This window comes from Squalius cephalus, assembly GCF_949319135.1.
Source record: "Squalius cephalus genome assembly, chromosome: 8".
NCBI classification, from domain to species: domain Eukaryota; kingdom Metazoa; phylum Chordata; class Actinopteri; order Cypriniformes; family Leuciscidae; genus Squalius; species Squalius cephalus.
Window position 1 is genome coordinate 23,131,094 of NC_137129.1, and position 144,179 is coordinate 23,275,272.

General features: G+C 38.9%; 3 protein-coding genes across 3 annotated transcripts; 1 reads left to right on the forward strand and 2 right to left on the reverse strand.

Annotated features, from left to right (window-relative positions):
* The first annotated feature begins 988 nt into the window (after positions 1 to 988).
* On the forward strand, positions 989 to 20,359 carry LOC307162646 (uncharacterized protein). The gene is made up of 4 exons (XM_079878105.1): positions 989 to 1,100; positions 1,173 to 1,442; positions 18,944 to 18,985; positions 19,868 to 20,359. Exons 1-4 carry the CDS (start codon positions 1,043 to 1,045, stop codon positions 20,068 to 20,070), a joined length of 573 nt encoding a protein of 190 aa, XP_079734231.1. The 5' UTR covers positions 989 to 1,042; the 3' UTR covers positions 20,071 to 20,359.
* Positions 20,360 to 24,102: 3,743 nt separating this feature from the next.
* LOC307163307 (zinc finger MYM-type protein 1-like) lies at positions 24,103 to 25,971 on the reverse strand (the record flags this gene model as incomplete). The annotated part of the gene is made up of 2 exons (XM_079879347.1): positions 24,103 to 24,120; positions 24,226 to 25,971. 2 exons carry the CDS (start codon positions 25,969 to 25,971, stop codon positions 24,103 to 24,105), a joined length of 1,764 nt encoding a protein of 587 aa, XP_079735473.1.
* A 5,915-nt stretch (positions 25,972 to 31,886) lies between these two features.
* slc39a7 (solute carrier family 39 member 7) lies at positions 31,887 to 86,703 on the reverse strand. The gene is made up of 8 exons (XM_079878106.1): positions 86,509 to 86,703; positions 74,088 to 74,425; positions 54,715 to 54,883; positions 44,300 to 44,389; positions 43,012 to 43,137; positions 42,241 to 42,345; positions 41,950 to 42,146; positions 31,887 to 32,291 (listed from the first exon to the last, which is right to left on the reverse strand). Exons 2-8 carry the CDS (start codon positions 74,418 to 74,420, stop codon positions 32,037 to 32,039), a joined length of 1,275 nt encoding a protein of 424 aa, XP_079734232.1. The 5' UTR covers positions 74,421 to 74,425; positions 86,509 to 86,703; the 3' UTR covers positions 31,887 to 32,036.
* Between the last annotated feature and the right edge of the window lie 57,476 nt (positions 86,704 to 144,179).

Sequence of the window (144,179 nt, forward strand, 5' to 3'; positions counted from 1 at the left end):
TAAACTGAAGAAAAACTGACTTTAGGACCCAGGGGAACAGTTAATTTGCTCCATATAGATCTATAAGGCCAACCAGTGGCAAGAGTCATGAAATATCATTATATTAATTTGTTTTTCCACAAGAGGTCAGCAGAGACACCCAATGTGAGACTTGTTTTACTCGATGTGAGCTGTTTTAACAAGTTTTTGCATGCACTGGAGTTATTTTGTATTTATGAATGCAACAGCTACACGAGGAAAGCATAAAGTTAAGTTACTCTGCATGCCTTCCAGGAACATGGTGACCAAACAAGACATGCTAGGGTACATTTTGTCTGGAGAGAAGTATTAAGAACTTTTAATGGGTACTTCCCCTAGTCCCTCCCTGTGATGTTTGCACAGCATATAAAATGTTTAGTTTCAGAAGACTCTGGGCTTCTTCTCTTTTTCCTTTTCTTGCATTCTGCAGATATCTTACTTTTCTATATACTCTGATGCTCACAAATTTCATGTTAGATACAATACTTTGGATGTTTTTATAATCTATTGACTAGATTTGTTTTATAAATTTATCTTGAAACTTATTTGCTATTACAAATCTAATATTTACTTGATTCATTTGTAGGCTTTATAATTTAAAGTTTTATTTAATACAATTTGTTATTCTTTATTCAAAACTTTGATCTCTGAAATATCCATTGCTCGTCTGCCTGGATCACACTGCATCAGTTTGTTTGTTTGGAAAATCTGTTTAGTACTTCAGAAAAATGCCTTAAAGACTAAGAAGATTATCTTTACATTTTTTATCATGTTTTATGAACTAATGCTGGAACTCTGCTTAAAGAATTAACCAACTCAACATGTTTAAAGAATTCTGTCTAAATCCCAAATTGATACTTCTAGGTTATTATAAATAAAAAGCAACAAAAAATGACAATGACTGTTCAGAACGACCACATGACCTACCACACCATATAAATGTTTCATGGCGTAAGAGTAAAAAGAGATAGAGGAACAGTGTTTTAGAGAGACAGTACATCAACCAGATCACATCTATGAGACCATGAGTGTCATTGGTTTACTCCATCTTTCGTTTTATGGGTTCATTCTGACAACACATGGTATGTCTGCTTTTTACCATTAATAATGCTCTTGTCTTAAATGAGTTGAATTGTTACTCTGTGTTGTGTCAGCTCTCCTGCACCAGCGAGTCCGACCCAATGGCATGGCTATTCTTCCCTGTGGTGACCTAAAGGTCGGGAAAGTGACCTGGAGCAGAGAAATGAAAGGACATCAAGTGTCCATCCTCAGCACTGATAATGGAGAGATAATCAGACACATGAATAATAACAATCATAACCTATTGTCAGACCTGTCTCTGATTATCTGGTTTGTCTCAATTTGGGATGAAGGCTTGTATTATTGCAATGGGACACCTGTGGCATGTCTAACAGTGAAAACAGGTAAGAAACCAGAACCTCATCATGATATACATTGAAAAACAAACAAAACAAACAAACAAACCAAAAACTGTTTTGAATCTTATGGTATACATTTCATATATGTAATATATTAAATGTTGTGGAATAACATGGTGGAATTGGTACCAAACTTTTTTTAAATGCAGCTATTTTGCTAATATATATTTTGTGGTTGCAAAGTAACGACTGATAAAAAAAAATAAAAAAAACATAATATGGAATCCTCTCTGTTAAATCTATGTTCCAGGATGTTGAAAGGCTGTAGCTATTTGTCATATATTTTGAAGTTTTGGAATAAATTTTGAATTGATTGCTTGCTTGCTAATGAATTTAATTAATTGCTAATGAAATTTTGCCTAACAGAGCATAATGTGTACAAGGGGGACAAATAAGATGGTAAAACATCAACAATGTCACAATGGTCTCTAAAATCTACTTAGGCTTACTGTGCTTTTGGGAAACACAGTCAAAAGACAAACAAAAGTTCCCTTTCAGTCAGGTAACGTTCGAATTAGTTGATCGTACCGACTGATGGATCACACCAGGGAGCCAGATGTCTTCAATATAGTATACAAATCAAGCCAAATGAGCTTTAGCAGGTGCGCAATCCACGCCCCGCCCTGCAGCGCGGGTATAACAGGGAAGTGGATGCACCCACCATTCATTCTTTTCGTTTGGGAGCCGATCGGTTGTTATGTCGATATCTCTGAAAGTGTACTTTAATAACAAGCCTATGTGTGTCGGCACTTCTGTTGGAAGCTCTCCCAGTGCTGACGTTACAGCGTGTGGCAGTGGTGACCGCGAGCTTCTGAATCTCTTAACTGCTGTTCTCACAGCAACCTTTGTGTTTGTTGGCTGACGGTCGGTTTAAGGGCGAGGAAAGTGAGTGCTTCACTGATGGGGTTTCCCGTCAGTGTCACCGTGGACATCCCTGTGTGCTCCAGCACTGTTGAAGGGGTTATTCCAAGGAAGTAAACACGGGGTAAGTTTTTCATCTTTCTTCTCTGGAAGAAGGATGTCTTTCCACCTGTGCGCTGCTGGATGTGCTCGTTCCCTAGCCCTCTGTGATGGTCACAATTTCTGGTCACAATGTCGCGTGTTTGGGCATACAACACGCTGAGGCAGCTTTTGTGGATGGTGCATGTTTTCTGTGTGAAAATATGCCTATCTCGGTGTTGAGATCTAGACTCTCGTTCGCTCGCGAATGTAGAGTCCCTGATTTTGCACCACTCCTTCGCGGGTGGTGTGAGTCAGGTGATCGCAGAGTTGTTTGAGGCTCCGCCCGGAGATTATTCCCCCGTGGACTCATCACAACTCCTTCACATCGATACCTTTGGATTCTAGTGTTGAGCGCACTGATTCATCTGTAATGGGTGAATTAGACGTTCCATTGGAAATTCACCAGGGGTATAGGATGCCGACCACTACATTTGAGGGCGAGCCAGTGGTGTAGTGGTAAAAAAAGAGGTGGGTAAACTATAAATTCTGGTGGACCACGACGTGGTCACCCGGTAAGGTGGACCACTGCCTACCGGTGTATGTGTGTCCTGATGACATCGCTATAAGGCTATCATTTGATGGTACTACCAAGGGTATCACTGGTTGTTTCCTCATCATAGGTCACACAATCACTTTTTCAATTCATACATTAATCTAAGTTCTTGTTAAAGAGACTCAGAAAGGAATAATATGGTTGAAATCTATAAAGTTTACTAAATGAAAAAACAGAGAAAACAAAAATATTAAGAGAGATCGAGAGGGAGGCTTATATCCAGGGCTTCCAATGCAATGCACTTGTGCATAATGATTAGGGACTTGGGATTATTTTCATAGTCGATTAATCTGTTGAATATTTCCTCAATTAATTGATTAGTTGTTTGGTCTATCAGAAAAATGTGGATCAGTGTTTCCCTGTAGAGGGAAAAGTCTTTAAAGGGATAGTTCACCCAAAAATGAAAATTCTGTCATCATTTACTCTTCCTCAAGTTGTTCCAAACCTGTATGATTTCCTTTCTTCTGCTAAACACAAAAGAAGATATTTTAAAGAAGGTTGGTAATTAAACAGTTGCTGGTCCCCATTGACATCCATAGTATTTTTTTTTTCCTACTATGGAAGTCAATGGAGTCCATCAGTCGTTTGGTTACCGACTTTCTTCAAACTATCATCTTTTGTGTTCAGCAGAAGAAAGAAACTCATACAGGTTTGGAACAACTTGAGGGAGAGTAAATGATGACAGAATTTTCATTTTTGGGTGAACTATCCCTTTAACCTGGTGCAGGCTTGATTCCCTCTGAATATCTTGTACAGTTGGGTTTCGACATGCTCCCTACATTAAACCAGCTGCCTGTAATGAATAAAAAAATTTTTTTTAATGTTTTTAGTTTTAATGATTTCCTGTTGCGGCTGCGATCAAGTTTCATTCTCGCGCAGCTTGTTTAGTAACTTCACGAGCGTGTGTTGTCTGCTACGTGTGTGCGCCGTTCTCTTTGTTCCGCGCGCGCGCGCGCGCGTGTGTGTGTGTCGGCGCGCTGCGCTCTCTGCTCAATGTTCTGCTCCGTGTTTGCGCTGCACGTTCTGCTCTGTCGTTAACGGCCCAAATGCTCGAATCATGTACCGATCGGCGATCACGCACTGGAAAAGCAAAGTCCGCTCAAATAACGTGCAATTTAGAGGTGGATAAACGCAATGTAGAGGTGGATAAACGCACTTTGGAGGTGGGCAAACGCTATTTCCGAATTTTGGGAGGTGCGTAAACGGCGTTTACGTGCGTTTAGCCTCCACTACATCCCTGAGGGCGAGCTGTATACTGTCGGGGACGATTCCCCCATGCTGTCCCCCCTGGGTTGTACAGCATGGCCTGAGTCAGATCCACAGTCGTCAGCTATGCTGAAACGGGCCGCCGAGGCTGTTGGGCTCGAGTGGAATCCTCCGCCCGGGCCCGCTCAGTCTCGGCTGGATGATTGGGCTCTGCCCAGCGCTCCAGTACCTTTCTTTCCCGAGATGCATGGGGAGCTAACCAGGTCATGGAAGGCACTAGGGGTGTCGCAATATACCGGTGTTGACGATAATCATGATATTCAAAGCATGAAATATCGACATCGTGTTAATTTAGAGTGTGACAATATACCGGTATTGGCGATAACCACAATGTTTAAAATGAATAGGACTCTTATGATAACATGACACGTAAATACTACAGCGCCAGTACCTGGTTGACCTCTCAGATGGCAGTATTGCACCCGCGGACACCTATCAAATAAGAAGACGACGCAGCGCTCGTCCGCGCCCGCGCAGCTAGAGGGAAACACTGTCCACACCCGAAAAAAGTAAGCTCGCCAGTATTAAGAACAGAGTTCTTCGGCTTCAAAGAAAACAGCACCTTAAAGGTGGTCGCACACCGGACGAGAAGCGCAGCGCCACGTCTTTAAAATTCGAACACATTATTCTCTATGACACACACCGGCGGCGCCCAGCAATGGCTCAGGACCTTGTTTAAAATCCTGCCGCGACACAGAGCACCATTTACATCGTTTTATATTAAATTTACATTATATTTGTCTCAAATCATCGTAAATGATTTCACCCTGTGCTGCAATATACATTTAAAGGGTCATTTCACCCATTTGAACATTGTTTTTTATTTAAAGTGGGTCATATATGTAGTCGAAATGTAAAATAATTTTTGAATTTGGTGCCTTCGTGACCGAGAAAAGACAAAAAATAACTTCAGAACGCATTTGTATGACAGACAACAACTCCCACAATGCACCACATTGCACAGCTCCGCAAGCCACTCCCACTAATCCAGAAAGCGCATATCTGCCTATAAGAGAAATCACTCTTCCGTCTACAAGGCTACTACCAGAGCTTGAAATTCATTTCACATTCACACAAAATGTCTAGTTAGTTGGCGAACTCATATAGTGCATTACTCCTCGTTTGTATTTCTTTCGAAAAGGTGAATTATTGCATGGTACCTGGATGTTCAGTCAGAACATATGCGGTGCGAAACTAGGATAGTTCTCAACACAAACGTCCGTGTCCTCGTCTGATTCAGAGATTTCGTCCAGGAGAAATTGTCATCGTTGAAATTCTTTGCCGCAGACGGACTCTATCTCTGTGTTCGTAGCGGTTCGTAGCTGCATTGTGAGATCACCGGCGCCACCAGTCCGCCCTAACTCGAGCCAGTCCGGGCTCCTTGTCCGCGGCAGGCAGGTCTTCTGCCTCGGCTGCTCTTCGCTATAATGCGGCTTGTAAAGGTAGCCACAAACACCTGATTCAAGCATCAGACTTCCGAAATCCTCTTCTTCTATATCATATTGAGCACTCTCCTCCGCTATTGTCATAACTTTACATCTGTCTCCACAGCGCCTGTTAGCTTAGCTTCAAACAAGATGGAGGATATTGCTTTCAGTTTCAGAGAGTAAAGTCCCACCCACTGATCTGTAATAGGTCTGTAGCGTGAGCGCGCCCCACCCTGGGAAAGATGAGAAACTAGTGTCTGTAGTCTTAACAGAAATCCCCCCCTCTAACACTTCCTCCTACAATGACGCAAAATGACAATTTTTGCGTCATTGTAGGAGGAAGTGTAAGAGGTAAATAACAGATTTCTCCCGTCTCAGGGGAAAATGAGAGAGTGTTGCACGACCATTCAATAGTATGACTGGGTTTCTAACAATGCAAAGCTTAATGCAAATGGGTGAAGTGTCCCTTTAATTTTACATTCATTTACAGAAATCAGCTGCTTGAATGAAAATTGCTGATGTTATCGGATTTTCAGATGATATTCTCAATTCATTCAGTTAACGGATGCTCTGAGGTAAAGTGTTCAGACCACAGACTCAGCAACTATTGAATTTAATTGTACAGTATAATCATAACATAGTACAGACATTATCTTAATTTCATAATGTCGTTAAACATAATGATATTGCTGGCCATAAACTGAGAAAGTGCGCGTCCGGTGTGCGATACCTCGAGTTGTCATAGACGTGACGCGGCTATTATTTTACTAGTCATGGAATGGGAAACTGACATTAACTGTTAACAGGGGGTTTCTGTGTTCATATATTTAATAAAGGGTGATTATTAAAATTAAGAACCCCGTTTTCTTTACTCATCTTATTTTTGTATTTGTATTTGCACTTGATTTTTCTATTCAAATCTGCTATCTGCATGACTTTATTGGCGCCGGTGCAACAATAGGTTTAAGAGCTTTTCAGTTCTTCAGAAAACCTTCAGACAGTGTTTTGCTTCAGTTTGAAAACAGATAAACTTCACATGCTTGTCTTCCTTCACAAAAATTTGCCATAGATTGAGTACGGAAGAAGTAAAAATGCATGTGCCTGTTTTGACTTCCGGGTGTGCTCATGGAGTAGTCGGTCGCATTGAAACCTCTCTCCCACTTTAACCTCGAAAATCACGTTTGAACTCGCTATACTGTTTGTTATTTTTAACTAAATAATATATGAGAGGGAGAAGAAGCACACTAGGCCACAATAGATCGATAAAAATGCCCAAAGCTCAGGATAAAAGTGCCTCAGCTGCAAAAGCTAACACCCAACCGGACCAAGCTAGCAACATCACGGCTGACGGGGGAACGGGAAGCCCCGGGATAAGCATGGACACTGCTGGGGTACTTAAGGCAATAGAGGACTTAAAATCAGATCTAAAAGGAGACAATGCAAAGCTCAAACAGGATATTGGCCAATTGGGACAAGAAATCAACGGTAAACTGGACAATATAGCAACCGATGTACAAGGCCTATCACAGCGGATGGACGAGGCGGAGGCCCGCATGAACCAGGTAGAGGGCTGGGCAGAGGAGGCAACTGAGGCGCTGTGCACCTGCCTCGAACAGCAGAGGAAACTTCAGATCAAAGTGCTTGACTTAGAATCACGATCCAGAAGAAATAACCTACGTGTCTTTGGGGTGCCAGAAGGACAAGAGGGGGACTCTGTAACGCAGTTTATTGAGAAGCTTTTGCAGATTTCAACTACCGGAGGATTTTAACCTTAAAATACAACGCGCACATCGGGCTCTTGCAAGTAAACCCCCGCCTGGAGCATCACCGAGGGCTGTAATTGTCAGTTTTCTGGAGTTTTCTATGAAAGAAATGGTCTTGAGGGAAGTGTGGAAAAAAGGCAAGATACAGGTGGGCGCCGCATTTATACATTTTGACCATGATTACGCACCCGAGATTGTTAAGAGGCGCAGAGAATACAACGCCATTAAAAAAACACTCAAGGACAAAGGCATACGTTTCCAAACGCCGTTCACTAACATGAGGATCCACTGGGAGACAGGCGTGCGCACATACTCCAGCGCTCGGGAAGCCTATAAGGAGCTGAAGAGACGCGGATTTCAAGTGGAGGAGTCGGCGGACGGAGGGAACAGCGCAGAGTCTCATCTTCGGGAGCTATTGGGCTGGCAGCCGACGAGCAGCAGTGGGCCCGTCGTGGCACTCAGAGCGAAGGCCAAGTTGCAAGAATTCCAGAGGGAACAATCTGATTAAAAAGGAGCAGGGCATCAGGCTACAATGCGATTTTTTCAGGCCAGGGCTTGATTATCTACTACGTGGGAGAGGTCACACTTTATCGTCTACGTTGGACTAATAGGATGGACGTGTTTTTACATCCAGACACATCTGCTGTCTTTTTCGGGCCCTCTCGTCCAGAGGGACTTAACCCTCAACCTGCCAACGGGGTTACAGAGGAGGAGGAAGAATCCTCTTTTCGTTTGGAAGTCAGTTCATTAAGGTTCATTTTTGTTATTGTTCAATGTTTGTTTTTAGGGGTCGCTAAATCATATAAGGGATTTTGTTATTATAACAGTGTCATATGATTTAAAAATTGCTTCTTTGAATGTAAATGGCTTGAGTAGTCCAGTGAAAAGAAAAAGGGTTCTAGCTAAATTGAGAAAAGATGGAATACAAGTAGCTTTTCTACAGGAGACGCATATGTCTAATCAAGAACATGATAAATTTAAAACATTAGGGTACTCAAATACATTTCATAGCTGGTGTAAAAATAGTAGGAAAAGGGGGGTGGCTACTCTCATTTCTAACTCTTTAAACTTTGAATTAATTTCTGAAAAGGTTGATAAAGAAGGCAGGTTTATTATTATAAAAGGGCGGATTGATAATGTTGTGGTCACGTTTGCTAACATTTACGTCCCACCGGAAAGTGACAGGAAATTTTTAAAACTGCTTTTTGACACAATAATCTCAGTAAGTGAGGGGATTCTAGTTTGTGCTGGTGATTGGAATACAATCCTAAATTATACAATGGATACAACCAGCTCCAAAAAACAAAAAACTGGCAGGTCAAAAGACCTTAATATTTTAATTAGAGAGATGGGTATGTTCGATGTCTGGAGGGATTTCCACATTAAAGAGAGAGATTTTACTCATTATTACTCTCTCACACATAAAGTCCACTCCAGGATTGACTTCTTTTTGATGAACACCACTGACAGGTTTAGGGTCAAGGAATGCAAAATTGGAACATCTGATATATCAGACCACAATATTGTGTATTTGTCTATTCACTTATTTGTCTATCTAATCAACCAAAAACAACACTATGGCGCTTAAATATAAGCATTCTCAACAAGGAAACCACAATGAATGACATTAAGAAGGAAATAGCAGAATGTGTAGAGGATAATAATAATTGTCAGGTAAATCCTGCTCTGGTTTGGGATACAGTTAAAGCAGTAATGAGAGGTAGACTCATTTCAAGAACTGCCTATTTGAAGAAGATAAAACGATTAAAATATGATGAGTTGGAAAAGACTCTTAGGAGTTTAGAACTAAAACAACAAGAAAGTACTAATGATCAAGAATTGACCGAACAAATAACAGTTATTAAAAATAATCTAAATGATATGATACACAAGGAGATAGAGAAAAATGTACGCTTTTCAAAATCGACTTTTTACGAATCTGGTCCAAAAGCCACAAGAATTCTAGCAAGGCGCCTCCGAAAGCAGCAATTGAAGCACTCGATTACCAAAATTAGAGACCCTTTAAGTGATAATTTGACTTATGATATTAATCAAATTCATAAAATCTTTGAAAACTATTACCAAACACTACACATCCTCTAAACCAGTGAATGAAAGTGTTATTACACAATATTTAGCAGGATTAGACCTGCCTTCCCTAGGATTAATACAAAATGACGCTTTAACTGCCCCTATCACTCGAAAAGAAGTGGACGCAGCTATTGGAAATCTGAAAACTAACAAATGCCCAGGTAGCGACGGGTTTTCAAATGAATGGTACAAGATTTTCAAGGAGGAGCTTGCTCCCGTTCTGCTCGAGTCTTTTAATTGGACTCTGAGTAGAGCAGAGATACCGCCATCCTGGAGAGAGGCTGTAATATCTGTCCTCCCTAAGGAAGGAAAAATATAGAATATTGTGAGTCATATCGCCCGATCTCAATACTGAATGTTGATTACAAACTCTTTACCTCTATAATCTCTAAGAGAATGGAGAATTATCTTATAGACCTGATTCATGAGGATCAAACAGGATTCATTAAAGGTCGTCAAACTCACGACAGCATAATACGAACATTGCATGTCATAGACCAAGCCAAGAAACAACAATTGAGTTTGGCTTTAATCAGCCTCGACGCAGAGAAAGCCTTTGACCGGGTCAGCTGGCCCTTTTTATATAAGGTACTCGAGCGTCTTGGCTTTAATAATAAATTTACTAGGTGTATCCAGTCACTGTATGATAGTCCGAGGGCTAGGGTAAAAATTAATGGCCACCTAACTGATAGCTTTCAACTGTTTAGAGGTACTCGACAAGGCTGTTGCCTCAGTCCAGTGCTCTTCGCGTTATACATAGAGCCCTTGGCACAGGCTATTAGGAAAAATGAAGAGCTTAGAGGCATTACTATTGCAAATACTGAACATATAATTGGACTTTTTGCGAATTATATCATCACCTACCTCCAAAATCCGGATGTAAGCCTCCCTAAACTTATGAGAACTCTGACAGAGTTTGGTCAGCTGTCTGGTTATCACCTAAACATTACCAAAACACAAGTCCTGACCATTAACTACTCCCCCAGTAAATCCATACGACACAATTATAAACTTAAATGGGAAGCTAAAAAGTTAAAGTATCTAGGTGTGTTTATCTCCCAAGATCTAGATGATTTGTTCAGTTTGAATTTTGAGAAAGTTATTGACTCAATACAAAAAGACATGAAGCGCTGGGCAATGCTGATACTAGACCTCAATGCTAGACTGGAAATAGTGAAAATGAATCTGCTTCCCAGATTTTTGTATCTTTTCATGGCATTGCCTATCAGGATTGCTGACTCATATTTTAACGCTTGGTACCGGCTAATATCACGATTTATTTGGTCAGTGGCCAGACCAAGGATTAAATTTAAGACACTTCAGATCGATAAAGATCATGGCGGTTTAGCCCTTCCAAATCTGAAGGAATATTACTACGCAGCTCAAATGAGATATATGGATTACTGGTGTTCCCCAGAAATCGAGGCTCGATGGAGACTGATTGAACTAACCCAGGGACAGAGCCATCCTCAAACCCGTCTAGGAGGTAAAGTTATCACAAACAAAGATGGGAATCGTATAGTCAAAGATACGCTATTAATTTGGAAAGAGGTTGTAAATAAGTACAAATTGGCTAATGATATTAAACTTTTGATCTGGCCCTCCTGCAACCCGAGATTTCGACTAGGTGAAACAGACTCTTCATTCATGAGTTGGAAAGATCATGGCCTAATGGCCCAGTGTCAGTTTGTAGACGGCAACACTTTTAAGACATTCGGACAACTCAAGAGACAATACAAACTAGAGAACAGAGATCTATTCAAATATTTTCAAGTGAGACATTTCTATAACAGTGAAATAAGAAAAGGTATTTCTCCTGAAGGCAGTGACATTGTTAAAGTTGTTATTAATGCTTATAAGTTCATGCCAAGCAAAACTGTCTCTAAATTGTATAAAGCACTGCAGAAACAAAATGGAAATAACACCTTGTATATTATGTCAAAATGGGAAAAAGAGCTGTGTGTGAAAGTGTCAGAGGGTGATTGGCTTTCGATGTGTGTGACATAACAGACGTCTACTAGTTCTAAAAGATGGAGGGAATTTGGGTGGAAGAGTCTGGTCAGATTTTTCATTACACCTCACATTATTAATAACCAAAGTGGTGAACAACAGCAATGCTGGCGACAGTGTGGACATTGGAACGCCAATCACTCTCATATATTTTGGACATGTCCAAAGTTAGAACAATTCTGGGACAGTATCTTTTTAATTACTGGGAGGATAATGGGTTATGTCATCCCTAAAGACCCTAAGATTTTCTTGTTAGGTCTACTACCTGGTGAGGTGGTCCAAAAAGACGACATTTATCTTTTTAAAATTCTAATGATTGCATGTAAAAAGGCTATCACTCGGTCTTGGTTAAAGATTGACCCACCTCGGACTGAACAATGGAAAGAAATAGTGGAGGAGATACACTCAATGGAGAAAATAACATACTTTCTACGTATCAAAGGACACGTATATATTAAGCGCTGGACAAAATGGTTTGCATATAAAGAAGCGGAACAATGTTAATACTTTATTTTGTTATTATACAATATATAGTGCCCCTTGTTCTTTGTTTTTGTATGTTGTGTTGTAATTTAGAAAAATGCCAAATAAAGAGTATAAAAAAAATGCATGTGCCTTGTGTTTATCATATCCTTATGTTTGTTGGGTAAAAAGGAAAACCTATAAACAAAGTAAAAATTTATTAGAATGAATTATTCAAATTCACCCCCCCCCCCAAAGATTCTATAGATATCGCGATATATCGATATAGTGAATTCTTTTGGCCAAAATAACCGTGGTGTGAAAAATCTAACATCATGACAGCACTAGAAGGCACCCTTTAATGCCTTAAGTGACCAGGATGGCTCCTCCCCCCTCGCTACCCTTGAGTGCGGCGCGAAGAGTGGTTATACGGTCTGTTCTGGCACACCTGTGTCTGGCGGCCGCTACATCCGGCTCTGGAGAACCGTGTTTCCCCTCACAGGCTCTGGAGTCGTTGTCTGCTTTGTCAGACGCAGCTTATGGAGCCTGTGGGCAAGCCGCCGCCTCTATGCACGCCTTGGCCTTGTTACAGCTTTTTCAGGCAAAAACACTCCAGGACGTGCAAAAGGGTAGGCCAGACTGTCAGCTCATGGGTGAGCTCTGTAAGGCAACCGACTTGGCTCTTCGGAGCACAAGTGTGGCAACCTGCGCGATCGGTCTGGCAATGTCTCTGGTGGTTCAGCAGTGCGATCATTGGCTCGGTCTGGTTGATATGGAGGATGCGGACAAGGTTCGGATCCTGGACTCCCCAATTTCCCAGACGGGGTTGTTCGGCGACGCTACAGTGGGTGGTGCCTAACAGCCTTCTGTAGTTCAGTCGCAGGTGGAGGAAGCCCAACACACCCTGCCGCGATGGCCTGCTGAGCCTCTCACCCCGTCGCCGCTAGCAGTCACTCCACCAGCACTTCGCCGAGGGCACCCCCCTTAGGCAGCTCAGCCTGTTAGGCCCCCGCCACAGCTCGGGCCTCAGCATAGAGCTAGCCGTAGGCAGGCTGCCCAGCCTGTGTCAGATCTTGCCAGTCCAGGCGGCAAGAGTAAGCATCCCTGGTACAGGCCACCCAGGGTTGGGGACGAAAGTTTCTCTGGTGGTTGTTGTTCCACCATTGTCTCTCCGGAGTACAGTGGTTTTCGAATCGCCAAAGGGACAGAAATTCTCAACCCTGGGTTTCAAGAGGTTCAGATTATCAGACACCCCAGATCAGTCTGGCCTGCCTCAATCCCCTCTTGTGTCACCAGTTGGCAGATGAGTGCGGTTCAAGGACCCAGGTTTGCCTCCTCCCGTACTCAATGCCACCAAGTGGAGGCAGGTTCGTGTGATACGTACTCAGACCCCCCTCCGGACCACCTTTGGGCCCTCTGGGTTGGGTCCCTGCCCCTCCACTTCACTGCCCTCCTCCTGGTACGTCAGTGGTGTCACGAACCCCCCGTTATGGTTTCTGCAAGCCTGGAAAGACCTCTGCAGACCGTCCAGCTGGCTCCTGAGCACCATTGCACACAGCTACACGATTCAGTTTACAAGCTCCCGTTCAAGATTATAGTACTCAAGGACATATGCAGATGTGTCCGTCCAGGAGATTGGTTTGCAGCGGTAGACCTGAAGGACGCGTACTTTCACGTCTCCATCACGTCTGTGTACGTATATATATATAGCCTGTCAGGATAACATTGTGTCTTGAGTTAATTTCATTTCTGTGTGTTGGTTTTATATGCTTCAGTTCAGTCTTAATCACCTGCTAGTTAGTCTCCTTGGTTACTAATTACTTTCAGCTGTCTGTCCTTAAGTTCCTTGTGTATTTATACTCCCTGTTTCTTTCAGTTCATTGTTGGTTCTCGTCTATATCTGAGTAGTGTGTGTGATTGTTCTCTCTGCCTTATCTTCATGTTTATTAAAGAAAGTTAGTATTTAATAGCCTGGGTTTCCCCATGCTGCCTTGAGCCCAGCGCAATTTTATTCACGCTGCTAGGAAGCCTGGATACCATGGACCAGATTTTCCCCTCAAAAAGGGAACCAATCACAGAACGGGGAGGGAGCAGCAAGACGATGACGACGTCTATGCGACACACCAAAGCAGTTTGTTTATATCTATGGATCCAACATGGAATCAGACGCGAAGTTACCTTTCGATGCAGCCTTAGATAGTGTTCTAAATAGTTTAGAACGCAAGTTTATTTCGTCTTCTTCCTCGTCGAATTTCTGTCGCTCTACATACGTCATCTGGTATAATTGAGATGATTGGCTATGAGCTACGTGCAGGTGCATTTGATAGACATTCGTATCGCCCAATAAACGGCTCTGGGCATTCGTAAACCACGCCTCAAATACGAGAAAATGAACATGTGATTCCCAGACCACGTCTCAATGAGAAGAGGTCTGACGTTAGCCAGGCTAAGTATTTAATCTTTCTTGTCTTCATTCTGAGAACTACCACATCAGTTGTGACATAGCCTTTATAAAAACAAGTCTCTTGGGAGTGGTTTCAGTCAAATTTAATATTATTTTTCTCTTATGAATTAACTGATGAGAACAAAATTTTGTTCTCAGCCTCCCTGGGAAAGTCTATGCCAGGGTACTGGAGAGGAGAATACGACCGATAGTAGAACCTCGGATTCAGGAGGAACAGTGTGGTTTTCGTCCGGGCCGTGGAACACTGGACCAGCTCTATACCCTCTACAGGGTGCTGGAGGGTTCATGGGAGTTTGCCCAACCAGTCCACATGTGCTTTGTGGATTTGAAGAAGGCATTCGACTGTGTCCCTCGCGGCGGCCTGTGGAGGGTGCTCCGGGAGTATGGGGTCCGGGGTCCTTTGCTAAGGGCTGTCCGGTCCCTGTACGACCGAAGCAGGAGCTTGGTTCGCATTGCTGGCAGTAAGTCAGACTTCTTCCCGGTGCATGTTGGACTCCGGCAGGGCTGCCCTTTGTCGCCGGTTCTGTTCATAATTTTTATGGACAGAATTTCTAGGCGCAGCCAGGGGCCGGAGGGTGTCAGGTTTGGTGACAACACGATTTCATCTCTGCTCTTTGCGGATGATGTTGTCGTGTTGGCCTCATCAAATCAGGACCTTCAGCATGCACTGGGACGGTTTGCAGCTGAGTGTGAAGCGGCTGGGATGAGAATCAGCACCTCCAAATCCGAGGCCATGGTCCTCAGTCGGAAAAGGGTGGCTTGCTCACTTCAGGTTGGTGGAGAGTTCCTGCCTCAAGTGGAGGAGTTTAAGTATCTTGGGGTTTTGTTCACGAGTGAGGGAAGGATGGAACGGGAGATTGACAGACGGATCGGTGCAGCTTCTGCAGTAATGCGGTCGATGTACCGGTCTGTCGTGGTGAAGAAACGACAGACCGGACTTAACAGACTTCGCCTTGCGGCTCAGCTCTCGATTTACCGGTCAATCTACGTTCCTACTCTCACCTATGGTCATGAGCTTTGGGTCATGACTAGGGGTGCAACGGATCAAAAAACTCACGGTTCGTATCGTTTCTCGGATCAGAGTCACGGATCGGATCATTTTTCGGATCAGCAAAAAAAAAAAAAAAGACAAGACAAATAAACACAAGTTTTGTTCAATTAAAATATATAAAATCAACAGTGGGAGCGCGACGGGTTCATTCCATGAAGCGTGGCTATAAACACACTGATAGCGTTTGTGATGGTTTTAGCCTGGTCTGATTGTGCAATGTTGAGCAGCCTTCGTTTTCACTCCTGTCAGCGAAACACCGGGATGATGTCGCTTCAAATGCGTGGCCATGCTTGATGTGTTTCCACGGATGTCCCGATACCACTTTTTCACTTCCGATACGATACCGATGCCGCAGCTTTGGCTATTTGCCGATACCGATATCAATCCGATATTTTTATTTTATTCTTGAACTAATACTACTAATAATAAAATATATGGAAGCACTTTGCTCAATTAGCCACATAAAAACAGATTGAGATATGTTTGGTAATTGTAGGCTACCTGAATGAATTTAAAATTAATTTGCTATATTTCAGATCAATATATTTGTTTCCTTAAAATTTTAACCCTTTCATGCATGAATTATGATATCCTCAGTCAGGATTTTTTTCCTATGTGTTTTTATTGCTCTTAGGGCATGAAAAACAAGAATTGATTTTTATTTTATTTTTTTACAAATTTTTCAAAGAGATCTTCAGATGTCCACTTGAGTGGACAGCATGCATTTGGTTTAAACTTAAGATATACTAGATTTAATATAAGACAATAATCAAACACATAAAGTATGTGAATTTAACGAACTAATCAATACAATTATATCAAATCATGTGAAAACTATAAAATATATACAAAAAATCTAAATGCAAAATATTGCAAAGGCTTCATACAACTTCATACAAGTTGCACTTGGCGTATCTTTGATATCAGAACATGAGGACATGATTCCATCAGATTTTTCTACAGTCTGTCAAGGTACAACTGTGGAAACCACTCAGATGTTCCCTCCAGTGCACCAGAGTATGGAGATTTACCCTTATTAGCTGATAATTCTGATTATGTTCAAGATGGACATGCACATTTCTATCATAGCCCTCCTCTGAGAAAACCTAGCGATACGTTTTTTCAATCTCATCTGAAATGATCAGTGTTGGGGGTAACGCACTACAACTAACATGCATGACCCATTCAGATTACTTTTTTGATGTTACAAGTAAAGTAATGTGTTACAAGTAACATGCATTACCTAATCAGATTACTTTTTGATCTAACAGGTAATTAACTACAAGTAATGTGCATTACCTAATCAGATTACTTTTTTATGTAACAAGTAAAGAAACGCATTACAAGTAACATGCATTACATAATCAGATTACTTTGTGATGGTATGAGTAAAGAAATGCATTAAAATAATGCATATTACATAATCAGATTACTTTTTGATGTTATGAGTAAGGAAACGCATTACAAGTAACATGCATTATGTAATCAGATTACTTTTTGATGTTATGAGTAAAGAAACACATTACAAGTAACATGCATTACGTAATCAGATTACTTTTTGATGTTATGAGTAAAAAAACACATTACAATAACGTGCATTATGAAATCAGATTACTTTTTGATCTAACAAATAAAGTAATGCATTACAAGTGTCATACATATGTAATCACATGACTTTTTTCAATGTCAATGAAAATTACTTTCTAATAATACAAATACATTTATTTACAGTAGAAAAAGTCACTGCAGATTAAGTTTTTAAGTTTTAAATTTCAAAAACAATATTCACATTATAATTATGAATTGTAGCTGAAATATAGCAGTTGATGCATGACGTCCACTACAGTGGACATGTGATTAATCAGAGTTTTCTCTCAATCTAAAATCAAAACTTGGAAAATTTTACTGTGATATGACTCATTAGATATTGCTTGATGCTGCAATATTTTTTTTACCTCCAAGAGTCTCCTAGATTCGAAGGAATGGGTGGATATTCTGGAGCAACTTGGCACGTCTGACTGACCCTTGGCCATCTTAGTTTGGAGGGGGGAAAAATCGAAACACAAAGGCTTGCCACTTGATTGCAATTTATAGGATGATGCACAAGGGTCCAATGAAGAGATTGATGTGCAACTTTGCCATAAAAACCCGTGCAAATTCAAGAAAATGCATTTTTAATAGCTGTCCACTGTAGTGACCACTATGCGTGAAAGGGTTAATTAACTTCTCATCTGAATTATAAATCATTTATTTCTGTATAAAATTATACTACCATTAAAAACACATTTGATTTTCTTTTTTAATCAATGTAGAATGTGTAACTTCAAAATAAACAGATTACTCTGTTTGAGGACAAGAAATGAAAACCAATGCAATATGATGAATGTCCAAAAGATAAGATAATTTTTGCTTTTAAACAGCATGTGTGTGTGTGTGTGTGTGTGTGATTGTTCGATCGCGCCCGTGCCTCTCTCTCTCTCTCTCTCTCTCTCTCTCTCTCTGACACACACATTCCAGCATACATCGCAGCCTGTTCATTTTGCTGCGTTCACACCATACGCGAATAGAGCGTCAAATTCGCGTCTAGTTCGATGCTTGAACAGTTTGAATCCTTTCGCGCGTCCAAAGCGAATATGACGCGCCGCGCGCGTATAATGATAAAGCGAGCGTTTGAAGCGAAATAGACGCGTGTTCCAGGGAAGCCAAAATGCTCCCATACAGGGGATTTAAATGACGCGGGGCGTTCAAGCTCCTCCGTTCCTCCGCTCGCCATGACCACGCTGTGCGTGGACTGAACATGCGCACAACTTTTTTTTTTTTTTCATCAATTAATCCGCGGATCACGTGTGTGCCCAACCGAAGATATTTATCCGAACGGATCACGGATCAATGATGATCCGTTGCACCACTAGTCATGACCGAAAGGACAAGATCCCGGATACAGGCGGCCGAAATGAGCTTTCTCCGCAGGGTGGCTGGGCGATCCCTTAGAGATAGGGTGAGAAGCTCGGTCACTCGGGAGGAGCTCAGAGTAGAGCCGCTGCTCCTCCACATCGAGAGGGGTCAGCTGAGGTGGCTCGGGCATCTGTTTCGGATGCCTCCTGGACGCCTCCCGGGAAGGTGTTCCGGGCGCGTCCCACTGGGAGGAGACTATGATTAGACTATGAGACTATGTCTCCCGGCTGGCCTGGGAACGCCTCGGTGTCCCCCCGGAAGAGCTGGAGGAAGTGTCCGGGGAGAGGGAAGTCTGGGCATCTCTGCTTAGACTGCTGCCCCCGCGACCCGGCCCCGGATAAGCGGAGGAAGATGAATGAATGAATGAATGAAGAACAAAATTTTACTTTGTTGTATTTAATACTTGTTATAATAGCCTATGTTCTGTATATGATTTACACAGCAGATGGACAGAACAGGACAGATCTGACTGAATGTATCAAAGGTCAGTAAGAAATTAAGTGTATCGTTCTTGAATTTTAACTGCTGCTTAACTAATTTCCTTTTCTTTTCTTTTTTTTTTTTTTTTTACAAAATCAAAGCAAATACTGCACAGCTGTTGGGGTTCTCTCTGTGTTTTGATGGAATTCAGAGCCAACTTGTGTAATAAAGAGACATATTTTCGCTTCCTCATTATGAATGTGTTTTCACTGTAAGAAAATAAATGAGGATTTATGAAAGGGTTGTGTCAAATAAAAGACACAAAGAGAAAACCTGCTTTATAAATGGAAAGTTGTGCTATCCTGGGACTGGATTCACAACATATTATTCTTAAATATTTAGTTTTAATTCTCTAATTTAAAAATGTTATGAATACATTGTAAAAAGCAATGCACTTTTAAAAAAAAGTAAGGTAAGATGTTGGATTTATTGAGTTGTTTCAAATATTAAGCATTAAACAATAAAATGCTAGCTACATGTAAGACATTAATACTGTGATATTTTACTTTTATAATCTAGTATACTTTTAGGCTTATTGAATGTTTGTGTTTCTGATGGAAATACTACAGGTTATTAAGAGGAAGACATCTACTGTTCTCCTCACCCTCCCTGACTTTTCCCCTCAATGCTAAATTGTTACCATAAAGAAATTTCTCCTATGATATTGTTATACGAATCATCTTACATATTTTAAGAACTTAAGAATTTTTCAAGAAATGCACTTAAATAAATTATTCTTAAATAAAATTCCAGTTTGATTCACTGACGATTCAAGATGGACACCATTCACTGATAATAAAAAGTAGGTTTGCTATTGTAGGCCAGAATATATTGTCCTATGGTGAGAATTACATTTAAATAGTTTTTTTATTTTTTTTATCTTCAGGTACAGTCCATGTGAATGTGATGGAGCAAGTGTTGATGTTTGGAGGTGTTGGACTGGCAGCTCTGATGTTTTTCTTTGCTACTGCGGCTGCAGTGAAAGCTTTATACTCTTCTGTCAATGTAAAGCAAAGAGCTCACACTACAGACCACGTTCAGACACAGGAGACTGATCTGTATTACATTAACCTGAGAGAACAGAGTTGACAGAACTTGAGAGAATCACCTTAAACTGATTTAAGGTGTTCAAGAAAGCTTTTGACAATTAAAATGACCTTAAATTGTCATGTAGCTTGTTGAGAATAGTGCTGTTATTTTAAGTGACCAGTATAAAAAAATTCACCAGCTGAACAATAAAGTGGGAAATGAGACTTACACAGGCCGATCTATCTAGAAAGCCAGAATATCTTATTTGTATGTATGATGATGTATGATTACTCAACTGACTGTTTCAACATATATCTGTGATGAAATAAAATGCAGAAATGATTCAAGGATTTTGTTTCTCCTGTTCTATTTCCGTTTCACGCTATATGTCACAAGACAACTGAGTGGCAAACAAGAAGCATTGCAAAAGCACATGGATATGAAATGAGTACTGAAGTGGTGATATTTTTATAATCATTATCATTAGTATCATTGTAGCCCAAGTAATTATATAAATGTGTAAAAACATCTGTACACCTTCATGAACATGCAGATGAGATCATTTTAACTGAACTATCATTAAAAAAGCAAAAAAGCAAACAAAAAAAATATAGTATAGAGGTATGTGTGGTTATCGCATGAATACTTTTTAAAAGTTTTTAAAACAGGATTATGGTTGAAAATCAAAAACTTTCACTATAATTATACTCATAACTGCAGTTCACTATAGTGCTGTTTTTTTTTATTTATAGATTGGCAGTCTACAAAAAATGCTGCCAAAAAATACCACATTTGTAATGCTTCTTGTGACTTTGTCACTTTCATTATGAAAACATTGTCTTAATAATATTATAAAATTAATCATCTTCCTGCTCCAGACATGTGTTTGGCAGTATATAAAAACTAAACTCCACTATGATGCGGGTTTGTGTGATATACATTGGTGAAATAAATGGGAAGGAATGAAATCTGTGTAGATGGGTTCAAGCACAAAGGGTTCAATGGTTTAAGGGTTTAAGGGTTCAAGCACGAAGTGCTAAAACCCTATTGTAATTGTAAGGATTAAAATTAAATCGTAAGGCCTAGAGACTTGAAACTTAGCCAGATGGTAGGTCTCAATTTGGGGATAGACTGAAAAGGTATGACCCCGATTGGCCAATAGGGGGCTACAGGGATTACAAATGCGAAACTGCTCATAACTCCTAGACTGTTTTACGTAGACTCAAGTGCCTTATATTATTGGGACTTAATCCAGGTCAAGATGAACAAAACATATATCTCCGATTTCATTTCCGGCATGATTTTATTTTTTATTTTTTCAAAAAAAGTTGAAATTTCGATTCACTGTCGCTAAGGGGTGCCAAAAACTTTTAAAGTTGCCAGTGGCCAGGGGTCACTTTTACTAAAATGGCTATAACTCGTGAACGGAATTAGATATTTTCATCAAACTCAGTACATGCGTGTATGGGCTCAATCTTTGGTCACGTGAGAAAAAACGTGGTGACTGGCCACTTGGTAGCCACAGGAAAAGAACATGAAAATTGCTATAACCACCCCACCGTCTGATTGACTTGAAAATTAGCATGCTGTGTCTTTGTCCAAGGTGCCAAGATTGTCTATGAGGACAGGAAAAAACATGGCTGCCATCGGCCAATGAAGTTTTGAGCACCTATTAGACAAGGTTAACGGAGGCCGATCGGAACTCGGTGGGAATGTTCGACTCATGGCCGTAGAGCTCTGTAAGAATTTTGAAAGAAATTGGCCACAATGTGGCGCTAACAAGCTTTACAACTCTGTAATCATGTGGTGTTTCACACATCCATAATATTCATATGATTTGATAGATCTCCTCATACTGAACAACTTTGCCACAAGAACCACTGCTGTCAATCAAATGCATTCATTAAATATTTGCGATCAACTAATCCTAGGTTTATGGCTCAACCTCAATAAAACCAATAAAGTACAATTTTCCGGACCCTATGGTCAATACTTATCAAAAAATAAATTGACTTTACCCTTTGGGTAGCTATGACAGAGTCATTTAGAAAAGGGGCATGGCCAAATATAAGAAATGCCTATAAATCCTAAACAAAAACTCCAAACTTCACGAAATTAAGTGAGCACATGTGACATGATTCTAAAGGTGGCACAATAACTGTTAAAAAGCTTTAAAAAGCACATTTTTTAAATGGTCTTTTACATCTATAAGCATAATACATTTTTCACATGCTTAAAGGCCTTAAAGTGCTGGAACCCATTTAATTGCTGCTTGCAGCTATTATTATTATTATTATTATTATTATTATTTACAATCAATGAGACCCCTTTCTCAATAATAACATCACCATTTAAAACTCTTCACACAGCTATCTTTACCTATATGCAGTTCATTTCACATTCAAAATGCACTGAACCACCAAAACACTTCATACATCTCAAATCAACTCATTCCTCCATAGCACAAGCAAAGATTGTCCCCCCCCCCCCCCCCCTAAACACACTATAAAAAAAAATTGCATAACACAATGTTTTCTTGCATGTTTTTAAATAGCATGACACAATGTTTTCTTCATATAGCAAGAATGAAACCTCTCTAATGTTTAGGATTCACTGCAGTAGTATATGTTTACATTTCAGTACAGCATTAATCCTAAGGTGTCCTCTTTTTGGATGCCCTGCTCCCAATCAAGTCTCCCACAAGCACTGAATGCAACGGGTTTATTTAGGCTCACCTACTTTGTTTGCTTCTCTGTTGATAGTGTAGTCTAACATTTTTGCTAGTGTTTGTCTCCTCAGTGACAATCTTAGTTTTGCCATCTCGTATTTTGTCATTTCACATTGTTTTTCTGATGGCGATTTCTCCAAGTCCCAGGGGCAAAGTCGATAGGTGAGATGTCACGTGACCTACATCATGCAACACCCCCTGTAAGTTTTTTGTTTTGGAAGTTAGTATAGTTCAGTTAGGGCATGCAGTCACTAAAGACTTTTTATTTTTTTATTTGTATCTTGTTAGTTAGGTTAGAGAATTAAACTCAGGTTAGCCTTTGGTTTTTTGATGTTCTTCTCTTTGGCACCGCTTGAGTCCCTTTTCCCTTGGGTTTATTTTTTGTTTGTTTGTTTGTTTTGATTCATTGTGTAAATAGCCTATATGTGTGTGTGTGTGTGTATATATATATATATATATATATATATATATATATATATATATATATATATATATATATATATATATATATACACATATACAGTGAGGAAAATAAGTATTTGAACACCCTGCTATTTTGCAAGTTCTCCCACTTGGAAATCATGGAGGGGTCTGAAATTGTCATCGTAGGTGCATGTCCACTGTGAGAGACATAGTCTAAAAAAAAAATCCAGAAATCACAATATACAGTGAGGAAAATAAGTATTTGAACACCCTGCTATTTTGCAAGTTCTCCCACTTGGAAATCATGGAGGGGTCTGAAATTGTCATCGTAGGTATATGTCCACTGTGAGAGACATAATAAAAAATAAAAAAAAATCCAGAAATCACAATGTATGATTTTTTAACTATTTATTTGTATGATACAGCTGCAAATAAGTATTTGAACACCTGATAAAATCAATGTTAATATTTGGTACAGTAGCCTTTGTTTGCAATTACAAAGGTCAAACGTTTCCTGTAGTTTTTCACCAGGATTGCACACACTGCAGGAGGGATTTTGGCCCACTCCTCCACACAGATCTTCTCTAGATCAGTCATGTTTCTGGGCTGTCGCTGAGAAACACGGAGTTTGAGCTCCCTCCAAAGATTCTCTATTGGGTTTAGGTCTGGAGACTGGCTAGGCCACGCCAGAACCTTGATATGCTTCTTACAGAGCCACTCCTTGGTTATCCTGGCTGTGTGCTTCGGGTCATTGTCATGTTGGAAGACCCAGCCTCGACCAATCTTAAATGCTCTAACTGAGGGAAGGAGGTTGTTCCCCAAAATCTCGCAATACATGGCCCCGATCATCCTCTCCTTAATACAGTGCAGTCGCCCTGTCCCATATGCAGAAAAACACCCCCAAAGCATGATGCTACCACCCCCATGCTTCACAGTAGGGATCAGTGGCGGCTACTGGTCTGTCAGAGAGGGGAAGCTCATTTTCGGGCCTACATCATAAAATTGTCTATTTATTTAAAAGTAAATTCTGCCCTACGTTCCTTTTCAAGAAAATGGTCTGTGACCCTGTCGTACCAACTAGGCGTCTTTTCAAGTGACTTGACCAGTGTCCTCTCAATGGCCAGCAGAGCTAGGCTGCTTAAACGGCCTTGGCCCATTGTGTTTCGGGTGTAGGACTTGAGCCGCTTTAAACAGGAGAAGCTCCTTTCTACACCTGCAGATGTAGCTCCAATTGTTGCCACTAATGAGAACAGTTTGTAAAGCTGAGGCATTGCACTGTCCAACTCCATGTCTTTAAGGAACACCAAGTAATCACACAGCTTTCCCCTGTTACCCTGCAAGTCCTGATCTGAATACAGGACTTGAAGTTCTGACCTCAGTCTTCCTGAATCAAAGTGATGGCCATAACTTTTCAGGACACTTTGGAAGGCCTCCTCTGGAAATACTTGTCTCATGTCATCAAATTTCCCTGGATTGACTAATTCTAAGAAGAGCATGCTTTCCAAATTTGAAAAACGTCGAGGAATCTGCTCCAAGATGTTATCAAGGATGGCCATGTACAGATTTCTGTATCGCACTTGGGGATCCTGCAATTGGGTCAGACGGCGCTTTCTCATGGGCTCATCTCGTGGGTCTGATGTGAGATCTGCTGTTTTGGCATAAATGGCTTGGAAAGCCCCCTCTGACCTCTTCTCTTTGACAAATGCAAGAAGAGATTCAATTCTTTTCTTGCAGTAAAGAACATCCATCGCCCTCTGCTGGACAATATCATAGACCACATCAGTCTCAGAGAAGATTTGTTCATATGTGTACAACATGAACACAAACTCAAAATCCTCCAGTTTCCTCACAAAGCCTTTGGCACAATCCAGTGTATCATCATCCATTGTTGTATCTGCAATGATGTTCTCAAATGTCTGCAGGAGGCCATCATAATTGTTTGCCACAGTGCTCACTATCCGTGATGTGAAATTCCATCGAGTAGGAGCGTTTCTGGGCAACCTTGAACAGCCTGCAGACTCCAGAAAAGATGTCCTCTTTGTTGATTTTGAAAAAAATGTGGCAAATCCAGAGAGTGATGCAAAAAAAATTCTGCACTCAGGCAAGCATTTAGCCCCCTGTGACAGCACCAGATTCAGTCTGTGTGCATAGCAATGCACAAACATTGCACTGGGGGCTATTGCTTTCACTTTGGCCTGCATACCATTGAGATCTGAAGCCATGACAGCAGCCCCATCATAGGTCTGTGCCACAAGCTTATCCTTAAAATTGTAGCCCTGCATGTTCTCATTTAATATTTCAAAAACGGACTGGGCATCTCGCCCCCCAGAAACATCAAAAAATCCAATAAAGCGCTCCTGAATTTTACCTGCACTATCCACATAGCGAACAATGACAGAGAGTTGGGCACGGCAGGATATATCAGTTGTTTCATCCACCTGCCATCCAAAAAAGGGAGCATCCTGAATTTCATCTCTGATCTGATCAGAAACGGTGGCTGCAAGAGCAGAGATCAAGTCATTTTGAATAGTATGAGACATACCAGAAAACACAGTTGAGGACTCGAATTGTGTGGACAGGACAGAGTCATATTTAGCTAATGTTTCTGTGAACTCCCTGTAATTCCCCTTGTTGGATGATTCACTACTCTCATCATGTCCCCTAAATGACAGCTCCTGCCGGCCAAGCAAGGATGTCACATCAATAAGGCGGTTTAGGAAGGCCCTGTTTTGTTTGACTGTTTCATTATGTTTAGCCACTTGAATGCGAGCACCTTCATTTATTGCATGCTCAACCCTGATCCTGCCCATGCAACTTAATCTTGCACATGCATTCACATGTGCATTGCTCTTTTCATGTCTTTTATATGCCCTGTCAAAGTTATTCAGATCTCCAAACCCCACCTTTGACCAAACAACACATCCGTGAGATGGTTTCATCAAGAGGCATGGCCAGCAGTACATTTTATTTGTCACAGCACTTCCAGTCAGCCAGCTAATTTTGTCATACCAGGAGAGCTGAAAAGACCTGTTATTTTTCCCTATCTTTTGCACTAAATCAATCTTAGGTGTTGATCTGCCCTGCTGTTTAATTCTAAGTTTTTCCTCGTAAGGAACACTTTCAAATGGCTTCGCCAAAATCAGGTCGACAATATTAGCACTGTCTGCCATCGTGTGCAGTTTCACCCACGAAGCTAGCCTAGCCTACTATATGAATGAATGAACGATCTAAAAAAAAAAAAATTAAACTCTGTAAAACTGAAACAAGGAGTGTGGTGTATAATTGTGTGAAATGTATGATGAAAATCAAGCAATTTTGCCAAGCAAATATCAAGAAATAGGTTGCAGCAGTTTTTATTTCGACTGTACTTGAGAAATCCGCGATGGGACTGAGCGCGAATAGCTTCAGTGATTCCTTATAGTACAAAATCGCTGTCAGTCAAAAGGAGATGCAGCCGTTTAACAGACCGTCCAATTATCACACAGAAGCCCGGCGTCCAGGCCAGCCCACTCCTCATTCACCCCCAGAGAAGCTGAGCTTCCATGGGCGGGACATAATCGCAGCATTTATCCAATGACCGTCTAGTTTCGAAGCGCTGAAAAAACTGTTCAAAGCAGCCCCATTGAAGTCAATGGAAGCTGGGCTTCAACGGGGAAATGCACTGTGACGCTACGGGAATGTATGAGAAGGAGATCGAGTCAGCCGACCTGCTGTATGTAGCTGATTCTGAACGAACTCGTCTTTGAGATGAACGTTTTCTAACGCATTTTTAGTCAATAAAATGTTAATACAATAGTACATATTTGACCATTCATTTTTCGACATTATAGGGGAAGCCGAGCTTCCCTTGCAGTCTTAAAGACCCACTCCGATGAAAATCATGTTTTTCTAGGTGTTAACATGTTCTTGTGGCATTTTTCTGATGTTAGAGGACACATCTTGAGAAAAATAAGCTCAAAGTTGTATTTCTGAGTATTTCTGCATTCAAATGGCTGTGAATCAGTAGCAGACGCTAAAATGCTGGCTAAAATAGACTGGAGTTGTGACGTAGTAACTCCACTGGGCGGGGCCACAAGCTCATATTCCCCTCTGCCTCTACCGGGCAAAAACGCCAGTGCTGCATAATGTGGCAACTCTCTGTTAACTTAACTTCATCTGTGTTAAAGCGATGTAGATTATAATGTAATGTAATGTAATGCGTTTTACAGGGGCTTTTTTGAAGTTGTGTTTTGTGTTTAATTTTACTCAGCAGCAGGGTCAGATACACACACACAAGCCGTTGCATGTCATTGTGAACAGAGCTCCGATAGTGGCGCTGAAATTGGAACACATACTGTAACAAATAAGTCACTTTTCACCGTCAAAACTAAAGTTTGGAGAACACAGACTGATCCCGTCAGTAATTACATCATTACATAATGAGAGAGGGCAGCCAGCCTCCTCCAGCCAAGCAACAGGTGAAATTCCACGCTCGTTCAAGTAGACTTGCACACGCCGGGTGGCGACGAGTTTCGCCTGTCGCAGTCGTTTGTCCCCTCGTGTGTCAAGCCCATCACTTGTGAGAGAGTCAGTCAGTTTTTCAGATAGAGCGGTGACAGTAGCATCTTAATAATCCCGAAATTCCGAGCAATCCACTGATACTAAATATGTCCTGATTGATCACTGTGGGAGGGATGAAATATCGATGCAAAGTCGAGCTGTTTTTTACCGCGACGTCTCGGAGTGAAATAATGATCGGTGATAACTTTGATTAACTTCGGAGGATTCGGTTGGGGGTGTAAGCTAGCGGGAGAGCTAGCGTAAAGACAGAGCTCTCGGCAACGGGGAGACGAGGGGGAGGGTCGTCTCCGTGCCAACGGCTCCGCCCACAACCCAGAGGCGAATTGCTAATGAGCTACTGCCGCTCTGCTGAAGCGACGTCCCAGAAAACGGCACAGGTTTTGTGATTTTGGCTAAAAATGGCATAATCATAATTTAAAGACCACTGAGAATGTTTAAAAATAGCTCAAAATATGATCGGAGTGGGACTTTAAAGAAATCGCCACTGGTAGGGATGGTGTTCTTGGGATGGTACTCATCATTCTTCTTCCTCCAAACACGTTTAGTGGAATTATGACCAAAAAGTTCTATTTTGGTCTCATCTGACCACATGACTTTCTCCCATGACTCCTCTGGATCATCCAAATGGTCATTGGCAAACTTAAGACGGGCCTTGACGTGCTGGTTTAAGCAGGGGAACCTTCCGTGCCATGCATGATTTCAAACCATGACGTCTTAGTGTATTACCAACAGTAACCTTGGAAACGGTGGTCCCAGCTCTTTTCAGGTCATTGACCAGCTCCTCCCGTGTAGTTATGGGCTGATTTCTCACCTTTCTTAGGATCATTGAGACCCCACGAGGTGAGATCTTGCATGGAGCCCCAGTCCGAGGGAGATTGACAGTCATGTTTAGCTTCTTCCATTTTCTAATGATTGCTCCAACAGTGGACCTTGTTTCACCAAGCTGCTTGGCAATTTCCCCGTAGCCCTTTCCAGCCTTGTGGAGGTGTACAATTTTGTCTCTAGTGTCTTTGGACAGCTCTTTGGTCTTGGCCATGTTAGTAGCTGGATTCTTACTGATTGTATGGGGTGGACAGGTGTCTTTATGCAGCTAACGACCTCAAACAGGTGCATCTAATTTAGGATAATAAATGGAATGGAGGTGGACATTTTAAAGGCAGACTAACAGGTCTTTGAGGGTCAGAATTCTAGCTGATATAGAGGTGTTCAAATACTTATTTGCAGCTGTATCATATAAATAAAAAAATCATATATTGTGATTTCTGGATTTTTTTTTTTTTAGATTATGTCTCTCACAGTGGACATGCACCTACGATGACAATTTCAGACCCCTCCATGATTTCCAAGTGGGAGAACTTGCAAAATAGCAGGGTGTTCAAATACTTATTTTCCTCACTGTATGATATATATATATTACATATTTTGTGCCCTTATTTTCACCTTTTTATAAGAAATCATTTCTTTTTGCCATGATTTCGTTTAGCATTTTGCGCCTTGCCATCATCACCACACCAAATATTTATCAAAATCTCAATGTTACTCTTCCAACCCTAGACCAAACCCTAAAGTCGTAACAATATAGTATTTTTTTATTTGGAATATATTTCAATATGGTATTACTTTAGATATGTATTAATTTTTGTTTTACATTAAGATTATTTACCAGATACTTATCCAAAGCGACTTACAAATGAGAACAATAGAAGAAATTGTAACGGCCTTTAGAGCAGTTACTTTGGTTTTGAGCAGTGGTACCTCTCCCGTGCTCTAGGGGGCTCTCCAGACTACTTTTCCTCTGAATAAAAGACAGGGAGAAGAAGAGTAGGGTATGTTTGGTTGGAGAGAAGCATGGCTTCCTTCTGTTAACCTTCTGTGTAGTCCGGATTGAGAAACTGTGGTTTTAAGCTCATCCAAAAGGACTGCTTGTGCATACCTCATCCACAAAGTTATCATGAGAATTCCTCCATTCCTATGCTGTAATGCTTCTGTGGGAAATTCTACTAAGTCATGCCAATATCATCATTGGATTAATTGAATCTACTGAGATCTGGGATGTTTGAGTGCTACAAGGACATCATTTTGCAACGTACCCTAAACTGAAGCCTGGATTGTATGAAGCTAGGATATGAGATGAACTGCTAGACTGTTTGCTCTTTTCTTGTTTGACAAACCCCTATCTTCATCTGTACTTTGCGCAAAGACTTTTCAAGGAAAGACATTTTATGGACAATTACCAGATAAGCTCGGTTTCTAAATAACAAACTTAGAAAACATACATGCATATCTTTAATTGTTGGCGATTTTGTGTGACTTAATTAATATAAACACTTTGCAATTATTTTTGTGTTTTGTACTTGGTTTGTGAGTTTCTGAATCTGGTTAAATCTATAATAGTCAACGAAGTCCTCCCTTATAAATTTATTTGTGATGCGCCCTTCTGAGAGTTCTCGGAGGGACAGTCACAAAATCAAACCAACAATAGGGGCAACAATATGTAAGTGGTGTAACCAGTCCTAGTTAGTCTAGCAGAGTACACATAGCCAGGTTTATTTTAAAGGTTAAATTAGTGGAGAGGGCTGCAGGTGTGGCAGTGTCCTCTGGTCTGATCCAGGTCTCAGTCACTGCTATGAGGTTGAGACCTGAGTAGATATAATAAAGTCTGCTTTGTTTACAACAGACTGGCAATTCCAGAGAATAGGAAAAGAGAGTAATGAACTAAAAGGACACAGGGAAAGTACACAGGTTAGAATTGCGCTGCTTCCATCGTGTGACATGCTTTGTGAGTGTTAGTATTAGAAGGGATTTGGAAGCACATAGTGAAAACAGGTCACAAAAACAAACAGATGAGAACAAGCAGTAGAAAAGAGGAAGTGGAGAAAGCAACAGTGATTTCAGTATTTGTTACCACAATAAACAAAACAATGTTTCCAAGCATCGACAACCACACTAAAATCAAATGAGAAAAAAAAAAAAAACGGCAAAAAAAACCCCCAAAAAACGTACACGCTGCTATACACTTGTTTTTTTGACTGCTTCTCCTGTTAGAAGGTTTGAACCGGTTTAAAAGTTTTGAAATAATGCATATTGGCCTGTAGTTACATTGAGTTTTGGCAGTGGTTGTATTTGAGTGAGAAAAGAATGAATGCAATTTGACAGTAGTCACTGAACACATTTAATGCCAAAGCAATGGAAAATGATTAACAGTTTAGCCAACATAGATAGTCTGTTGTGCCCATTGTGTGAAGATGATGGAAATGTTAGCAAGTTATTTTTACAATTTAGGGAGTTTTCTGGCCTCATGACAGCAGTTTCATAATCATTCATCAGGAAGCCTTGTCCTATGATAAATTGCTTTCTCAATTATTCATGACAGCCATTCTGTTTGCTGTACTAAGGCAGAATAGAGACTGCTAAAGATGTACCACAATTGTTTTATTTAACTGAAATTGAACAAAACATTTCCTCCATTTCTGATTTTGAAGCGATATGCTTGTTTTACACAGACAATGTAAAGGGTTTACACTAAACAAATTCAAGACATGGTTAAAACAACTGCATGAATAAGGTTACAGACTTTAAGGAAAAAAAACCCCACCACCAACTAAAATTCAGTAAGTACTGTACACTGTTTGCCTCTTCTGAAGAACCATCACCAATGATAATGTGAAACTATAGATTACTCTGCAATATGTGTGTGTGTATTAAATTGTGGAGAGCCACAGTTACTTTCATTGAGTACACAGTTACTATTACTGAGTAACAGCTATACCTGAAATAACTAACCATTTCAGCAGAGGAAATCAAAGAAACTCCATGGCAAAGAGATAGCACATTGCTTTTAAAAGAATCACATAAACCTTTATTGTGTGAACAGCAGTCAAATGACAATGATAACACAACCGATATTTCTTTAAAAGCAATCTACTGATGAGCATTTGCTTCAGTGACTGGAGACAATACATCTTGGGATTATAATGGTCAATGTCGAAGAGTCTCCACATTTCGAACCTGACCTTATCAGTATAATGAACTGAACATGATTTTCTAGCTGTTGGTCCCTGGGAAGGTTGGTTCATGTGCCTAAGATGACTTAAGTGATCCATTCATGTTGGTCTCTGGGTAAATTAGTGCAGTTCTCCATTTTCTTTCACTCTCTCCCACTTCATTTTTCTTTTCTTTTTTTTCTCTTTTTTTGTGGACCATGTCAACATTCATCTCAAAACACTAATTTCAAGGTCTTTAGTCTCTAAAGGTTCTGGTGACCATGCATTGGTTTCTACACCCCATTTTATTCTTTCAAACATCACTTCCTCTCTCACTCATACTCTGCGATCAACACCATCATTCCCACACCAAACAGCAAAGCTAGGATCTCCAGCATTGATTGCCATATACTAGACCGTCCAACCAGCAGCTCTGGGAGAACCGTGACAGTTGCGATATAAACAAAGCCTCCGGCGGTGAAGGGGAGGATCCAGGCTGTGGCCGCAGCACCCACTCCTTCAGCCAATAAGGAGCAGGCAGTTCCAGCTAATGCACCAATGGCGGTGAGAAGCTGAAGACACATGGCCTGATGAAAACAAGAAGAGTTAAGAATAATTGTAAAGTAAAAACAGTGATGTTTAATAAAAATCAACATGAAACTTTTTGTAACCAATTTAACTTTTGCTATATTCTTTGAAGTGGCTTTATATGAACAGTTTTCCTACATGTTTCGATTCAAAACATTTCAACACATTAAGGGGGACAGGATCTATAAAAGAGCTTGTCTATCTCTCTCTCTTTTTAAATAGCCAATAGCGTTTAGTTTATTTCACAGAACAGCAAAGCCAAATCTGACAGCTTGCAAAGGTTGCAAGTTCGATTCTCAACACCGGCAGGAAATGAAAATTGGCAAGGCACCTAACCCCAATAGCTCCCAAGGCATTGCAGTGAATGGCTGCAGTTTGTGTGTTCACTACTAACTCCTAATGTGTGTGTGCACTGGATTAAATGAAGTACAATTTCCGAGAATGGGTTACCATACTTGGCCTTCACGTCACTTCACTTCAAATAATGGTAATGTTGTAGTTTGAAAAATCTTGTAACAGCTGTCTCCTCTCTTTTTCAGTGTTTATAATACCAAGGCTCTCTAGCCATTGGGGATGTTTGGGCTCCTAAATAGCACTCTAAATTACAATATTCTGTGCAGAATTCAAATGGGTCTGGAATGCGATAGAGGGAAGACTGGCTGAATCGTGCATATGATACACTCTGCAGCTCGGTAGTAGGAATGGGCAATATAAATTTGACAATCAGTTGAAATGTTGGATTATAGTCTCACAAAAGCTCATCATTTGCATGCATTTTTAAGCCTTGCCAGTTTAAAAGTTCAAGCTACTGACAAAATGCATGTACAGGAAACTGCCTGTCAAGCAATTGAGTTCTCTTTCCTGTCTTATTGCGATTAATGGCCAAATAAGCACGTAAACAGCAGACAAATATACCTCAATGCATAAAAGAGAAAAAAAGAAAAAAATCTCTGCTGTTGACTAAATAACTTTTGTAACAACCTTATTTAAATCAGAAAGAAGTGAACAAGTAACCAATTTTAAATTAAGTTCCCTTATCAAGTCAGTCCCTCGACATTACGTATGGGGAAATCCATTTTCCTCGAAATGCTGAAGCCTGATTTGAATAACTCTTTTGCTTGCAAATAGCCAATGGCGCCCGCGCCCTCGCCTGATTGGCTGACAGCCTCCAATATAGGTGACGTCAGGCACCAAAAACCTCAGAATCTTTCCTCTTCACCTGGATCCTGGTTTCGCCGTAGACTCACGCAAACAGTGGACAACGTGGAATTATCCCCTCGCGTTCCGGCAGATTTTTTGCTAGGAAAGCCAACTAAGAAAATGTCTCTTTGCCGCATGTGTGGTGGACCTATCGACTTCCCGGACGCACACGAGCAGTGTGTGCTGTGTCTGGGTTGGGCCCACGCGGAAACAGCGCTCGAAGGATCATGTTGTCGAGCCTGTGAGGAACTCCCCATCAAGACCATTCGCGCAAGGCTGGCGGGCGGCGAAAAGGGCGTGTTCCCGCTCAGAGTTCCCTCGGCAACCAACAGAGAAGCCCGAGAATGTGTGTGTAAATGCTGTTATGAAACCGCTGTGTTGTGTTTCAATAAACACAAAGCATTACATGTCTCAGCAAAAGAGCTCTTTTCCTCCCCTAACTATTACCTGTGAGATAAGAGAAGCCTCTCCCCCGGGAGACGCTTCACAGAGCGGAAGCCTGGGGCAACCCGAGGATGTGAGTGCGTGTGTCCCTGTGCAAAAAGCCACGGACGAGTCACCCGTTATTCATATAGCTGTCAATGCTTCTCCGGTGACTGGCGCGCAGCCCCTGCCACAGCATGCTGTAATAACACCAGCTCAAATAAGGGGAATGGACAGTTATGGATTATTATTATTAATAAGCAATAACTGATAATACTGGTTATCACTTACACACTTTAAATCATCCAAAAAGGGGATACAAAGCCCATGTAGTTGGATCTCTATATATAAACAATTAACCACAACGAATTACAATTAATCATGAATATACAGATGGGCTATATATCAAAATTTTGTGAATGACTACATGTCGCGGGAGATTCAAATGGTTCACTTGTGAGTTACTGGAAATTTGACTTAAGTTTTGTTTCACTCGTAGATGTAACTGAATGAACACGAGACTAACTAAAACAAGAAGTCGGAGGTACGACTAATACAAAAGTAAAGCAAAACAAAACGAGAGAAAGACGAGACTCATACGAGAAAACGAAGGTAAAAAGCAGGAACAAAAGGCAGGAACAAAAACCGAAGACAAAAAGCTCAGAGCACTGTATGTGTCTGCTTTCCAACTACACTCCCTCTGTGGAGTTTTAGGCCAATTGGAACGCGACATTCCGAGTGGGAAAAACTTTCTTTGTCTTAGTTCCGAGTTTAATTTGCATGTTTTATGGCAGTGTTAGGATTTGTCAGTTCTACTTTAAACGATGGTAAACACAGTAAAATACATTTTATCATAACCTAATATATATATATATATAGCCGAAGCACACAGAGAGGTTTACATTGATACCAAATTTGATATGTTTTGGAAGAGATACATTCTTATTCGGTAAAATAAGCTTAAAAGTTCAACTAACAAGCCAAATAACATAACTTCGTCATAAAGTTACCAAAACTGTGATGTACATTAATAAATTGGGAAGGAAAACTGGATTTACAGAATCTAAACACGGTACACACATGATTTGTCTAACCTTATTACAAAAGTTTACAAGAATACATAAGACAACCACATACAAGGAAAATCAGGAGGTGGGAAAATTAGATACATGTTTACACATTTATCCGGTGGTTATATATAGAATATATAGGATTAACAGGGTTTTTATTTCTCTTCCTCTACAAGAATTTAAGTGAGAGTTGTGTTCTCTGGAAATTCCGTTTGGGGTCATAAAGTTTTATGGTCTAGCAGGAGGTAGGGTTACAGGACAATTGGGGATCATTCTTAAAATACACACTTAGAATTCAACGCTACACACTAGAGAATCACACTATAGAATAAAACAAAAACTAATCAAACATGCATGCTTTAATATGTCACAAACAGATTCTGAATCACTTGTATTCTGAATTAAATGCAAAGGGATGTTTGCGTGTGTGTGTGTGTGTGTGTGTGTGTGTGTGTGTGTGTGTGTGTGTGTGTGTGTGTGGAGATCTCCTGGCCACCTGGGTCACTGGCTTGGAGAGAGAGAGGTGTGAGCAGATAAGAATCTCTTTGAAACCATCTCCTCGAGTTCTGAGATGTTCTCTGTTAAGCATCACTTGGTAACAAACGTGTCAAAAGAGATCAATTCAGTCCAGACTCTTGGCGCCATGCTGTAATTTAAATTCATGAGTTTAAGGGTTAAAAGCTCCAAGTCATAGTGAGATTGTCCATCCGCTACAATGCATTAATGTCCCCTCTGTCGAGCCACCTGAGCGCGTGGTCAACGCTCCCATTGGCGTCAGATTGGGTAATCAACACTGTAAACCATATACGCTTCAGTTCGCTTCAGAACTATACGCTTCAGTTCGCTTCAGAACTATACGCTTCAGTTCGCTTCAGAACTATACGCTTCAGTTCGCTCGCAGACCACCCTGCTTCGGCGGCGTGATTATGTCAGAAGCATCAGAACAGAGTGCTCTGCTGCTACAGGCAGAAATCTCCTCCCTCCTGGCCTAACAGGCAGTAGAGATAGTGCCCGGGAAACAGAGAAATTGTGGGTTTTACAGCCGTTTTTTTCTAGTCCCGAAAATGGACGGAGGTATGCGCCCCATCTTAGATCTGAGATTACTGAACAAAGCGCTCGCGAAACGCACGTTCAAGATGATTACTGTGATCCAAATCCTCGCGCACATTCAGCCGAGGACTACTTCATTGCAGTGGATCTAAAGGATGCGTATTTTCACATTCAGATAGCCCCGCATCACAGGCGCTTTCTGCGTTTTGCATTCAAAGGTGTTGCATACCAATTCAAAGTGTTGCCGTTCGGGCTGGCTTTAGCCCCCGCGTGTTCACAATGTGCATGAATGCAGCGCTCGCACCCCTGAAGCTCAGTGGAATGCGCATGCTGAACTATCTCAACGACTGTCGGACTGTCTGTGAACATGCAGAAGAGCACCCTTCAGCCGTGTCAGTCGATTACCTTCCTAGGTATGGTTCTGGACTCGCGCACAATGATCGCGTGCTTATCAGAGCAGAGGATCCAGTCCATTCGCAATACACTAGCCCTCTTCATTCAAGGCAGAGCTGTCCCCTTGAAAACGTTTCAGAGGCTACTGGGTCTGATGGCAGCCGCAGACTCTGTTTGCAGACTGGGCGTGCTGCATATTAGACCGCTGCAGCACTGATTGCAGATCCGAGCATAGCCGCAGGCGTGGAGAGCTGGGACAGAGCACCTTGTCATAACACGATCATGTCTCGAGACTCTGGCACCTTGGTCCGGCACGACCACGTACGAACAGGGTGCTGCTACGGGCAGAGTGGTCAAGCGGGTAGTGGTCACTACGGATGCATCACTATCAGGCTGGGGAGCCCCCTGCGATGGCAGACCAGCATTCGGTACGTGGGTGGGGGACCAGAAGCGCTGGCATATAAACTGCTTGGAGATGGAAGCGGTTCGTCTGGCTCTGCAGAGCTTCCTTCCGTTTGTGAAAGACTGTCATGTTCTCATCAGAACAGACAACACAGTGGTGGTAGCGTACATCAATCGCCAGTATAGGAAGCGCGAGTTACTACAGTAATAGCTGTGGTTGATAATAATCACATTGACTATAATGTGGCCCCCTGTTACGACCGCGGCCATAACACAAGAGAGGACATAGACAACTCAGCTCGTACAATAGGGGTTTATTAACAAAAATGATATAGACATAACGATAGGAAAATGAACCGGGGTAAGACACAACAAGAGAGCACACAGAACCGCCGCCGAACACCCCGCCCGCCACGCAGGTTTGGCCGCTTAGACTTCTTATGCCAAACATACAGGATCCACAGGTGCCGGCAATCAGTGCCTAATAAAACAAAGACACAACATACTCGCCCCCTAGAGGACAAATAGATCATAACATGGAACAAATGAATCACAAATACATGAATATGTAACACCCCCTTTATTATGCCCGCGTTCATAATATAAGCTGGCAGTATTCTCAAGCACCAACATGTTTGCTGCATTTCCTCCCATATCACACCAGTAAGTGTTGCTTAACTGGGTACAGGGAGATACTGATGGGTGTCGGCGCTGAGTTGGCTCTGTACCAGAGTACATCTGGGTGTTTCAACCAGGTCCAGTACCTGACCTAGAGGGCTAGCGCACTATAGTCTGAGGGCTTAATGCTTAGCACTTGTGCTCTACAGGGGCTCGATGCGATCTGGGCCAGCCAATTTTCCACACGGAGGGGGTTTTATACGTTCCCCATACGTAATGTCGAGGGACCAACTCTATAAGGGAATGTCTCTGGTTACTCAACGTAACCGTAGTTCCCTGAGAGGAGGGAACGAGACATTATGTAAACTGCCGTGTGAAAAGCCTTTTCAGCCTTAAAGCAGAACTTGGTAACTTTTTTAACTTAATAAAACTGTCTAGAAATCATTTGGATGGTTAAACAACCTGTGCTGGTGATATTGGTGACTTTCCCCGCTCCCCCCAGTGTTCCCAGGCGGAAAAGCAACCTTGCAACTTGGGGACTACCGTCCCGGCAAGATAGAAATGGGAAGTCTCGTGAGAAGCGAGAACGAGCGCGAAACACGAATTGCTTTACAGCAATTCGACATAAACACACACGCATGTATGATGTATTACTAGATTACCCACCTCGGTAGACATAGCTCCACACGATACAGTTGGCTTGCTCCGATCATAATAAATGCACATGAGCAGTGGTAGAGAGGGGGAGGAGGCCGCCGCAGTCTATGGTTTTTTACGACCGTGTTGTGAAATATACGCCCCACAGCTGTAGGGGGAGCTCGTGGGGAAAACATGCGACAACAAAAGGGAAGATCAGCGAAGAAGTGCCTAGAGTTCGCAAGAGTTGCCGAGTTCTGCTTTAATAGCTCTCGTTCAGTTGAAAGATTCTGAGGTTTTTGGTGCCCAACGTCACCTATATTGGAGGCTGTCAGCCAATCAGGCGAGGGCGAAGGCGCCATTGGCTATTTGCAAGCAAAAGAGTTATTCAAATCAGGCTTCAAATCAGGCTTCAGCATTTCGAGGAAAATGGATTTCCCCATACGTAGTCTCGTTCCCTCCTCTCAGGGAACTACGGTAACATTGAGGAACCAGAGACGTTTTAATTTTCTGCAGGCATTTTTCTGATGTGTCTCAGGCTCAACCTGTGATGTCATAATTTGCCTCTGTTTAGTCAGAAGAGACTACAGATTTAAAAACTGTATATCTTCTGAAAACAAACACATTTAAATTCTTTTAAATGTACATCAGTTGACTGCCAGATTATCCTAAAGCTAGCAGATATGGACTGCAACCAGCAAAACCTTAATTTTGATTTTGTAGGGTCTTAAAAGACAATTTAAGTTCATATTACATAAGCAATTTATAGTCTTTATAGATATTAACTACACTGACAACTGGATGATGAAAGCCTTGACAATGATGAAAAAATTAAAGTTCTGTTTAATTGTTTTTTTTTACTCGCCCTCATGTCATTCCAAACTTGTTTGACTTTCTTCAGCGGAACACAAAATATATTTTGTAGAATGTTTTTGAAGAACAGTTTTGCTTACCACTGACTTGCATTTGTGTGGAGAGAGAAAAAAAGCACTGATATTTCTCAAACTAGATGTACCGCATGGCGGTACAAAATATGACCGCCGCTCAGGCCTGCACTGACTTTCCACAAAAATAAATGACGTGGAGCAATTTGGCTGTATTGCGTGTTTATGTATATAAGTTGTATATTTTAAAAGACTGTCTGGAGTATTCCTGTGGATCATGGATAATTTAGAGTTTTGTAATTATTTGCCATTACTATTTAAGTTTTATATCAAAAGTCATTAGTTTAGACACTTAACATCCATAATGTGAAAACGTCATCTGACTTTGGCATGGGTTTGTTGTGTTTTACTGAAATAAAAAACATTTTTTCCCCAAAAAAGTGGTTTTATCTTGTAGCCCTGGTCCCAGAGTTTAAAAAAAAACAATGTTAACAAAATTAAACTCATTCCCACTGTACCTAGTAGAACACTTAAGTAAATGTCCCATTGAAATTAATGGGATTTTATGGATTTAGGTGAAGAAAGTGTACACATAATACATTTTGGTCTGTACCATGAAGAGAAAACTGATTCAACTATATAAACTATATATTTTCTGAAAGTGTAGACTCTCAGGATGTGATCTAACATGGCATGAAACATGTCCCACCCACCTCATTAGTATACTGCCCAAGCATAACACATTGGGTATTGGTAAATCGGGTATATGGCTGATACCTAAAAAAAGTAGTAGTATGTGCATGCCTGTCTGTGTGTGTGTATGTGTGTGTGTTTGTGTATGTGTGTGTCTGTGTCTGTGTGTGTCTGTGCGTGTATGTATGCGTGCGTACATGTGTGTGCGCGTGTGTGTTTGTGTGTGTGTGTCTGTGCGTGTGGATGTCAGTGTGTGTGCATGCTTGCGTTTGTTTGTATTCCTGCATGTGTGTGTGTGACAGTATCATCCTAAACCAGCAACCCTTCGCTCAACAGCACCATCTACAGGCCGATGAGTGTACAGTCACTAAATGTGCACATAAATTAATTTATTTTATACCCCCCCATGGATGAAATTCGACGAAACTTAGCATACCCCCAGATAGGGGTGTAAGAAAAAATCGATACACTTGAGTATCGCAATATTTTATTTTGCAATACTGTATCGATTTTCAAAAACGCAATATCGATTTTTTTTTTTTTTTTTTTTTTTACGTCCAAAAATATTCATGGTAAGACCGTAAGACAGTGGTTCACGTTTATGTTGTTTAAATCCCTACCACTAGATAGCTATGCTGAGACGCACAACTAGTGTCCTCGCCAGGCTCGCCTATAACTGTGCGTGTCCACTGGACATTTTAGGATTGACAGCGGACCGGAGAAAGCGTTGAGAGCGACCGAGAGCGTCAAAAAGTTGGGCAGTTCCTTTATACAAATATCAAGCGAAAAACGCAGTCGGCAGCCAATTGCTGTGAGGTTCGGGATGTGACGTCTTGAGAGTTTAAACATATTGCAAATTGTGCCGGAGTTTATGCTGGATTTAGTGCGTAAATCATTTTGTTTACAAATTAGACGTTGTGCAGTTGTTATATAGCCTATATGTTAAATATTTCATTTTGGATGTGTTTATTGTGATTATATTGGCTGGTTTTATAAAAGTTTATACAACTGAAAGGATATCTTTGCTTGGTGCATTTGGAAACAAAGCTTGTCTATTTCTAAATGTAATCGCGTGCATCGTTCACACCAAACGCGAAAAGAGCATCTGGCGCGAGTGATTTCAATGTTAAGTCAATGCAAAGACGCGTTTACGCACGTCTGGAGGTCCTGCGGCACGAGGCGTTTAGCGCGGCGCGGTTCGCCTCATTCGCGCGTCCAGTTCTTTTAAAATCTTTTATCACATAAAACTTGATTTCAATATGACACATTCATTTTGTTTACTTTCATCCACTTTCATTCATTTTCGTCCAGTTCACGTTGTTGTTTTGTATTGTGACAGGGGCTATGTACCTATTTTCTTTTATTATGGCCTACTTGAGCATATAACAATTTGCTCACTAAGAACCTGCCACAATCCCAAACTGGCAGTTTGATTTTCTGTGTACTGAATTGTTTACCTAAAGTAAACTTCTTTGACTTTTATGCACATCATGTCTTTTTAAAAATATTTTTAATATATTTTACTTTAAAAAAATCCCAATATATCGCCTTATGCACAGTATCGAAATATATTGCAATATATTGAATCGTGACCCATGTATCGTGATACGTATCGTATCGCCAGATTCTTGCCAATACACAGCCCTACCCCCAGAGGATGTCAAGTTAATCATACACATGAAATATGGTGCAGTTCTGAACATCTCAACTGAAGATAGGGGCGATTAAAGCAGAATAATATTGCATTTTCATTTTTTATGGGAAGGGGCGCAAATCACAAATGAGTGATTATGGGCTAGGTTGATGTGGGCCCTTAAGACCAACATACCATAAAAATTTCTTCATCCTCGGTGCCACGGTTCAGGTAGTTATTTAGGAAAAACTGAATTTTTTGGGTTTGGGGGGGGCCCAGCGCGGGGGGGGAGTGGCCCCCGGGGACCAAACGAAATTTTTCCGTAAAAGTCTAGTGGGGCTACATGCCCACCAAATTTCATGTTCCCCGGTGTTTCGGTGTCCCTGGTATCGTTGACGGAAAATTCAGTAGATGACGGGAAAAAAAAACAAAAAAAACTTTGACAATCCCTATATGACCGCTTTCGCTAGCTATGCTAGCGGCAGTCATAAATATTTTCTTTTATGTTATACAGAAGAAAAAAAATTATTCATACAGGTTTGGACATGAGGCCGAGTAAATGATAATAGAATTGTTTTGGGTGAACTACCCCTTTAAACTATGTAAATTTGCCCCAAACCATATTTTGACAAATCCACTCTCCGGAGCTCCATACCTTCTTCTTTGTGCAGCCTGATTGGACAAGAATTGCAAAGTCTCCAATCTCGTGAGGTACTTCATGTAAGAGGATGGTGATGGTGGTAACAGTACCAACTGCTGGACCTACAAGGAATGACGCTCCAATCGCAAGACCATCCGTGAAATTGTGGGTGAAATCAGCAGCCAGGTTCAGATAACCAGACACTTTAATATCTGTAGAGACAAAGAGAAGTTGAGTTATTCTGTCAGCAAGACAGCAGCACTGACAGACAGAAATAAAAACTCTTTTAGACATGAGTTTCCATACCAGAACTTGTCTCTACAGATTTCTTATTCGAGACTTTTTTCTCTTTTTCTCCCTTCTCTCTTTTCTTGTCATCCTCTTCATCACTATCCTTTGCCTTTGGAGCAGCTAAAAACAAGACAAGAAAATATTTTTATTGTATTTGGAAACCTGTCAAGAATGTCCAGATCACTCTCTAAATAAATACATAAAAATAAGAAATTATATTTTTATATTATTTTAGCACCAGCAACATTGTTAGTAATATGACATTATTTTCTTGGCCTGCATGCTAATCCGCTATGCGACTGGAAACAGCCGCTTCATTGTGAGTACTGATGAAAGCAGTGTGTTGAAATTTTTGCTATTATTGGTCTGGCCTTTACCTCACTTACACATTTACTATGCAAAATAAAAATAAAAGTTTTTTAGTTTTTGTTTTGGCTAGACCCTGAGTCTTATTCAGATTATCCAATCTATGTTTATGCAATTTAATTCTCAGAGAAGCTCTGTAGATTAACAGCCTAAAGAGACAAACACACATTCTCAGTGTTATGGTGCACTTGTTCTTATTTCGGCAAGAAAATTAGTTTGGTCCAAATTCTGAGAATTGTTTGGTCCTCTGCTATTCTTAATTGGTGAGCGTTCCGAAAGGAGAAGCGATTTCATCAAAAATAGTCAGCAGGTTACAACCCTGATTAAAACAGTTGTTCCAATTCTAGAGGGATGCTGCATTAAGAATATATGTGAAGTGTTTTTAATGAACACGTAATTATATTAATTCAAGACTCTTACCATGATGAGAGTGAGAGTGTGAGTGTCCTCCCTTCAAAAGACGGACAAATTTCTCAACCACTAGAAATGCAACAATGCCACCCAGCACCCACAGACCAACTGACATCATGTGACCATGGGCATCACCTGTGACAGAAATTAAAGGATTAGTTCACTTTTAAAAAAACTTTTGCTGTTAATTTACTCACCCCCATGTCATCCAAGATGTCCATGTCTTTCTTTCTTCAGTCGAAAAGAAATTAAGTTTTTTGATGAAACCATTCCAGGATATTTTTCCATATAATGGACTTAAATGGGCCCCAAACGGTTCAAGGTCCAAATGACAGTTTCAGTGCAGCTTCAGAGGGCTTTAAACGATACCAGACGATGAATAAGGGTCTTATCTAGCGAAACGATCGGTCATTTAAAAAATAAATAAAAAAGTTTAAGTTTTATAAGCACAAATGCTTGCCTTGCTCTGTTCTGTGATGCACGCGCATCACAGAACAGAGCAAGGCAAGCATTTGTGCTTATGACGTGACGTCATGTAATACGCAATTAAGTTGAAAAGGTCACGCTTGAAATTTTCTTTTAGGCTTTTTAATATTAAAACACCCAGGATACGCACACGAAATGGGCATTTTAAACGATAAACTGACACAAAGACATTTGAATATGTGTATATGGTCCTCCTTCCGCACATTTGTAAACACTGACTCGGTACTTCTGTCTACGTCAAGCGTGACCTTTTCAACGTAATTGCGTATTACATGACGTCACGAACGCGCATCACAGAACAGAGCAAGGCGAGCATTTGTGCTTATAAAACTATAACTTTTTTATTTATTTTTTTAAATGACCGATCGTTTCGCTAGATAAGATCCTTATTCATCGTCTAGTATCGTTTAAAGCCCTTTGAAGCTGCACTGAAACTGTCATTTGGACCTTGAACCGTTTGGGGCCCATTGAAGTCCATTATATGGAAAAAAATCCTGGAATGTTTTCATCAAAAACCTTAATTTCTTTTCGACTGAAGAAAGAAAGACATGGACATCTTGGATGACATGGGGTGAGTAAATTATCAGCAAAAGTTTTTTAAAAGTGAACTAATCCTTTAAGCATTTATTGACACTGCACAATTTGTTTTTTAATAAATTCCATTATTGTATTTAATTTGACCAGACTGCATAAAAAGTAGTCTTTTAATAAATTATATCCTTTTATTTAATTTGACCAGACTATAACCTCTGTAGAAAAAAAAAAGTAGAAGTAGAAAAACACCAATTTCAATAACTGAACAATGACCCACCATGGGAGTGACCATGTGACTCCTCACTACCATGTGAATGAACATGTGACTCCTCGCTGCTGTGTGATTGACCGTGATGAGAATGAGGTTCTGTGTTGAGATAAAATCAAAAGGTGAAGGTCAGGCTGGTTAGTATGGACCAGTTACTCAGATGGTAACTACATTTAGTCAAAAGATAAAAAGTCACCATGACTTAGACCAGTTATTATAGACCAGTGTTTCTCAACCAGTTGGTTGAGACAGAAAAGCTGGTTGCATTACCGTTTTGAGCGGGTCGCGGAGTGTGCAACAAAAATGTAATTCTAAACTTTTTTTTTTTGTGTGAGACTTTATTTTTGAAAGATGTGTATGAAAGCATTGACTCTTCTGTCAGACGTAGCTGAAGTAAAGATTGTCTGAAAAAAAAAAAAGTGTTGTGCTGATTTTGGTATCTGCTGTCAGATGAGATGTTGTCAGGCTTCATGTCATTGTCATTATTCTAATGTTAATTTCGTAACTTGAAATAAAAAGTCTCTCCTCAGAAAAAATAACTTTTCTGTCCTGTCAGACATTATACTGTGCTCGCAAACCTTCACTATATATAAAGAGCAGATGAAATTACAAGCATGCAGCATCATAGTTACATTGTCAATTGGTAAGTCTGCATGAAATTGCCAAAGAGTACCAATAAATTACGTAAAGTATGTTGTGTGTTAGCTGGAAAGGATTTACATGCAGGTATGACAATTATATATAGAATTATATATTCAATTAATCAGGATCAGTGTCCATATGTTTTAATAACAGTTCATGCTAGTATTGTGTAATTAGGTAACTGTAGTTTCCATTTCCCCAATATATACATATTAGCGTCTAAAAACGCTCCTTCTTTCCATGGTGTCTGTCGTTGCTATGCAACCATGAACTGCGCTCTCCATGATGACGAGGAACTATCAGCAAAGGATTAATGATTTCTAGCCCTTGCGTTAGCTTTACAACTGGATATATTTATGGAGATGAGAAATAAAAACCCAGCCTGTACAGCAATGTAAGCTGTTCAGCCGAGCTTACGATGATGTTATGGAAATGCAAGCGTATCTGTTGTTTTTTTGTCTCATGACCTTGCGCCATTCTGAAAAGTTAAGATGTTTTCATCTCGCCGTGGCACAGGTGCGCCTGGAAAAAAAGAGCAAACCGCGACCGCGTCGCTTCCATTATGAGCGTGCTTGCCGCACGCCTACATTTGAAATAACACACTTGAGCGCGCAAAAGACACCATATGTGAATTTCAGCCTTTATTAGTGCAAACAAAATGAAGGGCATTTTCCAGTATTTTCCAATGAGCTACTGTCATTGATGACAGAATACCTAATTTGAAGTGTAATCTATTGTCATAAGGTGGCAGTAACAGCATTATGGTGCAATAGTAGTGACAGTCACACAGCATGAGTCAAATGTAAGCAAAGAAAAAAAGTAGCCTTGGTACAAGTTGGTAGTGTTTCCCCTGGATATTTTAAGTAAAAGTATAACATAACTTCTTAACATTTTAGTTTTAACAATAACTAAAGTAAATTAACCTTGTAACTCTTCAGGAGCCTACACAATATTGTCACCTAATAAAATTTAAAGCAGAACTTGGTAACTTTTTTAACTTAATAAAACAGTCTAGAAATCATTTGGATGGTTAAACAACCTGTTCTGGTGATATTGGTGACTTTCCCTGCTCCCCCCAGCGTTCCCAGGCGGAAAACCAACCTTGCAACTTGGGGACTACCGTCCCGGCAAGATAGAAATTGGAAGTCTCGTGAGAAGCGAGAACGAGAACGAGAGCGAGAGCGAGCACGAAACTCGAATTGCTTTTTTTATAAACACACATGCATGTATGATGTATTACCCACCTCGGTAGACATAGCTCCACACGATACAGTTGGCTTGCTCCGATCATAACAAACGCACATGAGCAGCGGTAGAGAGGGGGAGGAGGCCGCCGCAAGTGAGATTTATTATGACAGTGAGTGTTGTGAAATATATGCCCCACAGCTGTAGGGGGAGCTCGTGGGGAAACGTGACAACAAAACGGAAAATCAGCGAAGAAGTGACTAGAGTTTGCTAGAGTTGCCGAGTTCTGCTTTAACTAAAATTTTAAGTACAAATGTAAACAAACAGCAGCCATTTAAACAAAATGGATTTATTGCAGTTTATCACTGAGAAGGTTTAATCGCAGATTTAGTAACAGCAAACAGCGCAAGCAGCTCATTACGGTGACTGGGAGGGGACATGTTCGGTTCACTTAGTTCCCTTATCGAGTCAGTCCCTCGACATTACGTATGGGGAAATCTATTTTCCTCGAAATGCTGAAGACTGATTTGAATAACTCTTTTGCTTGCAAATAGCCAATGGTGCCAAAAAACCTCCGAATCTTTCTTCTTCACCTGGAGCCTGGTTTCACCGTGGATTCACGCAAACAGAGTGGACAATTTGGAATTATCCCCTCTAACGTTCCGGCGGATTTTTTGCTAGGAAACCAACAAAAAAATGTCTCTTTGCATTTCGCTCCTTGAATCCAGAAGTCACATCGCGCTCGCATGTGTGGTGGTCCAATCAACTTCCCGGACGCACACGAGCAGTGTGTGCTGTGTCTGGGTCAGGCCCACGCAGAAGCGGCACTTGAAGGATCAGGTTGTTGAGCCTGTGAGGAACTTCCCATCAAGATCCTTCGCGCAAGGCTGGCCATTACCCGTAACGGTGGCCTTATGACTCCTGCCTCTCCTCCGCCTGCCACCGTCGAGCCACGGACCGGGAGACTACAGAAAGCTACGTCAATAGACTGTCGAGAAGTTATCGTCGGCCCAGCGGCCACGCCGCCCTCAGGTGTCAGAACGCTGAAGCTAGTTACCACCCTCCAAAGGAAGCGCGGGAAAATGTCTCTTTCGGATGTGGTGAGGACGACACCATGTCCACGAGTGCCTCCGACCCTGGAGCTTGGTCTGAGGCTCCTTCAGAAGCCACCCCGGCCTCGCTGGACGCGGAGCTCATGGCTATCCTCATAGAGGCAGTAGCGGACCTGGAGCTGGACTGGGCAGGCCCCAAAGAACAGCCGTCTAGGAAGTGGATAGACGGGTCCTTCCTCGGCGCGGGCCGCCAGGCGGACGCCCTACAGAGACCTGTGCCTTTCTTCCCTGAGCTCCATGAGCTCACCCGGTCATGGCGCTCCCCTCACTCAGCCCGAGCCCATGCACTACCCAGCTGCTGACAACAGTGGAAGGGGCGGAGAAATTGGGTTACACGCGACCGCCTCCCGTCGAGGACGCCATCGCAGCCCACCTGTGTCCTTCTCCCGGATGGAAAACTGCCTCATTGCCTTCAAAGCCATGTCGAGCCACTGCCCACATCGTTGAGAAGGCATATATTTCGGCTGGACATGCAGCATCTGCCCTCCACACGATGGCAATTCTAAGGGAATCAGCCGCAATATGGGCAGCCTAGGGTTCTGCACCGCCATCTGTGGCTGACGCTGACCGGAGCGTACGTGATCTTCTCTTCCGCCTTAATACCAGTTACTGCGCGAAATAAACATGAATGAGCATCTGAAAGTGTGTTAAAAGGTAGAGTACAACTTATCGAAATCCGTATCATGTGACATGGAATCGCTCAGTGTTTCAACCGTGGAAAGACGTCAGTAAATCAGCTTGTAAACAACGTCATAACGTCACATTTACCTCAGAAAAACCATATCCAGTGAACTCGTTCACTCGTTAGTCTCGTTAGTTATAAACTCGTTAGTCAGCTAGAAAAATTAACTCTAGAGAAGAGCATTTTGTCAGTTTTGTCATTTGTCAGTTCAAAGCTAGACTAAAAACACATCTCTTTGACCTAGCGTTCACATAATACATTATAGACTTCTATAATTCAATGTTAGGCTGCATAGATTAGGTCAGCTGGAACCGGGAACACTTCCCATAAATCCTGATGTACTCGTTACATCATAAGAAGAATGGCATCTACGCTAATTTTAGTGTCTTTGTTTATCCCGAGGTTTTCCCGCAGCCTGCCGGATCCAGGCCGTATCCAGATCTGATGAAGCACCTTCGCCTGGACCCGATGACAACGCTGTGCTGAAGTGCCAACTAGTCTCTCCCTATGGAGGATCCCTTTACCACTCTACAGATAAAGCATCGTCGGGAAAATCAATTCGCGTATCTACCCCGAATTGATAAAATAAAATAAAATTCTGTATCAAAAATTATAAGGAAACACCAGTACTTTGTTTAGGCTTGGTTTGTAGGGAATTACAAACCTGCGTACATATATTCAAACGCACATAACTATAGAACCAATTCTTAATGCGCATGTGAACGCCATCAGCGTTTCTCACAGGTTCGCGTTTAAAGTCTATGTAGAGAGAATTGTGTCGTCTTAGCGGCCCCTAATTTAATAACAAATGATTGTTGCGACGGAAGCGAATCAATCATAACTAACCTTAGCTGGAAAATAACTTTACTAAAGAACCGCTATAAAGCCAAAACAATCTCTGTTACCTTAAATAATACGTTTATCTCTGTAAAGCTGCTTTGAAACAATCTACATTGTTAAAAGCGCTATATAAATGAAGATGACTTCACTGAAGACAGCCACCATTTAAATGTTTATATTTCATATAACTTTATTATTATAAAAATAAATAAGTGTAATTTAAGTGTTTGTATACAAATGTAGCGTTTATACGCCCACGTATAAATATAATTAATTATTATTCATAACGAATTATGATCAATAATTAATAATTTAACTATTTTCAGAATTTACTGTAACAGAATCAATAATATGATCATTTATCAGTTCATCCAATGAACAGAAAGCATAAACAATTATTAACTCTAGGAAATATAATATCTTCCTGGCCAAGAAAGAATAACCCCCTAACAGTAAATTAAGAAATAGGGTAAAAGCATAGGTAACTTTTGATCGAAGTTCAAGACAATAAATTTGATAAGCACATACACAAGTAATCTCTTTTCAAATTCAAACAATACTTTATTGATTATATACTAACACATACAGCTAATCTCTAACACAAACACATGCACACACACACACACATTCATACGAGTTGCAGAAAGGAAGAGAGTGAGGAAAGAGTGGGTTTAAGAGTGAAAGGATGAAATCTCACGATTCCATATGCACTTAGACATGACCTGAACGAACCATCAAACATTAATTTAACCCTTCTATCGTTTCTTAGACAGGTTATTAAAGTTATATAAATACACCAGTGTAGCTTTTAGTCTGGAGGTACTTGCTTGTCTTTGCGTTCCTTTTTGGGAATTCCCTTCGTTGCGTAACAGAGGGTTTCCCGGGTTCGTTCGTCGGCTGTGGTCTCCTTGTGCCTGGGTCTGCGGCGTTCCAGTCACGTGTTGTGCTGGCAGATGAATTGAAAGTCTTTGAAGTTGAAAGCGTGCGTTGCAGCCGTGAATCGTGGAACGAAACTTTGCAGCAAAACTTAACTTAAAACCGAGACTTTCAATCGGAAAAGAAGAATAACACAAAAGAAAGAAAGAAAATAAGATACGGAAAGGAACTAGATGACTGGAATTTAATCTAACCCATTTGATCTTAATTTGGGTTGATCTGCTCGTCTGTTAACGTTACATGGTTACTAAACCATCGTCTGCCGTCTCCGTCTTTGTTCTGCACTCGTTGAGAGCTCTTCTGTATCAGAACATTTTGAACGAACTAACTTTTGAACTCCCGACCTCCCCGACGCTCTGCGCTGGTTTTTAAAGGGTTTTTTAAAACAAAAAAGGTTTGTTAGGCTACTCCTACAAATATGTCATGACTGCTGCTTTGTTTGCAAAGTCATAAATCATGTCTTCTCTGTGGGGTTTCTCTAATGAAACTAAAAGACCAGATGCAACAGTTTTAGGCAGGATTTCTACTTATCAGAATATGAAATATTTTACACAGATTTAATTTCAGTCATCTTGCTAGTTGTGTTCGTAAGGTAGCATTGATATGAAACAGTACACACTTCATTCACACACCTAACAATTATACCAATTACATGAATTATATGGGATTAAAGCATATTAAATGGACACATATATCGTAGAAACACATAGAATGATGTCTGATGTTTATAAGTCCATTGAAAATTGTTCTTGAATGAGTTTTATGGATTTTGATATGTAAAAGTCTTTTGGTGTGTAAAGTGTATGGGCTTGGAAACACCCTGAGGTCATGGGTATTTCCTGCTGAAATCTGTGTCTCTCTCATGGGACCAAGATGGGGTCTGTTAGCCACAGGGGTCATGTGACCTCTTGTTAGGGCCCTGAGCAGTAATCATCTCTAAACCGATTCGTCTGGCAAAACTATCAAACGTTGACCAGTTCTTCCTTAAGTTAACCAATAAAAGTCTTTGGTAAGCAGACTTTCTGGAGACTGGGTGATTTATGGCTCTGGTTTGTGAGGACTCTTGTGTGAGACCTTGGTCTCTGTCTTTCTCTTAACCAATCAGTAATTTCGGCAACAAAGATAGTATTGACCAGTTATTTCGTTAGTGCTGGGGGTCAGTTTTACATAGTCAGACTGGTTGGCACTGGCTGATGACAAGACTGATGAGGATACAAAGTTCTGACCAAATCTTGAATTAATATTCAAAAAGAAGATGAGTCGGTGGTTGGTTCCTTCTCATTGTTGTTACACAAATCAGTAAATTTTTACCTTCAATATTATAGTAGGCTAATGAAGCCTATAGGCTACCACTGACTCCCATAGTTTACAGCATTAGTTAAGAGATTTGTTTTCCTTGAGAAAATTTGCCATGTATTGTACCTGATATACAAAATAATCAATATTGAATAGAATCGAAATCGTATCGAATTGCAAGCTTGTGAATCGAAATCGAATCGAATTGTGAAATTTGTGTCAATACCCAGCCCTAGTGGCCACAACATATAAACTCATGGGAACGTGATGTTAAGTCGTGGGAACGTCATAATATCTCATGGGCACGAGATGGTATGTTGAGCGAACGACATCCATTTCTCGTGGCCACGACTTAATATGCTGAGGGAACGGCATCCGTTTCTCATGGCTACCAGTTTTATAACATGTGGGAAACAAATCTTCACATGCGATACGGGCTTCTCCTTTTACCCCGGTCATAATTTACTTTGTTATTTGTTTATTTAAGTTTCTCATAATTTGTTTTTGTTTATTGCCTTAAAAGGATATTTATTCGTGACCCGAATGTTTCATTCTAGCCAGCAAATTTTCGACAAAAAAGCCCATTCAACTTAAGAACGTACTTCAGGTGTCTTTCACTTACGTACCCATGTCTTAAAGCCAGAGATCGCACTATATCTTTATATGACATTCCTAATTCAATGTAAAATGTTATTTCATCAGTCATCTCCATCTCCGACTGCTGTATATGGTTACAGTATTGACCGGTGTGGTTCCCTCAACATAACTCGTGGCTACGAGAAATAGTTGTCGTTCTCTCAAAATATGAAGTCGTGGCCACGAGAAAAATATATCGTTCCCTCAACATATGATCTCGAGGCACGACTTTACATCGCGTGGCCATGACATGATGTCGTTACCTCAACAAAATGATCTTGTGGCAACAACATATCATGTTCCCACGAGTTTATATGTTGTGGCCACGACAAAACTAAGTGAACCGAACATGTCCCCTCCTGGTCACTGTACTAAACTGCAGTTACTTGTTTTGTCATGTTTTCAGATCACCCACGCTTCTTCAGCAGTGTAGAGTGTCAAGTCAATTCATCTTCATTTATATAGCTCTTCTAACAATGTAGATTGTTTCAAAGCGGCTTTACAGTAACAAACGGATAATTTAAGGTAACAGAGATTGTTTTGGCTTTATAGGGGTTCTTGAATAAAGATATTTTCCAGCTAAAGTTAGTTTTGATTGATTCACTTCCGGCGCAAGGATCATTAGTTATTAAATTAAATTAAATTAAATTAAATTAAATTAAATTAAAATAAATTAAATTAGAGGCCGCTAAGACGACATCGTTCTCTCTACACAGACTTTAAACGCAAACCTGTGAGAAACGCTGATGGCGCTCACGTGCGCATCAAGAATTAATTCTATAGTTATGCGCATTTGAATATATGTGCACAGGTTTATAATTCCCTACAAACCAAGCCTTAAACTACTTGTCTGGCCTTAAAATTTTGATACAGAATTTTATCACTTCGGGGTAGATACGCAAAACCGAAATTATCCCGACAGCGCTTTATCTGTAGAGTGGGAAAGGGGTCCTTCACAGGGAGAGACGAGTTGGCACTTCAGAGAGAGCCCACGCGCAGGGTTGCCAGATTGCAAAGTAATTAAGTAAAACACCAGGAAGAAAACGTGTTCTTTTAACAGAAAAGCTCTGATTTTGTGGATTTAAAGGGGACCTATTATGCCCCTTTTCACAAGATGTAAAGTAAGTCTCTGATGTCCCCAGAGTGTGTATGTGAAGTTTTAGCTCAAAATACCCAACAGAATTTTATTTGCAGCACGTTTAAATCATATTTTTTTGGGTCTGTGAAAAACGCACTGTTTTAGTGCTTCTCCTTTAATGCTAATGAGCTGCTGGTTCACGGCACAGGGGGCGGAGCCTAAGCAGCCGCGATCAGAGCCAGAAAAATGTGAAAAATGAACGAAAGACTCGGAAGGTAAAGTAATTATTTATGTTCCCTGTAAATTATTTTTGACTGCATTATAATGATTTCTTAATTCAGAATATGATCAAGATTGCGTAGGTGGATGTGTTCGGGGAATTTGCCTGTTAAAAGTATAACATTTAAAGCCCCTTAAATGAATGAAATGACTCGAAAAAAGATTCGTTCATTTTGATGAACGAGATCGAACAAGAGAGTCAGTAAAATGATCCGAACTTCCCATCACTAGCAGCAATGGCTGATGTGTACAACTCGCAGTGAACTCGATCAGGGCGGGTCTAAGTTATAACAGCGGTGTCAGTCAACACTCGTGGGCGGGGCCTGTGGCTTTAGAGTGGATTTTTATCACTGTAGGGTGGTTGTGTACACACACTGCCAACACACATTTATGTCCAAACACCATACAAAAGTGAATTTTACATAATAGGTCCCCTTTAAATTGTTGAAATTTGGCAACCGCATGCAAGAATGCTCGTAAAGCGGCTTGTTAAAACAGTCTGTAATTTTTTGCCGTCTGTTTTTATTTTCTGACAAAAACAAAGAGTGATTTTGGTCAAGTTTTTATTTTTTTAACTACATGTAGACTTGTCTTTCGTCAAGTATATTGCATGCTTATTTAGTCAGTTATCGTTTAATGACGTTGGTGTTATATCTCGTCTTCATCTCGTCTTATCAAGAAAAAAAGGTTGTCAACCAACATTTTTTGTCATAGATTTCAAGAACGAAATGAACACTACCAGTATATGCTGGTTAGCTTATACGGGGTAGAACAGAGGTGCGCGCTCACTCATAGGCCGTGTGGTCTTAGTCCCGCCCCTCCTCCACTGTGATTGGATGGTTGGGTAAAAAGTGACAGTGATGAGCGCTGCGTTTTACCCAAAGTTGAACATTCTTCAACTCTCGGTGACCTGTAAAGACGCTGAACGCTCAGCGTGAAAAGAAACGCTCAGTGCCTCATTACGCTCAAGGCGTTTTAAAAATGCGGCGCTCCCATTGAAAAAATACGCCAGCCGCGTGAAAAAAACGCTTTGGTGGACACACGGCCTAAATGTTTCATTCTAGTTGTATAGTTAAATACTCAATCTTATTTGTGTTAATGTTGTCTTTGTAAGACTGTAGCTTCCATAGAATTCCTACTTTGTTCTCAAAATATTACGACTTCAGTCCAGTATTGCTATGACTTTATTCTCGTAATCTTAGATTTATTTATTTTTACGTTGCGGTTCAGGGTTTCCGTATGACAGCACTGGGCAGGATGTGGAATAACATTGTTTAAAATAATGGAATAAAATAATTTTTTTATTAACAAAAATATTTTTAATGTATAATAATTTTTATATACATCATCCGATTAATCTAAAAAAATAATTGACAGATTCATATCTCTCTCTCTCATACATACACAAGATACGGAGAAACGCGCTTCATATCTTTCATATTGAGATTCATCTCTTTCATATTGAGATTCATCTCTCTCTCTCTCTCATACACACACAATCTACAATATTTATACACAATCTTTGCTATCTACAATAGCAAAACTAAGAATGATTTTTAAACACCTCAAAATACACAATCCAATATGCTAATAGATTTATATAGTCTGGTCAGACACAGACAGAACTAAAGTCAAAGGTAATTGTCAAAAATAGCAGAAAGCATATTCTGTGCAGTATGGGAATCAGTTTATGTGACAGGGTGTTATAGTTACATGACCTCAAATTGTACTAACTCACCCAGCGCATGAGGAATGAGATGAAGGAATGCATCTCCAAGCAAACCACCAGATGCGAAACTCAAGAGCACTTTGAGTAGTTTCTGGTGCTGGTCCGTGTTTGACTGCACTGGAATGAGGAAAAGGATGAGGAAGGGCGCAGCACTGATGAGCAGGGTGGCTCCAATTGCCTAAAACCAGTAAAAAGAAAAAGTCTTAAAGCCATGGTTGTTTTCCAAGCTACAGACCCCTGGAGGTTAAAAAGGTACTGCAGAAGCAGGTCTATAGACTGCTATATAATGCAAAAAAAAAAAAAAATCTTTGAAATAAACAGAATATTAACACCCTTTTTCATGATTAAACAAATGCTTAACCTGTTAAGCTGCAACGCCACTTTTGAAAAATCCCCAGAAATGACATACCCAAACTTAAACAGATACAGTTCATGAACCCTTTGTACTAAAAGCACAAGTATGATCTCATTTGAAAGCTGACACCTGGCAGTTTATTGTAAATGTAGAATTAATTATTGTCATAATGAAAAAAATTGTTATAAATAGCTTCAAAGTTTTGTAAAGTTATTAGAAATTAATTTTTATGAAACATCCTCATGAAAATAAAATTGAAGTTGGCACTGGAGCAATCTAGAAATGCACTACAGCTAAGGCCACATGTCTAAACATTTTATATTTAAAATCTGAAGATAATAAGTCCAAAACTCTGTATTTAGTTAAATGTTTTTCAAGACCATGTCAATGACTTTATTTTGATTTGCTACTTTAAAATGCTACTGATGTTTATTGCCATCTTCTAAACATCAATTCAGTATATTGTCTCTATTGTTTTGTGGTGCAAACGAGCCCCATTCAGTCTCAGTCTCCCCCTGCACACATTCACACCTCTCCAGCCTGGTTATGGCTCGAAATATGCATTTCTTTTGTCTGCATTATAGTTACTAACGACTGGCTATTCACAGGCTATTCATAGGGTTTCAATCCCTAATTTCTTTTATCAAAGTTCTCACTTAACATTTAAAAACTGGATCAAATGCCCTGCTTGAATTTCAGTAAGCATATTTAGAAAAAAAACATAAAAGGATAACTGCTATATGTGGCAGGTGCACCTAGGGCTAGCTAGCATGTTAGCTTAGCACACCATCAATACACGACAATTTATGAGATTAAAACCATGTTTGTGCTCCAAACTTAATTTATAACGCAAGTCGAGTGTTTTAAATAATCTTCTGTGATATAATTTCGCTTCAGATAAAAAAATCAGACAGAAAATATATATATATATTTTATTCTGCACAATGATAAAGTCTATATCGATTAGCATTACATTATAAATATAATCTATTATTATGGAAATACCTGACATTACTCGAAGAACACAGGTAAACCAAATATCATTTCAATCATGTTTATTGTCTTCAAAACATGTTACAGCGATCTCTGATAGCTTTGAATGTGTTCGAGACTTCCTGGAATGTCACATGATCATGCCTCTTCTTCATGTTCTATATATGGACTATTATTGTGCATGTAGCGCCCTCAGGCTGTTGGTATGGATTGAAAACACAATATATCACAGTATCCAGCGCTCATGATTACATCGACGCATTTGGGCATAAATTCAATAAATATTCCTGTCTATAGAAATCTGATGAAAACCTATGAAAATATATCAATATTTCTCCAAATCTGCACATTTTTGAGCTAAAGCCCTGAGGGACGTTGTTTTGTGTATCGCTGTCATGGCGACAGCACGGGAGTTTTTTATGAATGAAAGCGGTTGACGCGCATAATTCATATTAAAGGTATCGACTCATTTTTTCATTTCATAACTCCTGACACAAATTAAGACATAACTGTCACTATAAGTTTTTCAGAATACAATAGTGGTCAAATACTGAAACTTGAGTCTTATATCTTTTTAATGATGTATAGTTTGTCAATGTATAACATTAAATCTGATAGTAATTTTTAACTAAATAAAAAAAAAAAAACGCTTCAGTGCGCCGACGCACTGGTGAAGCTTAACAGGTTAAGATTGTATTGCAGTCAACTGCATTGACACCATTGTAAGAGAACTGAAGTGAGCTGGACGATGACATCACTGTTTTCTCCAGAGCTGCTATATAGAACTAAATTAACAACTAATGATATTTACAACCGAAATGAATCAACATTGAACTTACTTAAGCTGGACAATGACACTGTTTTCTTATAGAGCTGCTGAACTGCCGGAAAAAAACTGTTGCATTATTTTCCTGTTATCACTGTTAAACTGCTATAAAACAATCTGTATTGTAAAAAGCGCTAGGCCTATATAAATAAAGGTGACTTGACTTTATTCAATTTTGGCAAAACAAAAAAACACGTTTACTTTCATAAGCCATCACATATTTTAGAGCTTTCGTGGTAATGTCTTAAGTGAGAACGAGAAGTTTAAAGGTTGTATCAGGTGGGTGTTGTGAGGTTTTGCGCTCGTGCACGGCTGCCTATGACAGCTGCACGCGAGAACCTCACAACACCCACCCCGTCAGTGATTGGTTGGAACACTATTTATTTTGGTTTTGAGTGGTGGTGAAACCAACTGTTTTTGTGTGCAGATCTCAGAGCCTAGGCTGCCTACAGAGAAGCATTTTTTTGACGGCATGCTTATGGGGCGGGTAGCTAGCGGATCGTTAGGAAAGATTAGATGAATGTGATCATTTATGTTTGGGCCTGAAATCGCTGATACAACCTTTAAAGCTTACAGGCTTCCGTACATCGTACGCTTGCAGCCTCTTCTGGAATTTCTAACAGTTGGATTCTCTCAAGTCTGCATTCGATTCATCCTCGATATAAAGAAAATCCTCTGTGCTTGCGTTCTTAAGTATTGTGACTGAACTTCAATAGTTGTTGACGTAAGCTGCATCCCAATTCAGAGGCTGCATCCTTCAAAGGACTTGGACTTCAAAGCCAACTCTTCAAAGGCCACGAAGGTAGGACCGAGCTTTTGTTAAAGGGGTCATATAATGATACATGCACTTTTACAAGCTGATTGTACTGAAATGTGTGTTGGCAGTGCCTGTACACAACCATCATAAAATGATAAAAATCCATCCAGTGTTTTTTTTTTTAATCTTATATGTTTTCCCCCATCTCAAATTAAGCTGTTGAATTTGTGACGTCACAAAATCAACGCTCCTCCCACGATTGTTGATTGACAGCAGCGTTTCAACACAGACCCACCCTCGCTCGTGAGCGAGCTGTCAATCATAGTCCACGCTGACCGGCGCGGTCATTGTTGATACGCTGGAGCACTGTCTATGAGCAGAATGGCGTCTAAGCGATTGTGGTGTTCTGTTCTTGGGTGTAATAAGGAACACAGCAGTCATTTTGATGTTCCTAAATCTGAACCGCTGAAGACGCAGTGGCTGAGTTTGTTTTCGAAGGGAATATTCCCCACGATCAACATCAATGCTTTCATGTTTGCGCGAATCATTTCACACACCAGACTGCTTTACAAACGAGGGTCAGTAACGTTATAAAGCTGGTTTTGCTAAGAAGCTGCTCCTAAAAAAAGGATCGGTACCAACTATTTGTGTTCCTGCTGCACCTCCAGAATAACTGAAGTGAGTGTAACGTTTTAATAACCTTTATATTAATATTTATATTAATCTTTGCAAATCGCTTGCTGCACGCTTCACAATGAATGCGGCTGTTTACACAGGGTACATTACGGCATGTTTTCTATGTACGACGTTCTCAACATAATTCATAATCCCACGTTTATAATGAACAATGCGTTATGGTTATTGTGTTATTGTGTAACAAACGGTGTAGAACAGAGGGGCGGGGTGAGCAAAGCTCATTATCATTTAAAGACACATGCACTTAAACGGCATGCTGAAAACAGAGCTGTTTTTGACCAGGTAAAATGAGTGTTTTCTTACAATACTAATGAGAATTTTTAATTAAAGTACATTACAGACTTTTAATTTAGACCCTAAAGAATCATATTAGCTTGTACAAAAATGGCATTATATGATCCCTTTAAATGGGACAGTCTAGCCTTGTCTCCTAGCAACTCTAACAGCTGCCATTGATGAGCGGCAGTAACATTTGAACTGGACTTTTTATATTCAACTGCCTAAATATTTTACCCTTGGTGCATTTATGCAAACAATAAAGAGCATAAACTATTTAAAAATGCATCTAGAAAGATATAAATCAACATTTGAACCACTTTGTAGTGGTACACTGTTAAAAATTGCTGTAAAAATACAGCCAATTTCCAACAGTAAAATACTGTTATTTCAATAAACAGCTAAATTTTGTAAATTTACAGCTAATGGTCTTTAAATTAAGCACTTGCAGTAAATTTACAGCATTTAACAGTAAACTGGTTTATTTCTGTGAAAAACGGTCGCACGCTGTAAAAAAGCAGCAATGGGGGCGGGGCTACTTCAACACGACATGAGGCACGAGCTCTCTCGTCTCGTCTGCAGAAAGCGGTCAACGGCATCTCTTCAAAACTCTTACCGTCTGCGTCTAAAGACGGCAATTGTTCAAGTTAAGTTTATTTCTTTGTTGTTATTTTACTATGTTGCACTCAACTTCGCCTTTTTTTGACTGTACCAACGTTAAAGGTATAGTGGAGGATTTTTCAGAATTTTAGAAAAGAACCGCCCTCTCCACTTGCACATGCGCAACACTCTACCTGCTCCCGAGAGAGAACGCCTATTAATCGTGTGCAAGAGAGCATGCCCAGTTCTCCTCGTGCATGCTCTGTTTACAATTTGCTGTCGGCATCGCTCATACATGCTTACTTGCAAGCATGTATGACGGCCTTACGTAAACATATCAACAGAATGATTGACAATTAGGAGGACCAATAGTCTTGATGAACCACCCGGAAAAAGAAAATCCTCCACTATAGAGCTGGTAAGTCCCGCCCATCCGTAAAACCCCACTGGACCTCTAGATTGAAAAATCATCAATGCAAGTGAATGTGAGAAAATAATTATTTTCTGGTCCCGTTTGAATTTTGCCATGAATGTGAACATATGTTGTCTGTGAATTTTTAATATAATTTTTCGTGTGAAGAATGCTACAATTTAGCGGGTAGAAGTTTGATACGGTTGTGTGAGAGCACTTTGTGGACTACAACTCTTCGCTGCTTTCAGACGGGAATCTGAAGAAAGAACAGCCCATTTGGTTTGAATGGTGACATTTGGGTACAAAACACACAGGCATCTCGATCTGTCTCCATAGATTATCGCAGCATTAGCACCGTTATTTGACAAGTGGAGGGAAAATGTGTTATGGGGTGACGTCACATAGGCGACATGTAGTCTTTCTCGTTATGTCTTTTCCACAACTGCTAGCCAAAGAATCATACAATATACTGTCAAACTCGTAACATGAAAAATTATATAAAAAAATTCACAGACAACATATGTTCACATTCATGGCACAATTCAAATGGGACCAGAAAATAATTATTTTCTCACATTCACTTGCATTGATGATTTTTCAATCTAGAGGTCCAGTGGGGTTTTACGGATGGGCGGGACTTACCAGCTCTATACCTTTAAGTTACTTGGCGCGAATCGCGTGTTTGCAGCCAGATAGATCGTTTTTGGGTGAGGCATTTCACTAGTCAGTGTTCTTCATCAGATTATAACTCTAGGTTTGGGAATAATTGATGAAGGGCTGCTGAATTATTTGAAAAATAATGCACATACGAGGTTGTAATGCAGGCAGCCACGACTCGAAGTGCAATTTAACGGCTCGTCATCTTTATTCCTCCTCGGCGACCACACCTCAAGGTATTTCTTATTATCAGATACCAAGCCTCAGTTGCTAATTCAAAACGTCATTAGAGCTAACAGATAAGTGATTCAAGAACAGCGACATTACAATGCAACTGAGAAATGGTACGCTTTTTAATTTTAAAACTATTTTATTAATAAATTTACGCACTCAATCACTTAATTATTCACTCCTCTCTGGCTAACTGGAAAATCAGTTCCTTTTACACACAGCTAAACTGTCATGTTTTGGCCCCCGTTTCTGTTAGGATGATATTTTGTTGTTTTCTCTACGGTAACAAACCTACACCCTCATTTATTTACTTAAAGGGATAGTTCACTCAAAAATTAAAATTCTGTCATTAATTACTCAACCTCATGTCATTCCAAACCAGTACGACCTTCGTTCATCTTCGGAACCCAAATTAAGATATTTTTGATGAAATCCGATGGCTCAGGGCGGGGGCTCCATTGACAGCTATTTTATTAACACTTTTAAGGCCCAGAAATGTAGGAAAGACATCGTTAAAATAGTCCATGTGACTACAAGGTCATGCATGTGCCGTGGTGCTCTTGTGAACGTGGGTCGGAGACTGATACAAAAGAGAAGAAATTGTTGAAGAAAGTCGTTATTTTGTTTGTTTTTGTGCACAAAATGTATTTTCGGCACTTCATAAAATTAAGGTTGAACCACTGTAGTCACATGGACTATTTTAACAATGTCTTACCTACCATTCTGGGCCTTCAAAGTGTTAATTAAATAGCTGTTCATTTTTTTTAATCCAAAATATCTTAAGTTGTGTTACAAAGATGAACAAAGGTCTTACGGGTTTGGACCGACATGAGAGTGAGTAATTAACCCCCTGGGGTCAGCGGTATCGCCGGCGATACCAGCTAGCTTTTTTTCTTATCAGTTAAAAAGAAATTAATTTTGCTCTGTTGACTTTGATATTACAAACAAGTTTCATACATCAATCGATTCTGTTAAATGTGTATTATTTTTGTGTATACTCACAATAAAAACAAAGTGTTGTGCTTTTTGCCAAATAAAGAAAAATAAAGTGATGCGAGTTCTGCCTTCTCTCTGTCAGTGTAGTCCATTCTGAAACGCGTCCGAAAATGAACTGTAACTCAGCGAATACTCAGTCAAACAGACATACAGACACACAGGCATCTCTTCTTTTAAATGAAGTAATTTATATAAAAAACAAATATTCTCATCTTGTGAAATCTGTATTAAAAGAGAGCGATTCCAGTCGAGCTCATTACAGCTCATTCAAATGTAATGTGACTCCGCCCACGGAGAGCGCGCGCTATTCAAACGCAAATGTCTGAGGCAATCCACGGCGCAAACATATGAACGCCCCCCATATCAGCTCGAGAAAACACAAGTTTATTCAAATCATTACTTGTTTACACCGTCTCGCAGCGCTGTGAGGAATAATAATAATGGAAAATGTCCCTCAGAAGTGCGGGTATTTCGAGGAGCAAGGATCCGACTGAGCTGAGGAATACTGTAAGTTTTTTTCCTTCTCACGTGAATAGGGTTTCTGTTTATGAATGAATGAACAGCAGAGATGCGCGCTGTTTACCACAGCTCGCAAAAAGACAGTTTAAATTTAAATCGCGTGTGTGAATGAATGATGATGTTTTAGCAAACTGTATTGCTATACTGAGATGAGTAAAAATCGACTGAAATATGTTGAAATAAAATGTAGGCTATTTGTATAAGCAACGTATTAAACTGCAAATTAACATTTAGGCCTATATGCCCTAATATTTCATAAAAACAACGTTACAGTCAGGCGAAATATGAAAGACAACATTTTGTTGACTAGATTTGGGTACAGTTTTTACTGTAGAATATACTGCCACATCAAATAAGCTTTTGTTTAGCAATTTCTGCTCATATGTTCTATATATATATATATTTCACGCGACACGCAAGCGTCTTGGAAGCGTTTCCATGCAAAATTGAATAGGAAAATCTGTTTATATGTCATTTTGACACAAATACATATTAATAAATGTCATTTGATGTTTAAAAGTGTCTAGGTTTTGACATAAATGCAAATATAAATGTAATTTTACAAAATATTATTGATTTTCAAATACTGCTGTATTGAATGAACAGCTTTTAGCAAACTCTAGGCTATTGCTATACTGAGATGAGGAATATATACTGTATGTGTTTTGTCAAAAATAAAGTCATCAACTAACTAATAAATCCTTTACTTTGAAATACGTATGATAAAATGTATACTTTAGTTTTGAAAGACGTTGACTAGTTTTGAATAGATTATAAAGTTTTTACTGTACAATAGACTGCCACATCAAATAAACTTTTGTTTGCCAATTTTGCTCATATGTTAAATATAGTATGTTTTGTCAAAAATAAAGTCATCAAATAATACGTTTTGTATACTTTAGTTTTTACAAAGAAAGATTACACTTGAATTGTTGTTGTAATTGTAACCTTTTTAATAAAAAATATATATTTACAAGGTAGATGTAAACAAACTATTAAAAGGTAAATTTTTTTTTTCTTTAAATAATTTGTATTGTGTTTTATTGGTGACAAATTTGGGGAGAGGATAAATATTCCAAAACTGAAAATACAGTATGAGAATTAACTGCACAATTACTAGACATGTTTACCTTGGATATTATACAATTTGCAAGCACAATTTGTGTAAAAATAAAAAAAATTGCGATGCTTCCAACTGTGAACCAATTTGGTAGTGTGTGTATATATATATATATATATGCCATCTGAAAATGCCATCTGAAATTTTCTTCTAGAATGATCATTTTTATGAAGCTTGTATATTTAAGTTAGCTATAGGTGACACACCTGAATGAATGGCTCATTAAGTATGCAGGGACATTGTCTCATCAGGTGTGAACTACTAAATATGCATGATGCTGTTGGATCGTTTACGCCCCATCCGCATATTGGCTTTCCAAACTAAAAGTGTTTCACAAAACTTGTATCATTTTATGTGAATGATTAGGCAGGATGATTTTCACATCATTTTGAAGAAAAAACTCTAGGCGACGACATCCATTAGTCAAAAGTCTTATTTACACATATTTAGTATGTGTTTTGTGGCCTTATTTCAGAAACTTTCATTTTTAGTTTTTTCAATAACCATGCATAAACATTATTCTCTCAAAAATGAAAACATGTACATACATGTGCTCACATATTATGGTAGTCCTGTTTGTGCTAAATAGAGTGTAATATTTTTTTTGCCATTGATATGTTTATAAGCAACTGAAAAAAGCACAAATGTCAGGGCATGTCAGAACATCTCAAGGACCCCAAAAACACCCCAGACCCCAGAGGGTTAATGACAGAATTTTCATTTTTGGGTGAACTACCCCTTTAAGTTTCTAACTGCGTTCATCTACTAAACCGTTAATTTTATGTTTAATTTAAAAGTGTGTGCAATGTTATTTATAAGTATCGTTTGCCATGTGCTATATATAATCACTAACATTTTTTTTTTTTTTTTCTCAGACCTGGGTGTGTTGACCAGTTTCAACAGACATCTTGCCAGATCTATCTAAAGTGGGTGTAACGTGTTTGCGGTTTTATTTATTTATTTATTTTTTGGTCTCTTAAGGTTAATTCACTCACTAGTTCCTCTCATTGGGCTGGGCAATTTACACTTTTCTCTTAGGCAGGGGCGGAGCTACGTGGTGGCCAGGGGGGGCCACGGCCACCACTGGTCAAGGCTCGGCCCCCCTGCCGGCCCCCCCAAACTCACGGCCCCACCCCCAGTCTGAGGAGGGGGAAAATAAATTTAATTTAAAGAAAAAAACCCTCCTGAGTTTAAATAAATACTCAGAAATAAATACTCGACCCCCGCCGAGTGAACAGGAGGGCGCGAGGGGCGGATTCGCTTTCTGTACGTAAGAAAGCTCATCTGCCGCCAGAGCCGGGATTCGAACACGGGTCTCTGGCGCTAAAAAGCTTAGATTTCACCACTGAGCCACAGGGAAAGATACATAATTATACCGTTAGAGTGAGTATAGAAGAGAGCGTCATACTTTGTGTCGGCGTTTATTTGTAGGTGTGCATGCTTTGTTTATAACAGATTAAAACACTCTATTTCCACCTTTCGCCGATGAGTGACGCAGATTTGAAAACTCACTCAGCAAACAAACAAAAAGACAATTATGAAAAATAAATTGAATATTGCACTTAAAATGCCATGGTTTACATAAATAAATTATCGCCTAAAAATGACAATTCATATTGTGTCTTTCTGTCATTTGCACTAAAAAAATCCCCGTCTCATGCACTAGCGGCGCCAGGATTTTGATTGTAGGTGGGCCTCCAGAAAACTGGATGGGCCAGTTAAAATAAGCCAAAAAAAAAAAAAAAAAAAAAACGGGTTTCCCTTCATCTCCGTTTCAGCGCTTTTCTGCGGCACTGAGGACAGCGACTCATACCTGAATTTAATGCGTAATTAGCACAGGTAAAAAAGAAAAGAAAAACTTAAACAGGAATTTTTTGTTGCTTTTAAAAAAAAAAAATACAATTTCATTTAATGTATTGTTTAATAAAATTATAGGCCTATTATTTTTAGTTTATTAACAGCAGCAACAGCTGTAAAGATGAAGTTGTCGATCGTCAACTCCGTGAACGCGCCTATAGAGAGAAATGCACATCATGGATTGCATAATCAGAGAGTAGGCCTAGCCTTTTTCTTTTCGTTTTAAATTGTTAAAAATACATTTCAAGCTTTAAGATAGATTTCATGTCTGTGAGGCATATGCTGAGTTTCGTTAAGTTAGGATGAGATGCGCTCCTGTTCACGAGCAATGCAAGTGACCGCGCGGGCGCGCCTCTTATATTGTCTCCTATTTGCTTCATTAAATACAGGCAATTTGTTGATAAAAAAAATATTAAAATTAAGATACAATTTATACAAAACGAAATTCACTTAAAAAAGAGCTTTCGAACTTCATTAAGTGGTCAAAATCATGTCTGACCCGCTCCATGTCTCTCGATATTGAATATCCTATCTTACTCGTGCGGTTCACTTTTCATAATCAACTTAGATGAAAAAATAACATTCTAATATTTTAACAAATATGAAACTAAATGAGTTTGATGGCTACAACACATATAGTAGGCCTACAGATGTTAAGGTCCCTACGCAGAGGAAACACTGAATTTCGATCTCACCGGTGTGAGTAGAACGTGATCAACTGCTAAATTCAAACTGTGCTTTTTTTTTCCCAACTAACGTGATCATTATAAAGGCGATTCAATGCTTTAGCTAACAAATGTGTGAATATTTTGTATATTTACATCAGTATGTATTGAGTGGTTGTGGTCGTGTGACAACACGTCACCATGGAAACAAAGTGATACGATCTATAACGGTCGCCTTGAAAAGCTTACGCTTGGGAGCAGCTGATTTTTTTTTAAACTTAACCAAGTGTGTGAAAAGGTTAAATATAAATGAATGTTAGGTGGATTATTAAATTATGAAAAGTTCAAAACTGCTATTGTGGCTTCAATCTGGCAAGAAAAGTTTGGATCAGGAGGAGAATGTTTCAAATACAAGAACTGAAGAGGATGAGAGTGAACCAAGCACTAGTGCTGCTAACAACACAACAGTGGCAACTTTGAAAGCGCCGGTGAAGGCAGCAGCAGCAAACGCTACAAAACAGTGAGAAATTATGATGAGATTTTATACATTTTTTTAAAAATTACCTGTGTAACAGTGCACACAGTGCAGTGTTGATGTTAAAACTGTGTTGTTACAATGTTTAAAGTGGCTGACAACAATACATATTCTTATTATAAATAAAACTGCCTGTTTTTTTTAGCTGTGCATAACTGTAGCTGAATAGTTAGGCCTACTACGCTACTGTATTTTAATATTGATCATTATGGTGGTACTTGGAGAGCCAAATATTTTCTGAGGTGGTAGTCTACTTGGTGTAAAAAGTGTGAGAACCACTGATCTAAGCACCCATCCCAATAACATGGATTATCAATAAGACATTATTAGTGTCCATAAGGAAGTTCAATCCATTGTTTATGGCCTGACGAGCCGCGGGAAAACCGCTACTCAGAGTGAGTTTTAAAATAGTAGTTTTTGACAATCAAGTGCCACCCCAAATAAAAGACTGGCCCAAGCTGGCCCCCCCAGAAATAATGTCCTGGCTACGCCCCTGCTCTTAGGCATTGTTTTATCCCCTTAAAGGAGAACTCCAGGCAATTTTTAAGTTAATCTTGATTGTTATACCTTTGTGAGTACTGTCTATATATAAAAAAAAAAAACGAACCGGATTGATGCTTGCAACACGGAGCTGCTACAGCTAATGCCCAGAGCTCCCACTCAGCTAAAACGGCAGTTATGGGGGCATATACATAAAGAGTGTCTTTGTGCCTCTTAACAGACACAAAATGCAATTAAAATTTACCTTTTTCCGGCTACAACTGAGTTCTAGGGAATATACGAATAATCGTTCGGTGGGTTGGTATTCGATTTAAAAATTTGACATTCGAATATTCAGGGTTTTTTTGTTGTTTTTTTTCGCACCTGGGATCCCCCGCGAAACGGTTCTCATTCGCGCTTGAATAAGGCCGGCGACACACTGGCTGCGTGGCGTGTCCATTTCAATTCGGCTCCATGTTAACAGGTTGGAGTTTGCACACTGTCTGCGTGAGACACGCGTCTCAGGCGCGGCTCGAGCCACGCGGAAAACGCCTAGAGAATCGACGCCTAGTGTTCCAGCAACGGTAGTGTTCTCTGGCTAGAACGCAGAACAGCGGAGTTTGTGTGGACCGAAGTGCATGCCTGAGTTTGTGTTTTGGGTTAAGCTGCGTTGCTTTGACATTGTGGAAAATAGAATAATAGAAACAAAATGTATTAGCTTTTTAACTCGTTATTATCAATCTAAATTAATCTCGTTTTTAATTTAACTTAATTTAGTTTTTCTTTATTTAAATTTCGTTTTTCTTTATTTAAATTTCGTTTTTTCTTTATTTAAATTTCGTTTTTCTTTATTTAAATTTCGTTTTTTCTTTATTTAAATTTAGTTTATTTTTTTATTTAAATTTCGTTTTTCTTTATTTAAATTTCGTTTTTTTTTTCATTTAAATCTACCCTTTACTGTGTCAGTAATTTGTTAGTCAGAAAAATATTAGACTACCTTAAAAGTATTGCTTAATTTAACAGACCTGTGTGTGTGCGTTTTATATCACTAGTGCAGTGTCCGTTTTCGGAGAATATAAGCCCTGCCCGCGTGAGGCGTGCCGCTTCCCGCTCGCGCTGTTCTGTAGTTTACTAAAAGTTTAAATTCTGAATGTGTCCATTATATTGCACCAAATGCGACACTGCACTCCCGTGTGAAGTCGATTGGATGAACGGTTCTCGAAATAATAATAATGCAAACGGGCAGACAGACGCATAGAGATTCCTGCCTTTATTAGAGAGAAGAATATGTTCTGCCCCCTCTCTCCGAAGCTTCGAATATTCGATGTTCATTACTACCGAAGCTTCGAAGCTCAAAAAATGGTATTCGGACCAGCCCTACTGAGTTCCCACGGAACTTCAGTGCGAGACTACAGCTAGCCGTCTAAAACACTATTTAGGTGAATTTAAACAATGGCTAAGTTGCTAAACGCACCTTGTTGTCATGTAAGGGCCCTGTTCATGTTGGACAGACATTTTAATTACATTTTGTGTCTGTTAAGAGGCACAAAGACACTCTTTATGCATATGCCCCCATAACTGCAGTTTTAGCTGAGTGGGAGCTCTGGGCATTAGCTGTAGCAGCTCCGTGTTGCAAGCACCAATCCGGTTCGTTTTTTTTTTCTATAGACAGTACTCACAAAGGTATAACGATCAAGATTGACTTAAAAATTGTCCAGAGTTCTCCTTTAAAACTGTTATCATAATGTTTAAAAATATAATGCAGCATCATTTCAAAAATAAAGATTCTCATTATTTATTTACCCAGATGCCATCCAAGGTGTATATGACTTTCTTCATCAGAACAGAAATGCATATATTTAATCTGGAGGAAATTCAAGCTCTGTAAAGATGCATACAATGCAAGAAAATGGGTTCCAGCATTGTGATTAATGTAAGAAACTAATCAATAAGTAAAACATTCTCTACTTTAAACTAGTGCTTCTGACCAGGGCTCTGATACCGTTTGAAATATCAGATTTTTCATATGAAGTTCATTCTTCTGTTTGCAATCAAAGCATCGTTTTTTACTCACATGAACATGCCAACATACTTGCGTTGCACAGCTACGCAATGAATTAAGTGCAGACAGGAAGAGCTTTTTTGTTAAATCTTTATTTGTTTTGTTTACACCTATTGTTTTGCTACATAAGATATTAATTGATCAGGTTCATGCATTACTTTTGGACTTTCCAAATGAGTCTTTCATTTTCATGGTATGCATCTAAAGATTTTGAATTTCTTTCTAAAAATGTTTCTGTTCTGCAGAAGAAATGCAGTTGTGCACATCTGGGATTGTATCAGGGTAAAAGAATCATGAGAATTACTTTTTTTGGACAAAACCCTCTGGGAGTCACACTTGTTATCTTCGAACACCAGAGTTAAAGGATTTGTTTTTGTTAAAGCAAGTGCTATTTTCCTTTTTAACTTAGGCTACTGTTTGTATTTATGCTGAGATTCCGTTTGGGTCAGTTTCAGCCAATTTGTAAATGCCTATTTTTTGCTTGTGTTTTAATAAATAGAAAATGATGTACCATAATCTAGTTCTTCAGTATTTATTTTCTCTCCATCTTGTGAAAAATAGTTTGATATGTCGGTATACATTACTACATATACTAGAAATGTTAATTATGTATTATTCTTTTATGTATTGTAGAATTATTGCTGTAACCATTGCTGCAAGTACAATTTAAAACTGTATTGAAATGGTAGAATTACGGCAAATGGCTGGAACCACAGCTGCCAGTACTTACTGTGAAATTACAGCATTGTTGAAACCATAAAATTGCGGTAAAGCACTGGAACCACAGCTGCCAGAATTTTACTGTAAATTTACGGGTGAATTTTTTACAGTGTACGACTGACACATTGCGGCAACATGCCGGGTGCATTTGTTATGCAGAAGACGGTTCAGTAAACGTACATTTGAATCTACACTATGCATTTCAGTGTCTTTAACAGTTTGGTAGAACATCACACTGGCAACTAGAATAAAAATCTATGTGCAGGAACTGTGACAACATTGACGCTGACAAGCTCAAACAGTAAGACGATAACATGCCAGTTACCCTGCACTGATTCCCAGCATTTGATATAGAAAGTGAACCACACTGTGTCGAACTTCATTGGATCAAATGGGTGCAAATATTCGACAACTATGTTACTGCAATGAACATTAGTGGCGAAACGAGACTTGAGGCCCTTCTGCTGCATCTGTCTGGAGAAAAGGTAGATGGCATATGACACGCTTGCTGAAGCAGCAGATAAAAACGCAGATGTAAAGACTAAGTTTACCAACCATTTTGCACCAAAGAAAAACATGCAATATGAAGTGTATGTATTCAGAAATGCAACACAACAGCCAGGAGAAAATCTAGACACATTCCACACAGGACTTAAAAATGAAAATTCTGTCACCATTTACTCACCCTCAAGTTGTTCCAAACCTGTATAAATTTCATTGTTCTGTTTAGGGCTGCAACAACTAATCGATAAAATCGATAATAATCGATTATGAAAATCGTTGTCAACGAATGTCATTGTCGATTAGTTGGTCTGCTCACGTCACGGGGAGCGTTACTGATGACGTCACTTTCATGACAACGCAGTCACGCGAAATGGCAGAGAGTAATCGGAGAGAATATCAGCACGGCAAGCAAAAACTGTATATTCTCATTATATGAAGATGTGAAAATGGTATAGTCTAGTTTAATTCAATACTACTGTGTGTGTAAACAGCTTTGTTTACTAACTTCGGGACAGTCACACTAGATCTATTTTGCATCGAGCATCAGGTTGCGCAATCAGTTCGCTCGCAACATAAGTGATGGATTAAAATAGCGCTACCGCAGAAATAGGTTAAATTAAATGGTATTTACAAAGTGAAGCACTAAATATAAAGGCAGTTAATAACAGCAGCAGTAAAATATTGTTTTTTAGTCACTGTAGTCAGTGGTTTTCAGCGAATGCTTGTGCAGTAATACATAATTTTTCCTGTACTTTTAATCAAGCCTGTTGTCAGCTGCGTACCTCCATTCCGCTCTCTTTTTATAGCATTTGTCTACTATGTAAGGGATAATCCCGCTTATTACATGGCTACCCACCAAATAAATCAATAGTTTTACACAAAATATTGATTTAAAAAGGAGTTTATTTATTTAAAAATTATTATATTGCTTCCGCTAAAGAAAATAGTCCGTTCCGTCTCTACGGTTAGAATCCTGCGTCCATAGCAACGCTCTGTTTATCTGGTGTGTTATACTTCGCAGCGGTCTGTTATCAAGAAATAACAGATCGCATTCTACATTGGAATTCAAAATCTGCTGCTTAATATCTTATTACAAACATGTTTGTGTCCTAATTTCATAATGTGAAGTTTATATGAGCAGCGCAACTCAATATTTTGTTTTGTTTATTTATATTTTGGATATTTAAAGAAGTTTTACTGTTTAAAAACTGGACAAACTTTTGTGTTTGGGGTTTAAAATGTAAAAATTAAAGATTATATTAGTAAAACTCAATGTGTGGCTTTTGCACTTTTTAAAGTACACTTTTACACATAAATACCCTGATTTAGGGTTTTATTTAGTTATAAACAAAAATCAAATTGAATTTTTAAAAAAACCTATCCGATTAATCGATTAATCGAAAAAATAATCGTCTGATTAATCGATTATCAAAATAATCGTTAGTTGCAGCCCTAGTTCTGTTGAACAAAAAGGAATATATTTTGAAGAATGTTGGTAACCAAACAGATCTTGGTTCCAAGATCTGCTTGGTTACAAATAGGGATGCACCGATACCACTTTTTCCAGAATTAACATTAAAACATTGTTTGATTAACATTAAAATACAGCAACAGGTTTATTAAACTGCTGCCCCTTTAAGACAGAACGCACAGACCCCTTTTGAATATACTGCCTACGTTCACTTGAGATAATCGACTTTGTTTTACTGGGATACTCGCCAAGACAGGCGTTTTTACATAAACTTGTGTGAATTTGATCGTACAAACGCAAGACGTGAAAGACAATTCAATTCAGTATTCGCTCGCTGTCTATCAAGACGTTGGTTTTCGGAGCGGTCGCTTTGGATGTTTCGTTCATGGAACTTCTTGACCTGCAAACGTCCTGTAGTAATGTAGGGAACCACCCATTATACATAAATCAGGTAGCAGTTCAACAGTTCTCGCTCTCGTCAGTTAACGTTAATAAGCTACATGCCTCGTTTTACTTACTTTGCCATTGACATCCAACTGAACTACAAACTTTCCACTGACGTCTGTGAAAAAGGGATGCGCTTGCCCAGCTTGCACGCGTCTGTGCCGCTGCGTGTTTTTCTCTTATCAGCTCGCCCAAAAGCGAGATTTTGTGTCAACATGCAGCAAGCTAACATGGCTATCAATCGTGAACACCACCTCAGGCTTGCTGTGATAGTACTGGGTTACATCACTTGCCCACCGCGGCAGCGTTGTTTATCTTTTTCATAGTAATAAAAAAAACATTTAATTCAGTTAGATAACAGAAATAAACGTGTCTGCTCAATTCATTGTGAACAAGTGTAACAACAGCACAGATCAGCAGCAGGAGTCAGATTTCACCTCACTTCGCCCATTTCGCCTCACTGACAAGACGATGGCGGAAGATTTGGTTTCAAAGCAAAGTGGAAAAGCGCCTCTTTAAGCGAGTTTGTCATAGTACTGTTTTGTTTTTGTTTTATTAAGAATAATAATGAACCCACTAGAGCTGCACTATTCAGGCTAAAATGAGTATCACAATTTTTTTGCTTGGAATAAAGATCTTGTAATAAAGCTTTATTATTTTAAAGATCTAGAAATCCTGAACATTATGTTACCAAACAAGATAGAAATAAAATAAGACATAATACTCTTGCTTCAGTCAAATAAATTAAATAAATGCAGTAAACAAAAAGAATGTAATATTTAAATAAATAAAAAATGACAATTAAACATTGACAACATTCAAAGGGATTATGCCAGGCTAGACCTATTAAATATTCTTAGCAAGAAACACTAGCCTATCAACATTTTTGGGTATGGTGTTGCGTTGAATAGCGTTGCTTTCATAGACGTTTGTTTCGTCTGGCCGCTGGTACTTTGTGATTGAGCAGTTTCATTTTAACCATCTCATACTGTAGTTTAAGATAAGTTTTTAATTGAAAAGTTTTATAATAGCTTTGCTTTTCATTTATTACTTGAAGGTCACTTGAAGTTTTTCGATAGCTACTACATTAAAAACTACTAGCCTAACTGATAAAGTTCACATTATTATTATTTATTATTTAAAACAAGTGAACAGTCAGTAATAAAATAAGAACAAATATAAAAATAAAAAATAAAAAATAAACAAGCAGAGATGAATACTAAATAACAAAAAGTTTACAGAGTCTAACAATATATTCAGGTACAAAAATGAATAATTAAGCCTAAATGTAAATTTGTTCACTGTATAAATTAAATATAGTTTAATCTTCATTAAAGCTGTATTTCAGTGTTTTATTTATATCAATGACACAGAAAACAGAATATATATATATATATATATATATATATAAAACATATATATATCCGTATAACATATAGATATACATCCGACAAACATCCGTTTCTTTCTCAGCTGTTCACATATGACATAAACGAGAGAATACTTGTCGAGATGACAATTTTGTGTTTATGTGTCCATTTAAGGGTAAGGAAATGCGAAAGAGGAATCAATTCTGCATTCGAGCGCTGTCTGACACGCCTCCCTCTCCCTCTCCGCTTCGAGTGTGTGTGGCTGGGGGCTGTGCGCACAAATAACGCGCGAGGCCCGTTTTTCGGCTCTTCTTCCGCGATTAAAATTGTTTGAATGTGTAAATTGGCAATACACGTCCAAATTATAAACTTTCACTCTATGATGGTTAAATTTAACAGTTAATCCGCGAATCACATGCATGCCGAACCGAATCTAGTGTGATCCATTCCACTCCTAGCGCGTTTTATCTCGTTGAATATCATTGGCAGAATCGTAGAAATGCAGGATTAAGATCGCGTGGGGGGTTGAATCGAGATCGCGATCTTTTAACAATTAATCGTGCAGCTCTAGAACCCACCAATCAATTGCCACCCCCGAATTGGCGCTAACTCAAAAGCGAAAGTAAAATGCACACGGGCATTCAGAATTAACTATAAGGTTGCAAAAGATTTATAAGTACTTTATTAATGTATGCTCAAATGTTCATTCATTTAACAAAACACATTTGATCCCAAAAGACATATCCCTGACATATTGTAACAACTGATAAGAAATACAATAACCCTAGAGGCATCATATGAATCTATTAGCATACTAATCTATCATCATGTTTTACCTGCATCCATAGCTCCACCATGTTCCGTCTCCCTGCTTCTACATGGCTTTTCAATTGCTCAGCTCCATGATCATGTGTGTGCCCGTGGTCGTGTGCGTGCCCGTGGTCGTGCGTGTGTCCGTGATCGTGGTGCTCCTCTTTGTCATGGGGCAGGTTAGCTTCAGCACTCCATTTGCTTGCCCCATGATGCATCTTCCCCCCACCATGCGAGTGACCGTGACAACCCCCATCACCATGGGAGTGTCCATGATGATGGTGGGAGTGAGCGAGTATCTGCTGGGACATTAAGATCCCAGCAGTGAATAGCAATAGAGATTTGCTGAAGGTCCACATTCCTCCTGAAAAGAAAGGAAACATTGTTTTTAAACTCACACAAACATATTCTGAATCATCAGTGCCATAATATGAGTGGATTCAGTATCTGGTTAGTTGATGCATGACATGTCTATGCACTTATTATTCCTTAAAAGATACTTTCATTGTTAAATTAAAACTGCCCGTCATGGCAGCAAGTCACTGTTAATGAGTGAGTCATTGAGTTTCAACCGATTCATTCAAACGGCCGATTCATTCATGAACAAAACATTTGAATGAGTGAGTCATTCAAACAAATGATTAATTGGGGGATGACGTCAAAATGACTAATTCGCCCCTGGTTAGGGGTGGGCGATATAGCCTCAAAATTATATCACGATATTTCAAGAATATTTGCGATAATGATATTTATGACGATATAGACATTTTTTTAGAAAATGTTCTTATCACATTTATCTCACTTAAATTTTTGCTCACTCGTTGGGTTTTTACAATGGGGTAATTTTGTTGTTAAGAGTTTACACAAAACAAGAAAGCTTGATTTCAATATTTGAATTAAATTGAAAGATTGCAAAAATGTATATAAAATAATAAAGATACAAATAAAGAAAAAAGTTTTTGGGTAGGTCTAACACTAGTATTCAGAAATACTACTGAAACTGAATATAGTAATCAAATGTAAAATAACACAGTCTTTTAGCTCTGATTCCTGACTAAATTAAATACATATGCTATTAATTCTCATTTCTTACAATTAAAGCTATCTTTTGTTATTTTGACAACAACATTGATGACAGACACATATGGCTGCTGTCACTTTTACTGCTAGTACACAGATCCATTGCTGTTTTCATTATACTGTCTGTCACACTGTCACATGTGTTTTATAAATAACCGACTGTGTTTACAAGAATACTTACCAAGACCGGAATTTTGACACAATTTTGAACAATTGAACAAATTTTTTTTTGTGCATATTTTGCAAAATACTGTGCTTTGTTGGAGGTCTGACCTCTTGTAACCAAACCACTTCCATTATATTGAAGTAGCTCCTTTTTATGTACTAAATCGTCATCGGAGGCTGACAGGCTGCTCTTATTCTCAGACAGGTGTTGTTGTGCGCGCGCTAGAGAACGTAAATGCGACATACGTCATCATTGATATCGCGATATGACACTTTTTTTATCATGTAAAAATTTATACCGGTATTATCGTGGACGGTATGATATGGCACACCCCTACCCCTGGTTCCCTCAAGATTTTCCTATGATGTTTTATAGTGGGGTGGGGTGGGGGTGATGTGCTATTCAATTTATGAGTAAAATAAAGCCTGTGGTAAACATAACTTGACAATACTCAAATTAAATTAGGCTGGGTTTACACTGCAAGTCTTGATGCACAGATCTGGGGCCGTATTCACAAAACAACTTAAGGCTAAAAGTAGCTCCTAACTTGCCGATTTAGGAGAAACTCTTAAAAATATAGGCAATAAATATTTTGATTTATAGATTTTTATCTGTGATGACATAACAAAGGTTAACTTATGTACAGGCAAAATGCATTGAATGATGGAGAAAAAGACATTGCGATCAAGTTGAAAATAATGTCGTATCATCAGCTCTGATAGACTTGTGGGCAGCTCGAGTCAGCCAAGTTCCGGCTCGTGGACCTTTCCCGATCCTGTCCCCTCCTTTCTCTCTTCCACTTTGCTTCCTGTCTACTCACTGTCCTATCATCATAAAAAGGCAAAACACCAAAAATAATCTTCAATAAATAAATCAATAATGTCCGATTACCTGTGTTAGTTGTTTTCACAAGTTCACACATACAAATGATCAAATAGAGTTAAAGAATAATAAGCGTATATTGGCGTGCTGTCCGAGGAGATCGAGGGCTCCAAGCTCGGAATTTAGCCCAAACCCAGAGAGTACTTCCTCGTATCCCCAGCTGAGAGTGAGTCGGGGAGGCAGAGGGGTGCAGAAAACTGTTGAGGTAACTAGGTCGGCTGTGTGTGTGTATATATATATTTTATATATATATGCCTACTCTCAAACTGATTTGAACGTGCTCCTCCAGAACTTTGTTAATAAAACCTAATTTGTTGCTTGAATTCTGCAATCTCTTGAGATGCAGACGTGTAAGAGGCTGACAATTAGCTGAACATTTACTTGTTTAATAGTGACACTTAGTCTTCATTTTTTTTTATCTTTATTGAATATAGCAACATTTTTATTTTAAAATCTTTATTTGAATATGGCAAAATTATACCTGATATGTTATGATAGTTCTACAATATTTATGATTAAATCACTGACAGAGACACCTCCTCTATCAGCCAATCACTGTGTGCATAGTTAGGAAGCGTATTAGCAATGAGGTCAACCCCGCCCTTTTTCTTAGCTTAAGACTTTTCTCTATTCCTTAGTAAAAGTTGGGCTCAGCAGCTTTGTAAATAGGTTAAGAGAAAACTCTTAACTAAGAACTGTTACTGCTATTTAGGAGAACTCTTAGTGGTAAGATAAAATGTTTAGTGAATATGGCCCCAGATGTCCAGATTTCGGATATGTATTGGATAAAACCACATTTTGAAGTAGCTCAGAACAGATGCAAAAAAAAAAAAAAAAAAAAAAAAAAATTCTTGTGTGGATTTTGTGGTGTGCCAAGAAATTCCGATCCGTGTCAGATGATTAGAGTAAAAAAAAGAAATATCCGATTTTATTTTTTTGTGCCAGTGAAAACGCAGCCTTACTTCTGGGTTTTGTAGGCCAAAATCGCGGAAGGAAGTTAGCATTTTAGCAGTTCCGGTTCCATCGTCCCAAAGTCAATGGGTTTTTTGAATGGGATTTTGGTTAGGCTAAATGGCTGAAATAAGGTCTGTGGTGAACACAAGCTCAAGTCATGACACTTTCATGTTTTATTCTACGACATAAAATACATCAGTATTACCCCACTCATGATTTTTTTTATTGCTGTTATGTGTCTTGAAAAGGCTGTTGCTAACAAGTGGCTGAATGGGACTACAGAGGCAGTCAGAAACATTAAACATCATCGCGTTGAAAAGGTAAGCTCAGTCTGCTTTTACTCAACTTTATTTCTAGAGCACTTTTAAAGTCCTCAATGGGTACCAAAGTGCTGTACATAAAAATAACAAAATTAAACAAATACCTACAACCAAAAATACATAGAAATTACAGCACATTATTAAAAGCTAAGCAAAATAAATAAGTTTTAACTTTCTCTGAAAAGACCCTAGAGTAGTAGATGTTTTTAAAGACAATGGGAGCTCATCCCAGAGTCTAGGAGCTGCCACAGAAAAAGCTCTATTCACCTCTAGATTTCAAGCGCGATCGAGGAACCGTCAGACACAGCTGATCATTGGAGCGAAGAGATCTCAAAGGTTGATGTAAACTGATTAAATCAGAGATATACTTAAGTGCTAAGTCATGGAGAGATTTGTAAATATAATAATACTTTATACTGGATTCTGTATCGAATTGGTAACCAATGTAATGAAATCAATACAGGAGCAGCCGAGAGAGGAGGCCTGACTCACACCCAGGTACAAAGCATTACAGTAATCCAAATGAGAAGACACAAATTAGAGCCCGACGGATAAAGGATTTTTAAGGCCGATACCGATACAAATATTTGGTGATTTAAAAATCCGATATATCGGCCGATATATATATATATATATATATATATATATATATATATATATATATATATATATATATATATATATATATATATATATACATATATATATATATTTTTTTTTTTTTAAATCCAGAAACGCGTAACAAAACATGAACAGATTTCCCTAACATTAGTTATTTGTAGTTATTTAAGAGTCCTCAGCCTTACTAAAATAATATGATAATGCAGTTTAAAAATAAACTTTTATCGTTTTATTGTCACAACAGAACAGAATATAAGAATATAAGTTCTGATAAATATTGTGTGTGTGTGTGTGTGTGTGTGTGTGTGTGTGTGTGTGTGTGTGTGTGTACACTTGGATTTCACACACGTGTAAAAGAAAAGCTCATTTTTATGCACAGGCTATGTTTGATACTTTTTCTCTATGTCTAAATGTTCACTCCTCGCGTGCCTAACTTACGTTTTACAACGCAGGGACTGGAACTACAGATATGCTAGTTATAAATACAGAAATCATTACTTTATTCAGGCAGAATAAGTTCGTTGTGATTTCCATGCTCATTGATGTTAGCGGTCTTCCTTGTAGAGTGCCCTCTGGTGGACAAACTATGCAGCGCCAACACTCATAACATGGTTGAAGGGTGTTTCGTCTAGGGATGGTCCGAATACCATTTTTTGAGCTTGGATGCTTCGGTAGTAATGAACATCGAACATTCGAAGCTTTGGAGAGAGGGTGCTGAACATGTTCTTCTCTCTAATAAAGGCACGAATCTCTATGTATCTGTATGTCCGTTTGCATTTTGATTATTTCGAGAACCGTTCATCCAATCGACTTCACAAGGGAGTGCAGTGTCGCATTTGGTGCAATATAGATAGACACGCGAGACGCGACACATTCAGAATTAATAAACTTTTAGTAAACTACAGAACAGCGTGAGCGGCGTCTCGCCTCACGCGGGCAGGGCTTATTTGCTCCGAGAACGGACACAGTCTGCACTAGTGACATAAAACGCACACACAGGTCTGTTAAGTTAAGCAATACTTTTAAGGTAGTCTAATATTTTATTGACTAACAAATTACTGACACAGTAAAGGGTAGATTTAAATAAAGAAAAACGAAATTTAAATAAGAAAAACGAAATTTAAATAAAGAAAAATGAATTTTAAATAAAGAAAAACGAATTTTAAATAAAGAAAAAACGAATTTTAAATAAAGAAAAACGAAATTTAAATAAAGAAAAACGAAATTTAAATAAAAACGAAATTTAAATAGGCCTAAAGAAAAACGAAATTTAAATAAAGAGAAAACGAAATTTAAATAAAGAAAAAAGAATTTTAAATAAAGAAAAAAACAATTTAAATAAAGAAAAATGAAATTTAAATAAAGAAAAACTAAATTTAAATAGGCCTAAAGAAAAACGAAATTTAAATAAAGAGAAAACGAAATTTAAATAAAGAAAAACGAATTTTAAATAAAGAAAAACGAAATTTAAATAAAGAAAAACGAAATTAAGTTAAATTAAAAACGAGATTAATTTAGATTGATAATAATGGGTAAAAAGGCTAATACATTTTGTTTCTATTATTCTATTTTCCACAATATCAAAGCAATGCAACTTTCCCATTGCTGGAACACTAGGCGTCGGTTCTATTTCTAGCATGCACGCGTTTTCCGCGTGGCTCGAGCCGCGCCTAAGACGTGTGTCTCACACAGGCAGTGTGCAAACTCCAACCTGTTAACTTGGGAGCTGAAATAAAAACAGACACGCCACGCAGCTGAGATGCTCACGCCATGCAGCCAGTGTGTCGCCGGCCTTATTCAAGCGCGAATGGGATCCCAGGTGTGCAAAAAAAAAAAAAAAAAAAAAAAATTCCAATGTCAAATTTTCAAATGAATACCAACCCACCAAACGATTCGGGTCCAGCCCTAGTTTCGTCCGCTTTTATTTTATTTTTTATATATTCATTTATCGGCCATTATAAATGCCGATACCAATAGTTTGGAAAATGCCTAATATCGGCCGATAATATCGGCCCGCCGATATATCGGTCAGGCTCTAACACAAATGCGTGAACAACCTTCTCCAAATCATTAAAAGAGAGGAAAGACTTCAACTTGGCTATAGATCTCAGATTTAAAAAAAAAGAAACTATTTTTAACAACTGAATGAAATGGAGCGTTTTTAAGATTTCCACTCTGGAGGGTGGTTTCACTTTTTTGCGTTTTTAAGCCCCAAAAATGCCGTCGCCGTCTAAACGAAAGGCACATCTGATAAAATATTTTTACGTTTTCACCCGCGAGCGTTCTCGTGTAAACAGGGCCTAAATGACAGGCATAGTGTAGTCACTCAATGAGCAAAGTGTCAAAGAGCAATGCCATTGTGTGTCATATGTCATTTCCTTTTTATCAGCAACCAATTATGAAAGTAAAAGGGCTGAATGCGCAATCTCATTGGCTGATGATAAATCTTTAAAGGCCATTTTCTCAAAATGACTTTTCTCTCATACTCCAAGTCTGAAATCTCCACTTCAGTAGCACCTATATACACTAAACTCTCCAGTCTTGTACCTAGTTATATTATGAAGACATATACAGAGGGATTTGTAAATATATTATTCCTAGCCTGATTTATATTACATTTTATTCCAAAAAAACATGGCGAAAATCATTTTTTAAGGCTATTGACAGTATTTTCGGATTTACAGGATAACAAAAGTAGATATCCATAAATCCCTCAGTAATTTTTTTCCCATCTAATATGTGAACACAATGAAAAAATATTTTTTAACCTGGCTTTATCCAATACTCAGATTTCATTTTTTAAAAGATATGCAAATTAGCGCATATTTAATTAGATATAGCCTAATTTGCATATTTAAACATTAAATTACAGAAAACTTGTAATACATTTTTTTCTCATCTTAATATAGGTAATCAACTGGGAAAGTTTCATGGTGATATCTGCTAGTTAAAAATTTGACTCTATTCACCTGTAGTGTCTGGCCTTAAACCGATTTAGTAAGTTTTGTTTTGTAATTGTTCAATAAAACCATTTTTATGTGGTTTTTGTATGGACTTGGAGTAATTTTTAGTCAAAACTAATGGCTGGGATAGATTCGGCACCCCTAAAAACCCCTAGTTAGACATCTCAAAAGGTATAGTGAAATTTTTTTTTTTTTTTTAATTCATTATTTTTACCCAGGACGTCTGGGCACCCCAACTTTGATTGCCTCTCCAGGCGTTTCCCCGAGGATTTGGCCGTGGATAAATTGGGAGGTGTTACTAGACACCTATAGGAACACATGGTAAAAAAAGCTATTGGTAAGAATTTTTTTTGCAGATTGGCAAAAAAAAAAATCCTAACTTTCCCTAACTATAGGGCCCAGTATCTCTTTCTCTCCACATCCCATCCATCTCCCTTTATCATCTCTAATTCACATTTTGAATGTTCAAATACATGTTTGAAAGCAAACACATTTTATTATGCATTGTTAGTTTTAACCCAATGCAACTTTTATGAGTTTTTAACCCAAAAGTATTTCACCTAATGGTAATAGTCATAGTTATGAAATGTTTATGAAGAATATTTTTATGCTGTTTTATCCCATTGTGACAATTGATTCTCTAGAAAATATTGTATGGTTTCTTCATGATTGAAATAAACATGTTCAAGTTAATGGTTGTCATATTTATATATATCTCCTCACATCTGTCCATTTCTTTCAACAACACTCACCAGAAATCATTATTTAAGCCTTTAAATTTGCTTTATGTATCAGTGCACTTTTCATTTATGTCATTACCAAAACACTAAGTCATTACCAAAACACTATGTCATTACCGCCACGTTGCTTAATTTACAAGAAATATACCTTTAAAACTGTTTTATGTTCAATCTTGAGGTACTAAATGAAAAGCCTAATGAAATACTCATCCACCTATTCAAAGAAAAAACATCTAAAATTAATTTTCCAGAAATTAAACAAAAGTGTGCTTTGATGAACACAGAAAAACACATTTTGATGGTAAGAACAAGAAAATATATGTAATTCGCTGAATGGAAACATTTTGTTTTTTTATACGTATTGTTGAAGGTTAATAATGTTTGCAAGATAAATGAGTTTAAATGATCTCCTTGATACATTCTTTGCATTATGAGACTTTTTGATGTTGTGATGGGAATGACGTTTTGCAGTGCCAGTTGGCAAATAGATATAAAATACTCAAATTATATTTAAGCTCAGTCGCGGCCATTATTATATCTTTACATCAAAGCATGTAAACATTGTCTTGACATAATTCTAACAAAATTCAACCAAATTTCATTCATCAAAATGTAAGATGGCAAAATAGCCCCCAATTGAAGAATCACCCTTATACAAAGACTCAAGAGAGGATTGCTCACCATGTTTTATAGGGAAATAAATTTGAGAATCATCAGCATATAGATGGTAATACCATGCTTATCAAAAATCTTTCCTAATGGAACCAAATAAAGGGAAAATAAAAAGTCCCAAAATCGAGCCCTGAGGAACACTAGTTGGTGGCACTACAGATGACGAGCAGTTTCCCAAACTGGCTGAAATGGTTCTACCCTTAAAATATGAGGAAGACCAATCCAAGGCTAGACCCTGGATACCAACTTGGTCTTTAAGACAATCAATGAGAATTTCATAATCGACCACATCGAAAGCAGCACTGAGATCTAACAGTAGAAGAACAACAGGACTACCAGAATCTAGGCTACACCTATAAAATATCATTTGAGACCCTGAATAGAGCAGACTCTGTACTATGACCAACTCTGAAGACTGATTGAAATCTGTCAAGAATATTATTACTAACTAAAAAAATCATTCAGTTGTGCAAACACAATCTTCTCTAATATTTTTGAAATAAAAGACCATTTTGAGATTGGACGGAAATTATTCATGTCAGAGGAATCAAGATTTGCTTTCTTAAGAAGGGGTTGAATGATAGTATGTTTGAAGCTACTTTGAACAATACCTGTAGACAATCAACTATTGACAAATAGATAGCACACTTGGACCAACTGAGTCCACAATCTCTTTAAATAAAGCAGATGGGATAACATCACATGAAGAACAAGTAGGCCCAGGCTTCACATGTGCAACTAGGCTATGTCTTTAAGTTGTGACAGAGACACAGGAACAAAACAGGACAATTGTTTCAAAGGAGCAACAAAGGTAACAGGATCATTACTAACAGATAAAATCCGAAAACGAATTCCAACAATCTTACCAGTCAATTTTTTTTTTTTTACTTTTCACAGTGTCCACGGAAAAAGAAATTGAGGGAAGGATAGCAGGTTGAAGTACTATATTAATTAGGGATGCACAATATATCGACCACATATCGATATCGGCCGATAAATTATAACTTTTGATGTTATCATTATCGATCCGATAAGAAAATTAGGCCGATATAACAAAGCCGATAGATAGGCTAATTATTTAGCCTACTTCAGTTGAGAGATGCGCGCTGTTCGCCATGATGGTTTTGAATGATTGGAATAACTTCGAAAAGGAAGATACAGGTAAGTGCAACATGTGCAGCACAAATCTGTCATATAAGCTTCATAGCATTATAATGAAAAAAAAACTACTGTAAAAGAATGCCAGTGTTTCAGCGCGACGAGCGCGTTGTGGCGGAAAGAGCACGTCTATGGAATCAAGCAGCACAGTCAAGTTCGCTTGAGCACTCACAGCATTTTTTGCCGTTGTAATATGTTTATTTTGTGTGTGTGTGTGTGTATATATATATATAGGCTATATATATATATATATATATATATATATATATATATGATTAATCTCAAATAGGATGCGTTTGGTTGAGTTAATGAACGATGCAGTAAAGCGCTTCATAGTAGCCTACTGCTGATCAACTTTAGCGTGCGCAGCTCTAACAGCAATGCACATTTATAACTATAATTGGGACTGTCATATACATGCCATTATAATGAGAACACTATTGTAATAAAACGTTATCTGGGTTTAGTTGCCGTTTCAGCACGTTGTTGTGGGAATAGCGCGTCCAGAACAGGGATTAGGCTACACGTTCTGACCGGCACAGTCAAGTTCGCTTGTGCAGCATTCACGTAATTTTGTGCAGATATAAGTTGTAATATTAAGTTTATGTAATATAAATCTGATTAATCTCACATAGGATGCGTTTCGTTGAGTTAAAAACCCCACTAGAAAAGTTCTTCAGTTTTCCGGTGCTCATTCACTTCAGGTTCGGTGCGCACGATTAAACAGTAGCCTAATGCAAAACATTAAAAGCTATAATTGGGACTGCATATATAACATTATTTTTGTAATGAAATAGTTGTAAATTATTTGAGTAGGCTATAGTTACATTCTTCAGCAACCGTTGAGTTCATTAACCTTCTAGCAAAGCGGTTCAGTTTACAGGTGTTCATTCTCTTCAGCTTCAGCGAACGCAGCTCAAACCGCAATGATGTAATTTGAAACAGTAGCCTAATATTAAAGATGTTTACTATTATTGTAATTTTAAAAACATTGATGCGTTATTATTAATAACTAGCACTTTTTTGTTCTTGCATTATTTTCATCAACAATATGGTTTGATTAAAATTATTTCCTTATTGTCCATGCGGAGGCAATTCCATTTTATTTATCCATGGCACATGCATTTTGTTTCTTTATATGCAGCCCAATGTTATACAATGACCTGTTTGCATTATTTAGGTAGGCTATTGTATTTGAATTGTATTTAAATTTTTTGTTAGGCAATAGATTTTTTTGGTAACACTTTACAATAAGGTCTCATTTATTAACTAACATGAACTTAACAGAGAGCAATAGCCTTTGTTAATGTTAGTTAATAAAAAGGGGAAAAAGTCAGCACATGGTGCACCATGGCTCCAAAAATGTGAAAAATGTAATGACAGACTCACACCTGTTTATCAATTTCCTTGTTGAGCACCCAATTTGAGCAACATATTGCTTTGCTGTGGATGTGCGTGCGTTGGATATGATTTTAATGTTAGTTAATAAAATATTTGTGTTCATGTTAGTTCGCAGTGCATTATTAACTAATGTTAACAGATACAACTTTGGATCTTAAAAATGTCTTAGAAAATGCTGAGCTTAACATTAACTAAGATTAATAAATGCTGTAGAAGTATTGTTCATTAATTGTTGGTTCATGTTAACTAATGCTATCAAAATGAAACCTTATTATAAAGTGTTACCATTTTTTAATAATGAAAGTTGGCCATAGGAGTGTAACATTCATTTTAAAAGTTAAGGACTCTTACACTGGTTCAAACTAGGCTACTGTATTTGATTTATGTTGAAGTGTTTGGGCCATGCCTTTTAATGGTAAACATTTTGGTTTTTGTATTCAGGCTATCAAAGTATATACAAATTTGAAATGTTTTAAATGCTTTCAAATGTAAAGAATTATCGGTTATCAGTATCGGCCACAATTTTCATATCGGTGCATCCCTAATATTAATAGTAGAGAAAACAGCTTAATTATGCTCATAATTGTGATCTTATAAACTTTTCTAACTCAAACATTCTGGGAAAATGTTTTTAGATAAAAACTGAAAGAGTTGTCGGAAGCTTGGTGATGGGTGATGTTAAATTCGTGGGACCGTGCACCGTGGAATAGGCCTAGTTCCTTTATAGCCAACCTTTAACTTTTTACTTCTGACGACTGCATTTAGGCTTCAGACTTCATAAAAATTGTGTTCGTCTGTGATAATTAAGTTACCTTGATGGACAAGTGAAAGTATCAAACTTTTGTTGATCACAGAGGTTGTTTTTAGCAATAATCCAAAAGGAACCAGTGTGATACTAACTGCCGATTGGCATATAAAGTGACGTCATAACTGACATATCAGAATAACATTCTCCCCCAAAGTGGACCTGACAGGAAGATCACACACATTTATAAGAAAAACAATGACTTTTCAAGAGGGCAGTTATTATAAGATGATACTTATTAAATAGCAATGCCCATCCAAATAAATATTTACAGACTCAAGCATGAGGAAAACATGACTATGACTTACTAAAAGTGATTTATCTTAAAACCGTGGGAAACCTGGAGTCAACAGACAGACAATTACTTAACCAAGCCAAACAATCTTAAAATAAATATTCAGAGTATAAAAACACGTGTTTTTCAGTAACCACGCTAAAGAGATAATGGTGTTAAATAAAAAGCATCTGTTGGTGATGGATCGGGTCCAGTCAAATATTAGAGATAGATAAATCAAGATTCAGGTCTTATCACTATGATCCTGTGTATTTAAAAAAGATTATCACTTATCTGCAGTATCAACAAACAGCAAATAAATCTACATATAGAGTGAACAGACCAGAGATCAGTATAGTAAACACACGACACGATCAGTCTCACAAAGTGCAATGATCATCGTGTAAATACCTGCTGTTGATGAAAACGCCTTGTAGACCGCGCACTGTATCACAATCAACAGTCTACTAGCCGTGCACGCGTCTAATAATATTATAATTTGCAAAGACTTCGATTATTTTCACTGTCGGTGGAGTAGAGACCATGAGATGCTACTACTGCTCACACTCAAACCGACGTGGCATATTGTCAACGCAGTAAAGTACCGCGAGACTTTAGAGTTGTGCGTTCAAAAAGACATTAAACAATGAAATAACGCGATATTACAGCCACGCGTCAAGCCGGATCATAGAGCCGGATGCGAATGGTGTACGTTAAATACTACTGAATCATTTTAAAAACTATGTATCACTTGTATTATTTTAAAGGTATCTTTCTGTAGTTGTACACGATTAGAGGGGTGAATCTGAGAAAGATGATTCTATTCTAACAAAATTACTGCAATATTTGGGCAGCAAATGTTGTTCACTGTTTCCTGCAATGAGACATAGTTATTACTCCACCAGGGGGCGCGCGGGGACTTTCAGGTGCATAAAACGAAATTCAAATTGTGGGACCTTTTGTTCCTTTGGAGGAATTTGCAATCTAATAATAGGCTAAGTACTAATTCAAAGAATATTATACAGTTTTTTTCCCCCAGCAGTAAAGATTTTGTCTATAAAATAACTGTCCACTTATCATAATTGATTGTTTTTCTTACAACTTAGCCAGTAAAATCTCAATAACAACTTCACAATTCATCTTGAATTCAATATATATATATATATATATATATATATATATATATATATATATATGAATGAAAGCCCAGAAATGCAAGCCCATGTAAAGAAGTTTTACATTATGCTGTGTATGAAAGTTCAAGTCTGATGAATTGTGACCTGTGAATTCGCATGATGAGAAAATGTGTAACCAATAGATGATAAATGTAACTTTACAGAGTGTATTGAAAGGATGTGCTGAAAATGAATCAAGTTATGACATCTGCATGCTACATACTGTAGTTGTCGGATAGCAACATATAGTGGGGGACATGAAGATTTGACAGGATTTATAAGGGATAAGAATGCCAATAGTGAAAAAGGGAGACAAAGGGACTAACAATGAAGATGCGATTTGTCATTAAATCTAATGGTTTGGTTAATTTTGCAGGAATGTTGTGACTATAGTGATCATCATGATTAATTATATGATAGGCTATATAATTATGACATATCTATGTTTAGTCAGATGTACATATTAAAAAAAAAAAATTCCCTTTCTGGAAAACAAACCAAAATCAATGTAGCATCAATGTAGGTTTGTTGGAGTCTATCCCAGCATCCCAAGTACAGAGAAACCCTGGATTGATCTCCAGTCCATCACAGATCTTTATTCATGTATGGGGCTGTTGTTGCAATATTAATTAATAAATGCACATAGATTCACAAACAGAAAGCTGATTTACAAATAGTTTTACAATCATTCAATACATTTACAAATAAGAAAAATAAGATTAGCAAAAATATTGCAAATCCACCTACTGTCTAATCCAGCCAATTATGTTTTAGAACAGCCTTTGAGTTGTTGTTGTTGTTGTTGTTGTTGTTTGCAAATGTCTTGCACTGGGGAGTGTTTTGATTTTAAAACATTCCCCAAGACATTAACTGCAAAATCTTATATGCTGTAACGTGTAAATTGTACTTAAATAAATATTCCTCACGAAATAGAATAAATATTATAATAAATAATATATTATTGTATTACGTGGTTCGGATGCTTTACTGGCTTACTAATGGCTGAAATATATACATGTTTATAAAGAAATTCTACTAGTATAAGGGCATGGTTCATGAATGTTTGAGCTTTAGTTTTACAGTACCTCAAAGACATTCTAATTTGTTGACCACACCTACTCTCGATCATGCACACATTTATGTCAAAAAGACAATACCCCACAAGAATGATTGTTTGGCAGTATAAGTAGTGCAGCTGCCAGAGCCAGAATTTCTGTATGATTCTTTGGCTTTGTGAATAGAACAATTAGTAATTTGTAAATCTCTTTGAAAAAAAAAAAAATCATTGTATTGTCCTTAAAATAGTATATCAACCATTCCATTTATTTAGTGGTTAATGTTCCTATGCCAACAAGTTGTTTGAAGAGCTGCCCAGAGGTAAGAGAAATAAAAAATGAGATTCTTTAACTTCTCAAATGTTTCTCCTAGCCAGAAATGAGGTTAGATAAGCATCAAATTGAGACTTTTGCTTAAGTCTTCTGCCACTCACATTTTCTTTTGAAACATACTCTAACAACTCTCACATTTGTCCCCTCTAATGTTTTAGAAGAGATCTAAACAACATCACACTGTGCTCAGATTTTTCTGCTTCGCGGCCCGCAATCTCTTCTGAAACAAATCGCGGCTATGATGTTCTGGTCGGTTAAGCCAGACAGACTGGCTTAACCGACTGTCTGCTAGCGGCCTCGCGTCACCAAGGTCAGATAAATCCTATCACATAGAGCCTCTTTCACCTAGCTATCATCATATAGAGACTGTGTCTGTTCCCCGAATTTGGAAATCCAAAAAACGTTTAAACCCAACTAAGGTTAAAAATTTAATTGATGTTCAACAAATAAAAAACAGCTATAATACAGATGAGCAAATGCTAAAGCTTGGGTTGCTGAATATTCGATCGCTTACTTCAAAAGCACTCGTTGTTAATGATATGATTTCAGATAATAACCTAGATGTGCTGTGTTTGACAGAAACCTGGCTAAAACCAAACGATTACATTACTTTAAATGAATCAACCCCGCAAGATTACTGTTATAAACATGAGCCTCGTCTGAAACGCAAAGGGGGTGGTGTTGCTGTAATTTATAGTAATAGTTTCAAAACCACTAAGAAATCAAGTTTTAAATATAATTCTTTTGAAGCATTGGTGCTTAATGTAAAAATATATAGTGTAAACGATAAATCACGTTTGAGATTTGTGCTGGCTACTGTATACAGGCCACCAGGGCACCATACAGATTTTATCAAAGAATTTGCGGACTTTCTATCAGAATTAATATTGACTGCAGATAAAGTACTAATTGTTGGTGATTTTAATATACACATCGATAATGAAAAAGATGCATTGGGATTGGCATTTAAAGACATTGTAAATTCAATTGGAGTTAGACAACACGTGTCAGGACCTACTCATCGTCGTAATCATACTCTAGATCTAATATTATCACACGGAATAAATGTGGATGCCGTTGAAATTCTGCAGCAGAGCGATGACATCTCAGATCATTACCTAGTCTCGTGTAATTTCCATTTAGCCAAGGCTGCAAAGCCGACTCCGTGTTACAAATATGTGAGACCTATCACTTCTGCTACTAAAGATTGCTTTATTAATAATCTTCCTAATCAGTTTCATCATCTCAGCATCTCAGATAGCTTAGAAGAACTAGATATTACAACAGAAACGTTTAACTCTCTCTTTTCCAGCACTTTAGACACAGTTGCTCCGTTGCGCTTAAAGAAGATTAAAGAAAATAGTCCAACGCCGTGGTACAACGAGCACACTCGGGCCCTTAAGAGAGCAGCCAGAAAAATGGAGCGCAACTGGAAGAAAACAAAACTAGAGGTATTTCGCATTTCATGGAAAGAGAGCTCAATTACTTACAGAGAGGCTTTAAAAGCTGCTAGATCTGCTTATTTTTCAACCCTATTAGAAGAAAATAAACATAATCCTAGGTATTTATTTGAAACGGTGGCTAAACTAACGAAAAATAAAGCTTCAAGCACCGAAGTTTCCAAGCAACACAGCAGTAATGACTTTATGAACTTCTTCACTTATAAGATTGATAATATCAGGGACAAAATTATAACTATGCAACCGTCTACTACAGTATCACATCAGGCAGTGCATTGTAGTCTCCCTGAGGAAACATTTGATTCATTCGTTGCTATAGGAGAGGAAGAATTTACTAAACTCATTAAATCATCTAAATCTACAACATGTATGTTAGACCCTATACCGACTAAGCTACTGAAAGAAATACTTCCAGAGGTCATAGATCCTCTTCTTAATATCATTAATTCGTCTTTGTCTCTAGGATACGTACCAAAAAAACTTTAAGCTGGCTATGATTAAACCGCTTGTTAAAAAAACGCAACTTGATCCTTCAGAATTAGTCAATTACAGGCCGATCTCGAATCTACCTTTTCTGTCAAAGATATTAGAAAAGGCAGTATCCTCACAACTGTGTTCCTTTCTTGAAAGAAATGATATCTGCGAGGATTTCCAGTCAGGATTTAGACCGTACCATAGTACCGAAACAGCTCTCGTTAGAGTCACAAATGATTTGCTCTTATCATCCGATCGTGGTTGTATCTCGCTATTAGTGTTACTCGATCTTAGTGCTGCATTTGACACCATCGACCACAACGTTCTTTTAAATAGATTAGAACATTATGTTGGCATTACGGGAAATGCACTAGCATGGTTTAAATCATACTTATCTGACCGTTATCAATTTGTAGCAGTAAATGATGAGATGTCTCATCGATCACAAGTTCAGTATGGCGTACCACAAGGCTCAGTACTAGGACCGCTGCTGTTCACTCTGTACATGCTACCCTTAGGAGATATCATTAGGAAACATGGCATTAGCTTTCACTGTTATGCCGATGATACTCAGCTCTATATTTCTTCAAAACCTAACGAAACTTATCAATTCACAAAATTAACGGAATGCATAGCGGATATAAAAAATTGGATGACTTGTAATTTCCTACTTCTGAATTCTGAAAAAACAGAGTTTCTAATTATTGGACAAAAAACTTCCTCACGTAATAATCTAGAATACTGTCTAACACTTGATGGCTGCTCTGTTAAGTCTTCGTCGTCGGTTAGGAACCTGGGTGTGCTCTTTGATACCAATCTTTCATTTGAAAGTCACGTGTCTAGTATCTGTAAAACTGCATTTTTCCATCTTAAAAATATATCTAAATTACGCCATATGCTCTCATTGACAAATGCGGAACAATTGGTTCATGCGTTCATGACCTCAAGGCTAGACTATTGTAATGCTCTACTGGGTGGTTGCCCTGCACGCTTAATAAACAAACTACAGCTGGTTCAAAACGCAGCAGCTCGAGTTCTTACCAGAACCAGGAAGTATGACCATATTAGCCCAGTTCTGTCAAAACTGCATTGGCTCCCTATTAAACATCGCATCAATTTTAAAATATTGCTGATTACTTACAAAGCACTGAATGGTTTAGCTCCGCAGTACTTGAGCGAGCTCTTAACGCATTATAATCCGTCACGTCTATTACGATCTCAAAATTCCGGCCAGTTGATAATACCTAGAATATCAAAATCGACTGCTGGCGGTAGATCCTTTTCCTATTTAGCACCAAAACTCTGGAACAGTCTTCCTACCATTGTCCGGGAAGCAGACACACTCTGTCAGTTCAAAGCCAGATTAAAGACACATCTCTTTGACCTAGCTTTCACATAATACATTATAGACTTCTATAATTTAATGTTAGGCTGCATAAAGTAGGTCAGCCGGAACCGGGAACACTTCCCAAAAATCCTGATGTACTCGTTACATCATGAGAAGAATGGCATCTACGCTAATTTTAGTGTCTGTGTTTATCCCGAGGTTTTCCTGCAGCCTGCCGGATCCAGGCCGTATCCAGATCTGACGAAGGACCTTCGCCTGGACCGATGACAACGCAGTGCTGAAGTGCCAACTAGTCTCTCCCTATGGAGGATCCCACTACCACTCTACAGATAAGGCGTTGTCGGGAAAATTCGTCTCGCGGTCCTACCCCAAAGCAACAAATAAAATAAAATTCCTTATCAAAATTTATAAGGAAAGACAAGTATTTTGTTTAGGCTGGGCTTGTAGGGAATTCCAAACCTGCGTATATTCAAACGCACATAACTATAGAACCCATTCTAAATGCGCATGTGAACGCCATCAGTGTTTCTCACAGGTTCGCGTTTAAAGTCTGTGTAGAGAGAATGGTGTCGTCTTAGCGGCCCCTAATTTAATAACAAATGATCATTGCGACGGAAGCAAATCAATTAAAACTAACTTTAGATGGAAATAACTTAACTCTGCTGTAAAGCTGAAACAATCTCTGTTGCCTTAAATTATACGCTTATCTCTGTAAAGCTGCTTTGAGACAATCTACATTGTTAAAAGCGCTATATAAATGAAGATGACTTGACTTGACTTGACTGATATTTGTTTCATAAAATTTCAGAAGAGATCTCAATTTTATAAAGACAAATGTCTCACAATGAACATAAAGTCTGTGTAAAGGCAATTCAGAGATTTGTTTCTAAACACATTAGAAATGTTATAACCATCCTCCTCTTTTTAAAAAGGCACAGGTAATGATAATTTTAAGGGAGGGGCCCACCAACCACACTTAATATATGCACCTTAAATAATATCAAACCAAGATTAAGGAAATATGCACACAGAAGTAAATGTATGTGTTTATCTCAAATAAAGTTTGTACACAATCCAAATAAACAAACAGATGAGGTATACGAAATTATTAATGAAAAATAAGAATTGGCATAAAGGCAAACAACAAAGCAACAAAAGAGAATTATGAATGAGGAGACGCTTTATCTGACCGTTGCCCAATTTTAAACACGATTTTCCTGAATGTCCTTTGTACTTGTCATAGAAGTCAAGCCACATTTATTTATATAGCGCTTTTTACAAAACAGATTGTTTCAAAGCAGCTTTACAGAAATAACAGGAAAATAATGCAAAAAAGTTTGTTTCCAGAAGAAAATAGCATCACAGTCCAGCTTAAGTAAGTTCAGTGATGTTTCATTTATATATTTATTTTTATATATATATATATATATATATATATATATATATATATATACAGTGAGGAAAATAAGTATTTGAACACCCTGCTATTTTGCAAGTTCTCCCACTTAGAAATCATGGAGGGGTCTGAAATTGTCATCGTAGGTGCATGTCCACTGTGAGAGACATAATCTAAAAAAAAAAAAAAATCCAGAAATCACAATGTATGATTTTTTAACTATTTATTTGTATGATACAGCTGCAAATAAGTATTTGAACACCTGAGAAAATCAATGTTAATATTTGGTACAGTAGCCTTTGTTTGCAATTACAGAGGTCAAACGTTTCCTGTAGTTTTTCACCAGGTTTGCACACACTGCAGGAGGGATTTTGGCCAACTCCTCCACACAGATCTTCTCTAGATCAGTCAGGTTTCTGGGCTGTCGCTGAGAAACACGGAGTTTGAGCTCCCTCCAAAGATTTTCTATTGGGTTTAGGTCTGGAGACTGGCTAGGCCATGCCAGAACCTTGATATGCTTCTTACAGAGCCACTCCTTGGTTATCCTGGCTGTGTGCTTCAGGTCATTGTCATGTTGGAAGACCCAGCCTCGACCCATCTTCAATGCTCTAACTGAGGGAAGGAGGTTGTTCCCCAAAATCTCGCAATACATGGCCCCGGTCATCCTCTCCTTAATACAGTGCAGTCGCCCTGTCCCATGTGCAGAAAAACACCCCCAAAGCATGATGCTACCACCCCCATGCTTCACTGTAGGGATGGTGTTCTTGGGATGGTACTCATCATTCTTCTTCCTCCAAACACGTTTAGTGGAATTATGACAAAAAAGTTCTATTTTGGTCTCATCTGACCACATGACTTTCTCCCATGACTCCTCTGGATCATCCAAATGGTCATTGGCAAACTTAAGACGGGCCTTGACATGTGCTGGTTTAAGCAGGGGAACCTTCCGTGCCATGCATGATTTCAAACCATGACGTCTTAGTGTATTACCAACAGTAACCTTGGAAACGGTGGTCCCAGCTCTTTTCAGGTCATTGACCAGCTCCTCCCGTGTAGTTCTGGGCTGATTTCTCACCTTTCTTAGGATCATTGAGACCCCACGAGGTGAGATCTTGCATGGAGCCCCAGTCCGAGGGAGATTGGCAGTCATGTTTAGCTTCTTCCATTTTCTAATGATTGCTCCAACAGTGGACCTTTTTTCACCAAGCTGCTTGGCAATTTCCCCGTAGCCCTTTCCTGCCTTGTGGAGGTGTACAATTTTGTCTCTAGTGTCTTTGGACAGCTCTTTGGTCTTGGCCATGTTAGTAGTTGGATTCTTACTGATTGTATGGGGTGGACAGGTGTCTTTATGCAGCTAACGACCTCAAACAGGTGCATCTAATTTAGGATAATAAATGGAGTGGAGGTGGACATTTTAAAGGCAGACTAACAGGTCTTTGAGGGTCAGAATTCTAGCTGATAGACAGGTGTTCAAATACTTATTTGCAGCTGTATCATACAAATAAATAGTTAAAAAATCATATATTGTGATTTCTGGATTTTTTTTTTCTTTGGATATTTTCCTCACTGTATATAGCCTATATATATATATATATATATATATATATATATGGGGGTGTGGGGTAGTTCTCCTCTGGCCAATGAACGAACAGTGTATGATTATGATTCAGGCAGTATTATAGATCAGAAGTCAGATTGGTTTGGAACAATCAGAATATTATCCAGTTCATTAAGTAGCAATAGAATGTGGCACCCATACGACAGTGGCCAAGACGTATGCCCTTCGGTTGGCAAGAGAGCAGGTGTTGGTGAAGATGCAGTGCACTGGTATAATAGAGCCTTCTGAGAACCGCTGGGAATCCCCAGTGGTCATGGTCCCAAAGACAATGGTTGGACAAATGGTTGGATCTTGTGGCTGGCTCTTGTTGGTTTTCATCATTCATTGGACTTGGATGTGAGTGGGTACTGGCAAGTGCCGCTGACGCCAGAAGCTCGACTCACGACGCCTTTTTGGTGTTTTTGGAGCACTGGCAACATCGGAGCTCATTTCATTCAGCTATCACAGCCCCGAGGGGGGATTGCTAGAGACAATTAGAGCAGCTTGTCTGAAGCTACATCCCAATAAATGCCAGCGGTTGAGCAGAGAGGTGACCTTCTTGGGGCATCGCACTGGCAGTGAAGGGATTGTCACGGCGGAGGACAAGGTGAGAGGTGTCCCCTGGTGTGTTCATCCATTCTGGCACCTCCCGATCCCCAACTGCCCTTCGTTTTTGACACAGATACAAGTAGGGATGGAATAGGTGCTGTTTTGTCCCAAGTGTGGCCAGACGGAGAGAAAGTAGTAGCATATTTCAGCATGGTGCTAAACAAAGCTGAAAAGAGGTATTGTGTCACACGGCGAGAGCTGTTAGCTGCAATCTCTGCCATCAGGCATTTCACGTACTGCTTGTGCGGCCGGCACTTCACTATATGTTCCGAACATGCCTCATTGCAGTGCCTGATGACTTTCAAGGTACCAGAGGGCCAGGTGGCTTATTGGCTCGAGGAATTGCAGAGTTATGAATTCACTGTAACGCATCTTGCAGGGGAACAGCATAGTAATGCAGACATCCTGTCGAGACGTCCATGTAGAGTGCAAGAATGCAGGTATTGTGAGCCCAGAGAAGTCGAAGAGTTGGAGCTTAGCCAGAAAATAGATGGAAGCGATGAGCCTGAGCTGGTCTGTCATGAGCTACAAGAAGTGGATATCACTCATTGGGCAGAGAATCAAAGTTGTGACTCGAACCTACGGCCTGTAATGCAGTGAGTAGAGGCACAGCAATGGCACCATGGGAGGAGGAAGCAGCCCTCTTCACCTAGGGACTGTGGGCCAAGTTCAAGTGTCTGCAGCTGACAGAGGAGGTCCTCTAGCGAGTGTGGGTGGTGCCAGCGAGGAGAAAAGAGATGGCAAGTCATGGTGCCCGAGGTTGTGCAAGAGGTCTGCCGGGTCTGGCAATTTTGGGGTGAGGAAGACTGTGGCGAGGGGGGCGTGGTTCTGCGAAGTCTGTAGCGGGAGAGAGAGGAAGGAAGCGAGCGGTGAGTAAGTAGGTCAAGTGCAGATGATGAACACCTGTGTCTGATTTCAGTAATTGGCGTGGAGAGACCGGATATAAACCCGACCTCCACCTTGGTGCTGGCTTCGGCGGGAATCCTCCACACGTCCGGGGAAGTGGAACAGGCCTAGGAGAGAGAGAGCGAGAGGGGGGAGAGAGAGAGAGAGAGAGAGAGAGAGAAGCAGATGGAAGGGGTTCGCCGACCCCTGGGCACGCCACCATCTGGTCCTCCGCCAGCTGGATGGCCTGGTTCAGCGACGTCGGGCGGTGGCACTGGACCCACTGAGCAGTCTTCCTCGGCAGCCTAGCCACAAACTGCTCCAGTACCACACGATCGATGATTCCCTCGACGTCGCTTTGGTCGGCCATCAGCCATTTGCGGCAGGAGTCCCGGAGCTGCTGTGCCATGACGAAGGGTCGGCCGGACTCTTCCAGGGTCAGTGACCTGAACCTCTGTCGATGTTGTTCCGGAGTCCGACCGACCCGCTGGAGGATGGCACGCTTGAGGTCTTGGTAGACCAGCAGATTCTGGACTGGCAGTTGGTGTGCGGTAGGGCTTGCATAGACTAGTCGAGTAGTTGATAGATCGACTACTTCAACCACTAGTCGACGCTGTCGGAAACAATCGACTACTCGAGCGTCCATTAACCATAACTGAATTAAAAATGGCGAACGTCACCAACAGACACCACACGTCAGATGTGTGGAAGTATTTCATCAAGGATGACAAAAATATTGTAATTGGCCAACTCTGAAAGAGGGCGTTCACATATTGCGTCTAAAAACGTGTGGAAAGCGCGGCCGTGCCGCTGTCTCCTACAAGCGCTTGCGCTCCCGTGGCGTCTGTCGTTGCTATGCAACCAAACTCCGCTCTCCATGATGACGACGAAGAAGTATCATTCAGCAAAGGATTAATTTATTTCTAGCCCTTGCATTAGCTTTACTACTAGATATATTTCTGGAGATGAGAAGGAAAAACCCGCCTGGAAAAACTAGCGCACCACGTCCGTTGCTTTCATTATGAGCGCGCTCGCCTAACTTAACGACCTTGAACGCGGAAAAGACGCGATATGTGAACGGCCCCTAGAAGCAGACGTCTGAAATGAAAGGCAAGAACGGCTATTTATTTGGCTTTAGACTGTTACATTAAAATTTTTAAATGAAATGTCATAATTATAATGTTTTGAGAGTTTACTTGTGTAATTGTTGCATTAGGCTATGAATTAATAAATGTTTATTGATAAGATCTAGCTATTTCATGTCTTTTCATTTACAGTAACATGAACCACGAGTAGTCGAGTAACTCGAGTATTGTTTTGATAAGAAGTCGACTAGCAGAAATCAGTAGTCGTGCAACCCCTAGTGTGCGGCCACCTGCGCCTCCCCGGACAGCAAAGGGATCAGCCGCATTGGCCAGTCCGTTTTGGGCCATCCCCGATCCTCCGCGGACCTCTCAAATAGATCCAGGAATGCCTCTGGATCATCTTGTGGACCCATTTTGTTGAGAGGCAGTGGTGATGACGTGTCTTTTGCTGGGGGGATGGCCCGAACCTCCCGGTCTACCCAGCTCCGAAACAGCTCGCGGTCTTCATGCTGGGATCGGAGGAGCACCTCGAACCGCTTGTCTTGCTCCTCCTTTATCGCCAGCAGGTGTTGATTTTGTTCCTGGTGAAGACCGGCGAGCGACTGGATGATATCCGCAAATGGCGTGCCTGGCGGGGACTGCATGGCGGCGGCGTTCTTCTCCCTTCCCGGGTTTCGGCACCAGTGTGATGAGGTTCAGTTCTTTATAGTTAGGGAAGGAAGAAGACAAGGGGTCGGCATTGACTGGGACTCTCGTTTATTCACTCAAGTTGAAAATACAAACAAAAAGGTGCGCACGTATCGCGTTCACCGTGCGGCAGCACAGCATAAACACAGCCAATAATTCAGAATATAAATCGTCAGCTTTTCTCTCGGTCGGCAGCAGCACACAAGGTCCCAGTCCCTCTCTCCCTCTCTCCCTCTCTCCCGGTCGGGTTTATATCCGGTCTCTCCACGCCAATTACTGAAATCAGACACAGGTGTTCATCATCTGCACTTGACCTACTTACTCACCGCTCGCTTCCTTCCTCTCTCTCCCGCTACAGACTCCGCAGAACCACGCCCCCCTCGCCACAAAGACACTTCTGCGTCTGCGTCAGGCCTTGTACTGGGGACGGCTGAGGCGTGATATCGAGGACTTCTGCAGGCATTGGCACTCTGTACAGCGCGCAAAGGGCCGCAGAAGCAGTCTAGGGCCCAGCTACAGCAGTTTACAGTGGGGGAGCTGATGCAGTGGGTGGGGGAGGGTGCTTTGTCTTGATTGCTATGGATTACTTTCCAAAATGGCCTGAGGCCTTTGCACTGCCTGACCAGGAGGCTGAGACTGTTGACAATGTCTTGGTGAAGGGCATGTTTAGTAGTTTTGGGGTTCCCCAGTGTATCCATAATGATCAAGGGAGAAACAAGGTATTCTCTTACATGTGTGAGCATTTGGGAATCAACAAGACTCGCACCACTCCAATCCATCCCCAAAATGACAGGCTCGTGCAGCAATTCACCAGGACACTAGAGCCTCTTCACAACATGGCTGCCACACCAGAGCCTCCAGCTGTCATGGCCTCCACGCCAGAGCCTCTAGCCATCATGACCCCCCACGCCAAAATCTCCAGCTGTCATGAACGTCATGCCAGAGTTTTCAGCCGTCATGAATGTTGCATCTGAACCTAACAAGGCCGTTCCTAGGTGTTCAAGGCTGGCTTCCATTTTGGCGGTTGGAAATTTTGTGTGTCCGGGCCGCGTACGCTTCAGTTTCTCTCGAAGCGGCTGCACCAGATCTAGTCTTGCCCAAGGTGGCGGTGTCCGCCCAGGAACTCACTGTCTGCCCTGATTCAACCAAAGAGGTCATCCCTGAACTTCCTGCCTGTCCTGACACGACCACGGAGATCATCTATGAACTCTCTACCTACCCTGATTCGACCACGGAGGTCATCCCTGAACTCTCTACTTGTCCTGACAAAATCACGGAGGTTGTCTTTGAGTGTCCTGACACGATGACGGAGGTTGTCCCTGAGTTTCCTGTCTGCCCAGAGTTTTCGGTCTACCCTGAGTTTCCTGACTGCCTAGATACGACCACTGAGGTCTTCCTTGAACTTCCTGTCTATCTTGTCTTGGTCAGAGAGGCTGTTCTAAGTTTACAAGTCATGGCCAAGGAGGCCACTATTAAAGAGACTGCTTAACTTGTTATGGACATTACCCCTGGATGTCCTGCCTGCCCTGTTATGGCCATGGAGGCCATCTGCTTCACTATTAAATCACAAGAATTGAATTGAATTGAAATAATAAAAAAGCGTAGCTTACCAGAAATTGTACCATGCACCATAAAATTTACATATAATTTTACACTTATGCTATACTAAAGCCTGAAATGGGCACTTTTTGTGACAGCAACCCTATCATTTTTGATCAAAGATGTGGCTTAACTTCAGAATTTGAACTAAAATCAGTATTTTTATGATTGCTCTGAGCATTTCTGAATAAGTTCAACAAACATTAAATTACTTATTCATAAACTTAAAAAAATAATTAATAAAAATGTAGGTGTGACGGGGTTGAGACTAGGGTAATAGGGTTGAAGATGGTAACGGGGTTGAAGAGACAAATACAGCTAAACATATACATAGTTGTTTTTTACTCAAATTCACTGTAAGATTTTCTATGAAACGCAAGTTACAAATACCCTGGGGGCTAAGCCCCCCCTGTCTTCCAATCCTAGTGACGTCCCTGTACTTAACTAAAAGTATTGCTACTTAAGAAATCATTTACTTGATTACAAGTAGAAGTACTGAAAAAGACTAAATAATTAGTTTGCTGAAAAACATTATAAAGTAGTATTATTTTTCTATTTTACCCAAAATGAGGTGATGTTAGTAATATGGCACATTAAACACTCTCGTAATGTATGTTTCATTCATACTAGAAGCCAGAGGGGGCCTTCACGCAGAAAGTCTACAAGTGAGATTCATAGAAGTATTAAAGTCCGCGTGAACCGGAAGTTGCAAACGACTTTTTTCTCCAGTGTTGTGACGTATTTCCCAGTGAAAAGGAATATTGAACAGAGGGCAGGGTTTTACTCTAGCGCTCCTCCTCTCCATCTCTCACTCATAGCAGACTAATGGTTTGAGGGGAGTGGTTAAGCGTTTCCCAACCCAAGCCGTCAAACCTACATCATCAGAGAAGGAACAGCCACTAGGTGGCGCTTCGGTAGCGCGGCCGCCATTTTGGACTGAACCAACGACTTTACCGTTAGCACAACTACTGTACAGCATTAACATTATGTCTGGAAATAATTGGAAACAAAGAAAACAGTGTTCTGCCATCAACTGCAACAACTACCAGTGTACAACCAATCAACTAGCATTTCATAGATTCCCCAAAGATCCAGAGAGGTAAAGTAGAAAAGGTTTTATTAACTTTAAAGTGAGCTAACGTCAACGATAACAGGTGCTGTAACGTACTTAGGTAAAGTTGGTTTTATATTCGCACATTCGCACTTTTTTGCTTAAAAACTGTCTCAATAACAAGCGCAATAAAGCACATTTTTGCAAAATAAAAGCAGCTACATGATCTTTAGGACAAAGATGGTGAACTACAACACTCTCCACAATCGATCAAAATGGGCAAATATTGTTTTAATGGCATACAAAGTTGCGAATGTCCACTGAATGTCCAATGTAGTGTGGTAAAGAAGATAGGGGCCGTCTAAAAAGTTTTTTTTTTTTTCATTGTGTGCAAACAGACAACTACATTTTTGCAAAGTACAGATGTACCAGCAAATATCTCTCACATTATGTGTTCTAATGCTATTGATTGTACTTTAGCAACAATAAAAAGTGCATTATAATGATTGTATTTAGGAAACCTGCCTCACTATACATAATGTACATAAATATTTTTAGAATAAAATTACATTAATTTACCAAAAGGATTTTTTACTATCCGAAGGTTGTAGCATGTTCCTAGTGACCAGTCTGACTTACTACAGGTGAGATTTTGACAAAAACTCCCTTACTGTACGTACAGTTGACAAATATGTTTTTTTTTTTATTACTGTAATTCACCCTAAGTATTTTTTCGTGTTCCAAAGGCTGTAGTGCTTTCCTAGTGACCAGACTGACTTACTACAGGTGAAATTTTGACAAAAACTCCCTTACTGTACGTACAGTTGACAAATAAGATTTTAAAAAAATTACTGTAATTCACCCTAAGTATTTTTTCGTGTTCCAAAGGCTGTAGTGCTTTCCTAGTGACCAGACTGACTTACTACAGGTGAAATTTTGACAAAAACTCCCTTACTGTACGTACAGTTGACAAATATGTTTTTTTAAAAATTACTGTAATTCACCCTAAGTATTTTTTTCGTGTTCCAAAGGCTGTAGTGCTTTCCTAAGGACCAGACTGACTTACTACAGGTGAGATTTTGACAAAAACTCCCTTACTGTACGTACAGTTGACAAATATGTTTTTTTTTTTTAAATTACTGTAATTCACCCTAAGTATTTTTTTCGTGTTCCAAAGGCTGTAGTGCTTTCCTACGGACCAGACTGACTTACTACAGGTGAAACTTTGACAAAAACTCCCTTACTGTACGTACAGTTGACAAATATGTTTTTTAAAAAATTACTGTAATTCACCCTAAGTATTTTTTCGTGTTCCAAAGGCTGTAGTGTTTTCCTAAGGACCAGACTGACTTACTACAGGTGAGATTTTGACAAAAACTCCCTTACTGTACGTACAGTTGACAAATATGTTTTTTAAAAAATTACTGTAATTCACCCTAAGTATTTTTTCGTGTTCCAAAGGCTGTAGTGCTTTCCTAGTGACCAGACTGACTTACTACAGGTGAAATTTTGACAAAAACTCCCTTACTGTACGTACAGTTGACAAATACGTTTTTTAAAAAATTACTGTAATTCACCCTAAGTATTTTTTCGTGTTCCAAAGGCTGTAGTGCTTTCCTACGGACCAGACTGACTTACTACAGGTGAAATTTTGACAAAAACTCCTTTACTGTACGTACAGTTGACAAATAAGATTTTTAAAAAATTACTGTAATTCACCCTAAGTATTTTTTCGTGTTCCAAAGGCTGTAGTGCTTTCCTAGTGACCACACTGACTTACTACAGGTGAAATTTTGACAAAAACTCCCTTACTGTACGTACAGTTGACATACGTCTTTTTTTTAATTACTGTAATTCACCCTAAGTATTTTTTCGTGTTCCAAAGGTTGTAGTGCTTTCCTAGTGACCAGACTGACTTACTACAGGTGAAATTTTGACAATACCTCCCTTACTGTACAATTATCAAATGTTTATGTAATGAGCATATTATTACATGTTTATTACATATGTTTATGAAATAAACTGTAAATCACCTATAGTGGGTTTTTTTACATCCCAAAGGTTGTAGTACTTTCCTAGTGAAAGGACTGACTTATTACAGGTGAAATTTTGACAAAAACTCCCTTACTGTACGTACAGTTGACAAATATGTTTTTTAAAAAATTACTGTAATTCACCCTAAGTATTTTTTTCGTGTTCCAAAGGCTGTAGTGTTTTCCTACAGACCAGACTGACTTACTACAGGTGAGATTTTGATAAAAACTCCCTTACTGTACGTACAGTTGACAAATAAGATTTTTAAAAAATTACTGTAATTCACCCTAAGTATTTTTTCGTGTTCCAAAGGCTGTAGTGCTTTCCTACGGACCAGACTGACTTACTACAGGTGAAATTTGGACAATACCTCCCTTACTGTACAATTATCAAATATGTTTATGTAATGAGCATATTATTACATATGTTTATTACATATGTTTATGAAATAAACTGTAAATCACCTATAGTGTTTTTTTATATATCCCAAAGGTTGTAGTACTTTCCTAGTGACCATACTTACTTACTACACGTGAAATTTTGACAATACCTAATAATACTGTATTACATAATGATATAATACTGTAATTCACTAAAAGGGGTTTTGTTTGTTTAAGGTTGTAGTACATTAATAGGGGCTACATTATTATTAACAGTAGTGACTGAACCTGTACGCATTGGTTTAGCAAATCTGACAGATAATGTACAGCAATATCATGGCATTCAAGATACTGTACAGTGCACTGTTTTATTTCTATTAACTTTGTTCATGGAATACCACTGGGATTATACATAAAAGTTGTAATTAATTCTTCGTGGTTAGAGTAATATTTCAATTTCACCTCTTCAAAATTTTGCTGTTGTTGATCCTCTCTTGGTTTAAGTTGTTCTTATATTATCATAAACCCTTTAACTGATTGTTTTGTCAAGTACTTTTTACTTTACTATATTTTCTTTTAGTGAAGTGACGTAAAAGTTTAAGTAAAACAAATGTGTGTGTTTGAATACAATTTTTTCAAATGTTTTCAGTCAGGACTACTTTGGGTAAACAAAAATATTTAAGCAATTGAACATGTTATTTAATATTTATTCATTGCATTATGTAATTGGTTAACACACATAACTGTTAGTGGTTTGTTACATAATTAATTCTTGTCACATTTACCAATGATTTACCAAGTGCCAAAGATGGTACCCAATGTATGCTGCATTGGACTATCACCAGACAAGCTACCTGGAAAAGATGCCCAATGGTTGTGCTCACTGTGTACCTTAAACAGTGGAACATCATTAAAGAATATCTGCTGAAACTTCTGCTTTATTGTCCTTGTTGCAATATGGATTACCACTGTATATATGTATTTTGGGACTTACAGTTAAAGACCCAAGGACCAGATATGATTTATTAAGACCAGGAGTTAGAAGTGCAGTCAATTTAAGACAAGAGTCAGAATTATAATAAATTAATTATAGATAGATTTGAAGATAGTTTGCAGTTTAATCAGGCAGAAGTCAGCTTCAAGAATCACAAGGAGTGATTACAGTAACAAAAGTGCTGACACCCTTACATTTACAAAAATCAAAGCAATTATACCCTTCACCAAGGTCTAAGCTTTGTCATTGCTTCAGGTTGAATGATTCTGATTGGCTAATAAATAATCGCACATTTTCTACACAGATAGACTGAAGCATATCTCCATCAATTATGCGGCTGACATTCGGACCCTGAATTTAGGCACGTCGTGACCTTCCACACTTGTAGTGATTGTAATGAATAGTAATTGGACCAATTTTTGAGTCTCTAGGACCAACTCTATAGCGCCACCACCAGTTAAAAAATTCCACATTAAAAGGTTTATAGCTTTTGAACCCTTTGATCTAGATGTGAATGTAAATAGATGTAAAATGAAACTTAGTACACCTGATTCCACTCATTATGGTAATCACAATCAATATCTTACATTAAGACTCCGCCCATTACAGTAGTGGCCATTTTGAAAAGTACAGTGTTCAGTTTTTTTGCTACTCCTCATTCAAATTTTGTTCAATTCTTACGACAATTGGCTCAGATGATCTTTGGACCGAGCCACACAGAAGTGACTGAACAGATTTTTGATTTTCGCTACCGTTCCCGATATATTTTTCTCCAAATTTGACCTGTATTTGTCTCCTTATGGTAGTTAGCTTAGCATGCTAATTGGTTAGCATGCTAACCAGATGCCATTCTTTCTAATGTGGCTCTTCAGCTATCAGGCTAACCATAAACTACATTAGCATTAAGCTAACTTAGCTTGCTAATCTGGTTAACATGCCTTTGTGTGCTCATTCTTACACTTAAGCCTCTCCTCGGCAGCTTGGTAAGACAGCGTCAACTGAGTGGCGCAAGCTGCTAAACCACGTGCCACGAGCCCCGAACCATTCCGGTTGTGGGTTTGAATGCTGTGTGGCACATTCCCAGATCGCAAGAGGTATTGTGGCCTTATGTGGTGGAAAAGTTGCTTCTGTTCCAGACATGGTGTCTATATGTGAATGAACTCGATAAATACAACATGCAGTAAATTTATACAAAAATTATTCATTTCGAATTGCTTCTCACTTGAACTATGGACCTTCTTCTTCATCTTGCAAAAAAACGCAACTTCCCAGTGGCGCAATGATATGAGTGACAGGTATCTGACCCAAAGATAATGAGTTTGAGCCCTGCGTGGGATGATTTAAAAAAAATTGTGTGATTCCTTTATTATTCAACGTTGTACTAATCTTTCTTCCTCTTGGATTAGAAATAAGTATGTCTTTTTCATTCTGTGTTCATTCTCATCTGAACTTCTGTTCATTTTGAGTTAATTTTCACCTGTACTTCTGAACCAGCTCTTTTTTCTTGAATTTCTGCTGATTTACTCTTCCTGCTCTTGCTGCTGCTTCAGGGGCTTGGCCCCGTATCGCTGCTTGCAGCTATATTTCCACTTGTTCCTTAACCTGTAACCAAGAATACTAACACACACAGACACAGTTTCTTCAAGACTGGATTTGGTGAGGAGGAGAGTCTTCTCAAAACATCAAGATAACATGTTCTTTCTCTCAAGGAGAGGATACTTTAAATCTAACTGTAAAGACTTTAACTAAGAAATGGTCTCTCAACTATAGGTTTCAATGACTCCTGAGACCATTGCTATCAGGGTAGCCTAGAAAAGCAGATGGATGTAGTGACACCTGTTAAAGAAGTCCATATTTCATCTCTGGAAGCCAGGCTAAATGAGCAAGCACTGTTACTGCATTCCTGGCATGGGCCAGACCCTTACGTTACACCTCAGATATCAAATACAGACATTTAAAGGATACATGAAATAACATTTTTGATAATCACACTGGTAATTTCTATAACAAAGTAAAATCTCATAAACCTAGAGAAGTCATTCAACTCATTTGATATTTAGAAGGAAAACTATTGATTAATACCTTGATTATAATCACTCATTAGGTATACATTGAAGCAGCAGGGTGTTCCAGAATCCACTTCTTCAGGACTTCATAACAAAAACTTAACTTGAATCATTACAATAAGGGTGTTGCTTATTTATAACGTTGAAAATATGATTAACCTAAAATATCTGCATTTTTTTTAATCAATGAAAGAAATGTGTTGTACAAGGAACAGCAGTTCTAATACCTACTTTTACCTAATACATTTATCAAAGTTAATTGAGTAGAGTGATCACTGGGAACATACTATAACCTTTGGAACATGAAAAAATACTTTAGGTGAATTACTGTAATTTTTTCATAAACATATTTGTTTATTGTACATACAGTAAGGGAGGTATTGTCAAATTTTCACATGTAGTAAGTCAGTCTGGTCACTAGGAAGCACTACAGCCTTTGGAACATGAAAAAATTATTTAGGGGATTTACAGTAATTGTTTCATAAACATATTTGATAATTGTACGTACAGTAAGGGAGGTATTGTCAACATTTCACGTGTAGTAAGTCAGTCTGGTCACTAGGAAAGCACTACAGCCTTTGGAACATGAAAAAAATACTTTAGGGGGATTACAGTAATTGTTTCATAAACATATTTGATTATTGTTGGTACAGTAAGGGAGGTATTGTCAAAATTTCACCTGTAGTAAGTCAGTCTGGTCACTAGGAAAGCACTACAACCTTTGGAACATGAAAAAACACTTCAGGTGAATTACTGTAATTTTTCCATGTGGATTTTTGTGTGCTGTATGTACAGTTAGGGAGGTATTGTCAAAATCTCACCTGTAGTAAGTCAGTGTGGTCACTAGGAAGCACTACAGCCTTTGGAACATGAAAAAATGATTTAGGGGAATTACAGTATTTGTTTCATAAACATATTTGATAATTGTACGTACAGTAAGGGAGGTATTGTCAACATTTCACGTGTAGTAAGTCAGTCTGGTCACTAGGAAAGCACTGCAGCCTTTGGAACATAAAAAAATACTTTAGGTGAATTACTGTAATTTTTCCATATGAATTTTTGTGTGCTGTATGTACAGTAAGGGAGGTATTGTCAAATTTTCACCTGTAGTAAGTCAGTGTGGTCACTAGGAAAGCACTACAGCCTTTGGAACATGAGAAAATGATTTAGGTGAATTACAGTAATTTTTTCATAAACTTATTTGATAATTGTACGTACAGGAAAGGAGGTATTGTCAAAATCTCACCTGTAGTAAGTCAGTCTAGTCACTAGGAAAGCACTACAGCCTTTGGAACATGAAAAAATACTTTAGGGGGATTACAGTAATTGTTTCATAAACATATTTGATTATTGTTGGTACAGTAAGGGAGGTATTGTCAAAATTTCACCTGTAGTAAGTCAGTCTGGCCACTAGGAAAGCACTACAACCTTTGGAACATGAAAAAAACACTTCAGGTGAATTACTGTAATTTTTCCATGTGGATTTTTGTGTGCTGTATGTACAGTTAGGGAGGTATTGTCAAAATCTCACCTGTAGTAAGTCAGTGTGGTCACTAGGAAGCACTACAGCCTTTGGAACATGAAAAAATGATTTAGGGGAATTACAGTAATTGTTTCATAAACATATTTGATAATTGTACATACAGTAAGGGAGGTATTGTCAACATTTCATGTGTAGTAAGTCAGTCTGGTCACTAGGAAAGCACTACAGCCTTTGGAACATAAAAAAATACTTTAGGTGAATTACTGTAATTTTTCCATATGAATTTTTGTGTGCTGTATGTACAGTAAGAGAGGTATTGTCAAATTTTCACCTGTAGTAAGTCAGTGTGGTCACTAGGAAAGCACTACAGCCTTTGGAACATGAGAAAATGATTTAGGTGAATTACAGTAATTTTTTCATAAACTTATTTGATAATTGTACGTACAGGAAAGGAGGTATTGTCAAAATCTCACCTGTAGTAAGTCAGTCTAGTCACTAGGAAAGCACTACAGCCTTTGGAACATGAAAAATTACTTTAGGGGGATTACAGTAATTGTTTCATAAACATATTTGATTATTGTTGGTACAGTAAGGGAGGTATTGTCAAAATTTCACCTGTAGTAAGTCAGTCTGGTCACTAGGAAAGCACTACAACCTTTGGAACATGAAAAAACACTTCAGGTGAATTACTGTAATTTTTCCATGTGGATTTTTGTGTGCTGTATGTACAGTTAGGGAGGTATTGTCAAAATCTCACCTGTAGTAAGTCAGTGTGGTCACTAGGAAGCACTACAGCCTTTGGAACATGAAAAAATGATTTAGGGGAATTACAGTAATTGTTTCATAAACATATTTGATAATTGTACGTACAGTAAGGGAGGTATTGTCAACATTTCACGTGTAGTAAGTCAGTCTGGTCACTAGGAAAGCACTGCAGCCTTTGGAACATAAAAAAAATACTTTAGGTGAATTACTGTAATTTTTCCATATGAATTTTTGTGTGCTGTATGTACAGTAAGGGAGGTATTGTCAAATTTTCACCTGTAGTAAGTCAGTGTGGTCACTAGGAAAGCACTACAGCCTTTGGAACATGAGAAAATGATTTAGGTGAATTACAGTAATTTTTTCATAAACTTATTTGATAATTGTACGTACAGGAAAGGAGGTATTGTCAAAATCTCACCTGTAGTAAGTCAGTCTAGTCACTAGGAAAGCACTACAGCCTTTGGAACATGAAAAAATACTTTAGGGGGATTACAGTAATTGTTTCATAAACATATTTGATTATTGTTGGTACAGTAAGGGAGGTATTGTCAAAATTTCACCTGTAGTAAGTCAGTCTGGCCACTAGGAAAGCACTACAACCTTTGGAACATGAAAAAAACACTTCAGGTGAATTACTGTAATTTTTCCATGTGGATTTTTGTGTGCTGTATGTACAGTTAGGGAGGTATTGTCAAAATCTCACCTGTAGTAAGTCAGTGTGGTCACTAGGAAGCACTACAGCCTTTGGAACATGAAAAAATGATTTAGGGGAATTACAGTAATTGTTTCATAAACATATTTGATAATTGTACATACAGTAAGGGAGGTATTGTCAACATTTCATGTGTAGTAAGTCAGTCTGGTCACTAGGAAAGCACTACAGCCTTTGGAACATAAAAAATACTTTAGGTGAATTACTGTAATTTTTCCATATGAATTTTTGTGTGCTGTATGTACAGTAAGAGAGGTATTGTCAAATTTTCACCTGTAGTAAGTCAGTGTGGTCACTAGGAAAGCACTACAGCCTTTGGAACATGAGAAAATGATTTAGGTGAATTACAGTAATTTTTTCATAAACTTATTTGATAATTGTACGTACAGGAAAGGAGGTATTGTCAAAATCTCACCTGTAGTAAGTCAGTCTAGTCACTAGGAAAGCACTACAGCCTTTGGAACATGAAAAATTACTTTAGGGGGATTACAGTAATTGTTTCATAAACATATTTGATTATTGTTGGTACAGTAAGGGAGGTATTGTCAAAATTTCACCTGTAGTAAGTCAGTCTGGTCACTAGGAAAGCACTACAACCTTTGGAACATGAAAAAACACTTCAGGTGAATTACTGTAATTTTTCCATGTGGATTTTTTTGTGCTGTATGTACAGTTAGGGAGGTATTGTCAAAATCTCACCTGTAGTAAGTCAGTGTGGTCACTAGGAAGCACTACAGCCTTTGGAACATGAAAAAATGATTTAGGGGAATTACAGTAATTGTTTCATAAACATATTTGATAATTGTACGTACAGTAAGGGAGGTATTGTCAACATTTCACGTGTAGTAAGTCAGTCTGGTCACTAGGAAAGCACTGCAGCCTTTGGAACATAAAAAAATACTTTAGGTGAATTACTGTAATTTTTCCATATGAATTTTTGTGTGCTGTATGTACAGTAAGGGAGGTATTGTCAAATTTTCACCTGTAGTAAGTCAGTGTGGTCACTAGGAAAGCACTACAGCCTTTGGAACATGAGAAAATGATTTAGGTGAATTACAGTAATTTTTTCATAAACTTATTTGATAATTGTACGCACAGGAAAGGAGGTATTGTCAAAATCTCACCTGTAGTAAGTCAGTCTAGTCACTAGGAAAGCACTACAGCCTTTGGAACATGAAAAAATACTTTAGGGGGATTACAGTAATTGTTTCATAAACATATTTGATTATTGTTGGTACAGTAAAGGAGGTATTGTCAAAATTTCACCTGTAGTAAGTCAGTCTGGTCACTAGGAAAGCACTACAACCTTTGGAACATGAAAAAACACTTTAGGTGAATTACTGTAATTTTTCCATGTGGATTTTTGTGTGTTGTATGTACAGTTAGGGAGGTATTGTCAAAATCTCACCTGTAGTAAGTCAGTCTGGTCACTGGGAGAGCACTACAGCCTTTGGAACTTGAAAAAACATTACAGTAATTTTTTCAAATTAATATTTGTGTACTGAACGTACAGTAAGGGTGGTATTGTCAAAAGCTCACCTGTAGTAAGTCAGTCAGGTCACTAGGAACATTCTACAACCTTTGGAATATCCCTTTGGTGAATTATTGTAAGTTTTACATAAAAAATGTGTAGGCTAATAAATATGTGTAAATGTTATTTAAATAAAACATATTTGCGTACTGTGTGTACTGTAATAGCCTACACAAAAGTACACTAAAGCAGTCTAGGTGAATACGCAGCAAATATCAAACCTGAAACTATTTTTACCCTGGTTGGCAAAATTTTTTAATTTTTTTTAATTTTTTTACTTGACTATGTTCATGGTGCTGTCCACGTATGTGGTACTGAAGGTCCTACATGATTAAGTCTGTAACTTGTGTAAAGTTGGTTTTATATTCGCATATTCGCGGAGTTCCGCGATCAATATCTCGTGAGCTGAATATTGTTACTACACAAATAACATTGTTTTAATATTTAAATCTTCCTCAAAACGAGCTTTCCTTCGGGTTTGCACTTTGCAGATGGTCCCTTCTTAGCAGCCTGCGCATAGAGATCAATGTATTTTGTCCAGTGCGAAGGAAAGATCGTTTTGAGGAAAATTATGTTGTAGCTTCTGGTGTTTTATCTGTAGTTATATGTGATAGACTAGACGGATTTCAGAAAAATGGCCTTCTATAAGAAGTGAGGAGCATTTATGGGTACAAGTTGGGAACCGGCCTACCTTACATATTTCAAGGGTGCTGAGTCCAAAAAAACTGGTTCCCAAGCGAAATTTTGAGATTTTTACCTTCTAATTTGCATATCAAAATGGCTGCCAAATTGCCTATCTTGCTCAGTCGTTGGACCATTTTCCCCTAGTTTTTTTGTAAGTAGGCAATCAAGATGAGGAAATTAAGTTTCTAGATCGATAGTCAAGGGTCAGAGCAAAGATATAATGGAGGCTCACTGCCTTTTTTATGTATATATATGTGCAAAATACCAACTTTTAAGGTGAAATTAAGCATTATTTGTGTAATTTTTTTAAGGCCGACATTCATATTCAATCAATATCACTCTTAAATGTTCCCAGTGTATATATGATATGTGATGTATTCCATATTACATAATAACTAAGAAAAACACCATTGCAAGTTGTCTGAGATTTCATTTTTTTATGTAAATTAAGGCGAGACACTACAGGTGAAAAGGGTAAAATTTTTAACTAGCAGATATCACCATGAAACTTTCACAGTTGATTACCTACATTAAGATAAGAAAAAAAAATGTATTACAAGTTTTCTGTAATTTAATGTTTAAATATGCAAATTAGGCAATATCTAATAAAATATGCACTAATTTGCATAGATTTAAAACAGTGAAATCTGAGTATTGGATAAAGCCAGGTTAAAAATAATTTTTTCATTGTGTTCACATATTAGATGGGAAAAAAATTACAGAGGGATTTATGGATATCTACTTTTGTTATCCTGTAAATCAGAAAATACTGTCAATAGCCTTAAAAAAAATGATTTTCGCCATGTTTTTTGGAATAAAATGTTATATAAATCAGGCTAGGAATAATATATTTACAAATCCCTCTGTAAATGTCTTCATAATATAACATAATATAACTATAACTAGGTACAAGTACAAAAGTTTGGTGTATAGGTGCTACTGAAGTGGAGCGTCATCCATGTGGTTTCCTTAGTCTGCTTCCGAAGCATTCACCGGCCCCAAGCAGGAGGACGGCACCGCCCGTTCCTCGAGGGAGCTGTCTCCCTGCTCAAGGCAAAACAGCTTGACAGCAGGGAAGTCCATGATGAACCAAAAAAAATTTAAACAAAAACACCAAAGAATCGACGACGAAAGTTAGGCTTTAATGCTCCAACAGAGTAATCCAAAGAGGTACATCCAAACACAGCTACACATAGACGAAACACAAACTGATCTGAACTTAAGTAGTTAGAGGATAATGAGACATGAACACAACACACACCTGAACTGAGTAATGAATCAAATTAACAACCATGAAGACAAGCTAACCAAGGTGAAAACACAAACAGAGTCCATGTGGAGAAAACTAAAAATAAACAAAACCAGATAACCCTGAAAGGAATACAGCTTTCATGTATTATGTGCTCTATTTATTGCTTTTTATGGCAAATTTATAAGTAAAAATAATAAAATTATATCATTGTGTTAATTCTTTTTTGTAGTTTTTGTATTATTATTCTATTAAAATGAATGAACTATCTATTAAATATGACACGAATATGAGAACAAGTGAACAAGTTATTTATTTTCATTATACCATATAAAGTTATTATCGTCATTATTTTTTAAGGTGTAAAATAGTTATTTCTACTCTCTGGCACACACAAATTCCGTCATCTTAAGCCGCTCACTCAATTTCATTTCTCTTTTCTCCATAAAGTACATGTGCCATTCACTATAATGAACAAGTGAACTTGTGACCGATTTCAGATGCATCTCAGACGAAACTGCAAAGTAAATGACAAATTATGACCCACAGACAAAACTTCATAATAAAAGTCAGACAAAAACAATAGCTGAAAACCAAAAAGAGCAGAATTAGACTGTGGACCGACTAGACGTTAAAATTTAAGATATTTTTATGGGCTGGCCCCACTCTCATGGAACCAATGAATAATGCTATTTGATAGAAGACTATAGTGGGCCACACATGGTTGCTGCTACTACATACAATGTGGGAGAAAGGGTTTGAGGTTAGAGAAAATATTTTTTGACACATTGTCCCAAATGTCCAAGGCTTCTGAGAGGGGGGCGTAAAACGTCTCGGTTACATATGTAACCCTCGTTCCCTGAGTAGGGAACGGAGACGTTACATCATGACGATGAATGGGGTTTCGCTTAGAAAGCCTCTCATCTTCGAGAAATAAAACGAGCCAATGGCAAAGAAATGCCATGGGTCTGCGGAATTTGCATTGCGTAACTCCGCCTTACCTCATGGGTATATAAGGAAGTATGCTGGCACCATGCAGATATGTTTCTTCGCCGAGGAGCGGCAACATACACTTTCAGGGTGGAGGGAGACTGCCTTCGGTCCAACCCTTCTTGCAGGAAGGAAAGCACGACACTGATCGGGCATTTTCTGGGGTCTTCTCTGCGAGAAGAGCACCAGGTGACGAAGAAGTTCCACTTCAAAGCGTAGGCATGTCTCGTGGACGATGCTCTAGCGGAAGTGATGGTAGCCACTACCGCTGGTGGTTGGGTACTCAAACCTGCCTCATCCCGTCCAGGAGCCACACGTGGAGGTTCCAAAGATCGGGATGAGGGTACCATAGGGTGCACCGTCCCTGAGAAAGCAGGTCGTTCCTCAGAGGGATTGGCCAGGGAGGTGCTGTCGCGAGGAGTACTAGTTTGGAGAACCAGGTCCGGTTGTGTCAATGAGGGGCAACCAAAATGACCTTCTCCCTGTCCTCCCTGAGCTTGCACAGGGTCTGTGCAAGAAGGCTCACTGGGGGAAATGCATACTTGCAAAGGCCCCGCGGCCAGCTGTGCACCAGTGTGTCCGTGCCGAGCGTGCCCTCGGTCAGGGAGTAAAACAGGTCGCAATGGGACGAGTTGTGGGAGGCAAACAGGTCTACCTGTGCGTCCCCGAACTGATCCCAAATCAGCTGAACCGTCTTTGGATGGAGTCTCCATTCTCCAGGGAGAGGTTGAAGCCATGAAAGCACGTGAGCATCTTGAACGGAAGCCTGTGAAGGGATCGGTTCAAGACGTGCAGGTCCAGGAATTGCCGTAACCCACCGGTTTTCTTCGGTACAATGAAGTAAGGGCTGTAGAACCCGGACTTCATTTCGGCTGGAGGGACAATCTCGACTGCACCTTTCGCCAGTAAGGTAGCGACCTCCGTACGCATGACAGGGGCATTGCCACCCACCATAGTGTAACGGACTCCCCGGAGGCGGGGAGGAAATCGTGCGAACTGAATCGCATAGCCGAGCCTGGTGGTTCTCTCAACCCAGGGGGACAGGTTGGGAAACTCTAGCCAGGCTCCCAAGAACTGAACAAGCGGGGTCATGGGAACCACAGACGTACCCTCGGTAGGGCAGCGAAGTGGAATGAACGGTCCGGACGTGGGCGGCGTAGCGACCCGGTGTGGGGGCACGGTCATTGCCGCATCCTGACAGAGGAGGCCAAGGAAGGACCAGTGTTCCACGGGGGGCCTGCTCTGACAGAGGTCTGGCGACAGAGGGGGACAAGAGTGGCGAGGCAGAGCGTCGCACACTGCCATCCATGGTCTCTTGGGGCTCGGAGGAAGGGGCATCAGTTCTTAGAAAAAAGATTCTCCCCCGGCCCTCCACCGGGGGAAGGAGTGGTCCTGCTACCAGCTCCTGACAAGAACTGAGCCCTAACTCCAAGCTGCCCATCTCAGGAGTGCTGCTTAGCCTGGCGTTTTGGCGGGCTAAGGGGCGGAGACGGGCGGTGCCATCCTCCTGCTTGGGGCCGGTGAAGGCTTCGGAAGCAGACTAAGGAAACCACATGGATGACGCTCCACTTCAGTAGCACCTATACCCCAAACTTTCCAGTCTTGTACCTAGTTATATGAAGACATTTACAGAGGGATTTGTAAATATATTATTCCTAGCCTGATTTATATAACATTTTATTCCAAAAAACATGGCGAAAATCATTTTTTTAAGGCTATTGACAGTATTTTCTGATTTACAGGATAACAAAAGTAGATATCCATAAATCCCTCTGTAATTTTTTTCCCATCTAATATGTGAACACAATGAAAAAATCATTTTTAACCTGGCTTTATCCAATACTCAGATTTCGTTGTTTTAAATATATGCAAATTAGTGCACATTTGATTAGATATTGCCTAATTTGCATATTTAAACATTAAATTACAGAAAACTTGTAATACATTTTTTTTCTCATCTTAATGTAGGTAATCAACTGTGAAAGTTTCATGGTGATATCTGCTAGTTAAAAATGTTACCCTATTCACCTGTAGTGTCTCGCCTTAATTTGCATAAAAAATTAAATCTCAGACAACTTGCAATGGTGTTTTTCTTAGTTATTATGTAATATGGAATACATCACATATCATATATACACTGGGAACATTTAAGAGTGATATTGATTGAATATGTATGTCGGCCTTAAAAAATTACACAAATAATGCTTAATTTCACCTTAAAAGTTGGTATTTTGCATAAATATATACATAAAAAAGGCAGTGAGCCTCCATTATATCTTTGCTCTGACCCTTGACTATCGATCTAGAAACTTAATTTCCTCATCTTGATTGCCTACTTACAAAAAAACTAGGGGAAAATGGTCCAACGACTGAGCAAGATAGGCAATTTGGCGGCCATTTTGATATGCAAATTAGAAGGTCAAAAACTCAAAATTTTGCTTGGGAACCAGTTTTTTTGGATTCAGCACCCTTGAAATATGTACAGTAGGCCGGTTCCCGACTTGTACCCATAAATGCTCCTCACTTTCACTTTTTGGGTACATCCCATCTAGACTATTATAGGTGTTTTCTGTAGCAACAACGTTTAGTTCACGAGTTATTGAACGCGGAAGTCCGCGAATGTGCGAATATAAAACCAACTTTACCTAAGTCTGTAACGTTAATGTAAGCTATCCCATAACCGCAGTAACAGTTTGCTAATGTTATGTATTTGGTCGAAATTGTCAAGACTCGAAATGGGCTTTTTAAATCGCATACTTTCAGAGATATATGAACACCTAACCTGGCAAATGACCGCTTTGTTAATTCATTGTTATCACTAAATTAACCCTTTAACTGTCACCTTTTTTTCGCATAAACATGAAAATCACTATCCAAACTTAAATGGTTGTAATTCAAGAATGCTTTGGAATTTAGACCTATGGTCAGAGCCGGATTATCCATAAGGGCACTTGGGCCAGTGCCCAGGGGCACCAACCATTCACAACCACTAGGGGGGCACCACATGACACAAGCTTTAAAAATATTTTTCGTAAATTGTTATATTATTAACTTAAAATTCTTGAAAGACCATACATAACTCGTTTATGAACACTAATTTAACAATAATAATAATAATAAATTATAAATAAATAAAGATTATATGACCACTATCACTCCCCCCCTCCCTCCCCAATCTGTCAGAGTTGAGTTGGTCCACAACAAGTACGCGCAAATGTGTCATTTTTTTACCGTCTACAGAAAATGAATCTAAATGCAAAATGGGCAGATGTCAATTGAGTGGTTTTGCAGTTGTTATATATGTGTTAAAGATTTTATTTTGGATGTGTTCATTGTGATTATATTGGCTGGGTTTATAAAAGTTTATAAAATTGAAAAGGTTTCTTTCCTTGGGTGCATTTGGAAACAAATCTTGTCTATTTCTAAATGTAATCGCGTGCATCGCTGATGATTATACTCTCCGTGTGTTGAAAAAAACTTCGATTAAACACACTCGCAACCAAAGCGGAGACGTTACAGCGTTGCCAGTGGCACTGAGCGGAGTTTTGCCGCTGTAGTGGACACGCACCGTTAAGGCGTCGGCGATGACCGCCAGGCGAATGAGGATATTCTTCTTGGGGGAGACAGGAGCGAGGAAGACTCGGGTGAGGAAGAAGACATTAATGAAGGTTTTTTGGGCAAACGTGAATTGACGCTGTCAATGAATTGATGTAGGCTACATTTTGAATTGAGACATTTGAATAGTGCTCACTGCTCATATGCCTACATGTATGTAGTTGGACAAGTTAGTAAATTACATTTGAGAAATCACCTTGATTATGTCTTCATTTTCAATTATGTTTATTTTATTTTCTGTGTGTGTGTGTGTGTGTGTGTGTGTGTGTGTGTGTGTGTGTGTGTGTGTGTGTGTGAATGTGTGCTTTGACAATATTGTATGTAAAATAGTCATGCAAATGAAAGGGGAGGGGGCTTTGAGGTATAGTGCCCAGGGGCACCACACTGTCTTAATACGGCCCTGCCTATGGTTGGTCTTGTTTTAATTTGTCAGATTATTGTTGAAGTGAAATAAATTATGAAAGTGAAACAGAAAAAAAGTTATATAAGTTTGAGTTTATTAAAATGTACAAATTTAAAAAATATAGGCTAATTATTTATATTTTATATAAAATATATAAATTACAAAATATATTTTACTCTAGAACTGCAAGAAAATGAAAGCAAAAAATCTGAACAAGTTGTGTTCCACATTTTAGGTTGATATGTTGATATCTCGCTCCCTCACCCTTTCTGCCGTGTGCTCTAACGTTACACGGTTTGGAGCTGCGCGCTCTTGCTCGCTCGCTCTAGATTCCGGGTGGTTTTAGCCAGAGCCATAGAGAGAAAGGATTTAGCCAGAGCCCCTTTTCTCTCTATGGCTCTGGTTTTAGCTAATTTGCGGGCATCAGGGAGCCGCTATGCGGGAGACTCCCGGATCTTCCGGGAGACATGGGATGTCTGCTCTAGAGATATTAAAAACTAGAAACTACTTTTTAGTTCATTTAACCGCTTTTGAATTTGAACCCGGTATCGTTCAATTCTATAACAGCTGTGTTGCGTTCAGTCCAAGATGGCGGAGCTGCAGCTCTGCGCATGGGTGAGTTTGTTGCAATGGAACGTTCTTGTTACTTCTATACTCTTTGGCCGCGTACAGGCATAGACAGTAAAAGAAATGGACACAGCGACCCCATTGGATTCAACGGAGACAAGTGAAGCCAATTAGAAACTCTTACTTCCTGGGGGTCCAGCGTACTGCGCAGACTCAAACTGAGCTCGACGACGTAGATGTGACGTGAGCAAACCGTCTGTCTTCTAGTAGCTGTGCCAAGATCAATCTGAATCATTACCTTCCGAAACTCGCAGAGACGGAGAGCGTGAGTATGAGCTGTCCATGATCTTGGAGCAGGAGAAACTTTTTGTAGGTGTTCTGATTAATTACTTTGTCATTTTGCCTCGACGTCCTCCCGATTGCCCGCGAGCTTCTACTCCTGTCCATACGGTAATTTCCTACTGTGCGACAGAGAGTCGCGTGGTTATGACGCAATCGTTAGCCTACTTTTACAAAAACTGCTTCTACAGGGCCATAACGTAAGCTACAAGGTAATGGAGCCTTTTATACATTTTCGTGTTTCTTTAGAAATAAATAATGAACAAATGGAGTCTTTAAACGCCTCAGATGTGAAGTTATTCGCTGTCAAAGTGACGCCAAAATGAATGGGAGTCAATGGGATGCTAACTGCAGGTGGGGTTCCGCTAGCCAATGGCGGCGCCCGGGGGTACCTTCAAAATAATACAAATCCCTGCCCCCCTGCGTACAGGCGGGGAGGAGCTGCAAACGGAGACACCGCTCACATGGTGTGTGCATACTTTACCACAGCTGAAGTGAAATAAATGCAATATTTGCCAAGTAATAGATGTTTCAGAGACATTTTCATTCAATACTTTATGTACTGCTTCATACAGCGTCTGTTTGAACAAGAATAAAGTTCAACATAAGCTACTATCAATGAAGTGGAGTCTACATTTTTTAATCAGTTTTAATTTGATAAACATGACACAATATAACATCGCAACGACATGAAAAGAGTGTTTACTGTTATAAAAAAACTGATTTGAAAGCTTTAGAGGAACTAAAGGTGTTCGAATAAACACGAAACACACGTGATCGTTGTCATGCAGTGAATCCGGCCAATCATGGAACAGCTGTGTCGTCATCAGCCCTCGTGCAGCCCAGTGCAGCCGCTCTTGAGAAGCTGCGCTGGCTGAGTTCTCCGGCTACTCGCGAATCGCTCTCGCGGTACTTTGATGGCATACGTCACAGTCACGTGGTGTCGGCGCTCTATCAAGTCGGACAAAATTTCTAACCGGCATACACTGCTTTAAGTCAGCCGCCGATCGGTCTGCGCAGAGCTGCATGAAGTCGAACAAGCCTTATGATTAAACTAACACAGCTGACATGGATGAACTAATAATGACAGTAACCAAGGATACTGATGAGTGATGTTAATCAGAACAAAGACACATGACAAATGAAAACAAACTGAAAGTCCATAAAAACGAAACTAAACTGAACAGAATGGTGTTTCTGAGAGAGTATGGATCAAGCCATCTATTATATAGCCTAAGTCTATTTAGGGGGTACAATTTCTTTGCAAGCATTTATATATGTTAAAAAGACAAATTATTATTATTATTATTATTAATTATTATTATTATTATTATTTTTTATTTTATTTTTTTACGCATAGTGAAGGTGTAACAATCAACAATGAGAGTGCCCGGGATTACCATCAGAGGGCACTTCAACCCGGACATTTAGATTTCGATTTAACATTTAGATTTCGATTTAACATTTCGATTTAACATTTAGATTTCGATTTACCATTTAGATTTCGATTTAGCATTTAGATTTAACATTTAACATTTAGGGGTAACATTTAATATTTAGATTTAACTATTTAAAATATCTCTAAGTTGACAAATATTGTTGTAAATGTACTAAAAAGTGACCGTCAAAAATTCATACCAGTTTTTTAAACATTGTTTGAAGCTAAATGTGACAAAATGTGGCTGTTATTTTCAGCGTGAGCCGCTTTACAAACGGCGCCCCATAATTTGCAGGACTGTGATGTGATACGAATCAGCCATGATCACATCCACCTGTGTGTCATTACCTTGTTTAGCTCACCCTATAAGCCTGGTTCATTCTGTAAATTTCTGCAAAGCTCTAAAGATTAAGGTGTATACAGAGTACAGAGCTGTGAAATGCTTCCCACTCGGGACAGAATACAAAAAGAAAGGAGTAGTAAGTGGCGTACCGCTGTCAGTGAAAGACGAGGAGTTTCGGGCCGTTGAAGGAGTTTGTGAGGCCAGAAGACTGACAAGATTCCGTCAAGGAGAAAGGGAAGAAAGTACTTCTGTGTGTCTGACTTTTGTGGGAGATTTGCCAGAGAGGATATATTTAGACTATATATGCTACAGGGTGAGGTCTTATGAAAGAGCTCCGTTAAGGTGTTTTTGCTGTCAGGAGTATGGACATGTGGCTGCAGTGTGTAGAGGAGTCAGGAGATGTGGGAGATGTGGGAAAAATACTTGTGTAAGAGGGGAGTGTGAAGAGGAACAAGTAAAATGCATTCACTGTTTGGGAAATCACCATGCGGGGTCAACGCAATGTCCTGAAAAAATCAAACAGGTAAAAGTGAGTAAAATCAGAGCAGAAGAAGGGCTAACATATGCAGAAGCTACTAAGAGAATGGAACGAGCAGTAGTGCAAACAGAACAGGAGACGGGAAAGAAGGGAGATGATCAGAATAACGTTATTGACATGGACAAGAAGCGATTTCTAGGATTTATTGCTATGGTGGTCAATTGTGCTGTGGAAATTAAAGGGAAATCAGAGAGGATCAAGATGGTGTTGGATGCGGCGAGAAGATTTTTGGACATTGTGGACATATCAGGAGAAGAACTAGATAATACGCTGAGGAAAGAATTTATACCATCTCAGACAATGAGTATGACATACAGGACGGGCAGTGAACTTTAGGGTGGTCACTGTAAATATACTGCACTGTGAAAATTATTTAATTCAGTAGGTGGCGGTAATGCAACAATTTGGATGCAAACTGCCATAAAACCTAAAAGAAGAAGAAGAATTTCTGCAAAGTCTTGTTTGTGCCTAGTGTTACTCTGCATTTCTGAGCATTCAACCTGGTATCACATCTCTTGGATTTTTGCCTGTTTCTTGGATTCTCCTTACACCTGTGTTGCCTGCCTGCCTGCTTGCTTGCTTGCTTGCTTGCTTGCTTGCTTGCTTGCTTGTTTGGACTGCCTTCCTGTGCTTGGATTACTCAAAAGCTGCGTTTGGATCTCAACCTTTGTGTCTGAGCAGTTCGTAACAGTAGGCAAGGAAGATGAAATTAACATGAAATAGTATTTATTAAAGTGTTAGTTAACCCCAAAAATTCTATTTTGTCATTAATTACTCATCCTCATGTTGTTCCAAACTAGTAAGGCTTTTGTTCATCTTCTGAACACATAAGATCCTTTTAATGAACTTTAGAGAGAGCTTTCTGTCCCTCCATTGTAAGCCTACGCAACTACCACTTTCAAGCCCCAGAAAGGTAGACATCATAAAAGTAAACCATCTGATGTGGTTTTACCTCAATTTCATGAAGCGATGTGAGTACTTTGTTTGCTCAATTAATTTACCACTTTATTTACAAAATGCGCTCAATCCATTGCACATTTTTCGCTTCTCAGCTCGTGCACCATAGCTATATAGGCATTGCTATATTTTGTTTAATATTCCACGAATTAGATACATTTACTTCATAGACAGCCCCTTCTCTTTTATCACTATTACACTCTCTGTTGTCTGGACACAAACGCTGTGAACAGGCTGCGTGATATCGTTGTTGGCATAGGTGCATTTTAATGAGTACGAGTACGGGAGCGCAGTATCGGCCCGATACTGGTATCGGTATTGGTGCATCCCTTCTTTTTAGTTATGCACATACAACTTAATTCGCATTGGACAGTTATTCACTTAGGTTTTGTAATTATTATGGACAATATTGTCTTTATTATTAGAGTAACTTGATTCAAGAGTGTTTTTTGTTAAAGAGATAACAGCGTGTCTTGGAAGTTGTTAAGACAACTATTTAAACATTGGTTAAATTAACATTTAATTCAACAATATAGAAAAATAACACATTGATGAATTTAAGAAATACACTGCAACAGTTTTTAGCTTTTATGCATACATGTGTCATGAGCTTTTTGTTTCCTGTGTTTTTGTTTTGTTTTCTTCTCACTCATTTAAAGGAGCTGTATGTAAGAAATGTATTTCAATTAATCATAAAATGGCCCTGATATGTCACTAGACATTAAGAAATCATGTTCATTTCAAATACTTATATCACTGACAAAATAGTACGGCCAGGATATTGTCATTTAAAAAGTGAAGTTGCAGCCCTCAACTGATGTTGATGTTGTCATCTTGTGTTTTGGCCTGAAGCGCCGCCCTCCATCTATCTACCAATCACGAAGTCAGTAGTGTTTCTGCATCCGGGTTGCCAGCTCTGCTCTAGTTACCACAGCTGCAGCTACAAACTGCAGCCTACGTTCCTGCTGGATCCTGCAGCCTATCTGGCAACCTCGAGTCAGGGGGAGGGGATACACCGCTCTATACAGTAATTTGAAAGTGATTGCAGTACCAGTTTTGGCCACAATCTTACATACAGCTCCTTTAAATTATTTTCTAGGTTTCCCTCTTTTGGTTACTAGTTACTGATTTGGTTCCCCTCGTTGATATGTTCACCTGTGTCTTGTTTTATTCTCCCATTTTTGGTTTAGTTCTTTATCCATTCTCGTCAATGTAACCTTGTTTCTCTGTCGTGTATCTAGCATTTTGTTTTATCTAAATAAAACAAAGACTGCTGTAATTGGATCCTTCTCTTTCCTTGGATTTACCCTGTGACCACATGAAACATGTCTGTCTATTACAGTAATTTCAGAATTCAGTAAGAAAGCTTAGATGACTTAGAGGGAAGAAGATGGAGACATCACAGTTTAGGCCAGCTCAGCAGTTTTTACATATCTGTCATTAGTGTTAAGTATATTTGTAGATTATCCATGATATTCTGAGGTCTTTTGTCTGTGAGGTTCAGATCTGAATTGTGTTGCTGAAGATACACAAAAGATGTCACACGGAGCCCATGGAGTAAGATGACCACGGCAGCCTTTAATCCTATTACTGCCACCCATATCGCTGCAAACGCCTCTCTGTAGGTCTTTACCAACTGGAATTTCTGTATAAAGACTACAAATACTGGGTGACTTTATAATAATATAAATCTACATTATTTGGAGCATTCACATAGTAAAAAAAAATAGCCCAGGTTAAATACCAAATCTCATGAACCTGTGTATCTTCACTCGTTTTATTTATTATCATATTTTATATTATTATCCGTCTTAACTCAAATTGATAAAAGCATAATCTACACATAACCAAGCTGCCTCTGAGTTAGAGCATTCTCAATGTTCAAGGTATGAAACAGATGCCATTACAATCTATTATTTATCAACTTTTAGCAGTGTTACAATTCTAATGGTATGTTAATTGTTATAACCCCGGGTTCACAGACAAATCTTAAGCCTAGTCCCAGACTAAAATGCATGTTTGAGCTGTTTTAACTAAAAGGAACTTGCACTGAAATATCTTAAAATATGTCAATGCCATTGTTTTGTCTCAAGATGCAGATGCACACGAGTAATGTTTTTTTCTAAGGCATGTTTTTTTCTATGGCATGTTTATAAAAGCTACTTAAATATCCTTATTGAACTAAGGCCTGATCTTTTTGTGAAAAAATAAAGGCCTAAGTTACTGTACAGTGCTACCCTGGTTGTATCATTTCGTAGGGTGATACCTTGAAATGAATTATAGTGGAGAAAAATACATAGGATCTTTTTGGACCATGGACAAAATAAGTTTCCACTTTATTTGTGAGATTTGTGTAATAAGTTTTTGAATACACACCCTGAAACATTTGCCAAATTTTAAAAATCAAAATGATGTAAAAGTTACAAAAAGTAAACTATTATTTATTACATTAAAACAAACGTGAACATTTATTTTATCAGTATAGTATGTTTAATTCACAAAGATCCAGTGAGTACCATTATATAATAAAACATAAGGACCTTATACTTGTCCCAACTGCTGCCCATTGGATGTTAAAATCAGCCATGTGTGACTTCAGGGTTAGTGTGATGCCTCAGAGAAATGCAAATGAACTGAAGCCAGCTGCAGGGTAATCACATCTTATTAGAGCAGAGGCGATGATGTTGCCACAAATCCTCAATTTTTTTCATTTTATTTTTTATTTTTTATTATTTTTCTGTTTCACAGTACATTTTGGTCATCTTCAGCTCAATTTGAAGAAAGTGCTAATCTAACAGCTATTTTCTGGGGTCTGGAAGAACCTGGAAGTCAAGTCACCTTTATTTATATAGCACTTTTTACAATACAGATTGTTTCAAAGCAGCTTTATAGTGATAACAGAAAAATAATGCAACAAAGTTTGTTTCCGCTGTACAGCAGATCTAGAAGAAACTATTGTCATATTTCAGCTTCAGTAAGTTCAGTGATGGTTCATTTCTTTTAAAAGTAATTAATTTAGTTATTTTATCTATACAGCCGCTCTTGAGAAAACAGTGATGTCATCATCCAGCTCAGTTCAATTCTCATATAATGGTGTCAGTGCAGGCAGATCAATAATATTGTTGAATATTAAGTGTCCCCAACTAAGCAAGCCAAAAGCCAAAGGCGACAAAGTCGACAGCTGGCAAGGAACCAAAACTCCATCAGGTGACAGAATTGAGAAAAAAAAACATGGGAGAAACCAGGAAATCAGTCGGGGGGCCAGTTCTCTTCTGGCCAGCGGACAAACAGTGTATGATTATGATTCAGGCAACGTTACAGGTCAGAAGTCATATTGGATCAGAACATTCACAATATTTATCCAGTTCCATCTGTTTGAAGATCGGAATCATCACGCCGGTATGGTGACGGGTTTGTTGAGGATCAGTGCCACTGGCTGTCATGTCGATGAGGCCTTCACAGGGGAGAGTTTAGTTGACACAATCACTGCTGACACTTCAGGGATGCGTTGTGTTCGTGTCTAGGCACAGGTCCTCCATCTGATCTGGATACGGTCTGGATCCGGATGACTACAGTAAACCTTGGGATAAACAGAGAGACTAATATTAGTGTAGATGCCATTCTTCTAATGATGTAACGAGTGCATCGGGTGTTATAGGAAGTGTTACTTTTACAAATTTATCTAATTTGAATAATAGGAATTGATAATGTTCTATGTGTATGCCAGGTTAAAAAAAAAAAGTTTTTAGTCTAGATTTAAACTGACAGACTCTGTCTGCTTCTCGAACAATGCTAGGAAGACTATTCCAAAGTTTAGGTGCTAAATTGGAAAAGGATCTACCGGCTGCAATTTATTTTAATATTCTAGGTATTATCAACTGGCCAGAATTTTGAGATCGCAGACATGAAGGACTATAATGTGTTAAGAGCTCACTCAAGTACTGGGGAGGTAAACCATTTAGTGCTTTGCAAGTAATCAGCAAGATTTTAAAACGTATACAATGTTTAATAGGGAACCAATGCAGTATTAACAGAACCGGGCTAATATGGTCATACTTCCTGGTTCTAGTAAGAACTTTAGCTGCTGCGTTTTGGACCAGCTGGAGTTTGTTTATTAAGCGTGCAGGGCAACCACCCAGTAGAGCATTACAATAATCTAGCCTTGAGGTCATGAATGCATGAACTATCCGTTCCGCATTTGTCATTGAGAGCATATGGCGTATTTTATAGGCCTATATATTTTAAAAGATGGAAGAATGCGGTTTAACAGAGACAAGAAACGTGGCTTTCAAATGAAAGATTGGTATCAAAAAGCACACCCAGGTTTCTAACTGACAACAAAGACTTGACAGAGCAGCCATCAAGTGTTAGACAGTATTCTAGGTTACTATGTGCTGAGGTTTTTTGTCCAATAATTAGAAACTCAGTTTTTTCAGAAGTAGTAGGAAATTGCTAGTCATTAAATTTTTATATCAGCTATGCATTCCGTTAATTTTGTGAATTGGTAAGTTTCGTCAGGCGCAAAGAAATATAGAGCATAAATATGGTATCATCAGCATAACAGTGAAAACATACGCCATGCTTCCTAATGATGGTGAAAAGCGGTCTAGTACTTGAGCCTTGCTGTACTCCATACTGAATGTATGATATCTCTTCATTTACAGATAGAAACTGATAACAGTCAGTTAAGTATGATTTAAACCATGCTAACGCAATTCCACAAATGACAACCTAATTTTCAAATCTATTAAAAAGAATGTTTTGTCGACGGTTTCAAATCCAGTAACACTAACAGAGAGATACAATCACGATCGGATGATAAGAGCAAATCATTTGTGACTCTAATGAGAGCAGTCTCAGTACTATATGATACAGTCTAAATCCTGACAGGAAATCCTTGCAGATACCATTTCTTTATAAATAGAAAAATAGTTGTGAGCCTTTTCTTGTATTTTTGACAGAAAGGGTAGATTTGAGATCGGCCTGTAATTATCTAATACTCTAGGATCAATTTGGGGGTTTTTTAATAAGAGGTTTAATAATAGTGTTGCCATAGTGAGGTCCATAAAAATTTTTTTAAAAAAAGTGTCTGTGATTTTTTTTTTTTTTATATAATTTGTGCCTCATATGAGTGTCACTTATTTGGTCAAGGAACACACACACATTTTCGTGGATTTTCACGACAGCCAATTGCCTGTCAAATGCTATGTGCACAATTAGGCTGTTGTGGCTCCCATAGAGGTGGTCAGCGGGCCCCTTTCATTCACACACTCTCCCAGCGGCCCCTCAGTTCAATGTTAACGTCCAGCGGGTTCCACCCTCCAGCTTTTCATACCCTCGCCTCCTCTTGTGCTGTCCAGCTGGCTGTAACCCCTCACCTTTCAACCCTCACTCCTGACCCCTGGACTCGTTCCCACGCCACACCTTTTTGTACGGGCCTCGCTATGGCAACTCTGAGGCCATTGCTGTCACGATAACAGATGGATAGAGTCGTGGAAATAACTTTATTCGGCAGAGTGTTGGACAATCTGCCTCAAACGCTCCTCAATAAACATCACATACTATTTCAGCACCTCTAATCATGTGATCTGATGAAGTCTGACATAAACACAATGTCGTAATTATGAGTAAGTAATACAAAACACTCACTTCTTTGTCAAACTTATTTTTGCAAGTTGGAAACTCAAAACACAAACTTGCTTATGTGTTGACTTTCTAGCATATTACTTAGGGGTAAAGAATATGACCACAGTAAAGATAAACATTACAAAATAGTAATTCTGCCTGAAATCAGAGACATTATAATTGAAATTAAGGCCATACCCTATATTTCTCAACAATGTTATTTAAATGACTGCTAATTCAATTTAGAAACCATTATACCTCACATCAACCAGCTATTTTTCACTTAAGACATCCAATCGGATCTTCATTGAAGCTTTTTGAGTATTGTACACTCTCACTTAGAACAAATCTAACCATTATCTAAATCCCTTAATTACTCTTTAGTGCTCAGACATGTTCGTGAGATCAGACTTGTCAGAATTTGCACCTGTAGAAATTTTTATTTTAATTAATACTTTTTAAGAATTGTTCACTCTTGCTTAACATACCAGGGCGGTGTCGGAAGCAGTTTACATGTCAGGAACTGTATCTTCTAGTTTAAAGGTGCCACTTCATGAATTTGCTTAACAAACTTATTACCTTTAAGTAGTAACTGTCCTATGAAAGCATTAAAGCACTTGAGTCTATTCTAAATTGAGTATGTGGTGTGGTATTGTGTAGTAAACTCAACATCCTTTACTGTGGCGAAAACAAACCTTAGTACTCAAGTATGAGAGAGAGAGAGAGAGAGAGAGAGAGAGAGAGAGAGAGAGAGAGAGAGAGAGAGAGAGAGAGAGAGAGAGTTGCCTTCAAATGTGTGTGCAACAAAAGCAGAGTGTGTATTCAACCAGTTAGCATGTCGACACAGTTTAACTAACTTAACGAACTTGCTCAAAAAAAAATCTCTTCAACCTGTCACTCTGATGTGGCAGTAAGTAACCAGAAAGTAAAAACTTGCTGTAGAAGTGGAAGTGTCAAGTGCACTTGTAGAAGTGGTCTTTGGATTGTGTTGCAGTCGGCTTGAGTAGCTAAAAGTTCTTGAGCTAACATACTTGCATAGATTCAGCCTAGCAGCACCCTTTAAGCGGTGTCCACATTCCCAAATACAGAGAGTAATGCAAGTCTAACATGAATTTTTTCCTTAGTGTAAATGCTTCCTTGATTTATGGCCCTTGAGGGGGTGTTGTAGAAAACTTGTGCTGTCCAAACACACACTTCCACCCTTTACAGAGAAATGAGTTGCCCGTTGACCCTTTTATTGAGTAAACAAGGCAACAAACAAGATGACGCAAGAACTTGAGCTCCAGTTCTGTACACATAGCGAAGGTTTTTAACAAAGACTGAACCATGTTAAGTTCTTCTGAGCGCCTTATTCTGAAGGACTAACTTTAGATCCCATCAAACTGCTTCAAACCCTGACTGTTGAGCTGAAATTACACAGACTTGTTCAGTCCTAGATTTCCAACTCCCCGACCTGCATCTGTATCTCCATCTCTCCCTCGCACTGCCTCCTCCCTCTCCTTTTCTCTCTCGGCTGGTTCATTGTGCCCATGGAGATTTTCTCCATTGAGCTTGAGTCTCTTAGGAAACCCCAGTCCTGCATAAAATGAAGGGGACAGAAGAAAAGGAGGTTAGGAGGGAGGAAGGGGGGAAAGAGGAGGGGAAAATCCAGAGAAGGGACACAAAATGTGTGGGACTGTGTTAGGATCGAACAGAAGATGTTGAGGAGGTTCAGAGGAGCGGATCAGAGGAGAGACTATCACGCAGAGGAGGACGTAAGAACATCTGTCACTCTGGCCCAGGGATCTGAACCTGATAACTCTTTAAACTTACTCTTTTTTTTAAACAGGCCTTCCCTAAGGAATATTTTATCGCTCAGGGGTTACTCTTTTATAGCGCAGAAGACATAATTCTGAGTTATGTTAAATTTTAAATTCTTTAGGAGAAAAACAAACAAACAAACAAATGGGTCAACTGTTGATAGACAGTGTGAGTATAAAGCTAACAAATTTGGATCAGTTCATTTAGTTTTGTGAAATCTGAATGAGAAATGTTTGCGTTTATAATGAGATGATTGCAGATTTTGAGCACAGTGTGGAACACTGTTGAGATCTCTACTGAAGCTCTAGAGAAGAAACGTGTGAGGTATTTTTTTTTTTTATCAGGGGAAACATCTGAGAAGATATAGACTCTTCATTTCACTGCAACCATGTCTAGGGGAAGATACTGAAAATATCTAATTTGGATTTTCTTTTGCTGTGTGTTGATATTTCTGTGTTTTCAGAACTCAGTTTTGATGGTTAAACCCATGTAAAGTCAAAATAGTGAGAATGGTTTTGTGTTCCAAATGAGATACTGTTTGAGTTTGTTATTAGCAGGTGGAATCTAGATGGAATCTGCATACTGTTATTGCATTTTCTACACAGATTTTGGGGGAAATCCTCAGAATGGAGGAAATGAATATGCAAGAAACAGGCAATGTGTGGGCAAGTGTATCCTGAGTTGTGCAGGCACATGTGGGCCTGGTTATTAGATAAATCAAAAGAAACCCTCCATCTAGTGATTCCACAAATCACAACTAAATGCTTTAAATTTTGGAGAATCTAAGCTTGATGGATGGATTATTGCAACAAAATTTAACAACTATAGACGAATGTCATCTCTGTCATTTTATGCTCAGATGAAGTCTCTCTTAACTCTTTCCCTGCCATTGATGAGTTATCTCATCATTTATGATACAATGCTTCCCTGCCAATGACAAGTTTTTGCTGCTTTCCGTGTTATCACTGTTATAAGATAGGGATGCTATTACGCATCTCCTGAACGAGTACAGTATCTCCAGATCAAAACGCAGGCAAAGAAGAAGCAGAAACGAGCAATCTCAATAAACAGCATAACAATCAAAATGGCCTAATGTTACTGAATGAAATGTTGACACAGGAAGTGCTATAGGACTATGAAGCCTTGGGGATGTTGATGGACTCGATCTACTCCATCTATGTTTTGATCATCGGTCTGAATCCGATCTGAATGTAGTCTTTGACAAAAAATAAATAAATAAATTCTCAGCTTTTTGCTCAAAATGTTGTATTTATGAAACTTACCCACATTCAAGTTTTGACAAAAAAAGAAAAAAATTAGTGCATGAGGCTAGCATAAAACAGAGGGTCTGTTCTTTTTATATATATATAGCCTATTGTATGTTCAGATATTCATACAGAAAAATATTTTGGGGGCCATTAAACTTTTGTGAAAATTAACAAAAACGCTGGTGGCTGGCAACTAAAAAAAAAAAAAAAAAAAAAACGCTAGCGGGGAAAGAGTTAGGGTCTCAATTCAGTTAAACCCACCAAAGCCAGAGAAAGGGGGGAAAATCAAACCATTTGGGACGTTTTTGAAGCATCATTTAGTCAAACTCCATGGAGACTGAAGCATATTTACAGCCTGTCAAAGCGAGAGAAACTGAATGGTTTGATTTATCTCAGATCTTTTGTGTGGATGTTTGAGTTATGGGTTAAGACCCTGCAGTTGGGCGGTACTATTATCTGAAGCTGTGTGCTTTGATCACTTAGGCCATGAGGATCCTATTGTGACTGCACAGCTGCCCGGAGCGCTGACCCTCTCACCGCTGACTATTGTGTCCGGTCAATCACTTATTAAGACCCTAACACAGCAGGGATAGACCTTCTCTTCTCTTCTCTTCTCTTCTCTTCTCTTCTCTTCTCTTCTCTGTTGATCTGTCTGGTTTAATATTGACTGTTAGGTGCTGATTGTCCAAACGCAATTCTTGTGCTTGTGTGAAGCAGGAGTTGTGGATGGACATCATGCTCCTGGCTGTCCCTTACATCTCCAGAATGAGCCAAGCATTGGTTTTCAAATGTTTTCTAAAGGGTTCATGGTCCTTCAAAGCTACAAAGGACAGTTTTGAAAATAAGACACTCTGCCAGTTCTTCTGATTTGGTTCAGTTTTCTCTCCAGTATTCAGATATTCAGCCTTTGCTTCACCCATATATTAAGATGACAACTTAGATTAAATGGGGGGGGGGGGGGGGGGGGGGGGGGGGGGTAGGATTGTCCAAACTGCTGAAGTCAGTTGTTCCTCAACTATTTCTCTTGTGATGTGCATCCTCCAGATCAGTGGTTCTTGGCAGGGGTCCAGAGCCCACTAGGTGGCCTCAGCGAACTTCCAAGGAGGCCTCAAGATTACCTAAAATGATTTAAAATAAGACAAAACAATCTTTGAAATACTCTAAAACAAGAAAAAATCCTAAAATGTCTTATCTTCGTTTACTCCCAGATTGTATTAATCCTTTTAAATATATAAATAAATAATTAAAAAAACACTAAAGACTTGCATGCCATGTGACATCAGAGAACATGAACATGTAAATATTTAAAGGGTTAGTTCACCCAAAAATGAAAATTATCCTATAATTTACTCACCATCAAGCCACCCTAGGTGTATATTTCTTCTTTCAGCCGAACACAATCAGAATAATATTAAAAATATATTGTCTCTTCCAAACACGGTTCAGAGGTCACTCTTCTGCCGGAACTAGACTTGCTTACGGCCATTGAACCCAGTGATTATAGTTATAAATATGTATAATTTTCTTACAAAAATGCATCACTTCGCTTCAGAAGGCCTTTATTAACCCCCTGGAGCTGTATGGATTACTTTTATGATGGATGGATATGCTTCTTTTGGGCTTCAAAATCGAAGTTACTATTCACTCCAATTATAAAGCTTGGAAGAGACAGGATATTTTTTAATAAAACTTTGATTGTGTTTGACTGAAAGAAGAAAGTCATATACACCCAGGATGGCTTGAGGGTGAGTAAACTATGGGATAATTTTCAATTTTGGGTGAACTAACCCTTTAAGTCAAAGGACTTTGGCTGACAAAAAAAGTTTGGGAATCCCTGGTCTATAGAGTTTCAGAAGAGAGTAATTTCAAGAGACCTCAACAATGCCTCGAACTGTGCTCAGATTTACCAAGGATCCAAAGTCAATATGAACTGATCCACATTAATTTAGCGCAGGGTTACTCCTCCAGTACTGCCCATTTTATGTCTCCCTAATGAAACACAGCTAATTACACTCATCAGCTCGTTAGTAAAGACTCCAAGACCTCAAATTTGTGTGTTAGATGAGAGAGACATCAAAAAAGTTCAGTGTTGGGGGTGCTCCAGGACAAGCATTGAGAACCATTGATTTGGCGCTACAACTAACAAACTCTTGGCAATTTAATTTTCCTTTGTATGTGTATTTGAAATTAGAGGGAGACAAAAAACAAATAAACAGAAGTTTACTGAAATTAGATATTTAAAGATGAAGTGTAAAGGATGTAGTTATAAAGGAGTTGCACTGTAAGAGCTGAAACCAAATTGTTACACAGAAAAACTGATGAGCGTAAGCAGTAAACAAGGTGAAAATCTGAAATAAAAATAAATAAATAAAAAACTCTTTAGACTTTCTACTACCTATAATAAGTAACTTTACAACTACAGGTCAACTTATTCTACTTACCCTAACCAAACCCCTAATCCTACTGTCTACTAATTCTGTAATGAGAGAGTGTAGTTGCAAAATGAAATATATATATATATATATATATATATATATATATATATATATATATATATATATATATATAACATTTTTAGAAGATATGAGGCTTTTAGTTTTTCCTTTTTTGACATTATTTAAATCCCTCGCCATAGCAAAACCGTTTGAGATATGTATTATCCGTTCACAATTTAGCATCTTTAATGTATTTTCATCATGTTGAAAAAGTTTGGTGGGAATAAAATAAACCACTTAAGAAGAGTGGGTAAAAATTCAGAGGCTGAATTTGCAAAGAAATCCACATTCAAACCAAAATATCAGACTTCCTGTTGGTCTGAGCTAATGACTGTAAATTAGAAAGATGCCCGGCTCGATGAGACCAATATACGTACTGATTTTTGTAACTGTTGGTAAAACTAACCCCCCCCCCCCACTTTTGTCAAAAGCATGTTGAAAGTGACACACTTCCTGCTGCCAGTTGGTGGCGCTATAACTTTGACTCACAATAGTTGCATCCATCTGATCGGTCTCTTACCACAAACACACTGCTAAAGTTTCATCAAGATCAGTTAATGTATGCAAAAGTTATAACACTTCGTCTCTCTCTTTTCTCGCCATAAATTTGTTTCCTCGCCACGGCCAAACCGTTCGAGATATCAAAAATCCGTCCGGAATTTAACATCCTCAATGTCTTGACTTCATGCTGACTGAGTTTGGAGGTGATTGAATGAATTCTCTAGGAGGAGTACATCACATTCCACAGCAAGCGTTTTCCAAACAACCCATAATAGCCGACTTCCTGTTGGGCTGGCGTGAAACTTGACAGAGGGAAAGTTATTCGGCCCGATGAAATCTATATGTGTACCGAGTTTCATATTAATTCATGCAAGCGTGTTTGATATATGGACCAAGTTTTCAGACCCTGTTCAAGATGGCGCTGTTGAGCCCCCCTGCCACGCCCGTTTCTGAAACTTTTCACATGTCTACTGGCTAATAAGTGTTATGTGTCTGTCGAGTTTCATCCAATTTCAAGCATGCTAAGAGTCTCAAACGCATCCGAAAAGAATATTAAAATTTTATGCGTTGCCACGGCAACAGTATCAAAGATATCAATAATCCTTTCACAGGTCTACATCTGCCGTGTGTTTACATTATACACATAAAGTTTGAAGCAAATTGGGTAAAATTAAGAGGGTGACTTCAAAGCATTTTGAAAGTGACACACTTCCTGCTGCCAGTTGGTGGCGCTATAACTTTGAAGTAGTCACATCCATGTGATCGGCCTCTTACAACGAACACACTGCAGAAGTTTCAGCAAGATCAGTTAATGTATGCAGAAGTTATAACACACTTCCTGTGTCCCATTATTCACCATAAATTCGTTTCCTCGCCACGGCCAAACCGTTCGAGATATCAAAAATCCGTTCGCAAGAATTCATCCTCAGTGTCTTGACTTCATTCACACCGAGATTGGTGGCGATCGGATGAATTCCCTAGGAGGAGTATTTCACATTCCATTGTATGCGTTTTCCAAACAACGTATAATAACCGACTTCCTGTTCGGCTTCTGTAAAACTTAGAGCACGAAAGTTGTTCGGCCCGTTGAGATCTATATGTGTACTGAGTTTCATATTATTACATGCAAGCGTGTTTGATATATGGACCAAGTTTTCGGACCCCATTCCAGGGGGTGCTGTTGAGCCCCCCTGCCACGCCCGGGTACCAGCTTCAGTCCGGCCCTGATGGCCGCAGGTTCTGACGTGTGTGCAAAATTTCAAGAGTTTTTGAGCATGTTAAGGGCCCCAAAAGTGGCAAAAAGGCACACAAAAAAAAAAATAATGAAGAAAAAAAAATATATATAGCTGCGAGCAGCGATTACGGGCCCAAGCCGGTGGCCCTTCATCGCTGCTCGCAGCTATATTTATATATATATATATATATATATATATATATATAAAAGACAGAAAATATTACTTGACTTACCTTATTCTGATTTTATGATACACTCAAAATATTCCACAACAAATCCTTTAAATTTAATGTAAAAATAAAAATGAAAGTAAGCAGTGTTGGGCTCACGTAACCCTCTCATTAGAATCAAAATGTTTCAACATTTGCGATGTATTTGGATGCTAAACTATTCTTTATTATAGGCTTTGTTCTTCACTCGTGTTCCAATATCGACGGAAAAAATCATCCTCTTCACACGTGCAAAAATGTGCTTGAAACATCACAGTGGAGCGGTGCTTACTGTGAATGTACGAATTGTACTACTGACTATTTAGAGCAGTGTAATTTTTATATGTTAGGTTAACTGTTTTATTATTATATTTTATTAAGGCTATAATGAACAGGCTGCGATGTCAAGATTGCAATGCTGGAATGTGTGTTTGTGTGTGTGTGTGTGTGTGTGTGTGTGTGTGTGTGTGTGTGTGTGTGTGTGTGTGTGTGTGTGTGTGTGTGTGTGTTCATGTTTTTCTATCCCGGTGGGGACTTCAACCTGAATGCACACAGACTCATGGTGACTCGTGTCACAGTGGGGACCTAAATAGAGGTCCCCATGGGTAAACAAGCTTATAAATCATACAGAATGAGTTTTTTTGGAAATGTAAAAATGCAGAAAGTTTTCTGTGATGGGTAGGTTTAGGGGTAGGGTTAGTGTGAGGAGATAGAATATACAGTTTGTACAGTATAAAAACCATTAAGTCTATGGAGAGTCCCCACAAAGATAGTAAACCGTGTGTGTGTGTGTGTGTGTGTGTGTGTGTGTGTGGCGTGGGCGCGGGCGCGATTGAACAGTGGACACATAAAAACATACTCCGTCATTATACAGGACGACATTCAAACTACAAAGTGTTAACTTATATTTGTGTACAGTCGCAATAAAACACAACATTGTGCTTTTGTAAAATAATTTCAAGCAATCCACCCCCCGAAAGGCGCTAATTTTAAAATTAAACTAAAATGCTCATGGCTGCACAGGCATTCATAACGGTGCTCATCCACGGCGAGGAACGAGCAGAACAGAGTGAACGTTTTTCAGTTAATTCCTACTTCCATAGGAATTCATTTGAAACGCTCGCTCAACCACTATCAATGTCAGTGCGGACGAGCATATTTTACTTTCGTTTTTAAGTTGGCGATTCAAAAGCCCCCAGCGGTGTCACACATCGATTAACCGGTGGTAAAATATTCTCAACGTCACATACCTAGTATATTTTTATGTAGATACAATAGGCCTACCTGATTTTGAACACAAGAGGGCAGTATAGCCCTATGTATGACTTGACTTTTATGGGACTAAATAGTACATTTACTATTTTTAAACTTATAAATAATTATTAAATTGGGAAAAAAAAGAATAAAATGGGTTTAGTTGTGATATTTGTATACTTTTTATAGAAATAAATGGTTTTTAATTACATTTTTAGAAGATGAGGCTTTTAGTTTCCTTTTTGTACATTACTTTAGTCCCTCACTATAGCAAAACCGTTTGAGATGTTTAATATCCGTTCACAATTTAGCATCTTTAATGTATTTTCATCATTTTGAAAAAGTTTGGTGTGAATAAAATAAACCAGTTAGGAAGAGTAGCTAAAAACTCAGAGTCTGAAATATCCAAAACATCCACATTCAAACCAAAATATCTGACTTCCTTTTGCTCTGAGCTAATAACTGTAAATTAGAAAGTTGTCTGGCTCGGTGAGACCAATATATATTCTGATTTTTATAACTGTTGGTAAAACTAACCCCCCCACTTTTTTCAAAAGCATGTCAAAAGTGACACACTTCCTGCTGCCAGTTGGTGGCGCTATAACTTTGACTCACAATAGTTACATCCATCTGATCAGCCTCTTACCACGAACACACTGCTGAAGTTTCATCAAGATCAGTTAATGTGTGCAGAAGTTATACCACTTCGTGTTTCTCTTTTCTCGCCATAAATTCGTGTCCTCGCCACGGCCAAACCGTTCGAGATATCAAAAATCCGTCTGCAATTTAGCATCCTCAATGTCTTGACTTCATGCTGACCGAGTTTGGAGGTGATTGGATGAATTCTCTAGGAGGAGTACATCAAATTCCACAGCATGCGTTTTTCAAACAACCCATAATAGCCGACTTCCTGTTGGGCGGAGCTAATAACTTAGAGTGCGGAAGTTGTTCGGCCTGATGAGATCTATATGTGTGCTGAGTTTCATATTAATTCATGCAAGCTAGTTTGATCTATGGACCAAGTTTTCGGACCCCATTCAAGGGGGCGCTGTTGAGCCCCCCTGCCACGCCCGGGTACCAGCTTCAGCCCGGTCCTGATGGCCGCATGTTCTGACCTGTGTGCAAAGTTTCAAGAGTTTTCGAGCACGTTAAGGGCCTCAAAAGCCCCTGAAACCTTGAAAAACAATTATAAAAGTAAATCTCTCCTAACAGACAAATCCCCCCACCCCACACACACACACACACAGAGACACAGATGCAGAGAGAGAGAGAGAATTCTCCAAAAAATCACATTCAAACCAAAATATCTCACTTCCTGTTGGTCACAGCTTATGACTATAAATTAGAAAGTTGTCTGGCTTGATGAGAACAATATACATAACGATTTTTGTGACTCTACTTAAAACTAAGCCCCCATTTTTGACTAAAGGTGGCGCTACTGAGCCCCTCACCACGCCCGTTTCTGAAACTTTGCACATGTCTACTGGCTAATAAATGTGATGTGTCTGTCGAGTTTCATCCAATTTCAAGCATTTTAAGAGTCTCAAAAGCATCCAAAAAGAAAATTAAAGTTTGATGCGTTGCCACGGCAACAGTATCTAAGATATCAATAATCCTTTCACAGGTCTACATCTGCCGTGTGTTTACATTATACAGATAAAGTTTGAAGCAAATCGGGTAAAAATAAGAGGGTGATTTCAAAGCATTTTGAAAGTGACACACTTCTTGCTGTCAGTAGGTGGCGCTATAACTTTGACTCACAATAGTCACATCAATGTGATCAGCCTCTGACCACGAACACACTGCTGAAGTTTAATCAAGATCAGTCAATGTATGCAGAAGTTATAATACACTTCCTGTGTCCCATTATTCACCATAAATTCATTTCCTCGCCACAGCCAAACTGTTCGAGATATCAAAAATCCCCTGGCAATTTTTCATCCTCAATGTCTTTACTTCATGCACACCGAGTTTGGTGCTGACCGGGTGAATTCCCTAGGAGAAGTGTTTCAAATTCCTAAGCATGCGTTTCCAAACAACCCTAAATAGTCGACTTCCTGTTGGGCTGGCGTAAAACTTAGAGCATGAAAGTTGTTCGGCCCGATGAGATCTATACGTGTACCGAGTTTCATAATATTACATGCAAGCGTGTTTGATTTATGGACCAAGTTTTCGGGCCCGTTCCAGGGGGCGCTGTCGAGCCCTCCTGCCACGCCCGGGTACCAGCTTCAGCCCGGCCCTGATGGCCGCGGGTTCTGACTCGTGTGCAAAGTTTCAAGAGTTTTTGAGCATGTTAAGGGCCCCAAAAATGCCTGAATAGTCGTAAGAAAAATAATAATAAATATAGCTGCGAGCAGCGATTACGGGCCCAAGCCGGTGGCACCGCAACCTCGGTGCCTTTAGTTATCTAAAGGCACCGGGGTGGCGGTGCCGCCGGCTTTGGCCCTTCATCGCTGCTCGCAGCTATATTTATATATATATATATATATATATATATATATGTATATATATATATATATATATATATATATATATACACACATACATACATATACATATATATATATATATATATATATATATATATATATATATATATATATATATATATACACACACATACACACACACACACACATATATATATATATATATATATATAGAAGACAGAAAATATTACTTGTCTTACTTTATTCTGATTTTATGATACACTCAAAATATTCCACAACATTGATTAACGTTGATTAACCGGTGGTAAAATATTCTCACCGTCACATACCTAGTATATTTTTATATAGATACAATAGGCCTACCTGATTTTGAACACAAGAGGGCAGTATAGCCCTATGTATGACTTGACTTTTATGGGACTAAAGAGTACAATTGCTATTTTTAAACGTATAAGTAATTCTTAAATTGAAAAAAAAAAAAAGAATAAAATGGGTTTAGTTGTGATATTTGTATACTTTTATATAGAAATAAATGGTGTATAATTACATTTTTAGAAGATGAGGCTTTTAGCGTTTCCTTTTTGTACATTACTTTAATCCCTCACTATATCAAAACTGTTTGAAATATTTAATATCCGTTCACAATTTAGCATCTTTAATGTATTTTCATCGTGTTGAAAAAGTTTAGGTTAGGAGGAGTAGCTAAAAACTGAAATATCCAAAAAATCCACATTCAGACCTAAATATCTGACTTCCTGTTGGTCGGAGCAAATTACTTTAAATTAGAAAGTTGTCCGGCTCGATGAGACCAATGTACGTACTGATTTTTGTTACTGTATACAACTAACCCCCCCCCCCACACACTTTTGTCAAAGGCATTTTGAAAGTGACACACTTCCTGCTGCCAGTTGGTGGTGCTATAACTTTGACTCACAATAGTTACATCCATCTGATCGGCCTCTTACCACGAACACACTGGTGAAGTTTCATCAAGATCAGTTAATGTATGCAGAAGTTATACCGCTTCGTGTTTCTCTTTTCTCGCCATAAATTCGTTTCCTCGCCACGGCCAAACCGTTCGAGATATCAAAAATCCTTCCGCAATTTAGCATCCTCAATGAATTGACTTCATGCACACCGAGTTTGGTGGGGATTGGATGAATTCTCTAGGAGGAGTACTTCGCATTCCACAGCAAGCGTTTTCCAAACAACCCATAATAGCCGACTTCCTGTTGGGCTGGCGTAAAACTTGACTGGGGAAAAGTTGTTCGGCCCGATGAGATCTATATGTGTACCGAGTTTCATATTAATTCATGCAAGCGTGTTTGATCTATGGACCAAGTTTTCAGACCCAGTTCAAGGGGGCGCTGTTGAGCCCCCCTGCCACGCCCGGGTACCAACTTCAGCCCGGCCCTGATGCCAGGGGGTTCTGACTTGTGTGCAAAGTTTCAAGAGTTTTTGAGCACGTTAAGGACCCCAAAAGCCCCTGAAACCTTGATTAACAATATAAAAGCAATCAGTCAAATCCCCCCCTCCCCTCACACACACAGAGACACAGAGAGAGGGAGAGAACATTCTCCAGAAAATCCACATTCAAACAAAAATATCTCTCTTCCTCTTGGTCCGAGCTAGTTACTGTAAATTAGAAAGTTGTCCGTCTTGATGAGAACAATACACATACCAAGTTTTGTTGCTGTTGATAAAACTAACCCCCCCACTTTTGACTAAAGGTGGCGCTACTGAGCCATTTCACCACGCCCGTTTCTGAAACTTTGCACATGTCTACTGGATAATAAATGTGATGTGTCTTTCGAGTTTCATGCATTTTCAAGCATGTGAAGAGTCTCAAAAGCATCCGAAAAGAATAGTAAAGTTTGATGCGTTGCCACGGCAACAGTATCTAAGATATCAATAATCCTTTCACAGGTCTACATCTGCCGTGTGTTTACATTATACACATAAAGTTTGAAGCAAATCGGGTAAAAATAAGAGGGTGATTTCAAAGCATTTTGAAAGTGACACACTTCCTGTTGCCAGTTGGTGGCGCTATAACTTTGACTCACAAATGTCACATCCATGTGATCGGCCTCTTACAACTAACACACTGCTGAAGTTTCATCAAGATCAGTTAATGTATGCAGAAGTTATAACACACTTCCTGTTTGAATTATTCGCCATACATTCGTTTCCTTGCCACGGCCAAACCGTTCGAGATATCAAAAATCCGTCCGCAATTTAGCATCCTCAATGTCTTGACTTCATGCCGACCGAGTTTGGAGGCGAATGGATGAATTTCCTAGGAGGAGTACATCAAATTCCACAGCATGCGTTTCCAAACAACCCATAATAGCCGACTTCCTGTTGGTCTGGCGTAAAACTTAGAGCACGAAAGTTGTTCGGCCCGATGAGGTCTATATGTGTACCGAGTTTCATATTATTACATGCAAGCGTGTCTGATTTATGGACAAGTGTTCGGATCCCGTTCCAGGGGGCGCTGTCGAGGCCCCCTGCCACGCCCGGGTACCAGCTTCAGCCCGGCCCTGATGGCCGCAGGTTCTGACCTGTGTGCAAAATTTCAAGAGTTTTCTAGCATGTTAAGGGCCCCAAAAGTGCCTGAAAGGTTGACAAAATAATAATAATAATAATAAATATAGCTGCGAGCAGCGATTACGGGCCCAAGCCGGTGGCACCGCAACCCCGGTGCCTTTAGTTACCTAAAGGCACCGGGGTGGCGGTACCGCCGGCTTTGGCCCTTCATCGCTGCTCGCAGCTATATTTATATATATATATATATATATATATATATATATATATATATATATATATATATATATACATACATACATACACACACATACATTATATATATATATATATATATATGTATGTGTGTGTATGTATGTATGTATATATATATATATATATATATATTATTGTTCAAAAGTTTGGGGTCAGTAAGATTTTTAATGTTTTTAGGAGAAGTCTCTTCTGCTCACCAAGGCTGCATTTATTGATTAAAAATACAAACAAAAACAGTAATATTGTGAAATATTATTCCAATTTAAAACAGCTGTTTTCAATTTTTAAATATTTTACATAGTAATTCATTTCTGTGATCAAAGCTGAGTTTTCAGCATCATTACTCCAGTCTTCAGTGTCACATGATCATTCAGAAATCATACTAATATGATGATTGATGCTCAATAAATATTCATTATTATTTTCAATGTTGAAAACAGTTGTGTACAGATTTTTTTTTTTCAAAATGCTTTGATGAATGTAAAGTTCAAAAGAACAGCATATATTTCAAATATATATATTTTTAACATTATAAATGTCTTTACTGTAACTGTTGATCAGTTTAACTCATCCTTCATAAATAAAAGTACTGATTTATTTTATTTATTTCCCCAAAAAATAAAATTTTAATTATTACTAACCCAAAACTTTTGAGCGGTAGTGTTTAACGTTACAAAAGCTTTAGATTTCAGATAAATGCTTTTCTTTTGAACTTTCTATTCATCAAAGACTGTACACAACTGTTTTCGACATTTAAAATAATAATGAATGTTTCTTGAGTATCAATCATCATATTAGAATAATTTCTGAAGGATCATGTGACAGTGACGACTGGAGTAATGATGCTGAAAACTCAGCTTTGATCACAGGAATAAATAACAGTTTAAAATATATTAAAATAGAAAGCAGCTGTTTTAAATTGGAATAATATTTTACAATATTACTGTTTTTGTTTGTATTTTTAATCAAATAAATGCAGCCTTGGTGAGCAGAAGAAACTTCTCTGTTATGTGCGCGCCACAGACTGCACGCACGTCCGCTTAGAGTTCCGCCTTTTGCCTTCCGTCAATATTACGTTATTAGAAAAATATTTTTTTAGAGAATCGATTTTTTGACATTTGTGAATCGATTCAGAATCGTCCACGTCCGCATCGCGATGCATCTAAGAATACATTTTTTCTCCCACCCCTAGATTTCATACAACAGGTTAATAAACAGTTACAATTAAGTCACTTACATTTTAGATGCAATGTTGACTGTTTTTGTTCTGTTTCAGCAGCGAAAATAGTTAAAGATCACGGCAGAACCATCACGCATCACGTGTTTTCTCATAACTGAACGATTCAGCATTTTTAACGAATCGGTTGACTCAAAGATTGAATGATCAATCCATAAACATCTGTCTTAATCATGATCGACTCATTCGAACAAATCGTTTGAACGAATGAATCAATGACTCGCTTATTAAGATGGATGCCTGGCGACACCTAATGGCGGTTTAGTGTTGTTTAAAAGCATCATTCTTTCCCACATGTGTGTGATTTGTGTGTGCAACATAGGGGTGTAACGGTACGTGTATTCGTACCGAACCGTTTCGGTACAGGGCTTTCGGTTCGGTGCACGTGTGTACCGAATGACTGAATGCAATATTTTGTGTGCGGAACATAGGTACATTTTCGTGTTTCCACACGAACATATTAAGTGGCGGAAGTCTCCGCGTTTAGCGCAAATCCCGCCCTGCAGCTGATTCTAATGTTTTTTCCTATTAGACATTCTCTGGTTTTACCCGTGTTTTACCCGTGTTTTACCCGTCGTCACTGTAACAATAAAATAGACTGCATGGCGAAAAAAAGCTTTTCCGCTTCGTGTGCGCCGCCGCACTCTCCGTTCCGTGGCGTGCGCGCGCGCGCGTGTGTGTGTGTGTCGACGACCCGCTGCGCTCTCTGCTCAATGTTCGAGTCCGTGTTTGCGCTGCGCGTTCTGCTCTGTCGTTAACGGCCCAAACACTCCAATCATGTACCGATCACGCACTGGAAAAGCAAAGTCCGCTCAAATAAGGTGAAATTTCTCAGTAGTAACTTAGATTTCTGTTTGCTGAGCTGGTATAGTCATGCTGGCAACAATGGTAAAATGACCTGCTCTGATCACATGCTCTGGTAATAATAGCTTTGTACTATAGCTTTGGACTATATTTTATTTTGATAATTATTAAAAAAGTGGAAAAAAAAAATCTTAAATTGATTATGTTGATTGATTATTGAAAAATAATAATACATTAATATATTTGTTTAATATTATTTTAATATAGGGCTATTTTCTGTTCCTGCACTGTAATCATAGTTATTTATTTATATTTTTCATTATATTTTATTATGTGATATTGGTTTGAGACTGAGAGTATTTTATTTAGTGGAGAACTTTGCAGCAGTATTTTATTTCTTATTCTTTTTTTATTTTATATCTATTTTATTATATTTTATTAAAAAGTGTTTAAAAAAGTGTAAACAAATTGTTAAAAAAAAGTTTATAGTAATAAACAACCTGCAGTTTAATGTTTGCATTTCTTTCCCTTACTGTACCGAAAATAAACCGAACCGTGACTTTA

Excerpts from the sequence above, each read along its gene's own strand:
- LOC307162646 (XM_079878105.1), top strand. The coding sequence starts at position 1,043 with ATGAGTGTCATTGGTTTACTCCATCTTTCGTTTTATGGGTTCATTCTG. Across the intron at positions 1,443-18,943 it reads ATGTCTAACAGTGAAAACAG|CAGATGGACAGAACAGGACA; the intron begins GTAAGAAACCAG and ends TGATTTACACAG. Across the intron at positions 18,986-19,867 it reads TCTGACTGAATGTATCAAAG|GTACAGTCCATGTGAATGTG; the intron begins GTCAGTAAGAAA and ends TTTTATCTTCAG.
- slc39a7 (XM_079878106.1), bottom strand. The coding sequence starts at position 74,420 with ATGTGGACCTTCAGCAAATCTCTATTGCTATTCACTGCTGGGATCTTA. Across the intron at positions 54,884-74,087 it reads TGGTGGAGCTATGGATGCAG|GCAATTGGAGCCACCCTGCT; the intron begins GTAAAACATGAT and ends TACTGGTTTTAG. Across the intron at positions 42,147-42,240 it reads ATCTGTAGAGACAAGTTCTG|ATATTAAAGTGTCTGGTTAT; the intron begins GTATGGAAACTC and ends TTGTCTCTACAG.